Source organism: Falco biarmicus, chromosome 5 (assembly GCF_023638135.1).
Source record: "Falco biarmicus isolate bFalBia1 chromosome 5, bFalBia1.pri, whole genome shotgun sequence".
Taxonomy (NCBI): Eukaryota; Metazoa; Chordata; class Aves; order Falconiformes; family Falconidae; genus Falco; species Falco biarmicus.
In genome coordinates, this window is record NC_079292.1 from 1 (window position 1) to 133,996 (window position 133,996).

Sequence of the window (133,996 nt, forward strand, 5' to 3'; positions counted from 1 at the left end):
TGTCTTTAGGAAACTAATAGGAATCACTTAAGAATGAAACTTCTTGTTCGCACGGTTTGCCAGCTGGCCACTCTCAGTCTTTCCTCTGGAGACAGCATGCAGCCCCGCCACCCCCACCCCTCTGGGGTGTAAGAATACCCTGCCCCCCCGCCCCCAAACAAAGGAAGCAGTCAAACACTGGGACTCGGACTGCTGGCAGATGGGAACCAATTACCAGTTCACACTGCAATGTGTCTCTCCGTTTACTCTAAAAGCAATACAAGCAAAAGCATAAAATAAGGAATCTCTCTGCATAGAGGAAACAGGATGGAGAACTTGACTCTCAGAAAAACCAACCCCAAGAACAAACCCAATTCAAACGTCTGAACAGCTACCACTGTTGGACTTTGAATGCCACGTCCCAGCGGGCTGAAAAATCTAAGTCTGCTTTGGGACAGATACATTCAGATCTGCCCTGTCACAACACAATTTAACAGCAGCTTTAACAAGAAAGAGACAACCGGAATGCCTCCGTAAACCAACAGCCACAAAGAAGGTGAACACACTGAAACCCCTCCCAAAGAACACAACGCGTTATGGCTACTTACCCAAGGTCTGTCTTGCCGGTAGCTTTAACTCCTCTAACAGAGACTCTCCTAACAGTTACCGATGAGTGCCTTGGAATCAGGGCATTGTCATCTGTGTATTCTGAAAACAACATCAATACAGAGAAAGCATCAGTCAGTTCGTAAGAGTGATATTAATATGTCATGACATAGCACTTCAGGGAACCCTTTACGGATAGAAAAGCAACATTTTACACACAGCGTCATGCTTTTATCATGTCCACACACTCACGGTACCTTTCCAGAAATCTTCAGGTCTGATAGTCAAACACAAGCAGCAAAATCTTTTCCATTTGTTTTGAATCGTTTCAATGCCAACAGCAAAATGGTCTCTAAAGTCACTAAAGCAGAGTCTGCTAAAACATGAGGCTCTTTCCTGATCTAACTTTCATTGCTTTTGCTCCTGTTAGCTTACAAAACCCTAGAACATGTCTCTATAATAGCGAGCACGGAAGAGGACACTCCCACCCCGCCTCCCACCTTTTAAAACACATCCCAACCATCCATTTTGCCTTCCCACCATCTTCAAAAAGAGTCCACCATCTCTTTTTTTCCCCCCAGTGATGTGTAAAATCCTGTTTACTTTTAGCTTCTATTAGCATTGCTTCTATTACGAGATTTCCGTGATCACGCGGCTCGGAAAACTCTGAACAAGTTGGCCATCTTCACTCAAGGTTCACTGAAGGGTCTTTCCAAGATCATGCCAACATTTAGTCAGGACTCCTGCACAAAGTTATAAAACCCACTACCATATCTCCACAGGGAGGATCTCCAAGAACCCCCTTTAGGCAGAGCATCCAGGCCTAGTTCTTTCCTTCATCTTCTGAAGGTGACTTTAAGCACGTAGATGCTGTCCAATAAAAACGGAAAGTCACGGTTATGTAAAAAACCCCAAAATCTGGCATACACATAAATGACACCGGAATGTATTCCTTAGCTTTGCTCTGACAACCGCTGGGGGATTTTTTGCATTTTCACGGGGAAAACACCCTTACAAAAGTTCCAGTAAGCATCTGTGTCACAACCTGTACGTCTGCCTCTACCTGCATGTTTGTCTCTACTGCTGTATATGACACGCGATCCCGTAACACCCCCAAGACCCCTAACACCGTGCTGTTAAGTCTGCTCACAGATACTCTCCTGAACCTACTTTACCTATCTGTAGGTAAACAGCGTGTTTAGGTCCAACCACTTGAAAGGCTGGGGCCAAAGTTACAGTTACCGCAGCAGGCATGTTATTCTGTTTAAGTTTTAATACATCAAAGAGGAAGAGGAAAAAATCCTATGAGTACACATTGTAAAGACAAGACTGTTGTGGGAATGTCACAGAACCACAAGAAAAAAGAAAAAAAACCCCAACCGATAAAATTTGAATGTTTAAGGAATGGAGATGGTTTCCAAGTCTTTGTATTTCTGACAAGTCATATTCCAAAGTCTTTAATCACATGCAAGCTTTGCCAGACGGTAGATTACCAAACTGAAACAGCACACTCAGTAATACAAAACCATTACCGTCTCTGAGAATCAAGCACCATTTCTCAGATTCAAAAGAACTTAGGGTTTCTCTAATAACATTTCTAGGTATATTCACCATAACTGATCTGCCATAAAACTTCAGTACTGCCCTGACACCGTTTAACACGCAGTACCACGACAAAAATGCACCGTTTGAAAGAAATGAAGAAATGATGCTCAACAGCATCTGAATGAATGTGTAGCATGGTGCAGCAAAGAAGCTGTATTAGCAAGAAATGCCAAGTATACTTTAGACAGAACACTCGTCTACAAGATGGCTTTCCAGGGTCTGCATAGATTCTCACTCACAGATACACCCTTGATCCAAAACGTTGCTACTGAGCAGTTTCTGCAGCAGCCAAGCACCGCTTTTCCAATGCGGTGGAGTAAAAGTAGCTGAAGACAAATTTCAGTCACCAAACCCACTTTTTTTGCCCCTTTAAATTAGCCACCCACTCCTTTTCTATCATGTTCAGCCTTCTCTGCCGGCTTTCAAAGAAATCTGGCAGGTCTGTGATGACAAGGCATTGTCCCACATTCCCTTATCGTTTTACCTAGAAGGGTTCCCAGAAACCAAACCTCTTCCACGCGCGGTGTCGCACACGGACCCCGTACGCTGCTGTGCCTGGCTGCGCACACAGCCCTGACGGCAGCTGCCAGCGCACAACCACGGAAGAGCAGCTCTGAGGCCCCAGCACAAGTCACCGCTGCCGGCCGTGGCCCAACCGCCTCACTGGCCGCCTGCGCCATCGCCAGCCGGCCGGTCCCCGGTCCCCGCGCCTGCCGCCCCCACGCACCTTCCATGGTCTGGGCGTTGGTGACCTGCAGGTCGCAGTGGGTCGCCTTCAGCCTCTCGCGGCCCATGATCTGGCGCCTGAGGTCGCGCAGGGAGATGTGGGGGCCGTGAAAGGTGACCACATCGGAGTTCAGCCTGGAGGAGAACTTGTAGTGGACACACGACATGGCCGGGGCCAGGCGGTGCCCGCTCCGCGATGGCACCTCACGCAGCAGCTGGCCTCGCGGCCCCCACAGCAGGTCAGGGCCCACCGAGGGGCTGGGGCCAGCAGCGCGGGCTGAGCCCGCCGGCTCCTCCTCGCAGCCCTGGTGGGAGGACGATGGGGACAGGCCCTGGCTCGGCCTCCGCTCCCTCCTCGCACCAGCGCTGCCAGGCCAAGCTGCTCGCTATGGCAACCCAGGCGGCTCCGCATTGTGACAGAGGGGCTCAGGGGGCCACTCAGCGCCCCTGGGGGAGGGGCCTTCATCAGCCCCGCCTGGGCCGCCGGTGTCCCTGCTGTCCCCCAGCCTGTCACCGCCCCGTGCCCTGTCACCCCCCAGGCTGTCACGGCCTGCTGTCCCCTCCTGTCACCCTCGATGCTGCCACTGCCTGCCGTCCCCTCCTGTCACCACGCAGGCTGTCATGGCCTGCTGTCCCCTCCTGTCACCCCCATGCTGTCCCAATCTGCTGTCCCCTCCTGTCATCCCCAGGTTTTCACGGCCTGCTGTCCCCTCCTGTCACCTCCCAGGCTGTCATGGCCTGCTGTCCCCTCCTGTCACCACCCAGGCTGTCACTGCCTGCTGTCCCCTCCGGTAACCCCCAGGCCTGTCCCTGCCTACAGTCCCCTCTGGTCACACTCCACACTGCCACTGCCTGCTGTCCCCTCCTGTCATCCCCAGGCTGTCACTACCTGGTGACATAAGCTACATAAGATAAAAAAGAAAAAAGAAAAAAACCAAAACGAAAACCTGCTTAGGTGAACACCAAAACACCCATGACTTTCTCAGACTCTTCACTACCCCACATGTGAGTCAAGGGACAGGATCTCCCAAAGGCTCTTTTGCAGGCACTTCCTGAAGACACCCCCACCCCCCACCCCACCCTGCTTTTCTACAAGTGCACAAAGAGGTGAAGAAGAGTTTCATGTTTAAGTTAAAGGAGGCAGTTTCTGAAATTAGCTTAGGTGAAAAAACCAAGGTGGTGTACTCATGGATTTTCTCCTCTGCAAAGCCATGAAGAAAACATGAACCGCACTCCCCAAAGGCAAAGGAGCAAACTGAGGGAGAGCAGCTCATCGGCGCCTTTCAGAGCTTCAGCAGTCTGGGGAAATGGGAAAAAAACCCATACAAAGAGAAACAGCAGCCAAGAAGCACTTTTATAAAATGCATATTGGGGCCTGTTCCAGACCTCAGAATGACTTTCAATATTGCTTTGCATGACTATTAGACCAAGGCCTAAAGTGGAGTGATAGCTTCTGCTTGCCGGGGCATGAGAAGATCCCTCAAATGAGCGACACAGTAACAAGTAAACACCAAAGGCAACAGCGGAGCTTACCATTTCCCTCCACTGGCGACCAGCTGTGCAGTAAACCAGCTTAACCAGCCTCCCTAAGGATGGCTCTAAAGTCACTGAAAAGGAAAAAAAGAAGGTAAGTTCCTAGCCTGGAATGCAAAGGCACCATCTTGGCTCCCAGGCAGGTGGCACTGATGGCCCAGCAGGGTCATGTCCCCACGTTCCAGGAAAGATAAAAAAAGTGCAGGACGTGTTTGTGGGGTGGGTTTGATGCATCCTTTCCGTTTGGTGAAAGCCTGAGGAAGGATGTACCCCACGGTGGGACCGGTGGCACTTTAGACCTGAGGTTAAAAAAGTGCTGCACATCAGTGACACTGCCCAAGCTGCTTTCACCACCAAACAATAAAAGATTTGCTTTCTCCAGTATGGTGGGAATGATGCCATAAAGTCGGTCATGGAGAGAAACCCTCTAAGCCTTGCTTGCAAGTTTCAGAAGGCAGGCATTCTTTATGGCAGTGCTGGGAGCACGGGGGAATGTTTCCTCTGAGCGTGCTCACCCAGTTACTCGAGGGCACGCGCTATGGACAGCAGAGCACTTGCACACTCATAGCGCATTACACATGCATTTTCAGTCAGGCACAGGATGGGTTACAAGTTTCTTGCTTTAATACAAATGAGCACACACCCTCAGACAGCACTGCTGAGGTTTTTTACTAGCTCCCCATGCTCCCCAAGGGGGCCTTGCCCTCTCTCGGGGGGCTATCTGAGTCAGAGGTCGCGATCTCCCCCCACAACAATTACCTCTGCCCGACTTCCAACCAACAGTCTGCGGATCGCAGCACTCTATCGGCTTGTCTCCTCCTGTGGCCACAACGTCCTCACCCAGAGGCTCTTTCTGCATCACTGAAGAGAACGGAGATCTTTTCCCCATCCATTCTTTGTTCCCCATCATTCCCAAGGCTGACTCCCTGGATGAGAGGTCCCTTAATTTGTCACTTCTAACAGCTTTAGAGAGTCAGCTTGGCCTAACCTTTGTGCGCAGGTGTGTTTAACGTAGAGCTAAACACCAAATCAGTGTGGTAACTGGGGAGCTCAGACATCTTGTCCCTTTGCCGAGCCAGCAGCCTTCCCTTAACAGAATCCCTGGACATAAACGTATATACAGTGGAATCTATACGGTGGCATCAAACGTCCGCCCAGACACCACATCCGTCCCTAAAATCCTTCCCCCCAAACAACCCTGAAAGACTTCCCTTGACCCCCTCCTCCACCCTGGCTGTTCCTGAAGTCATCCCCCACCTCCACCTCCCCGCCCTGTCCCTAAAACCTTTTCCCCCAGACCCTGGTCCAGCCCTCCCCCACCCTCGGCCCGTCCCTAAAATCCTTCCCCCAACCCCCCGGTTCTTCCCTAAAGGCCTCCATCAACCCCCCATCCGTCCCTAAAACCCTTCCCCCAGGCCCCCCAATCTGTTCTCTAAATAACACACACACCCTCAACCCCCCCCACGCCCCCACCCCCGGTTTATCAATACACACACACACACCTCCCCCCACCCCCCACCCCCCCCACACCCACTCCCACAAACACACATCCTTGCCCCACCCCCACACACCCCGCTCCATCCCTAAACACCTTCATCCATTCCCACCCGTCCGTCCCTAAACCCCTTCCCCCCGCCCCCTCCCCTGCCCCCGTCCCTCTGTCCCTGGCACGGCCCAACTGCCCAGCACCACCAGACCACTCTGGCCCAAACACCGTAAGGCAATGGTTCCCACCTGCCAATAGCAAGTCGAGGAACATTTTTTCTTCTTAAATAGAGAGAGTTTTACTTCATACGATGCCGACTACGCCAAATTATGTTTTGCTGACTGACTGGATACACAGCAAAGCTGAACTCTACATCAAATATAATCAAATCTATCAAATATATCAAATGATGGAATATATCAAACGCAGTTTCTTATATTACAATAAAAGAAAATAGCATGCAATATGATAAAAGGAACCAGTAGCAGTTACTGTGAGCAATATGATAAAAGAGCAACAGAAGCGAAACATCCAATTGTTATTCCAAAGTGTTAACATGCCTAAGGAAAGGAGACATCACCAGTTCCCACCCCAATTCCCTTCGGCTGGGAGCCCCCTTGCAGCTGGTGCCAGGAGTCTCTCGGGAACTGGGAAATTCCCCTGGAGAAGGTGCCAGGAAGGAATTCTCTTGCTGCTTCCCACCGTGCATGGTAGCCATGTGAGGCACAGCGCAAGGGTTCTGCTCCCTGCTTTCTGTGGTGAGAAAATTGACACAGCACTTTAGAACTCATACAGAAGCAAAAAACATGGCTTGGGAAAGTGCAGGGCTGCTCCCCTGGAGAGGGTTCCAGGCAGGAATTCTCTTGCTGCTTCTCACCCTGCCCTGGCAGCCATGTGAGGCACAGCACAAATGTGCTGCTCCCTGCTTTCTGTGCTGAGAAAACTGACCTCTTTTCAGTGGCAATAATGCACAGCCCAAAAAACTCACCCTGACAAAGTGCAGCAGTGCTCCCTGGAGAAGGTGCCAGGCAGGAATTCTCTTGCTGCTTCTCACCGTGCCCGGGCAGCCATGTGAGGCACAAAAGAAAATTTCTGCTCCCTGCTTTCTGTGGTCAGAAAACAGAACCATCACTTTTGAAATGGTGCAGAACCAAAAAAAAGTCACCTTGTCCAAGTGCAGCACAGCTCCCCTGGAGAAGGTGTGAGGAAGGAATTCTCTTGCTGCTTCTCACCCTGCCCTGGCAGCCATGTGAGGCACAGCACAAGAGTTCTGCTCCCTGCTTCCTGTGGTGAGAAAATCGACCAAAACCTTGTGCACTCATGCAGAACCAGAGCTCACCCTGTCAAAGTGCAGCACTGCTCCCCTGGAGAAGGTGCCATGAAGGAATTCTCTTGCTGTTTCTCACCGTGCCCTGGCAGCCATGTGAGGCGAAACACAAAAGTTTTGCTCCCTGCGTTCTGTGGTGAGAAAATGGACCTCTCACATTTGCAATCATGAAGAGCCAAAAAAACCCTCACTATGGGTAAGTGCAGCACGGCTCCCCTGGAGAAGGTGCCAGGAAGGAATTCTCTTGCTGCTTCTCGCCCTGCCCTGGCAGCCATGTGAGGCACAGCACAAATGTTCTGCTCCCTAATTTCTGTGATCTGAAAATTAACCCCTCACCTTTTCAATCATATAGAGCCAAAAAACCCTCACCTTGACAAGTGCAGCGCTGCTCCCCTGGAGAAGTGACAGGAAGGAATTCTCTTGCTGTTTCTCACCGTGCCCTGGCAGCCATGTGAGGCACAGCATAAAAGTGCTGCTCCCTAATTTGTAAAGTTAGCAAAATTGACCGTTCACAGTTGTACTCATGTTGAGACAAGACTTTCTTACTCAAAAGCAAAACCCAAGAAACCACATACCCCTGGGAACCCCCTTGTCCTTCCGTGTGGCTGGTGACTTCCCATGGCTCTTCCACAAGGCAGGAGAAATAACCATGAATTTGGAAGCCCACGTAAATTCAAGTACACTTAGTCCTCTGACAGTCACTACTTACGGGCCAGCGGTCCTCTCACCCCTCCACAGATCTCCCTGTTAGTCCTCTAGCAGTCATTCTCCATGGAGGGACCACAAGTCCTCCACACCTACCTACCAGCTCACCAGAAATGAGTCAGACCACGCCAGAAGTGACACTGCCTGACCTGCAGGAGATCTATTAGACCAGTATCGATGGTTTCAAGACAGAAAAGCCCACCACCATCCACCAGCACAGCAGAAAAACAACCAGAAGAAACATCATACACAAACCAAAGGCACCCATCCGTACCCCACAAAGGCAAAATAGCTGAAAAAAGGCACTCTCCACAAAAAAAACCCACCACACAGATCACAAGATAAGATAAAAATGCCATAACCCCAGGAACACAGGGCCAACAAACACAGATTCTGTCCATAACAGTAACACACTTTGACACTAACTCGCTTGACCTCTGACATACTTGACCTTGTTGCCCCCAAACCACAGCACATCGTACCCCTAAGGCAAGACAAAACGGAGCACAAAGTCCCTGAAGATCTCCGCCAGGGCAAAAGCAAAGCACAGAGCCACACAGGAGGGTGGGGTTGGAAGGGACCCGTGGAGGTCCTCTGGGCCAAGCCCTCTGCTCCAGCACGCTCGCCTCGAGCAGGTTGCTGAGAACTGTGTGCCTTTGGCCTTTGAAGATCCCCAAGGACAGAGACTGCACAACCTCCTTGGGCAACCTCTGCCAGCATTTGATCGCCCCGAGGGGGAAAATTTGCCATTTCTCTCTCTCCTTTCACTGTACCGCATTCCAGAACAGCCATGAGATGACAAGCTCAGGCTTGAAAGCCAGTGCTGTGGCTGGCCTGAAATTCTGTCCCCCTTTTTTTCATCCACTAGTAGCTAAAGGAGGACAAAGAAGGATTTCTTTCAAAGGAGAACGTCTCTTTTCCTCTGTCCTTCTTCTCTACCAGTGATCTGGATTCTGAGTGCTGTGCCACTGTCCTAATGGCTGGGATAGGGATACTTCTTGTAGGACAGGGAGGAGGTGACAGTGGAGATGATCAGGCTGGGGAAGCTGAAGGAAAACGCAAGCAACTGGAGTTGCCTGGAGCAAGAGTGGCCAGCTTCCGAGCTAGGTCACCTCGTGTCCTCAGCTCCCATGCAGGAGCTGAACCACACACATGGACTGCAAAGCAGTGTGACCCATAGAAAAAAGTTTGCTTGGCTCGGGATCGCCCAGGGGCATTTAACTGCAATTCCGCCCTTGTCAGCAGGAAGGAAACATGCCCTGCAAGCACACACTGAGGCACGACACCTTGCCCGGGGCTAAAGGGTACCTCAGGAGACCTACATGGGACCCCCCAGCACCTGGATTGCTGGCTGGAGGATGGGTAGGTCAAAGGACCCTGATGGGAGCCCTGCAGGCTCTCGTACATTGGACCAACGGGCACCTTCCCTTGTCATACAGAGCATCCTCTCGGATGCTCTGGACAGTTTCTGGTAGATCTCTGGAGAAGAGCTTCTCCCCAGGCCTCTCCCATGGGCTTGCTCACCCCCGGAGCCCTTCCCAAGCACAGCCCCAGCAGGTGGATGCAACCGGCGTTGCAGGGAAGAACAAGCAGCAGGCACCACAGTCAGCACTGCGGGAAAGCTGGGACCCCAGACACCCACCCAGGCTCTCCAATCCCAGCCTGGCCCACAAGAGTGCCTTTATCTCCCTTTCCCAGAAGTGCTGAATTCCCCTTCCAGCATTAGCCACTGGACCCACGCTGCTTCTTGCTGCAGTGTACAACAGCCACAAGAGAATTTGCTAGATGTCTCTGATTTCCTGCATTTTTCCTGAACAGGGCGGGTGTGTAACTCTCTGAATCACTTCTATTTGAAGCAAGGCATTGCTTAGGGTCAACAGTGAAACGAGACACGGGCCATCAAAAGCTGACTACTTTTCCCCTTCTTTGCCATGGTCACGGCCTACCCCACAGACTCGCCCCTGGCCGTGTCGGCCACCGGCTGGGTGAAGGTCATGGCTAACCGGGCAGGGGCTCCTGTGTGGCGCTCATCCAGCCCTGATTGCCAAGGGTGAAGCCTTAGCACCCAGGTGGAATAAAGCCTTCCCAAGCAAGGGTGGTGCTCCAGGGGCACCACAATTCCTGCCGAAGCTCACCACACATTTCATTTCCCTGTGGCGCCTGGCAGGACACGAGCAGCTCTTGACTGCTGCTAGTCCCCCCGTCTTTTGGTAAAAATGGAAGTTTTTCCTCCTGCTGGGCCTGCTCCAGTTCCAGCGCCTTGGGGCCTGAGGCCTGGCACGGCCTGTGTGCCAGAGGCCTTCCGACCGCTAGGCCGGCCTCCACCAAGAGGAGTCTGCCTCAGGCCACAACGGTCATCTCTAGGAAAAACGGCTTCTTTTATCGAGCAGGACCCTGTCCAAACCCCAGGGCAAAGCGCTGGCCGCAGGCGCAGGGAGGTGGCCCTTGCCCCCTGCCCTGTCCTGCGCGGGGCTCCCCGGGGCGAGGCAGGCCCGGCCATACTGGAGAGGGCCCCAGCCCCGCCCCGCAGGCCCCGCCCCGCAGGCCCCGCCCACTTTCCGTTGGGCTCAGACCGTTGGTCACGGGGAGCCCACGGCCACCACAGGCAGCAGGGCAGAGCCGTGCTGGCACGCAGCGGCGCTGGCAGGAGGCAGCCTCTGGCCCAGCAGCGCTGCCACAGCACCAGCACCCCGCTTCCCAGCCTCGCCGTCGCCGGCTGGGCCCCCTCCTCGCTGCACGGCCAGGGCCCTCCTCTCCCGGGCAGGATGGGCCAGGCCAGCTGCTGCTGCGGCTCCAGGTGGGCTCCCCCCGGGCTCGGGGACACGCGGGCACAGCTGGGCCACGCAGCACTGGCGTTGCTCACGCCCGCCGCTCTCTGCTCTGCAGGGAGGCTCTCAGCGACGCCGAGCCGGTGCTGAGCGCGGACGTGCGGCTGACCCGGGGCCGCAAGAGGAGCGAGAGGCGCCTTCTGCTCCTCCACGAGGAACTGGTGGTCGCCAAGTTGCGGTAAGACCCTCAGAGCCCAGATCCTTGCCCCCAGCCCCGGCCCAGGGACACCCTGGCACCAGCCCCAGGCCCCGGCCCCTCGGTGCTGGAGGCACCAATGTCTGTCCCAAGGGCAGGTGGGTGACAGGGCTCTGCGCGTGGGGACCCAGCCCAAGGAGCCCCCCTCCAGCTCAGTGCCCGCCTCTGCTCTCTGCAGACACGGCACCAGCCTGCGCCCACAGCTCCGCCTGGCGCTGGACCAGCTGTGGGTGCTCAGCAGCGGGAAGGAGGCTGCGGGGCAGGATGGACAGGAGGAGGAGGAAGGCACCGATGAGGACAGCACCTCTGTCATCCTCGCCTGGCCCACCGGCTCCTGCATCGCCACTTTTGGGTGAGTCGTGGTCGGGCAGCAGAGGTTCCCAGCCGTGCCCACGCCATCCCATGAACACAGGCCTCTGCCTTGCGTGCAGAGCTGGGCAGGGAGCAGGCAGCCCGGTGGCAGGGAGGGAGGGATGTGGGATGTTTCCCCATCCTGCATCCCCTGGTCACCTTTTGGTCCCCAGAAGGGAAGGGCAAATGCAGCCGCTCAGGCAGGACAGAGCGGCCCAGGGCTTGGACAGCGCCTCTGTCCTGCCCCACAGCACAGGGCTGTGCAGGCACCCACCTTTGCCCAGGGCTGGGGGCAGCAGGGCCTGACGCTCTCTCTCCTCTCTATCTGTAGATCCCAGGCACTGAAGGAGCTGTGGGTGGCCACGCTGCTGGGGTAAGCCGGGGGGATGCTCCAGGAGAAGCTGGATGGACGGGGGAACACAGCCCCCAGCTGGGGAAGGTGCCCCCGTGGCTGCGAGCAGCTCTCGGGCACAGCTGCCTGACAAGAGACAAGAGACGGCTTGGGGCTCACCCAGCTCTCTCCCTCTCCCTTCCCGGTGCACAGGACACCAGAAGGACGCACGGGAGCCCGCGTCACCCATCTGACATCCATCAAGCTCCTGGAGAGGGAGCTGAGCCGCCGCCACGCCGTGAGTGTCTCTCTGCTCTGGGCCCTGTCCCCAAGCACTGCTCCTGCAGCCGAGCAGCAGAGCCATGGCTGCTCACCTTCTTCCCCTCCTTCTCTCCTGCCCAGTGGAGGACACTGCGCGCCAGGAGCCTGGAGAGGCTGATGGAGGCACAGGCAGAGGTGAGAATGGCTGCCTTGCACCTGCCTCTGGCTGCGCCGGGATGCGCAGGGACTGGGGTGAGCTTGTGCGGGAGGGACAGAGGGTCTGATGGTGCCACTCAGGGAGCAGAGAGTTTTGGGAAGCCAGCAGCACGCCAGCACGTTCTGACTGGTGACACTGGGAGGAACCCTGCCACATGGGGAAGAGAGCCCGGGAGGGCAGAGGGTCCCAGCTCTGCCGCGCTCAGGCTGCTGGTGGCCCTTTCTGCTGCGGGGCTGCTCTCCAAGCACAGCCCGATTCTTGGTTCTTGCAGGCTCATCCCAAGCAAGGGCCTGCGACGGCCCCATCTGCAAACGCAGGGGGACTTTGCCCCGCACCAGGTGAGTTTGGGAAAGCAAGGCAACCTCCTGCAATGCTGTGCTCACTTGTCCCGAGTGTCGCCATGCAGGTTGGGCAGCCCACGGAAGGATGTCACCTGGACGGACAAGGACAACTGCTGGGCAGTGCCTGCTGGATATGCTTCTGCGGGGACACGGAGCCTCTGCTGCTGCCCGCAGCTTGCAGGAGGGCAGGGCGAAGGCTGGCACAGGCTGACCCCGTGGCACGATGGCTCTCAAGAGCCTCTAAGTCAACACCTCCGAGCCACAGCCGCGGTTCCAGCTGCTGCCTCCCTGCCCATCCTGCCGCACCACACAGCACCGTGCTGCCGGCAGGGCAGCGCAGGGCAGGGCAGGCGCTGGGACCGCTGGCCTGGGGTCTCCATTGGTGGTGTCTTACTCTGTTTTCCTCTGCAGCAGGAGGGAGCAGCAGCAGGAGCAGCACCAGCAGGAGGAGGATGGGGCTGCCTTGGCCCTTCGCCCTGCGGCACACCCCGGCCGCTGCCCAGGCGCCAGGGCAGGCGGGCTCCAGCTGCAGCAGGGTGCTCTTTGGGCAGCCCCTGGCAGCCCTCTGTGGGGAGGACAACACGCTGCCCTGGCCCATCCAGGTAAGCCAGCCTGGACAGACGGGGTCCCCAGCCGTCCCTCCGGCTGCTCTGGAGAGGGCCTGCGTGTCCCCAGCAGCTGCGGGGACAGGGCACTGGGCTCTGCACCCCCAGAACCTGCTTCTGGTCCCAGACCCTTTGTGGTGCTTAGGCAACCACGTCTGGGGCAGAGCTCTGGTCCTTGCCACCGCTTGGTTCTTCAGCCAAGCAAGTGGCCTCCTGCCTCTCCTGCAGGAGCTGCTGGCTGTCCTGCACCAGCAAGGACCAGCAACGGAGGGGATATTCCGAAGAGCTGCCGGTGGGACAGAACTTCGGCAGCTGCGCGAGGCCCTGGACCGCGGCAAGGACATCGACGTAGGAAGCCAGCCTGCGCTGCTGCTGGCCGTCATCTTGAAGGTGAGCACTTCTGACGTGCAGCTGGAGGAGCTCCTGGCTGGCCTGCAGCGTTCAAAGGCTCACCTGCAGCCCTTGGCATTGCAGGACTTCCTGCGAAGCATCCCCACCAAGCTCCTCGTCGTCGACCTCTACGAGGACTGGATGGCAGCCATGGAGAGGGCCAGCAAGCAGGCCAAGGTGGAGGAGCTGAAAGCGTAAGTGTGGGCAGCAGCCTGCCTGGTGAGCAGGGACCGGGAGAGTTCTGGGACCTGCCTGGAAAGGCACGGGCTCCTCAGAAAGCTGTCTTTTCGGGCAGCTGCAAAGCTGTGCAACACGGCCGCTGGCTCCCACCCACCTGGGGCCAGCTGCAGGGACGGCTGTGGGCACCCTCTGCTTCATCAGCCTTGTCTTCCTCTTCCCTCAGGGTGGCCGACAAGTTGCCTGCGGCCAACCTCCTCCTCCTGAAGCGGCTGATGGCCCTGCTGCAGCACATCGGCCACAACGCAGCCACCAGCAGAATGAGCTGCAGCAACCTGGCCATCTGCATCGGGCCCAACCTGCTGAGCCCACCCAACGAGGACCTGCTCCCGCTGCAGGCCATGCTGGCGGTGACCGAGAAGGTACGCCCTACCCAGCAGCCAGTGCTGCCTTCCCGGCCCATCGGAGCTTGGCTGTTGCGAGGTCCCTGGCTGCCTCCTCCCTTGGGCCAGTGCTGGTGGGCTGGGTGCCTGGAAGAGCAACCCCCAGCCGCAGCCGCCTGCGCAGGCGAAGGGTCAGCAGTGGGAAAGGCTGCTTGACACGTCTGCAGGCACCTGGCTTGAGACCAAGGCTTTGATGTCTGCAGGTGAACGTGCTGGTGGAGTTCCTCATTGAAAACTGCGGGGACATCTTTGGGGAGGAGGTGGCCGGCCTCTCCCCTCCATCAGCCGAGGAGGTGCCAGCACCCATGGACCGGGGCACAGGTAGGAGGCGGGACTGAGGCTTGTCACAGACACTGGGGCTTGGGATGCCAGAAACCTCAACGCTGACGAGACAAGTGGTGTAGGGCTCGGCTGGGCTTTGCTTAGGTGTTCTTGACTTCCAAGAAGTCGCGCTGCTGCACGTGCTTTTGCTTTCCAGAGCTGCGGTGCGAAGAGCAAAGTGGCCCTGCAGGCACAGCAGAGACCCAGCGTCCGGCAAAAGCCTTTCTGGATGCAGACGCCTCTCTGCTGGGCATCGACAGCGGAGCTGGGGGAGACACAGGGGCAGGGCCCAAAGCGGCAGAGGTACGGCAGCTCCACAGACGCTGGGGCAACATGTCTCAAGTGGGACAGTAATTTCCCAGGAGGCCAAGCAGCCGCTGGGCCTCCTCCTGGCAGCCGCTCTCTTGTGCCTTTGGGGTTCCTCCTCTCCCCCCAGAGTGGTGCGTGTTAAGGAAAACTGGAAAGGCTGTTTCTGGAATGCACTTCATTAAGTGTGATCTGCTTCATCAAACAAAACATAGCTACAAAATACCCACAAAAGGACAGAAAGGAGTAGCTGCCACCTTGAGAGGGCTTTTGCTCAAATCCTACTCCGTCGCAGCTTCATCAAGTCTAGGCTGCGTTGGCTGGACTGTGCAAAATGTGCACGATGCAAACCAGCATCTCCTCTGTAGAGCTCATACAGCAATTTGGCAGTCAGGCCCTCACTACCCCAGGCTGTCACTTGCCACCCGTTACCTCCCAAGTTTCTGGTTTAGGCACCTCCAGATTTGCCTCCAGGCATCCCCGAGGGCACGGCAGAGTCCCTGGCACGCCTGCCACAACTGACCAGCCTGCCCCAGGAAACCAGGTAGGAAGAGCTCCCCTTGCCTGACCTGAGAGCTCGCTGCAGGGGCTTGGGGCTTTCCCCATCTCATCACGCTGTGGGATGGAAAGGTTTGCAGGCTCCCACCAGGAGAAGGAAAAGTCAAGGAAAAGGAAGAGAAAAGAAGCCTGGGCAGAGGAGAGGGACAGCCAAGCACAAATAAAAAGGAGAAGAGAGGAAGTGATTTTGTGGACCCAAACCTGAGAAAATGCAGGAAGCTGCAGCACGTCAGGAAGGCCAGGTGCGTACCACGCGCTGCTGCCCATCTTTCCCAGCCCTGAACACGGCCCTAAGTCAGCCCAGCTGGCTGGCAAGGGCCGGCGAGGGCTGGTGCTGAGCAGGGTTTGGGATGAGCCCCACGGCAGCTCCCCGGGGGCTCCCCGTCGAGCCCTGCTGCGCGGCACAGGGGCACTGTCAGCATCCCTGCGCACGCACAGCTCCCTAAGGACATCACCCCTGGGGAGAAGGCACCGGAGCTGGCCTCGAGTGGAGGCCAGCAAGAGCTGTCCCTTCTGGGCCATGAGGAATTCCTCGGAAACAGCGTCCCCCAAAGAGGGGGGAACCAAATCCTGCCTCTTCCTGCCTCTGGGGGCTTATCAGAGCTTTCTGACTCTGTCGTTGCAGGTGCCGACTGATTTTCACCGGCTGAACAGCTGTGACTCCTGGGCCCCTGCAGCTGCTGTTGACAATAAAAGAATCTTTTCCCTCTCCTGACTGTGTCTGCCATAGGGTCTTGTGGAGTGGGGAGCGCTTGTGCTGGGGTGGACCCTCGGGGAGGAGATTGGGATGGTCCCTTGCCCCAGCACCCTTTCCAGCGGGCATCGGGGCTGAGCTGAGGGGCTTTAGGAGGAAAAGCAAAGCACAGAGCCACACAGGAGGGGGGGGTTGGAAGGGACCCGTGGAGGTCCTCTGGGCCAAGCCCTCTGCTCCAGCACGCTCGCCTCGAGCAGGTTGCTGAGAACTGTGTGCCCTTGGCCTTTGAAGATCCCCAAGGACAGAGACTGCACAACCTCCTTGGGCAACCTCTGCCAGCATTTGACCGCCCTGGGGGGAAAAATTTGCCATTTCTATCTCTCCTTTCACTGTACCACATTCCAGAACAGCCACGACATGACAAGCTCCCTACAGCTCTGGCAAAACCAAACTGGGTGGAAATCAGAAACTGGTACTGCTGTATAAGCAGCACAGCCTTTAAACCCAAACCAAGGGTTTAATTCTAAAGGTCAGCTGTTGGAGCACCATGAGGCTCTGGTGGGACAGCTCTGGAAAGAGTTAAGCCTACGCATCTTCAAAAGTTCTGCTCACCTTGGAAGAGGCCACATATGCAGGGCTAGCGCTGCCCGTACCCTGGAAGGTTAATTTAACCCTAATTTCTAAATAGCACTGCAGATACCATTTGAAGGGCACAGCACTGTCTGCCTCTGTCTCACTAGGAGCAAACACTGACCCGCTGGCTAATTATTCAGCTGCTTTGGGGGGGCGGGGGTGGTGGTGGTGGTGGTGTTAATTTGCAGTAGATTTAAAAACCACCCTCTTGCCAATTCAAGTCTGCTCCGACTTCAGTGAGAGCAGCTGGGGAGAACTGCAGTCAATGCTGACATGCTCTTCAAAGCCTTCACTGCCCCCAGCCTGCACGGTTTGCTCAGAGAGCAACAGAATTGCCCGTCAGCCAGAACAAGGAACAGAATCACTAAAGCAGCATCCCCTCATCGGCACTGTTTTTAAGTTTATCTCCTCCGTGTTTTGCTGTCTCTCCATATGGCCGTTTTGTTAATAAAGGCAGTGTCGCCAAAGGCTTGAGGTAATAAACAATTAAATTAGTAAATGAAAAAAATTGTGTGCTAGAGGGGAGAAGCCAGTATGGGAATGGGAACTGCGTGTTCTGCCCTTGCTTACACCACACCTGACCAAGAGCCTTTATACATTGCCTGAAAAATCAGTTATCTGCAGTGAATCCCAGTGACAAGACAAATAGTTACAGCTTTTTTTCTTTTTTAAAAAACAAACAAAACTTGGTCTCTTCTGCAAGGTCAGCTCCAGTTGAATGTGACAGCAGCGCATCCCTGGGAACGCCGAAGGGGATCTGCACTGAGCCACCAGGCACCCTCCTGAAGACGAAGCAGCTGGCTGTACGACCGCTGCTGGAAACCAGGCAGCAGCGAGCTTCACCTGGAGCACAGGGCTCTGGATCAGGGAGGTCAGGGACCAGGCTGAAGGAGACAGGACCCCGCATTACGACTGTCATGAGAAGAGGAAATCCCAAGGAAGGTCTTCTGCCTCCTCCCTCGTTACAAGGCGCTGGGAAACCATTTGCGCCCTGTGGCAGCACATAACAGACCCAGCACGGGGGTTATGCAGGCAGAAAAAAGCTGCCACTGATTAAGAAACCTTACACCCTAGGCCTGTCTCTTCTTTCCTGATCACAGAGACGTGACATGCAGCTGCCTTCTGTGGTGCCAAGAGATGTCAGCCTTAGCAGCCACATAAAACATCTCCGAGAAGACAGCATGACAAAGAACAAGTAGGAAATGACCTAAGAATGATGCTTTTTCCTTTCTGCAGGGAGAGCAAACACTTCCATCAGTCCATAACAAGCCTTTGGCACTTGTCAATACGGCAAAAATCAGGCACTTAGGGAGGCAGGAAAAGAAGATGACAATGGAGCAAGGAGGAGAAACAGCCACTTTTGTCAGCAGGTTACATCAGCCCCCAGCTAAGCTGCAACAGCTCCTTCATGTTGACTCATTCCTCCAGTCTTTTTTTACCCAAGACAGACACAAATCCTCCCCTTGCTGGATCCAGAGGACTCCCTAACACGCTGGGCTGCCTGGCAGCTGGGAAAGCAATCTGACAGGGAAAAGCACACCCGACAGACACAGGATTTGACAGTGTGAGCACAGGACGACACACTGGTCCCAAGGGTCGCAGATCTGCAGACAGCCTGGCAAGCAGGGATAAGCCAACCGAGGACGCAGGTATGCAGTCCCTACACCCCTCTTCCAACCCAAAAAGCCCCGTCTCAACACACAGATTTGGCGGGTTTTTACTTATTTTCTTCTGGTGGCAGAGATACTCCCTCCCTGCTGCTCCCTGCAACTGAGAATAGAACAGACACAACTCACCCAGCAGAGAGGAGAGGGGTACAGGGAAGCTGGTGCCTGAGGGGGACTGCAAGGAATTCCTGAAGTCACTATCCCAAAGTGAAGTTCACCACAAATCATGCTGGCTTGCTCAGGTAATGATCTTGTCTCCCACAACGCCAGCAGCAAGCTTGCCTTAACAGGAAGAGCAATTATCACTCGAGGGTTAAGAGTACCACCGGGGTGGCAGCACGGCCACCTGCATTACAGCATTTTCCTTTTCTGTTTCAAACAAGACACCAGCCTTTCGTTTGCCCTGTTGCCGCCCCTTAAATTAACCTCATTCAGTTTGTCAGGCTGTCCGTCAGTCTGCATAACATTCCCGATGCAACGCTCCTGTGAAAATTTCAGTCGATAACTCGCTCTTTCAATTGGAGACCATGATCTCTGAGCCTCACAGCCACCGTTTGCAGATTGGCCAACAAATGGGAGACAGGGAAATGACGGCTCACCACCCTGCAGCAACCTCCAAGCAGGAATCAGAGCAGCGGCTTTGGCGCTTTAGAGGACACAAGGCTTGGGTTCAGGGACACGGGGGAATGAAGGATGCCCGTGTCACCCATCAGCTGGGCTAAGGCACAGCGCAGCCTGCTCCGCTCTCAGGTGGACACGTGCACGTCACCCTGACACCCGACTGCATCTCAGGCTTTATCTCCACAATTATTCAGTCCCCTCTGCTTCCCGTCAAGGAGCTGCCAGGCAGCGTAAGGCAGCCAAGGGCAAAACTTCAACTGGGGCAGCAAAAGAGCGGCAGAGCAGGCAGCTGCTGAGGGCCAGGGCGCAGCTCGGGCACATCTCGCCCACGCCCGCGCTGCTCCCATCAGGCAGCCTCAGCAGCACCGTGCCCGGAGTCTGTCTGAAGAGCCTTTGGTGAAGCGGCTGATGGAGCAGGTTCCCAGGACCTGCCTCCTGGCACGTCTCCATGAGAGCAGCAGCTGCCCTGAAAAGCAGAGATGCGCACCATGGGGGAACTCAGCCCCGTGGAGTCAGCAGGGGGGATCATCACACACACAGAGTCACAGAGCGGCTGGGGCTGGCGAGACCTCTGGAGATCATCTGGTCCAAGCCACTGCTCAAGCAGAGCCCGTCTTTATTGCAGGGAAAGAAACCGTCCCTGAGCCGCCTCGTATTACTGCTCTAGTGACTGATCAGCCCCAGGACTGACAGAGATGGCGGTGAAGCACGACAGGCTTTATTGCCCAGTCCCATGGGTTAGGGCCCTGAGGCAACGGAGGGGCAGATGTACCCTGCAAGCCCCCCGGCTACACCGCGAGCTGCCCGGGGAGGAGGGAGGCATTGCACCGGGGCAGCAGCACCCGAACAGCTCTGCGGGTCACTGCCTGCGACAGGCATGCAAACCCATCATTTCAACACCAGTACCAGCCATCCCTGGTGGCTTGCTCTCGCCACAGGTGGAAAGCGGGTTTTCATGGTGGATTCAAAGAAAGCTGCCCTGGGAATCCCTCCCCCACTTGGAGGTTACTGTTGTCCCCCAAACAGCTGGAAAAGCAGCAAGGAGGAAATTTGCCCCCCTCCCCCTTGGCCCAGGAGGCTGAGCCTGGCCTCCCGCACGCTGCCTGATGCTTTACCCGCAGACCCAACCAAGCCCACAGAGCCAGGCCTGGGTGAACCAGCTCCACAAATCCAGCCCACCTAGCGTGGAGCAGAACAAACCTCCTCCCAACCCTGTTTTTAAGCCCCTCACAGATCCCACCTCCAGTGAGCGGCACATCCCACCCAGCGTCCGCACAGGAGCCCTCCCTGGCTGCACCAGCCCTGCCCCCCCCTGCCAGGGCAGCGACCCAACCGCCTCCTGCCACCTGCCACGCAGCTTGTCAGCTGCAGCCTCCATCAGTTCAACGGCCTTTCCCTGCGGCTGGCCTCCGGAGATGCCCTGCAACGCGACGGAGCCCACACGCTCTGTAGCTACACAACCCTTACCGTTATATTTTTGTGCAACACCACAGCTGGTTGGGCCCCCAGCAGGTGTGAAACTCACCTCACCACAGGCAGGCTGAGGACAAACTTCACGCCCCAGACTCTGTCACAAACAGCAGTCTGACACAAAGCAAACGCAGACCTAATGGGGAAAGCGTCGGGAAATCCATGCCCTTCCAGGAGCAAAGGGCCACAGGGGCCTCTTGATCTCAGAGCTCCAAAGACACGACTCTCCGTTAAATACCGTCCAGAAAACAGAGGGAAAACTTGTAAAGATGATCCAGACTCATTTCTGCACAAACATCTATGCAAGCTGTCTATTTTACTGAGGGGTGCCCCAGCTAAAACTGCCCCCAGAGCCAGGCTCCTCTCGCTGCGTTGGGACGGAATATCTTGCTTTCTCTCCGAGACAGCAATATGGGAACGTTGCATGTAAAAATCAGGCCACAGGCTGCTACAGACCAGTCAATTTTCATTGGGAAATAGTCCCACAGATACTTACCATCTCTACACAGAAGGAAGCAGGGATGACAGCCTGATTGGAGAGGTGGAGAGTTTTGGACGCATCTTGTAGAACTTCAATACTGCTGGAATTTATCTCACTCAGATGCACGTAGACAACCCGTTCTTCTCCAATGCTCACTAAACAGATATTCTGCTCCAGGAAGCAGGTAGGAAAGAAAAAAGAAAAGCAGGGGAAGTTAAAAAATATGAGACAGCTCTAAGTGTCCTCCTCGACTGGGCGATAAGTACGGCTGTTGGAAGTTTTCAGTGTTGCAAGGCTGAAACAGAAGGCCTGGGGCAAGTGCAGGCTCGGGAGTGACCCCATCTGAAAGCCACAAGCTCCCGTTCTCAGGGGACAGAGAAACCCTGGGTCCCACGCTCTCCTTTCCAGACCTCCTCCACAGTTAGCTCTCCTTTCTCTGCCTTGTGCCTGCTCCCGCTCCTTCTGCCGCTCAGCCTTGCCCCAAACCTCCCTGACCGCTGCTGCTGCACAGCGACACTTGGACAGTTACTTCTCTGACATTCCCAAAAATGCACCTCTGAAAACCAGCACAAGCCAGAAGCGAAGCAGGCTCTTCAGAGCAGAGATCGTGCAAGTTATGGCCTCTGATGTGTGCTTATGTGTATTCCTGGTATGGCATGAATAACAGGCATTAATTATTCATTACATCATTCAAGTGGTGTTTTTTCTCTTGACAGTCAGAACCAAAAGCTTTCTCCTTGCAGAACTGGCACAGACTACTGGAGGAGGAACACAGATCCCTTTGCTAAACCACCTTCCCACATCATTAAAAACAACGAGAATTTGTGCACTCTTGCGGTGGATTTCACTGGTTCCAAACACCTCAACACTTCAACAGGATCTGAATGCATAGAACTCCCAACACTGACCAGACGCCGTAGGATTCACTGGAGGGCACAGAGTACGATTTAACCGAAAAAGAAACCAGCTTCCACGATGTAAAACCTTTAATGATGTCTGGCTCAAGGAAGTGGTATTGACCGCTGTCAGAATCACCAGCCCAACTCAGCCAGAAGCAGCAGCATCCAGAAATGCTCATCCCTTGGCAGGGCACTGCTGCGTGCAACTAAGAGCCAAAAACCTCACCTACCAAGGCTGGGGCCTCCAAAATAAGGAACTGAAGCCATGCACGATGATGCATGTCTGGGCGATGCTGCCCAAAGCTCCCGGGAAGGAGGAGCTGCAGGGAAGAGCTGCGCCTCGCCAGCCAGCTCAGCTTCCCGGTGACAGCGGGACAGCAGCAGCAAAGGCAGGGCAGAGCCCTTTGGGGATGAGCGGAACAACATCTGGAGGATGCCCAGGAGAGCTGCCTTCTGTCAGCCTGTGTACTAACACCACGCATCCTCACCACCAAGGAGAGGGCTTCAAAAACCCCAACCCCTTCATCTACAGGGTTCTAAAAGGGACAAGGAAAATGCCATGCAACAGCGTTACAGGCAACATGGCACAGGGAAAGGCAGCAACAAGCGATGGCAGCTCTGCCACCAGTAACGCCAGCGCTGGGATTTACCAGCTCCTTCATGCAGATGACACACGCCAGACTGGAGCTGGCACGCGTTCACCTGCAAACAAAATACCCGACAACGGAGCTGTGGAGGGACTCTGCACAGCCTGGATGAAAGATCTGTACCACGTTCTGCCTGAAACGGTGGTAAAGACCAGGCATCGACACTGGGCACCCCAGCCTAAGGCAAGAACGAGCTTTGAAGTTCTACTGGAACACACTGCAGCGATTCCCAAGGTCAGACTTGCAGCCGTACGGGTAGGATCTGCCACCAGCGCAGGACACGTAACAAGACAGCCAGCTCTTCTGCCAGCCCAGAAAGCTTTGGGTGCGTCAGCTACCAGGGAACTACTGGAACTGCACTGCAACCAGAAGACAGACCTATAGAAAATGCAACGCATCTAGTCCTTTCTTTAGGCACAGCTACGCTTCTCCAGCTGAAATGCTCGCCCTTTGGGCAAAACATTGACACGTTCACGTCCAAACAGAAAAGATTAAGGTAAGGTCAACTTTCAATTTATAAATTGTTAGCCCAAGCGTAAAAGCTTTTCAAGGTACCTGTAGTTCAAAATCCAGCTGACATTTAAACAACTGGTTATTCCAGTGGGGAGAAACCCTCCTCTTTCGGGGAAGCATGCCTTCTGTTTGCAAGCAACTGTTTTGTCAAACGTGAGACTTCCCTGCAAAGCCTGCATTGCCTGGCCTTGCTGTTGACTGGTTTACATGCACATCCCCAGCAGCCAGGGTTGAGATGACCAGTGGCATCCAAGGGATTTGGCATCATCGTTTCAATTCGGTTTATAAAAAGTTTATATCCCTGCAATTGTTTTCAAAATGTCAGCCTTCCTTTCTGTTACAGAAAGCTTCACGTTCTCAGGAATCCTCTGATATCCCCTTCCGTGCTCAGAGAGAGGACAAGACATTTTAAAACAGCTGCTTCAAAAGTTAGTATCCTTTTAAATTAAAGTTTAATTAACTAAATTTGTTCTCGATTTCAGCCAGTGGAAGCCAGGACACCAGATACAACGTTCTCTTGCCTACACTTTGTTGTTGCTGCTGTATATGCCTGAATGCAAATGTCCTGTAGGAGCCTTTAGTCCAGGAATGCTTTGCCTCACCCCTTTTCAAGCTTGGTAGGGAAAAAAAAAGAAAAGAAAAAAAAGCTTGTGCTCCAGATGCAAGCAGTGTGGAGTCTCATGCGTCTTTGGCTGGGGCTTTTGGCAAAGAGATATGATGGATATTTCTCAGGCGGGATGGACCTGACTTTCAGGAAAGCTTAAATCCAGCTTTACAGAAATCATCATTTCAGCACGGTCTCTTACACCGCTCTTGCTTTAGTGGTATTCAGCGATGTCCCCGTGCGCTCCCGAACAAGAGTTCTAATGAAGCAGCGGTTGCTGCTCATCTCGTAACGCAGGAGAGCGAGAGACCCAGGAATTGCTCTGGGTTTCAGACTGGGCTTGTTATCCCGCCTCACACGTCCGTAATTAAACACCATCTCAGACACTTAGATTTCCACCTAAGAGGACACCACCCTTCTCTAGGCATTAGCTGCTACTTATGCCATGAATCCCTTCTTTCCGTGTCCGCACCAGCCACGTATTGTCACGTTCTCCTTTTCCCTGGCAGAACCCCTGTACACTTTATGCCCACCAAGATGAGTCACACAAAGGCACGCATCTCGCCTAGCACTCACCAGCGGGGATCTTTCATTCCCAAACACTGAGACACTAGCCACAGTGTCCTGCCTTCCTATCGCCTGGGCTTCCAGCGTCAACGGGATCTCCACCGAGCTGTGAGGCTGGATAATCCCACACGGCACAGGGCTGGAGTACCACACAGCAGCATCCTCCTTGTGCTCCTATAAGGGACAGAATCAAAGACAACTTCAGAGTGACCTCTGAGGAAACTCCAAGCTTCTTAACATCCACCACAACGGCAATTCACCCACATTTTTAAAAATCCCTAGGAGAAAGCAGAAAGGCACAACACAAGGAGCAAGATTTGTATGGGCCTAATTAGCATCCTCACAGGGTCCAAAAGCTGCTGCACTCACAAACGCCCACTCCGGTGCTGGCGGCCTCCTTGCAGCAGCTTTTCACAACCCTCCAAGTTCTCCTGCATGAAAGCACCCCAAAGACTAGAACCGAAACTGCTTTCTGAAGAGTTCAAACCGCTCCTGAAGTTCATATTCAGGTAGCTTCCCGTTCTCTCCAAAACTTTAGGTTTGAATATAAAACAGCAAGGTCTTATCCAAACCCCGTTTTTTTCCTAACAAACCCCTCGATAACGACGTTTGAGGGCAGGAGGCGAACACGACGCCAAGCCTGAGGAAGGACTCCATAGCAGCCTGGAAGATCGCTGTCGTTCACAAGGGTCAGCATCCACTCGCAAGGGAACTTCAGAAAGCACCGTCCAAATGTCAGAACAGGGCTGAGCACGGGCAGTGGAGGAACGACACATCCGGGTGAAGAGATGACCAAAGGGAATTAGAGACACTGAGAGAATGTAGAAGTTGTTTACTCCCCAAACAGCATGAAACAGACACAAGGCATTTGTCTCTGCCAGATAGACATTTCCTACCTCTACGGCAATCGATCACCTCTAACTTCTTCTTACTCAACAGCCTCTTGTAAAGGAGGGGCAGCCCCAGACTCCCGTGGCAGAGGCTGCCCAGTGCCCTGCCCCAGTGCTCTCTCATCAAGCTTTGCCCCTCCCTTGCCCCAGGAGGCCGGCAAGGACCCTCCCACAGTCCCAGCAAGGCACGAGCTCTGCGGGAGCCTTCCCGCTGAGGACCAGCGCTCCCCAAAGCTCAAGGAAAACAAGACTCCCGCATCTCAGTAAAAGCAACTCCCTCCTCTCCCGTACCGCTCTCGCCCTGCCTGAAACCTCAGCCGCTTGCCCCCGCGATGGAGGGCACCAGCACCGCCTGCCTCTCGCAGTGGGTGACCAGCCTCTCCCAGCTCCTGCAGCTGCCTGGGTCCTCCACACACCAGCCCACACACTGACTCTTCCCATTCCCACTCGTTTTACAAAATTGCAGCCCAGGCACCCAGTGGGTGACTCTGCCGGGGAGAGGGAACAGCACCAGCAACTGCGTCCCTCTCGTCATTAAACTGGCACCCGCTGCGGCGCAACGGCATTGAACGACGCTGCAGCTTTTGGCTTAAGTCTGGGAACGTTCATGCTCAAGAGAACCAGAGAAACCTGAGCTCACCTGCCACACCAAGGACTAGTTTCCCCTCACCACTCCTGCCGTAAGCCCCTTTCCCATTTGCACACGCCTTCACTAACTGAGCCAGACCCCAGCTTTCAGCAGGCTGCTCGCCGCCTTCCAAACAAATGCTGCATTTTGGGCCAACCCAGCACAAGCCCACCGCTTGCAGGGAGAAGCAGGGGCAGTCCTTTGGAGATTCATTACTCCTCAAGTCCCAGACAACAGGCCAATAGTGAATATAATCACTGCTCCCTTAAAAATAAAATAAACCAAAAAAAAAAAGACAGAGGCATGGCCCTGAGCACTGAGCACAGGTGCCTCTCAACATGGGCTGCTTTCAAAGCACGGCTGTGCTCACAGCGAGCTGGGCAGAACTAGCTCGTTAAGCAACATTTCTCATTTGGAGCTGAAGCCAGGACACCCCACGCCAGGCAGCGTGCTGGGCATGGGTACGCGGGGAAAGGTGGCCAGCTGCAAGGAAAGCGCCGGTACCTGGCTGTGAGAGGCACGCCAACACCTCCTGGCCAACACCATCCACGCCCACCACCAGCGCCAGCTCGTATCGCCCCACCGTGTTGGAACACAGGGTGACCTGGTAGAGGAGAAGAGCGTCAGATACTTAATCACTGCCAGAAGCCATCAGCCACGCATGGTGTCCTCTGGCTCTCACCCACGGTCAGGAAAGGGAGCGATATTTTGCCTTAGTTCTCCTGCTGGTCCACGTGTAGACCACTGTCTTTCCGAGTAACAAAACTCTTCTGGCGATATCCGATTTATTAAGTACGCCTTGCATACCAGGGCATATGTAAGCTAAATTAAAGCACAATTCATGTTCTACTTGCCACTGGGACCAATTTTTACTCTCGACTACAACAGCATAAATCCAGAGGAAATCTGTTGACTTTCACAGAATGAGTCCAGCTTTACAGTGGGAAGCCGAGGGCAAAACGTGGCCCAGCAGCAGCTGTGCAGCTCATGGCTGCTGGAGCTTTTCCAGTCCTCGCTGCAGTGGATGCAACCATTCTGCTCCACACGAGAGGAAAGATAAGGCCGGGAAGAATAGCAAACTGCTTTATGCAATGACATCTTTCTTTTAACAGTCACCTTCTGTCCCCATCCTTCCTCGGCCCACTTTAAATCAAATTGCTCTAAGCAGCTCAGACACACACGCATGGCTTCTGTGCTTCACCGTAGGGTACATGACCCTTGGCTTACAACTTTGGAAACAAAACGGTGCTCCGCCCCAGAGTACCCCAGCTCACAAAAACCTAACACGAACACCGATCTCTTACTTGCGTTATGCCCAAAGCCAGCAGCACTACAGCCCTCCTGCGCACCAGTGAAGCTTCAGCTCCACCTGCTGAAGCACGTATGGCCGGGCTCGTGCCATACCTGGATACCCAGGGCTCCTTGGGAGCGGATGGTCCCCTTGCAGGGCATTATGGTGAATTCAGTTGGCTTGATGTGATGTTGGGCTCCCTTTCTCCAGGACGGGCAAGTGTTGTCTGATATCTGAGCAAAACTGGTGACGCTGCGCTGTCCTGAGCCTTCGCCAGGGATGCGAAGGTTGAAAGTCATGGGAACCAAGGAGGTGTTAGTGAGGCGACACGGCAGGGTGCGAGGAAAGCCTGGGAAGGTGAGACAAATATCAGTCAAGTCCCCGGTTATCCCGTGATTCCTGGTGTGACTCTCCTGTTAGGATAGACCGGTGCTTGTTGTTTATCTCTTTTCAGTGTGAATGAGAGGTAATGGAGAAGCTCAGGGAGGAGTGAGTTGTGACTGAAGTTGCTTTTTCCATGGATGGCACAGCTTGCTTCCTTGGCAATGGGCAGTGCCGTTGGTGCTGAAGAGCTGTCTCTACCTGTGAGGAGCTCTCTCACCTGCCCCCAAACCAGCCCCAACTCTTTCTCACTGATCAGTGTGCACCCAGACAGAGCATTTATTCTGAAAATTCAGTCTGTAAAATCCCCCATTAACTCCATGAACATTCCCCCAGTTTTCAATATATGAAAGTAGGGCATTGTCATGTAAGGAAAAGAAAGGATGAGACCGGGCACTACAACATGATGCATTGCACTCTAATGCAGTTTCTCTAGGCAGGACCCTTAAGGCATCTCCTGTTTCTGGGCAACCAGACTGAGCACATGACAACTCGGCCCACCTCACTGCAGGCAAACCTGATGCTTCCTTAGAAATGAGCAGGAACTGTGTCTCACCTTACCTAACAAACGGGGACATCACATCCACACTGCCTTTGATTACTGCCCACAAAGCCTGACATCACTCCAGCTCTGACACTTGCTTTCCACAACGGAAAACCAGTGGTACAACCACACTGGGTGAGGGGGTGGCTGTTCTGCAGAGGCAGGACACCAGCCCGCAGCTTGGTCTGGAGCGGACACCAGCTCTGCCAGAAGACACCTCCCATGCCCTGCTTACCAAGTGCTATTTGAATAAAGACAGGGAGGAAAACCACCTGCAGACACAGCAGATAGTTCCTCTGTGCCCAGCAGCAGTGACCATTGCCCACCGCCAGCAATTACTCCGGCAGGGAGGCGGGGGTGGGGCACAGAAAGGACATGCACCGACTGACCCACTGCACAGCCCCAAATGGGACCGAAGTCACCAGATGCAGACAACAGCCAGCAGCACAGTGACAAGAAGCAAAAATACAATAGCTGCCTTCAGCTGGAAAGGCCTTGTTAATGAAATCAGATTAAAGTAGGATGAACCTCCTATTACACAACCGCATTTCTGCCGGTGCGTTTCTTGTGGGTCTATTTATTCAAAAGGAAGCAGAGAAGTGGCCGAGTGGTGATGCAGGGAGAGGGGGAAGTGGCTCAGGGAAAGTATTGAGATTTCCTAGAAAGTCCACGAACCGCATGAAACCACAGAGGCATCCTGGGCACAGAATGATCATGGCCCTTCAATCAATCCCCAATTGATTTCACATGTAAACTTTAGATCATCTCAGTACAAAGCCTTTTCTCTGAGACTCGAGATGGAGAATCAGAATCTGCATTTCAGTGGAGATGCTCTGGGTGCTCAGCCACCGGCTCCGTCAGTGGAGCAGTGCTTCGGCTGGGGAAGGAGAAGGAGCCCACATCTCTGGAGACATCACTGCCCAAACCAATGCCGAGCTACTGCCTGGGCTTATTACCGGGCAGGTGATAACGAGGAGCCCTCACAGCACAAATTAACAGCTCACACTAAAGGTCAAGTGGGTAAGTGGTGTCCTCGCCTTGCAACAGGAACGTTCACCCTGAGCAGCCACAGGCTAGCGTGTGGCTCCAACTCCCTTCTCCTGCAGCCCCATCCCCTGGGCCCTTCTGGGACAAGGGCTTTCACCATCATTCTGCCGCCAAGGATTGGGAGGTTGGGGCTGAGCAGGCTCTGAGGGCACCAGGAAAATCCTGACTTTCTATTCCTTTGGTCCTGTTTGATCTCACGGCAGCAAAATACCACCTGAGCAAGCGGCAGCCCTGGTTCTAACACCCTGAAGGCTGCTGTGGAGGAACACAAGTGACAGACGCTCCCAAAGCGCTTCATTTCAGTAAGGCACAGACCTCCCCACCAGCGGTCCAAGCCCAGGGCACACTCACCAAAGGAGACGTCGCCGAATGGAGGGAAGGTACATGGAAAGGGAAGTCGGTCCGATGACACAGCCCCTGTAAGGACAAAGGCAGAGGAGGAACTGGCTTGGTTAAAAAGAACTGCAAAGTGTTCGGCTTTCGTTACCACCGGGACGGATAGAAGCTGGTCTCAGCAGCACGGTGGGTTTCAAATCAACCCGTCACCCCTGCGCTCGGCACAGCATCCCTGTGCACAGGGGCAGCCAAAGCAACGTGGTCAGCAGGTGGCAGCTGCTGAGGTGGCTCAGGGCACCAGGGCAGGCAGGGTACACCCCCAGGTTGCTGCTGGCCCAGTGAAGGACCCTGAACAAGTGATGGCTCTGTGCCTCAGTTTCCCCATCTGTCGTGTGACGGGCAGAGCTGTCCATGCAGAAGCAGGTTCATTGTAACTAGCCCTCTCAGCCACAGGTTCCCTGCTTTGGTATCTCTTTGCTGGAACTGGCCTTTCCACGGGCTAGATGGACATCTTCCTCAGACCCTATTCCACACTACCATTATGCGTGCAGGATTCTGAGGCACGAATCCACAGGAGCCCCAGACATCTACTGAGAAACGCAGCACAAGTTCTACACAGTGGATGGCGGAATCTTGGAGGAAAGTATCAGCTTGTCACCAGTGCACCGGCTGACACATCCAAGAGCAAGACTATTTGCACCACCAAACATGAGTGTCCTGAAGCCACCACACCAGCCCGCCCATCCCTAAATTCAGAGAGGTTCCAAACTCCCAAACTCACCAACATCCACTGAAATCAGCACTTGAAGCTGCACAACATTCATTAATTTCATGGTTGATGCCAATCAATGCCAGCTCTGCCTCTTGGTGAAAAAAACAAATACAGATCAAGGAGCACAGTGACCCGTGCCTCCTAGTTTTATTCACAGGACTGCCACCGGGTCTCTCGTACACATGAACAGACCCCAGCCTCCCGCAGGAGGGACCTGCACTCACCCGTGGTGTCCCAGTTCCAGCATCCCTTTCTAAAGAGCAAAAGAACAAGCGTTCAGGACCTCGTCAGGTCTGTTTCCAAGCAAAGAGTGATCACCTATGGTTTGGGCATCTTCTGACTGCACGATCAAAAAGCACTCAAAATCTGACTTTCAGGAGTTTCAGTCCCATGCTAATTCTCGATTCCTGGAGCTGAATCCGTTCCTGAGAACAAGTTAGGTAGCAAATCCCTTCTGGCAATGAGGTTCCCTCTCCAAGGACCTCACGTAATCAGACTTAACCTGCCAAGCCCCAGCATCCTACTCTGGATGGAGCAAAGGGAGCAGACATGCTTTCCGTAATAGCACTTGCCAAAAGACAACAGAAAACTGCCTCCAAACCAGCCACAACTGGGTCTCACACTGGGAAACTGCCAAGGGTGAGCCTTGCAGCGAGGGGGGAAATAACTGCCGTTTCTGCTGAGCACACAGGAGCTGTGCTCAAGGAAGTCAGACCTGAAGGACTGCCCAGAGGGCTCGGCCAAGCAGCCAGCCCAGAGCCCTGTGCGCTACAGCCGGTAACAGCGCAGCTTGCAAGAGAACGGGGGAAGAGGGCAGTCTTTATGGCAACAGCCACATCTTCCAATAGTGCTTCTGAAGGGAGATCGGGGTCCTCGCAGAGCAGGAAGGAGCACAAGGTAGGAGAGGAACCACCTGCACTCCCACCGCTGTTCCTTCCTCTGCAGCCCCATGTCCCACCAGCCAGCTCATCTCCACTCAAAAGAACTGGGAGTTTTTCCCTCCCTGGAGAACTAAATCCAGTGCACAACCCCCCCTGAAGAGGGAGGCTCGGCTTGCCCCGGTGGGTGGGCATCTCAAAAGCATTTGAAACAAACAGCTTGAGTTGTGGGGCTGGAGAATGAGAGATAAGGGCTGGACAGGGGTCCTTGGAACAAAGGCAAGACAGAAAGCAAGGAGGCAGATGCCATCTCGAGGAGAGGAGTCTGCAGTGGGAATTACTGTGGAGGCACCCCCCAGGCTCCTGTAACCCTCCTCACCTGACGGTCAAGGTCACGGGCTCAGGGGACCCATCCACACTGAACCGGAATCCTTCTGTGAACTGCCCCAGGGCGGTGGAACTGAAGGAGATCTGGATGACTTGGAGGACATCTGGTAAAACGATGCCCTCCTGGGGGAGAAAGGAGAAGCAGGAGCCCAGAGCGGTCGCCGGAAGGACCAACTTGGAGGGGGCATCAATGACTCCTTTGTTAAACAGGATCACCTGCAGCAGCAAGAAAGCAAAATGGAAATACATGAGGAATCTTCTTTCCTTACAGAAGGCTGATTTGTTTTCTAATTAAACTTCTACAAAAGGCAGAAGATGCTGTGTGCTGCTGCTTGGCTGAAGCCAAAGAAAACACAACAGGACAGTTTCTGCCTTTGGGTTTTTGCATGCAAAAAACCCCAGTGATAACTTCACATAAACAGAGTCACTCTGGGTTTATTCCACTGACACAGAGCAGTCCGCTTGGACTTGCAGGGCTGAGGATGTGCTCAGCATCACCAAGGCGATGCAGACCTGCCCCAAAGAGCAGCAAAGGGCGGTCGCAGCATTACAGCGAATCGTCACCTAACTGCTCCCGCTCCAGATGAGCCCAGTCCTGCCAAGGGCAAAACACATTCAGCTCCCGTTACAGCCAGCAAGTTTACTGGATGTAGAAAATACCTTGGGACAGCCCCATAACCAGCTTCAGCAGCACTCCCCGACTCTGCTAGGGTACGTCAGTGAGGCGCATTTTGTTCTTTTCTTTGATCTGAGAGTCTCTTTGTCTTTGCTCAACCAGACATGTCAAGAAAGGATGAGAGTGAGGGGCATAGCAGCTCCACCTGCTCTAAAGAATCTCTTTCATAAATATTCACAGCCATCATCTACTAATTTACCATTATTTACTGTTCCAACAAGCTACACAATCCTGCAGCATTTGCTGAGATTCAGCAAGAAATGCCCACACCTGCCTGTGAGTATCAGCACACTGGTGGTCACCAAACCTACCCAAAGCAAAGCTCTACAGTTTCCGAAGGCTGCAGGTGAAATCCGGCCATTTCTGTGGACTTATCTACCTGCTTGGCAGTTATTTTCCCTAACTTTTGTCCTCGCAAAACCTGTCAGAAAAACTGAGACAGAAGCAGAGGTACAGCCCTTATTTTTTTAATTTTGCAGCTGCTGTTGAAAACATTCCTGTATTCAAATTCTGCACTGGTAACTTGGAAACTACTCATATGTTTTACACCTTAATTACAAATTGCACTTAGGGATCCTACACTGAAGTTTACCTCCAGTCTGGCTACTTAATACAGCACTTGGAGTATCATCTACTTATTCACATTTTCTCCAGTAATGAAACCAACACATTGATATATATAGAATCAATAAAGAATCAGCATTAAAAAATGCATACATACAGAGCACAATATTTTGGCAAGAAAACACCTTAACGTGTCCTTCCCTGCAACAGTCAAGCTTTTGAAAGTGTCTGGCACGATGTACTGCCTCATTTTCTACCGCCTCCAGTTGCTGTATCATGGGGGTTTTTTTGGTTGGTTTTTTTTTGAGAAAACTTGCCACCATCGGCGGGGGGAGGCAAATACCCAGAAAGCTCCTTTGCTTCATTTCCAGAACTGCCCTGCTCTGTTCATAGAGCCAGAGGGGCACCAGGTCTGAAGGGTGGCAGGAGGCTGCTCAGCAGGGACAGTGCTCCCGGTGCCTGCGCGGGCAGCTCTGCGCGGGGAGGCTGCCCGGCTTCCCTCCGGCGCCAGGATCCAGCAAGTTGCGCTTCACTGAAAGGTGTTTGCAACGGACTCGAGTCGGAACACAACACCTTTGTTCCAGCTGCTTTTTAACCGCCAGGGTACCAGGGCGCAGTGCATCTAGGGCTGAAACAAAAGCCTCTGGATCCTGACCTTTTTGACCCGGTGTTGCTATCATGTGTCAAGGGCTGGATTTTCTGCATGAAGCCTCCCAGCTGGTCTCAAAGGGAGGTTGCCAAAACGCAGGGATCGGGGCTTTGTGGACAACATACACACCTTTCAGACCCCATCAAAACTATCCAGATTCTGCAAAAACTCCCACATTTAACTTACATCAAATAATGCGTGCACATAACTGCCTGTGTTGCCAGAAATCCAGCAGGTGCACAAAGCTCACTGCTGCCCCAGGGGCCATCAGGATCCACCCCAACCCCAGCAAGCCCCACTGCTCACCTCGTAGCTGGGGGCTGATGCAACAAAAACCTTCCCGATGTCCAGCTGGTCAAAGCTGAAGCGCAGCTGGGGCCCTATGCCGCTCCCTTTGATGCGCAGGGGCAGCCTGGTCTCACGGCCTGGGGAGAGGTTGCCATGTCAGTACAGAATTCCTTCGGTTCGCCTGGATTTTCCAGGCAGCCTCGGAGTCAGTCCCCGACTCCGGGCTGGGTGGCACCAGCACTAGATGCTCCGCGAGAAGATACGGGACCCTTCTCTTCCCTCAGCAGATCAACTTTGCGGCTGGTTTCTAACTTCTGACGGAGCCCTTGGGCTGGTTTGTAACTTAGCAATCAGTTTGCACCCTCAGAAAGTGATGCTGCATATAAAACATGATTTCTGAATTCCTTCCCATGCACTTAAACGAGCTTTGAAATCCATTCAGAGAAGGCACAAAGCTCACAAAACAGAGCCGGAGAGAAAAATCTGCTGTCTGTATCGCTGCAATCGGAGACGACCGCACGGGAGCTGAGAAGTATGAGCCCAAGCAAGGCAGAGCAGCCTGCTGACAGCGATACCCCAGCAGCCTGCTGACAGCGACACGCGCACCCGAGCGCTGCCTCAAGCAGGCAGAGCATCTCAGCCACCACCTGCGCCTAACGTAGGGCTCCGTACCGGGGTGCTCCAGGGCTCACCGCCTGCAGCAGCGCCTTGTTAAGACGGGGCTTTACGGTCTCCAGAGAGCAGCACTCACCTGTTCCCACCATCAAACCAAGAGCTCAGCTTTGTAAAGACGCCCCACCTGAAGCATACTGAGCAGTTACGGAAAACCAGCCTCCTCGCTACTGAAACCAGATAAGCTCTAAGTGTACTGCTAACACACATATCCCTTGCTGCAAAGGCAACTGAGACCACAAGGCTTACAGCTGAACTCCAGGATGCTGAGTTTCTTCCTTAAGTCTGCTAAGATGGCATAGTGCGGGATCTTTCAGTCTGAAGCCTTTCTTGAACCACTGGAGCAGCCTAAAGTGCCTGAATTCTAGCTCAGATTTTGGCTTAGGTCCCCCTGCTGTTATAGATTTGCTAATAAGTTAAGATTGATTGACTTTATTTGATTGATTATTTGATTTTATAAAATCAATCATGTAATAGAAATATAAGAGGATAAGAAAATATATTTTAATGAAACTTATAGTTATAGTAAAAAGCGGCTATAGAAAATCCTCTGTACAGCCCCGTACCAAGGCCGGAGGAATTGGTCAGAATCACCTAGTAGGAATGTTTAGAACTTAGATAACAGACTTAAGATTTGAGATGATTGTTTATATGTAACCTAGGAGGATGTACTAAAATGTCAAAATGAGAATTTATGTGAACTGGGGAGAGTCGAGCGAAGCAACCCATAGTTGCTGGCCAAGAAACAGTTACCTCAAGTGGCAGGTAATTCCGGCAGGGGGAGATCAAGACCACCGACTCACATACCACCTACCCAAATCGTACCCCAGACCCATTTCCGGACCTTTCTAACCTTTACTGCGCAGAATCGGATATGGGAGGAGAGTATGTTAATGATTTATGGGAAATCTTACGATTATGCATGGATATTTAATGAATATGTATGAATGAGTTCTATATAAGGTGTATGATTTTGAACCATGGTGTGCGTCAATCGTGAGGGGACTCGCTCACGCACCCGGCCGTCCATAAAGAAATGTCTGCTTATCTACATCACATTGGTGTCGATAAGTTCTTCATTCCGAGATTTCGGTAACAGTTTTGGCGACCCAGATGGGACCTCGCTGAAGGAGACCGGAGGAGTCGGGGACCTGATCGGTTCCAGCCGGCACCGAGGACTTCTCGGGGATACCCATCGATCCCCGATCCGTAAGGCTCTTCGCGACGTTCCCTGGATTTTGGTAAGACACTTCTTCTTGTAATTGTAGTAAGTGGGTAGGAGTCCCACTATAATAAGTGTATGGTAAGGAGTGGGTTGGAGACCCACCAGTGGGTTTGAGTCTCACTGAGTAAGTCTGCCTGTCAGACGCGGTGAGAGCTGCGCAGGGTTGGACTATAAGGATCCTTGTGGAAGAGGAAGCCTAGGCGCCTGCCCGTAAGACATAAGCGAAAGCTATTGCAGGGTTGGACGAAAGTGGAAACAAGAGAAACTACATGCTCTAGTGTTCTCTAAGGTAGTGCCTCTAACAAGAAGTTAGGAGGGGTTTTTCTTCTGATACAGAATTGTTTATTGTGTCTGTGTATCGAGAAGAAAATTAAGAAGTGTGTAATATTGTGTTTTATGTCTTTGTTTAAAGTAACAATTGTGGAAAAGTGTGAGTGTGGCTGTAAGGGTGAGACGTGCAATTAAGCACGAAAGCGAGTGTGGAGCGTGGATCCGCGGATCGGGGAGACAGAGTTGAATAACTGTGTATTGTACTGTGAGTGATTATACCATGGCATCTAAGTTAACTCGGTTGTTTAAAAGTAAAAGCATGCGTAATCTTGCTGTAAATGATAAAATCCCGAAAAACTCTCCATTGGGATGTTTATTGGCACATTGGGGAGATTTATATGAGGATTTGCCAAAAAGCCAGATGATTGAGTATTGTAATAATTGGTGGCCTCTGTATACATTGGAAAATCAGGAAAAGTGGCCCATAAATGGAACACTGAATTATAATACTATTCTGCAGTTAATGTTATACTGTAAAAGGGAAGGGAAATGGAGTGAAATGCCATATGTGGATTTGTTCTTTTACCTGAGACAGAGAAAAGACTGGCAGGATGAATGCAAGTTAACTGATGGAGATAATTTTGTGATGGCTGTAACTGCTGATAACAAGAAAGTAAAAAGGTGTTGCTCAACTTGTGAGATCGGGAAAGGTTGTTTAAAGAAAAAGATTGTCACTGAGAGTGATGATGGACCAGAATTAGATATATCCCCTCTTAGGAGAGAAAGGAATCAGGGTCGAGAATCTAGGGCACGAGAACAGGCGATTGAACCGGATAGCAGTGGAACAGGAGATGTGGAAGAGAGATTATCGGAGATTGTAATTCATACTCCTGTTTCACGGAGAACTCGGCAACAGACACAGACTATAGCTCCCCTGCGACAGGGAGTTGGTAGTGATGGACCGGTCTATGTGAAAGTACCTTTTACAGCTATGGATTTGATGACTTGGAAGCAGGCAGCAGGAAATTATAGAGAAGATCCTGAAAAAGTGGGCAAGGTGGCAGATACTATAACTAGAACACAGAATCCAGACTGGAATGATTTACAGGTGATCCTGGATAATGTGTTAGATGATACAGAGAAGCAAACGGTATTAAAAGCTGGTAAAGCTCAGGCAGAGTTGGATGTGATGAGTGGAATTACAGGTGGAACAATAGAACAGAATTTTCCATCTGGGGATCCGCAGTGGGATCCAAATAATGTAACACATAGAGAAAGACTGAGACGGTATCAGAAATGGGTTTTATATGGGATTAGACATGCCATGCCTAAATCTCTGAATTGGTCTAAATTATATGAAGTAAGACAAGATAAAAATGAATCTCCCTCAGCATTTTGGGAACGATTAAAGGAAGCTGCCAGAAAACATACTGATTTGAGAGTGGAAACAGAGGCAGCACAAATGCAACTGGCTTTGATTTTTATGGGGCAATCGGCACCAGATATAAGGAAAAAACTCCAGAAACTGGAGGGAGAGAATTCAAGGAGTTTGAATACAATGCTGGAAGTCGCATGGAGGGTATATAACAACAGAGAAAGAGAAGAAAGAAAATCAAGGAGAACAGATTTATTGGCAGTAATGACAGGAACGACAGATAGAGGAAGGGGCAGAGGAAGAGGACGAGGATTTAATGGGAGGGGAGGTTGTATGCACTGTGGCCATCGGAAATTTAATACCCCCTTAGGAGTAAATCAGTGTGCTTTGTGTAGAGAGGAAGGACATTGGAAAAAGGATTGCCCTAGAAACAAGAGTGTTTCTCACGACCTTGCCAAGATAATGATTTTAGACGACTGAAGGGGACCGGAGGGGAACCCAGCTGAACCTCTGGTTAAAATTTAGCTGGGAGATAAAGAAGTTAAATTTTTAGTAGATACAGGAGCGACATTTTCGGTATTAAATACATGTAAAGGAAAAATAGGAAAAAAACCAGCCAATATAATAGGAGCAACAGGGAAAGAAGAAAACCAGGCCATTCCTACAACACCTAGATTTGAAATTTGGAAATAAGATAATTACACATGAATTTTTGTATGTACCAGAATGTCCGATACCCTTGTTAGGAAGAGATTTGTTGTCTAAATTAAATGCACAAATTGTTTTTGATGAAGGAGAACTTTTCTTGAAAATACCCGAGTCAAAAACGGGAGAAATCTTGATGATACACGAAAGAGTAAAGGAACAAGAAATTCCACCGGAGGTGGATTTGGCAGTGATCCCTACTGTATGGGAAACAGATATTCCTGGTAAATCGAAACTAGCAGAGCCTGTTAAAATAGATTTGAAGGAAGGCGCAGGAACAGTGAGAATTAAACAATATCCAATCAAATCAGAAGTGAGACAGGAATTGAAGAAATTGAGTGATAAATTTTTGGAGTATAACATTTTGGAAGAATGTGAATCTGAGTATAATACTCCTATTTTACCAGTCAGAAAACCCTCGGGTGAATATAGGCTGGTACAAGACTTGAGAGCAGTAAATCAACTAGTTAAGGACATTTATCCTGTAGTAGCAAATCCTTATACACTGTTAACAGCATTAAGGGACACTTATCAACGGTTTACAGTGCTTGATTTAAAAGATGCTTTCTTTTGTATACCTTTGGAAAAAGAAAGCAGAAAACTGTTTGCTTTTGAATGGGAAAATCCTCAAACCGGGCGAAAGATGCAGTTGACATGGACTAGATTACCCCAAGGATTTAAAAACAGTCCAACTATCTTTGGAAATCAATTAGCAAAGGAACTTGAAATGTGGAAACAGGATAAATCAAGAGCTGGGCATTTACTTTTACAATATGTGGATGACATATTGATTGCTACAGAAGAAAGACTTACCTGTATACAGGTGACTATCGACCTCTTGAATTTCCTGGGACTAAATGGATACAAAGTGTCCAGGAAGAAAGCCCAGACAGCCTGCCAGACTGTGATATATCTGGGCTTTGAGATTTCAAAAGGACAACGACAATTAGGAAAAGATCGCAAAGAAGCTATTTGTGGTATACCTGAGCCGAGAAATATTCATGAACTCGGAGCGTTTTTGGGAATGACTGGGTGGTGTCGCCTTTGGATCATGAACTATGGGCTAATAGCTAAACCGCTGTACGAGGCCCAAAAGAATTCCCCCTTTGCATGGGGCCCACAACAACAAAAGGCTTTTGTAGAGTTGAAACGTGCCTTAATGTCTGCACCTGCCTTGGGACTGCCGGATCCAACCAAAGATTTCCAGTTGCTTGTTCATGAAAGGCAACACCTTGCACTGGGAGTGTTAACTCAGAGGACAGGAAGCTGGAAACGACCAGTCGGATATTTCTCTAAACAACTGGACACAGTGAGTAGAGGGTGGCCAAACTGCCTTCGAGCAGTGGCAGCAACAGTGATGCTCATACAAGAAGCTCGGAAATGGACTTTGGGAAGAACAATAACAGTCTATGTCCCACACATGGTGATAACTGTCCTAGAACAGAAGGGGGGACACTGGCTGTCTCCCAGCCGAATGATGAAGTACCAGGTGGTATTGACTGAACAGGATGATGTGATTCTAAAGACAACTAACCTGGTAAATCCTGCAGTGTTTTTAAGTTCCATACAGGAAGAAGGACAACTGGAGCATGATTGCTTGGCTGCCATCGAGTATGTTTATTCCAGTCGTGAAGATCTGAAGGATGTGCCATTGGAGAGACCAGACTGGGAACTGTATAGTGATGGAAGCAGCTTCATGGAACAAGGAGTCCGATACGCCAGATATGCGGTAACAACGGAGACTACAGTTATAGAAGCAGGAGCATTGGCGAGTACCACATCAGCCCAAAAGGCGGAACTCATCGCTTTAATTCGAGCCTTAGAGATAAGCAAAGACAAGAAAGTAAATATCTGGACTGATTCAAAATATGCCTTTGGGGTAGTGCATGTCCATGGAGCTTTGTGGAAAGAGAGGGGGTTATTGTCCTCTCAAGGATCAAACATTAAGCATCAAACAGAAATTTTATGATTATTGCAAGCAGTTCAAAAGCCAGATCAAGTAGCAATCATGCACTGTAAGGCACACCAGATTGGGAATACAAAAATAATAGCTGGGAATAATTTAGCTGATAGAACAGCAAAAAAGGTAGCAAAGAAACAAGCATTGCAAATGGCAATAATTCCTTCTAAAACAGTAACCCTTCCTAGGGAAAACCCGAGATATTCAGAGGAAGATGACTAATTGAGTCCGTTATTAAATGCTAAGAAAAACTTAGCGGGATGGTGGGTAACTCCTAATGGACAGGTAGTAATTCCACCTCTTGTGATGAGAGAGAGAATTCAAACGAGACATCAGGAATGTCACTGGGGAGCAGAAGCCTTAGTAACATCTTTACGAAAACAAGTAATATCAGTTAAGATGTTGGGAATAGCTAAAATGGTAACTGCAAAGTGTGAAGTATGTTTGAAAAATAATCCAATGATTAAGAAAAAGGTTCAAATGGGTAGACTGAAATCTGGTGTAGAACCTGGAGATGATTGGCAAGTAGATTTTTCAGAGCTACCCAGACAAAATGGGTACCGGTACATCCTGGTAGGGGTTGATACTTTTACAGGATGGCCAGAAGCCCTTCCCTGTCGCACTACACAAGCAAAAGAAGTGGTGAAGTGGTTATTACTCCGAGATTTGGAGTTCCTATTGGAATTTCTTCTGACAGAGGTCCACACTTTGTTGCTGAAGTAGTCCAAAGTGTTAGCAAAGTATTGGGTATTAATTGTGACCTACATTTATCTTGGAGACCCCAATCTAGTGGGAAAGTGGAAAGGATGAATCAAACTTTGAAACCACAAATAAGTAAAATTTGTCAAGAAACCAGTCTAAAGTGGCCTCAGGCGCTTCCATTGGCATTATTACGTATCAGGGTACAGCCAAAGAGTGGAACCTCACTCAGTCCTTATGAATTATTATATGGAAAACCATATGAGTCTCCAGAACCAAATCCAAACGTACATGTAAAAGGAAAGCAGGATGTATATAACTATTTGCTTTCTCTAGGAAAAACTCCGGCTGCAATTCGGAGTGCAGTAATTTGGAATAGACCTTTATCCCTGGAAAATTCAGTGCATGATTTCCAACCAGGAGATTATGTCTATGTGAAGACCTGGACCTCTGAACCTTTACAGGAACGTTGGAAAGCACCTTTCCAAGTACTGTTAACCACTTTTACGGCTATCAAGATAGCAGAATCGGATGCTTGGATCCATTATACTCGAGTGAAGAAAGCACCTATTCCATGGAAGATTATCAACCGTGACCCAAAGACTTTAAATTTGACTTTGAAAAATGTCTCATTTTTCATATCAGGTTATGATCGTTCTTTGGATTCCATTTGGGTTGGTAGTGTTGGCAGGATCATGGGCTGACTTGGTGGACAGGAATGAAAGACAAATAGAGACAGAACAAGTGATTGAAATTCCCAAACAAACGGCTGAGGAAAATTTGATGGTAGGATTGATTAAAAGATTTGCCAATTTACAAAATGTTATGCAGATCACTGCTTGTTTACCAATACCGAGGGCAGTAGGTGAATCTATTCCATGGGGAATCTTAACCATGAATCTGACCAAATTAGAATATGAAAATGAGACAATGGATTGTAAACAAGAACCTAGGGAAACTTGGGAATTGCAAAAGGTTAAAGTTGGGGAAGAATCACCAGTATATTCAACCATTTGGGAATGTAAAGGATGATTTGTAGCTAAACCGGGATTATATGGAGATTTAGGGAACAAGGGATGGTGTTACTAGCCTAAAATGGCTACAACAAACACCAGTGTATGGATAACCGAGACAAAATGTGAGAAAAAGAATCGAACCCTACAGGAAAAGGAAATAGTTTGGGATTCGGTTTGGTCTATGACCTTATATTCCCATTTTCAGTATATGGCAAAAACTCCTTGGTGTTTTACCTGGGATGGAAAAGTGTTTTCAGTATTACCCTGGGTCAATGATAGATCAACTTCATTGGGAGAAAAGGAGAATAAAATAGTGCCATGGTGGAAATGTGAAAAAGTGTATGATTGTAGCAATGCAGACTTAATAATTCAAAGAATCCCTCCTTTGGCTGCTGCTTTAAAATATGGTTGTTTTTGTCGAGGTCTTAAGAATACTCTCAATCTATCTAGCGCCTATATACCCAGAAGAGGAATTATGTTTAGTTGTAGAAAATCTACTATTCAAAGTCCAGGACATTTAATTTGGGCATTGAGTGATGGAACCTGGACAACTCATCTACCATTAGATGGTAAAGTGAAACAAATAACTTTAGGCGTGCCAACATTGTGTCCGATTTGGAAGAAATCACCATTTAGAGGATCTCTAGAAAATTTAGAACTGAAACGAACAAAGAGATCTGAGACAAATGATGATACTTGGAATGAACCATCTACAGGAGTGAAAATTGGCTGGGCAATTGAATCACTTTTAAATCCTATAGCATCATATAGAAACAGAGCATGGCTTTATAAGTTAACTGGTCAAGTGGAAAAATTAGCAAACGTTACCAAAAAGGGGTTTAAGGAATTGAACATACAATTACAGGCGACCTCTAGAATGACTTTACAAAATAGAATGGCACTAGATATGCTCCTACTTAAAGAACATGGAGTATGTGGATATCTCAAAGATAAACTGGACCACTGTTGCATCCCCATTTCAAATGTCACACAAGATGTGGAACATGATTTGGATTTATTAGATAAAATTGAAAAAGAAACAGAATCAATTCAAGAAGATATGTCAGAAGACTGGTTAGGGAAAATTTTTAACAAATTAGGAAGGAACTTGAGCTCTTGGATACAATCCCTAATCAAAACTTTGTTTCTGTTACTGATTGTCTTTTTGATGATCATGTTGGTATATGCATGTTTGAAGAAGCAGTTTACCAATAGAATTGCAATCAATCGTATGATCATGAGAGAAGTACCAACCAGTCCACCAAGGTATAGCCCACCACCAAAATATGTTGAAACAAATGATATGTAAATAATGTGAAAGTATTGAAATAATGATTTTCAACACTTTCAAAGGGGGGAAATGTTATAGATTTGCTAATAAGTTAAGATTGATTGACTTTATTTGATTGATTATTTGATTTTATAAAATCAATCATGTAATAGAAATATAAGAGGATAAGAAAATATATTTTAATGAAACTTACAGTTATAGTAAAAAGCGGCTATAGAAAATCCTCTGTACAGCCCCGTACCAAGGCCGGAGGAATTGGTCAGAATCACCTAGTAGGAATGTTTAGAACTTAGATAACAGACTTAAGATTTGAGATGATTGTTTATATGTAACCTAGGAGGATGTACTAAAATGTCAAAATGAGAATTTATGTGAACTGGGGAGAGTCGAGTGAAGCAACCCATAGTTGCCGGCCAAGAAACAGTTACCTCAAGTGGCAGGTAATTCCGGCAGGGGGAGATCGAGACCACCGACTCACATACCACCTACCCAAATCGTACCCCAGACCCATTTCCGGACCTTTCTAACCTTTACTGCGCAGAATCGGATATGGGAGGAGAGTATGTTAATGATTTATGGGAAATCTTATGATTATGCATGGATATTTAATGAATATGTATGAATGAGTTCTATACAAGGTGTATGATTTTGAACCATGGTGTGCGTCGATCGTGAGGGGACTCACTCACGCACCCGGCCGTCCATAAAGAAATGTCTGCTTATCTACATCACATTGGTGTCGGTAAGTTCTTCATTCCGAGATTTCGGTAACACTGCCATCCCATTCTACTCTTGTATGGAAAGCGAGTAGCACAAGGAGCAGAAGATAGCCCCAGAAGTTGTACACAACCGTCACTGTGGCTTTTGTGCAAAACTATTCCTCTATCCTTTGAGCTCCTTTTGTGTGACACCCACCATTAACTAAAGCTTAGGGACTGAAAGTTGATTCCTTTTTTTATAAAAGTCTGCTGCTTAGCCATTCCAGAATGTCCAAACCAACTTCTTACTGCAAAGAGCAGCCCACGTGTGACTAGATCACAACTCGGAAAAAACCCTCCTGGAACAGCCTTTTCAGTGATCCCTGACTTTGGGCTTGCAACCGTGGCACGGGGATGTTTGATCACATCCAAAGCCAGAAAGGAAGAGCTAGGGAGCTTTTGCTGAATTCAGTGGTTTTTCAGCGGATCCAGCCGCAGCCCAGCTGACAGCAGAGATGAGTTACACTTCACAGCTCAGGCACGCATCAGAGGGCTGTGTACTTCTATTGCACAGACACCCGAAAAGAGGCAGTACTGGGTGCTTGCTGTTCAGAAGATTTTTCCATCTTGCATCACATGTGGCCTAATTTTCATTAAAAACTTGATGTTCTAAACCATCAAAGCTCTTAGGAAATGACAAAGATTTCCAAGGGACAAGTTTTGCCCATAAGCATGGGTGAGGCATGCCCCACGGCCACTATCATCAAAAAAAATCAGTGGCCATTCTTTCCCTTCTGCAGCAGGCCCTCAGCCTCTCCTGGAAGGTCTGCGGAAGCTATCCTTTCTTCTGCCCCACCATTGATGCTGGAACTTTAGGAAACCCTGGGAGTTTTACGCTCTCTCCTTCCAGGTGAACCTCAGAGAGTGCTCTCCTGAAAGGAGGAGGAGCAGAGTAAAATACAGACCATTCAGGACAGCCGAGAGAAAAAGAAAGAAAAAAGAGAGTATGTCCCGCTCCTCACTAGCAGCTGGGGCTTCCAGGAGCACCCAGCCGCTGGCCAAGGCCTGGGTACCCCGGGCTGGGACCGTGTGATGCCCCCACCACAGCATGTCCCAGAGCACATGGACCAGGGCATGGAGGGGCCGCAGCCTCCTTGTCCTCAGTCCCAAAGCCACACCTGGTTCTGTGGAGTGAGAATTCGGATCTCAGTCGGGTTAACACCTTGGCACATCATGGAGGGATTACAACTCGGCATTCAAAGAAACAGGGGTGTGGGTGGCCCAACAGCACAGAACTGTTTCCCAAGTCCCTAACTTCTGCTGCTTTCTGGCACTCATCTTTTTGCCCACGGAACGTCCCCAGGTTTTGAGGTTGGTTTTGAACGTGATTCTCAACCAACCACATGAACACAGAGATCCAGCTTTACACGATGTAGGACACGGCAAGTGAAGGAGGGATCAGCACTTAGGATTTTGCTTCTCCCTGCAAAAGCGGCTTAGAAATGGGTTTTGGAAGAAATCAGATGTAACCCAGTACATTTCCATATCCAGAAAAAAACAACAAAAAAAGAATTTTAGGTGATTGAGCCCCCCCACCACGGGCTTCCTTCCAGCACTCAAGAGCCATGGCTTTATTTGCATGAATAACTAAGAAAGTTCATTTTGAGCTTAAACAAAACAAATTTCAAACCACTTCTTAACCGCTGGCTTTGCAAGTTGCACAGTGCTGATGAGTTCTGTAAATCACCTGATCCAGAAGCGTTCGGCTAAGCAATTTATGGAGGCAACTGCAAAAACACACATGGAGGCCAGCCACTTCCCCGTGGGGCTCGAGATCCAACTGCAATTTCACAGTGCTGCACTAGGGCAAAGCTACTAAATATTCCCTGCAAGGGGCACACGCTGTCTGCAAATCGTCCTCCAAAGGGATCTGTGACTGGCATGCAAATGCACGAGGAAGGCTGTCACACTGCTCAGAGTCGTCAAGAAGCAAAATTAATGACTCCCTAGTTAAAGATCACGGGTTTCTTCTTTAAACTCTTTTTGCACCCTGGGACAGTCTCCACCCTGACGATACAGCGGCTCAGCTCTGTTTTGTGAGGGATGGGGGGTAGGTGACCTCCTTGAGGTCCTCTCCCAAGGGGCCCATGGAAGAGTTCAGATCTCCTGAGGGACCACGAGGGTTTTTCCAGAGCAGGCTCCTCTTTCTAAACACCGATCGCTTGCCCAGCTCTGTTTCCTGTAACTCCCAGGCTGCATGTAAGTAATTTTCCTATTTCTCTGCCACAACAACAACAAAAGCTCTCCAGGCACAACCCCTGGAGATCCCTGCAGCAAAGTGATGGACAGCCCCACCACCACAGCAAAAATCCCAGGGCCAGGAGCACAGCGCTGAGCCAGGATTCCCTTGGGAGCAACTTTTTAAATCAACCCTTTCCTTCCACAGCTCTAACAACTGCAGCTGGCGGCCAGGAAGGCGGTTTGTTAACACGAGCCCTGGTTAATTACTGTAGGTGGCATCTGCCAAGTAAACCCTGCGCAATTACCGTATCAATAAAAAGCTGTTTCATGGCCTTTGTATCTGTCAGCTTGGAGCAGTAAGGAATGGCTCGAAGCAGCTGGGTTAGTGATCTCAGCACCCTCCAGAACGGGAGCCTGGCTGCTGGGGACCACGGGCCTCGCACCTCCTTCCTCTTAGATGGGGAAAACCAGAGCGTTCCCTGGATGGAAATCTGACAGGGACCTCCCACTCCTGAAAAACACCTCAAGCAGCACCACACGGACGGAGAGGAAGGACAAGGTAACCTGAACCACGGAGCTTGCTGCAAGCATTCCCTGCCCCGTGCCAGCACAGCAAGGCCATCACCTCTGTAAGGGCAAAGGCGGCGTAACTCGGTGGGTCAGTGATAACCGCTCCCAGAAAAAGACCTGACAGCACTTCTGTCAGCCGGGAGGAGCATAAAGCTTGTCTAGCAGGCTGCTCGCACTCTGACTTCTGGGGAGGGTGCTCACCCTGCTGAGGACAGCGAGCCCTGTAACACGCGACCCAGATGAAGCATAGGCTTGAGCCACGAGGTGACGATTCCCACGCAGGGACAGCAGCACACGTGTGGTACGTTCACAGACACCCTGCGCTCAGCAGGGCTCAGCCACTACGGTCTGGCAGCGCCTGGAGCGCGGGAGGTGACCCAGGGGCAGGGAGCACGTTTCACTCAGCTCCTACCGCCTCAGGAGCCCGATGGTGCATCCACGTAATAAAGGCTCATCCTGGAGGTCTATAGGGGCTTAGTGCTCGTCCACCAAAGCTCTTCTGCTGTGTACCTCTCTGCCTTTACAAACACCTTGCAGCACAACGAATGCATGGTATGAAAGCTCGCTGCTTTGGCTGCTCTGGGATCAGCGGTCGGAGCCAGGCGCGCTAAGCCCTGGCTCTGCACAGACCAGCTGGGAGCCACAGGGACAGCGGGAAGGTGCTGGCACTGCCCTGCTGACCACCGGCTCTTCCTAGGAATTCCGTGGGAACCAACTGGGCTGGAAGAGTATTTGTGCCTCGCCTTTGCTGTGGGTAGCAGGAGGAGGAGAAAGGAGCTGTACCTGAGATGTCGCAGCAGACTGTTGATACACTCTGGCTTCTCGGGGTTTGAAGATCACGTAAATTTCAACTGAAGAATTTGGCCAGACATCTCCCTCCTAAGACAGGAGACAACAAACCATTTACCTTCAAACGTTACATTTCTTGTTTTCAACCACAGCCCTGTAAGCCTTTATTTAGAGCATCAATGACGAGCAAGGAGCAAACAACACTTACAAAATGTGTAAGACTTTGGAAGCAGCTGTGAAAAAAATTAAGTCCCTTACCTTAACTAGCACCCGGTAAAGGCTTGCCTTTTTTTTTTTTTTTTTTTTTTTAATTAGGGCTATAATAAAGGAACTAAACTGGCTGGCTTCGGCATATCAAGGATCTCTTCAGAAGTGCCAGCTGACCTAAAGAAAAGATACGGTTTCCCTCCAAACCTTCCCTTATATCCCTGTGTCACTACAGCCATGTGAACACGTCTTCTCAGATCAGAAGAGATTTAGCAAGTCAAATGGATTTTTCCATTCTTAGTTACAAAGACAGAAAGAAAGAAAACCATGCCTGCCTTCATCATTGCAGAAGAGATCTGTAAACCAGCTCACAAACAAAGGCAAGGTCCCGTCAGGGCTGGCTACCCCGGCCAGGGCTCACTGTCCAAGCCTCCCTCTGCTTGCAGGCAACAACTGGCAGAAGAGGAATATCAGGGCTTTGCAATCTGCTCCAGCTGCCTGCAGGTCTCCACAGGGGGTATGAGACATTGCCCATGACACAAAGCCCTAGTTGTCCTGGCCTCCTCCCGTTCCTGCATCACCGCTGCTGTCGGAAGCGGAACCGGAGCTGGGTCAGTGCCCACGTGGCATTTCTCTGACACTAGAATGTGATCCTGGCTCAAAATAACCCAAACCGAACACCAAAATGGTGAACTTCCGCTGCACAAAAAAAATCCAGCTTCAGCAAGAACCTGGGAGAAGCCTGCAAGCGTAAATCTTCAAACAGCGAGGGAGTGGCGATGGGTCCCTGCAGGTGTTATTCCCAGCGGCCGAGGCCCCAGCGGGATGATTTGCCCAACACCACCGAGACCACGGTGATCGCTGCAGTGTTGCTGGCATCTCTCTGTACGCTGTATAACTCACCAGATGTCCTGCCATGCTCCAGGAAGCCAGTCAGTGGTGCAATAAGATCCTGGTAAGGGACATATCTCCCTACATCCAGGGTGCTGCTGGATCCCAAGGCACAGTCAGATGAGACTGCTCTAAGGCATCAGAGGAGACAAGCCTACGGACGAGCAACACAACCCATCCATTCATATGCACCCGCACAGCTCTCTGCAACAATCCTAACGCAGCATTATTGATGGAGCCTTGCACTCATATCCTCACTCCCAAGAAAACCTGCACCAGCAGTTAACAGACTCAAACCTCTTGAGCTTCTGACATGAAATCACCATTCTCCAGGATTCAACGTATTTGGACAGAAACTTCAGGCAGTACGGCCACAATCAGCTTCCCTGTATTGTCAGTGAAGCTGCACGCCAGACTGTTTGACTCAAAGGGAGAGGGCAAGAAGAAATCATCAGTTACACATTATTCTACTATTCTGTGGCTAAAAAAAAATTGTGAAGGACATGACTGTTTTGGGAAACCTTTGTCATTTCTCCCTTCATTACTGCTGTATGTCAGACCATAAAACTGGAAAATATTGTGACCTATTTCTCCTGGGAAATGAAAATAGGCTGTTGGAAAGGTTCCTCACATTCCTGCTACCCCACGGGGAAGAAAGAATTGCTGGTTAAAAGGATACACTTCACTACTCACCCTTGCGGGCTACTGCTACACAGGCGTACCAGCCCTAGGACACGGCAGGAGCCAGCGGTCTGCCGCGGCTAGCATATTCTCCGTAAGATGGCAGTGGAGTCAGATCATGGAAAACTACCGTGGATGCTTGCCAGGGCAGAAATGCAACTATGCAGTGCTGTGAACACGATACTGCAACACTTCTGGCTTAATGTCAGCCTCAGGCAGGCTGCAGCTGGCAGGTGGCATAAAATACAGACGGTGGATGTATGATGATCCAGCACAAAAACTCCTGCTGTTGTGCCCTGGCTTTGCTACAGCATATGCCGACGTGATACCCGAGGGGACGGCACACCATGACTCACCGCTACAGAAGTGACCTCAATAAGGAGACCAACCATAAATAGATGCAGATCCTATTTCCCCTCCCTCAGCCCCTAAATAATGCGAATCTCCTCAACCTCCACCAGCCTGAAAAGGAAAAAGCTGGTCTTGGAAAGTGGGGCACCACCAACTGTCGGCCTGCTTTGTTTGGTGGAGGGAGAAGGTGATCCATGGAAAGGAAATCACTGCTCAAAGCACACCAAAACCCCCAAAGACAGAGCTGGCAACACAAGTACTGAAGTGACTCCCCAAAGTGCATCCTGTTAGTTCAGGGCACTCAGGGAAAAGGCAGCGCCAAAGCCAGTATCTGCCCCTTCCCACAAATAACCGAACCCACAGCGAGCGGAGGGATGGACCATAGCTCCCACTGGAGATGGCGCCTTCTGCCAAAAACCAAAGTGCTCTGCAGTCCCCTCTCATTTGGATGGGGACCAGCTGGGCACCTCAGCTGAGGTGGACGTTTGCAGGAACAAATATCGCTGTTATCTCCTGGCCCAACCTCTGCACCAACAGCAGTAGCACTTGCGTAACCTGCACATCTTGAAGACCACCTCCATCGGCTCAGAGCTGACACGTGGCACTGAGGAGTCGCTACCAGGCAATGACAAGACAGTGATGACTTGTCAAGGTAAGAGCAATGATTACAAATCCTTTTCCTCCCTTTCCTCTGGTTTCCATTTCCAAGGAGTCAGCTCCCACGTGTCTGTACTGTGACTTACAGCTAAGCTGTGGTGGGGAAGGTGCAGCAAAAAGCAAGGACTTTGTCCTTTGAGAGCCACCTGGGCTTCTACCACAGATGCTCCTGCTGACATACCATGCGTCTTTGCAAAAATAAATCAACTTCGAGATGCACTCAGGAAGTCAGAGTTACAGAACAGCTTGTTTCCCACAGGCTTGGACGGCTGCTCAAAACGTTCATGGTCACAGGCTGACTACAAAACCGCTCCTCCTCTTTTCTCTTATTATTTTCATCAGCAAGTTAACCTTATACAGGCTGAAACAGCCTGCTGCAGCTTCCACTGAGAGCAACCCCTGGCAGCTAACGGCCCGCTTACACAGCAAAGCTGCTGCACAAACCCTGCAAAGCCACCCTGCCCAGAGAGCCTTTCCAAGGCTATCGTCCCTCCAGCGGCCTCCTAACCTCTGGGAACCTCCAGCCGCTTGTTCCAAGGGTTTGATTCTTTCTATAGGGTGCTCCCAGGCACCACAGGTGATAGGTGAGAAGAGCAGCCGCCGCTTTTGGCCAGAAGGTCCGAGGCAGCAAGGTCCCAGCTCTGGTGGGGCCCCTCCAGCAGATTTACACGGCGCTGCAAGAAGGGTCTCTGTCCACGCTACAAGTTACGGGACTCTCACCGGGGAGAAGGTTGTGGAAGTCAGCAGCAGTGGATTTTTAGATTTTACATTTGATAGGAAAAAAGACTAACATTTGATGTGAAGACACCCGTACGCCAGGGGGGAAGACAGACATCAGCAAAACTATGAATGTGAAACCCATTGGTCCATAAATCATGGAATTAATGGAAATCTAAAGACTGATAATGCTGAACCAGCCAGGAGGGGAACGACTCCTGTAGTATCCCACTTACACCCAGTCCTAAGCAAACTGTAACATCAACACAGCCATTCAGGAAAGGTTTCCACTCAAGACTTGAGGCCAGGCTACACTCTGGGTCCGTACAGCGCTACACGGAGCACCAGGACTCAGCGGGCAGCCAGGCTGCTGGACCTCACCCTAATGCACTTCAGGAGCCCAAGAGCAGGTTAAGCTCGTTATGGAGACCTAGCCCAGTTGTAATGAAGCAGGAGCCCTGCGACATGCTCCAAAACCAGCTGGCACAGCTCAGGCGATCGGCTCCCGCTCTCTGCAATACCCCTGCTGCTCTGACACAGGCTCTTGGTCCCATCATGCTGCTCTCAGCTGCAGTGGTGTGAAACTGCAGCTGTGCTCACATGGGGGGCTCTCAGCCTCATTCGGGCTATAGGAGTAACCAAGAAGAGAACAAGATCCCCTTCCTTAAAAAAAAAAAATAATAGTTTCACCTACTATAAAAGAAAGAAGAGGCTCGGATTATTCTAGCGTTTGCAACAGGATGAGAAGGGATTTTGCATTGCTCAGGCAGCAGGCATTCTTCATCTCAGACCATGCAAATACTCAGTCAGGGCTCTGTTTCGTTGAAGGACATGAGGTTTTGATTGCACAAACACAAAAGCAAAAAGTTTTCTCCAAGTCTGCAATGAAACTCAAAAAGTTCGTTTAAAGCTGCCAGCCTTGCGTGCAGGCTCACAGACGATGCTGGGAGGGAGAGTCACACATGGTATAAATCCAGATTATATGAAGGGATTGGTCTTTCCGTGATTAAACGGGCTGAACTTGGCCTCCTTTCCATAGAGGACCTTTTCATTCTTCAATAGGTGAACTAATGCCCATGGTTAATCCCCATACGCTACGTGTAAGGCCTGCCCTTATATATAATAATCAGTACCCCTGAACACTGTAAGGACACTTATGAAGTGCCCTTAATTTATAGCCCTTGCAGCAGAGCTCAGCTTTAGGCAGGCTCTCGCCGCCTGCCAGGAGCTCGCTGTTTAGAAACGCTTTTTGCAACAACCTCTCCCAGCCTCACTAGAAACCTCATGTCTTCGCTCTCGGCACATCAAGACGCTGACGCGGGTATCTGCCAAGTGACCTCATTCAGGGAGGAGGAGGAGGAGGAAGAGAGGTTCTCAGCTATTGCTTACCACCGGCTCAATGGCAAAAATATCACTGGAGAAAAGCATAGAGTCTTCTCGCACCTTTGCCCTCTGGTTCTGGAAGGCGCGGGAGAGAAGGGAAAGGCGTTCTTGGAGCGTGGGGTCCATTGCACGCTGCTTGAGAAAAGAATCCCTCTCATTCTCCTCCTGCTTCTGCAGCCTGAGACAGCCCCTGCAGCCATGGGGAGACACAAACCAAGCAGATCATTTAATAAACAACATATTTGCAGAGACTGTCGCGTAAGCGCAGGAGCAGCCACGCACTGGGGGAGGAACAGCAGGAGCAGCTCAGCAAGGGGCTGACCCCAAGCCACGGGGTCCCAAGCAGATCAGGTTATCACTTGTTCGCTGGCACGGCAGGTAGTTTTACGCCACACTCACGAGCTAAGAGGAGGTTTTTGAAAGCTAGCAGCCCTCAGGAGAGCCTCCTGGCTCAAAGCTACTGCCACGACTAATGGACAACCCACCAACACCCTCAGATGGCTTTTCCTCCCGTAGAGGTGCTCGGGGAGATGGATGAAGATGAAGGAGCACACACTGCAGTGCTTCGCTGGCAAGGGGAGAGCAGCTGGGATTCAGCTGCAGGTTACCAGCATCACTCTTTTTTACCTTCCCTTTTGGACTGGCAGGGATAAGCAAACTAGATCTGCTCCACTGCCTACACTGCCATCCAGCAGAGGATCCCAGAGCATTTGAAAAGCCAACTCACGGACTTTCAGGCATTGCATCACTTCAGTGAAATTAATGGGTTTATATGCATGAAGACAGAGGCCCCGAGAGGTGAAGGGACTTTGCCTAGCATCACCCAATAACGAAGGCAGGACCAGCATCTCTGAATGCAAACCCTTACATCCAGCCTTGAACCACTGCAACATTTTTCTCTTTTTGGCCTTCTCCACAGAGCTTTGACACAGGTCACCTCTCCCTCACTCGGTAGTTGTAGCAGCAATCATTCTAGTGTTTAAAGCTCGCAACCGAGAGGTGAGAAGGGAGCACTGCTGCAGAGCACTTGCTTCCCAGCTGGCACGTGGATGTGCCCCCTTCACGCTCCAGTCCCCTGGCCACCAAGGACCAGCAGGTGACTACTCGAGGGCGATGAGGGGAAGGCTCCATACACAGCACATCAGGGCAACGTGGTATAAACAGGACCGCAATCACCACCCAGCTAAATTCCAATGCATTTAGAAAGGAAACACAGCCATGGACATTACTAGCAGCACGCAGACAGAGCCTCGGGCAAATGCTGTCACCAGTGCCAAAAATACTTTCTTTGGCTTGCTCCCTGTGGAGTGTCATGAGAAATGTTTTTCCACGGCTGACCTACAGCGCTGTGCATGAGGGGGGCTTCCAGGCACCGAGATGAGCAACCCTCAACTAAGCCTTCATCAACAGACAATAATTCCATTGTTGAATCCCAGAAAGTCCTGCAGGAGGGAGACAGAGCAAACCCCTGGGTAGACCTTGTGATGATCCAGGTCTTTTGGGGTGACAGCCAAGCGCAGGGTGCTGAACTGCCTCCTCCCATTGGAAAGGTCCTCTCTGCTCTGACATCTCAAAAGCTTCTGCTACAGCAGCACAGAGGCCTCGGAGCTATGACCACCTCTAAGACTGCAAGTAAGGAAGAACAAAGCACTCTGCTCAGAGTACAGAACACGAGCTGGCATAAGATCAAGTGCCATTGGAAAAAAATGGGTTTAAGTTAACTGTGGGGAAACCTGGTTGCTTCTGAGGGGAGAGAGGATCACTCAGGGTCCCATCTGAGATAGGCAGGTGGGAAGAGATGCTAAAAGAATGGCGCAGGGACGTACTAAGAGAAGGTCATGAGACTTTTTCTGTTAACACACTGATCTTGCACAGAAGTCACACACTGCACAATTAAAAACAGAGAAGAGTGGAAAACTAGTTTTGGCCTTCAAGGCATTTCTGACCTAATTACACTGAACTTTATTTGCTCAGAAGCCCTCAAAAAGTTCTCCAGTTGAAGGCAGTTTCCTGACCAGCTCTGGGTTCAGACTAACTCCTATACACCTACAGCCATTCAACTCTGAGAAGGCACACAAGGACTCCCTAAATCACCCCAGCTTTTAAGTGTCATTTCCAGTGCATCCCCTTGGGCTAGAAGTGTTTCCCTGCTGCCCCAAACGGAATTTCAAAGTTTCAGAGACACCCTGTGGAGAGCCTGCCCCACCTCTCAGCACCACGAAGACACAGGTGCTGACGCCCAAAGGCACTTCCAAGTCCTGTGCTGCCCTGCCTTCCCCGCAGAACCCTCCACCTCCGAACTCTCCGAGCCCCGGAGAAGGGGCAGGGATACCTCGCTGTGCTGGAAGCCGGGACAGCGCAAGGCAATTCAGCATCCTACAGCCGGATGGCCTCAACGTTCGGGGCCAGCAAAGCACCCTGCCCTGCGCACTACTGCAAAAGCAGGCTGAAGAAGGTTGCCATCTTATCAAAGCTGGAGGGGAAGAAACTGCAGTGAATATCACAGCAGGTACGCTGCCTGCAGCTGTTAGGTGCTACCGCTCAACGCAGTCCCAGGTAAGGAGTGCCGACACCTTCCTCAGCCTCACAGACCCTCTGCGAGCCCAGGGACCTGGCCTCACTGACTTAGGGCTCCCACAGATGGGAATTTGCTCTCCGAGGAAATGCAACCTTTCCTCCCCAAAACATGAGCTGGAACATGGATGGAACCGGAATGGGAAGCACTGAGCTCCATTACCCTGAAGCCCAGGGGGGGACACCCTGGTGTCGTGGATGGTTTACTTGTCCTACGCCATTCAAAAAAGCACCAACATCCCTCTGAGGCCATACGTTAGTTTTACCCTTGGGCAGCCTGTCTTACTGAAATGAATCTTCCCAACGAACCTCAGCTTCTCCTGATCCTCCCCTTCTTGACTAACAAAAGCCTTCCACTGGAGTGGGCTATGACTTTACTCCGATTGTGGATGACCACGGATCTGTGGTTTGACAGCGTGATGTAGGTCTTCCCAGCTGTCAAGGAGTTCCTGTCTAGCCTGATGTTGACATCTTCAGCGGCTCCATGAAGGCTTGTGTGAATATCTTCACCTGGAACAAAGCAAAAGCGAGACTTTGCTCATCGCCCTTGCTGATGGGAGTACAAGGAACAGAGGAAGCCACAGGGAACAGAAGTGTCACAGCCTTTAGCTGTATTAGCAGTTCCACAGATCAATACCTTTATCACAGCCTGATAGCTGCATGTGTACAGCACGAGGATGTCCTGGACACCACCTTAAGCACCTTATTTCTGGGTGGGCTTGTGAAGATTTATCCCCAAGGTGACCCTGTCTACAGGGGGACTTTTTCAGATGTGCCCAGGTGGCCTTTGGGTTGCCATCCCACTCGGGTCCCAGGGAATTCTGCATCTGAGTCGTTCAGGTGACTCTCAGGAGTCCCACCTCGGTCACGGCTCGCCCAGAGTCTCCTGCAAGCACGCCACCGGGGTTGTGTCTCTCCTGATCCCTTGTTGCCAACAAGCCAAGGTGCCTGGGGCATGTAGGCAGAAGAGGGAGGCAAGCAAAGTGACAGCCCACGGCAGGATGGGACGCAGATGAGAACTTCACTGTGTTGGAGCAGCAGCACCCTCACTTGCTGTGTGTCTGTGCAGACAGGTCGGAACGAGACTGGTGGGGCACGGCCCACGCCAACCTGCCCATCACAGCCCTGCAAGCCCATTTCTTCTGCCTGGAGCCTGTCGGTGCCTGTGCCTGAGCGTGCAAGTCTGCACCGAGTATTCCCAAGCTGTCCCACAACCCGAGCGAGCACGCCTTTGCTTTCCACCTCAGACCGAAGAGGAGAGAGCCCCTGGCTGCACACAGCAGCCGATTAACGCCTGGAGTCTTGCTGGAGCACCCGCCAGCACTTCACCCTCCAGAAGAGACCCCCACCAAAGCGTCCCTCACTGCCAGAGCTTCCAAACCTTCATTCTTCCCAACCAAGCAACTCCTGGGAGTCAACCATCTCAAACTTGAGCACCGAGCCTACTCTGCCTGTTGCAGGTGAGGGTTTCCAGGTGAGAAGCAAACCACAAACACGAGACATTCTCCGTCGAAATGGCACTTCTGTGGAGCGTGTTTAAAGCCTCAGAGCCAGCCCCAGCTGAGAAGGGCAGCGACCCGGCCATCCCTGGAGAGCATCCCCCTGCCGAGGCAGAGCCTTCTCCTCGCTGCACGGGTTACAGCAAGGCAGCCAGGGGATGGACCTGCCTTTCCAAGGCGGCCACGCAACAGCATGGGGGAGAGCTGGCGGTGTCCTACACGGACTCCTTAAACCCTAAGGCAGACACAATGCGGCGAATCACAGCCGTGCCAGGAGAAAGAGAGCCCCTCTCTTGGAGGGAGGTTGGGAAGGAATCACCCTTTAAACAGATCTCTGCAGCCATTCCCTCACCTCCACACATGGAGAGTTCAGCCTTCGTGCCTGTATAACCTCAACTTCTCTGCTCTTAAGGGAGCCCAGGAGGAGTGGGAGGGACTCGTGGCCAGAGATGAGTTATGTTGCGAGAGAAACAGCGACGTCTCCAATGACTGGACAGCCTGCTTTCTGGAACGGACAACTTAGCGTAGAAAAATAACTGAGGTTCAGAAGCGTTACAGAGGCAGGTGTGCTTTATAAGCACTGCCTCCCCCCTCCGCTGAATCCTCGGCGTACGTTGGCAAGCAGAGGAAGCAGGACCCAAGAAATGGGAGACATGCACAGTGCTTTGAGCATGTACAACTCGGGTTCATTGAAACATGACATGAAAAATGCTCTACGAGACAACAAAGTACTGCAAAATGAACTCCACGAAAACTATCATGATCTCCCTGTCTAAACCCATGGCCAGGTGGGTCTTGAAATAATGGGTATAGTTCTGATCTTAAAAACCAACCTGAAGCCTTTGAAATTTAATTGTTCTTTCTGCCCTTCTCCGAAGTACAGAGCAGCTTCTATACGAAGACTGAACAGGATTCCTCAACCTAGAAACCACACAGGAGATAGGTAGGTTTGTAGAAGTATGAATGGCCTGGGAAAAAGTGAACGAGGAAAAAGTTGTCACAATTTGTTGTAAAACAGGAACCCGAGGGCCTGAAATGGTATTAGTTAAAATGAGAGAAAAGTAGTTCTAGTACTTTTCCTAGGAATATTCCTTCCTTTGGAACGTACTGCCATAGGTGCCTACAGGCGCTCATCGCTATAAATCCACAAAGCAACTGGACAAAGGCTTGGAAGGTAAAACCATCAGAAGCGATTAAACAAAGACGTGAATAAAGCCTCCAGCACAGAAAAATGCTGCCTCCAAGGCCCACGAGGGAGAAAGCATATGCACTGCCTGCTTCTACACGCTTTGCTAAGCATCCCCTACCGCTGCTCTCCTGGAGAGCACTTACACTCCCGGCTGCAGGCACCGAGGACGCTTCTGAAGGCTGGAGGGCTTTGCCGGAGCACCTTCTACCACAGAGAGAAGGATCTGGCATCGTGCTGACTGTGTAAACCCACAAACCTCCCGGTACAGACGAGAGCGTGCAGACGCCAGCGAGTCAGGAGGGAGCAGCAGGTCTTTCTGCCAGGCAGATAAACTGACACAGCAGAGCTGTCAGGGTTGGCCCAGGGCAGCTGCAGGCTTCACGGCCTGGGTGCCAAATCAGATGTGACATTTATTTAAGACTCTTGATGGTTTAATATATAAGTCTGGAGGAAAAGAAAAAAACAACAACAAAACAATCTCTGTACTGTACCAGCAACGTAGCCCTAGTTATTTCACCTGATGGGGTAATGTCCGTGGGTCTGTGCTTTGGGACGCTTTGCTGCCATGAAAGCACATTTACTGAATCCAGACGTACCTGCCCTATCGTTACTTACACAACACGATGATCTTATTACAGGCTGTCAGCTCTCTCATTCTTACATGCTTTTGACGTATTTCCCAGAGACAGCAGGACACAGCTCACTCTGCAACCTGAACAAAGCAACACCTGAACTTGAAATTAAAAGAGAGGCTTCTTACACAGCAGTAGAGCAGGTGCTTTGGGCTGTGCACTCCTGAGCGATGCTCTCTGAGACAGCGGGAACACCACCGTGTTTTATTCCAGCATCCATCTGCATGGCTATGGCCACCGGTATCTCAGCACATCATGGTAACTTTTAACTATCTGAAAGTAAGAAACCCAGCACTGGGTCATCCTCTGGGGGGCCTGTTGTGCAGGAGGAGAGGGAATTTACAGAAGAGCTAAAATATCTTTCCGAATATTAAGCAAACCCTTGAACAAGATTTCAAAACAAATTTCAGGTTTTATGAAGAATGCGTTCCCAGCATTCAACAGCCAGTACCTTCCTCCATCGATTACTGCTCTAAATATTAGGAAGCTGGTAGCCAGATGGATTAGACTGAAGAGAAACAAAACAGCACTCTGCTGCCTTTCGTCCTCACCGTAATATTCTCCCTCTATCCCTGTAACTCCCTCCTCGCTGAATTTGGATTTTAAACCTTTTTAGGAGTGCATGACAGTCAGGTTCAGAATATTTGGGTAACAGGGAAAGCAAGTTTAAGTTAATTTGCCCAGTTTGTCAGAAAACTATGCCTGGCTCTCACCTCTTCTAAAAGAGACAGGTCCTGCTGCTTTTTCACTGAAAATACAAGCAAGCAACGAAAGCCGAGCTCTTCACTCAGAAGTGTCATTGTACCTCCACATCGACCCTTTGAGCAGTTCTTTTGCTCCTGCTACTATCACGATACCCAACTGCCTCACCATCACCAGCATATTCTGGTTTTTCAAACAGCATGCAAAGGTCTGCTGGTACCACTTCACCACCGGAGAAGGGAGTCACTTCACCAGGCTAACGATCTCTGGAAAGCGAGAGGAGTCCCCTGCGGCGGGATCCAGCCCTCCCCACCATATGCTTTTGGCTGCACCTCCCACAGAGCTACCTCGGTCAGAGTCAGGAGCGCTGCTCTGAGCTGTTTTGCTGTCAGGAAGCTAATGGCATCACCTACAAAGTGTGCTGGGTCTCTGACAAAGGCCACCTGTCAGTCCCCACGCTCGTATTTCCAGCACTAGAGCAAAACACAGGGCAGCGACAGTCATTTTTAAGTGCTTCTCGGAGGCAGTGCTCATGAGCTACCTTCAGACATCATTAAAACCATCGTGCTAGTTACTCCAGCCCTAGGAGCAGCTTGTTTATAAACCTCACCATTAAATAACTGCTGCCAGCACAGGGGTTTCTACAGGACCATTGCCCAGGCTACAACAAAGCTCAGGGCACCCTAATCATCACTGCTGCCACAGCTGATGCTGTCAACAGCTAAAGCCCCCAGCAAAGCCCCCTCTGAGCCCATGCAGCCCATCGCAAGGAAAGGATCTGCTACCCCAGAGCACTGCAAGCCACCGTGAGACAACAGATGGGCAGGAAAAGGGAGATGGAGAGCAATGACCAGCCACAGCGTCTACGGGACAGGTCGCAGGCTCTTCAGACGGCTCTCCTGCACTTAGGAGTCACCTTGCTTTCCACCAGGCTCCTTGTTGTGCATCCTCCTGTAATGGAGCACCCAAAGGATTCCCCATTACCTCCTCCGCACTGTGCTTAGGAAGGGCTGTTGGCTTTCTTACGGGATGAAATACTCCAGCGCAGGAATATCTGGGAGCCAGCACAGAGCCTTTGTGCTGCCCAGCGTGAAGGAGCCTCGCAGAACGGACTGAAAGGACAATGAAACTGTTGGATAACACAAGACAGCGCTGCCGCATATCCAGGATGCCGTGGGCTATATATAATCATTATTGGTACTACAGCCATGATACGCTGGGGTTGCTGATCACTGAAACACTGCTTTTGGCCCATGGGGAAAAACAGGGCAGGAACCTTCATCCTGATTGCCTGGCAAAGACATGCTTAATACGCCACTTCATAAATCAATCACCCTTCAAGCTACTCTTCTGCTTCTCAGCAGACGCTGATTGATCCACGAGGAAAGGAGACTAATGAATGGTCAGTTCTGCCCCGAAACGCATCCAGGGTTCATGGCACCTAAGAACATACTAGTGATTTCCACTGATGATAGAAGAGACAAGCTGCACTCCAGGATGCCCTGCAAAGAGATGAAAACTACATTCTCCAGAAATCCTTCACAGGCTAAGAACGGGATAGGCGGCGTCACATGGAAGTCTGCTTCTGGGGATGAACAAAACAGCCAAAACCGAGACTTTTGGCAAGTCCTGAGCCTCCTCTGCTCTGGCTGGAGTCAGTACAAACCGCGAGGGCTCAGCAATCTGAGTGATCTCAGGAACGTGAAACGCAACACAACAAGGGCTGAACTTCAGCTAAACCCTGCTGCCTATCCACATCCATCCGTGGGTTTGCAGAGAGAAAAGACAAAGGCTTGATCTAGAGGCTAAGCCAATAGGATTTTCATTTTGTTTTCAAACAAGTTCCTGGAAGCTACTGATGGCAGTGCCAGCCTGGCAAGATGACAGGACCTTCGGTAGAAAGGGGGTTCTTAAAGGAAAGAGAAGAGAGGCATGCAGAGGTGGTTGTCTTCTCCAAAGTCTGCACAAAACCACAGACTAATATCACAGCAAGGTAATGTTTTACTCTTGCGAGTAGCTGAGATGCCCAGAGGTGATGGCACATCCGTGCTGCCGTTACTCGTTCAGCCTCAAACATCAATAAACACGTAGGGCTGGGATTTAATGAGCTTCCTGCGTGTGTACAGTGGCCACTAACACACCGCCAAGCCCTTGCAGAGGTGGCCTCATTTACCAACGTAAGCTGATCCAGCTAAGCCCAGCATCAATTTCAGCTGAAGAAAGGGATTCAGCACCCCAACACACCGACATTCCCGGCTGGGAACCCCATGCTGATCTGTGCAGGAGCTGAGCAGTCAGCAACGCCCCTGACAATTCCCCTCGGCCCATTTGCAACGCGATGCAGCCCCTACCACAGTTTCCCACCGCGGCCGAGATGCACAGGCTGTGCTTGCCCTGCTGCCAGCCGAGCACACCCGGTTCTGTAGTTACCGTCATCTTCACCAAACCCAAATGGCTCTAACACACCACACCAAACTCTCTGTCGTGCCACAGGTGACTGAAGAGCTCCACATCAGCTCCCTAATTAATCGTGTTTCATATGCCTTGGTTTTTCCTGTGATCTCATGCCTCATTTTCCCCCATTTGTGATGAAACCTCGGTGCTTTCTCAAGCTGGCAGTTATCACTCACAGCTCCAGAGGCTGCTGCAGCACAGAGAAGCTGCCTGTGGTTAGACCGAGAAGGGCAGAGGCACCTCAGGGCAGTGGCTCAGGCCGTCCTGCGTAGGGCAGAAGACCCAGATCCTCTTCTGACATCCCCTGCCACCCTGAGCATTGCTGCCGCACTAAATACAGTGATCCCCAGCCAGTTCTTCCAGATCTACCCAAGAAATTATGTTGTTATTATTTTTTATGCTTACGTTGCCCTAAGGAGATCTTGTCTATCGTGCAAGTGTTGGTGCTGGCTTAGAGGAAGGGGAAGATCTGAGGCCAGCTCATCACGCTTACTGACCAACCCAAACCACACATCCCAGTAGCTCTCCGGTGCTCAGTACCAAACCCCCCTGCAGCAGCCCCCCGCGTGCGGGCAGCCTAAGCAGCAGCTGCTGGCCAGCCTTCGGGACTGGGGGGCTGGCGGGAGCCTGCCAGGGAGGAGACGGCTCCGGCAGGGCTTGCTTCTCCATGCTGCAGGCTGGAATCACCACCCCTGACGCGTTTGACAAACACACAGATGTGGTGCTTCGGGACACAGTTTAGTGGTGGGCTTGGCAATCCAGGGTTAAGTTGGACTTGGTCATCTTCAAGGTCTTTTCCAACCTCCATCATTCTATGATTCTACGAGGCTGCTGGCATTTGCCCCACGCCTAGCAAGCAGCAATGGGGAGGAAACGGTGCTGGGGACCCCCTGCTTCCAGGGCCAGGCAGCAAAGCTCAGCGGCGGGGGAACAAGGCAGCCAGACCCCTCCCTGACCCAGGGCAAGGCAAGCTCCGCTCCACATCCAGCTCCCAGCGTGCTGCACTGAAGAAGCCTATTTAGCTGCTCCCTCCTGCCATATAGGAATAACCTGAATCTGGCACAGAGCAAGTTTTGCTGCCCAGGGCTCAGGAGGGGAGACATGACTTCACCCACTTCCTACGGGGACAGGAACTCAGCCAGCGCAGGAAAACTCACTCTGATTAACAACCACGGAGCCAGAATCAGACCCTGCTCGCACTTTCTACCTGCCCTTGAAGTAAGCAACTGAGGAGCCGAGGCTGAACTCCCCCATCTGTGCCCTGGGCGTGCAGAACCACAAAGGATGCTCTGAGCCTGGGTCTGCCATCCACAGCAAACAAGCCAAGATTTGCTTTAGCACAGCTCCTGCTCAGCAGCTGTCAGCCCTCCTGCAAGCTGTGTGGGAAGTTGAGGGAAAACAGGGTATTCATCTGCCAAACACCTAGACGGTTCCTCAGCAGGCTTTTAGCACAAGGCTGGAGGCTTCCAGCAGGACTAAAACCACCGAGAACTACTCCTGAGCCACACATGTTACCTCTCTTCTGGGGAAACCGCTTTTTGGGGCTCTGAACCAAGGGGAGACAGAAGAGTAATGGAATAGGCAGTTCTGCTTGAGGGCTGCCTCCTCTTGGGTGTGCTGTCTCCTAAAATACTCCTATGGGTATGGGTTCTGATCTCCCCCCTCAAAGAGGGTGAGATCCTGCCCCAGGCTTTTGCTTCTGCATTAGACTCACAGAGCTACTGAAAGAGAGCCATCCGCATCACTACTTTTATTACTGACAGCAATAAAAGCATCTCAATACATAGCGTCCGTCGGCCACGCACAAGCTCAGTGGTGCTTTGCTAATTACTGAAGTTTTCTGTGCTGACAAAGAGATGCCAAGGGATGCAGCAACCGATGGGGAAAAACTGCACAGAGGAATTTCAATACCGCACCACAGATCCCCTGGGCTAGAAGCGTGTTGTAGCGCCTTGCCACAAGGGCCAGTGGGCACTGGAGGCACCCACATACAGGCACAGGATCTGGTCCTACACCTTGAAGACCACCCATCATACTATACTAGTACTCGTTGGAGACAGGAGCCTAATGTGAGTCAGCATTTACGGAGCTCTGAGTAGAGAAGCAATTCTCCTTCCACAACTCCAAGCATCTCGCCGGCACCTCCTGTCTCTGGCAGCCTTCTTCACCTGCATGGAGCACCTGCCGTAGACGTTATTGTTTTGGATGGCATTGGACTGGTGGATTTGCTTTGCACCTCTGGCACACCTCTGGGAACCCGTCATGCATCTCCTCAGCCACGTGTCCCTGAGCAAAGCTCACCTTCCCACACCAAGCTGGTGCTACGCTGCCAGGTTGCAATAAATGTTGTTACTGCAGCAAACTGGGTTTGGTGTACAATCAGCAGCACTCAGGGCAAGCAGCTTGGGCATCATCTCACTTGAGCAGGACTTGACAGCTGAAAGAATATCGAAACTTTATGAATACTGGATTGGTTGAGACTAGGACTTACCTCCATAAACTTATTTTCCCACATCCACACGGTCCACACAGGGTGGGCTGAACGTCATCTGGGAAAGGCCAAGTGACCGACAGGACTTTCAGTGGTATTGAAACCTTTTCCAAAGCTGTACGAGTGCTTCGCACGCAGGTTTCAGAAACCCTTTCAAGTACCATAATCTGATGTTAAGGTGCTGGACAGGGATATGCTGGAGCCCAGAACATCCCAAGTCACCCTCATTTCAGTACGAGCTGGGATTTTTCACACCCAGACACATGTACACAGGCGAAAAGGAGGAGTTTAGGCATGTAAAGCACTGAAGGACAAGTTTTCATTGTAAATCATTACGCTCATAGCAGCAAACATTTTCTCCACACTCATCCATAAATTTGTAGCAACAGAACCGCCACCACACACACAGTCTATCCAGGGGACAGTACCTGTGCTCCTAACCAGCCCAAAAGACACACAATTTAAATCAACCAAATCATACGCTAAGGGAAAAATTGTGACTTGTTCACATGGAAGAGCTCCATGCTTGCTTAAGCAATGCTAGGGACAGATCTGACCCAGCTTCAGCAGAAATTTAAGCAATGTTCACCTGATCCTGCGTAAGTCACCCTAAGAAGGGTGTGATCCATTGAGAACGACAGCTGCCTGCGAGCAAGTCAGTACTGATACACAGCCAAGCGAGGGAAACGCCTCCCAACACCTTAAACTGCTGTTTTGCTCTTAGCACTTCTGTTTCTTAATAAACACTCTGTTGGTGGCTCTGAAAGAGCAACCCGGCTGCTTTCTGTACGCGCGTCACAGGGAGCCTGCCGTGGTGCCGGACACATTAGCCAGGGCTCGCCACGCGAGGTCAGGGAACGCTGTCTGGTGCTCTGCACTACTCCTGCAATAAACTCTGCACCACACCTCGAAAGACTGATTGATTACACGTTTCTGCTTCACTTTAGCAATTCATCTCAGCAGCCTTTCACTTACCTGTACGCTTCAAAGCTAGAGAGATAATCCCTTCATTATCCCCTTGCTCTCCTTCGCAATTCGTAGTTTATTTCAAAATAACTGCAACATTGTACTGGCAGGCAGGAATGAAATCCTGGGTTCATCTCCCAGGGAGCTGCACGTGTTCCTGGGAAAACACCCATCTCAGAGCCAGCAGAGAGTTTATCCCCGTGGCCTACCCACACAAATCACTTTTGCAAAGATTGACTATGGGGGAACCAGCTGTTTCAGTAAGAACAAGACTCTCAGGTTTTTCAAAGCAAGCCACGAAGATCCTGGCCCTAATTATTCGCTCACTCTGTTCCGTCACAAAGTATAAACCCTACGGCCCTAATCTCCACTGTCACTGCTCATCTGCCCCAGAGAAATTCTAGCCCTCTGAATTTTATCCTATAGATTCTGTATAGGCATACAAATAAGGCACGTTTTTGTGCTTCCCTAGCTGATATTTCAGTCACCCGTCCTAGAAACTGTTACCCAAAACAATAAGCTCCTCTGAGTGAGCATCAACCATTCTCCGTGAATATGTCAATAACTGGAAAACATTAGACAAAGCTGAAATAAGTCGTGAGGCTACATAAGTGTTTGGAAGATACAGGAGCATTTGTAACTTCCACAAACCCAAGACAACTAAAATGCTCTTTGCCGGGCTAAAGCAGCACACAGTATCCCCTCGGTTAGGACACCACACTTCCAAGGACCAACGCTGAGGAACAGGGACAAACCAAACCTCCCTCTCAGGCGAGAGGAAACACACGCCAAGTGCCTTCACGCAACTGAGGAAGCGCCTCGTTCGGCACCACAACATACCCCTGCTGAGCCAAGGCCGACAGAAGCATTCTAACATGGCGCCTTTTCCTAAAGATATTCCCCGCTTACTCTTCAGTGAAGCGTAAAGCTGATGGTGTTTCTGTGGCCTGACCTCAGCTTCTCCTAGCCTAATATAAATGTTACACCTATCTCGGGAGGCAGCGAGCTCTTCCTGCCAAATCCCAAGAGCCCTCAAGTCCTGGCTGCATTAGTCCTGATGTCGTGAGCTGTGGGAGAAGGCAAACAGAAAGAACAAGGCTCTGCGGCAAAACAACGTAGAAGCAGTGCAGGGGACAGATGTGTAAGAGACAGCGGCATTGGAGCGAGTCTGACAGAGGCACGCATTCCCACGTCGCGCTTCAAACATAGCACCGCCAAGGAATGAAGCTTCACACGTGCATATGCACACCGTAACGGAGAATCAAGGTTCCTCCCGCCTCCGACTCAGCAACTCCCAGCAAAACCGGATTCCAAAAAACCTCATTCCTGCTTGAGGGGATGCACTTTAAAAGCCCCCTAAACACCAACTATTTGTCACTTTTCTTTGAGGCAAAGCCGGGACAGGGGAGATACACCTGGAGAGGCAATTAAGGTGACCGGGACAACAGGGAATGATGGCAGATGGCAGTCATGGGGGGTGCTGGGTGGAGAGCACCCAGCCGACACCAGCATCCCCCAGGGAGAGACCGGCACACAGCCACACAGAACGAGGGCACACGCAGCCTTTGCCCCTTACCTGCTCACTTAAGCACCGAAACATACAGAGGTTTTGAAAGAAAAGGTTTTAGAAGTAGTCTGCAAAGCAAGCTTAACATTTTTCTGCTTTGAAAGGTCTCTGTTTTGAAGGACGCAGAGACTGGGCACCATGCAGTGCCCAGACCTTACCTGTGTCATAGTGAACTGTCAGGGGCCTGGAATAATCACCAGTCTTCTCTGGGTGGAAGTCCACCGTTACTTGCACGGCATCGCCAATCCCAAGAGTCCCAACGGAGGGATCAACAGAGAAAGGGCTGCAACACGGAGAGGCACATCAGGATTATTGTGGGACCTTTGGGGACTACGTTCCTTCTGCCGTCCAGCTCACTCCAGCTCACCTGTATTAGCAAGGGGCCAAGAAACCACAGTCAGCAGCAGAAAAAGAGAACATACAGGGCCAGGAACTGAGCCACCGACCCAACTCCTGAAGAGCTCCAGCCCTCAGAAGATCCTAAGCGATAAAATGACCTCGTCTCCCCCATACCCTGCATCCAGTTTTCTGCAGCAAGGCTCAAGAGTCTGACTGCTAGCGATACGATCGGAGGAGGGTTTTTGAAGGGCACGGAGATGGCAAGAGTTATTTGCATGCACAACTTGACACTGAGTTCCTCAGGAATCCGTCTTTTCCTGCCACCTATAAACCTCAAGAGATGCAAATGTCAAGGCAATACCTGTCCCAGTGAGATTACAGCCTGGAAATCAGACAGGGAGAACAGAAGTTTATTCTTGAATGACCGGAGAATAATTAGACTTTAATGGCAGAATTAATCTATCTTTCTTTTTTTTTTTTTTTACCTTGAAAGCATCCTGGGTTTGCCTCAGAAAGGGCACATTTTATCAGCGTTTCAATGAAAGCTGTTCTAAGCAAAGAAAAATCTGTACAAGTGCAAAGGCAGATTAGAGTGATACAGAAACAAGAAAACAAGACACAAAAGGAGTATCCCATTTACAGCCTGAACAATTAAATCTCTAGCTAAATGAAGCACCGCTAGCAGGAGCATATCAAGGCACCTTTAACAGGAGGTTTTCTGCGTATTCACAAGCAATGCAGTCTGGGGCTCTGGGTTGTAATCCAGGCTTGGTAACTGTTTGCTTGGCCTACTAGAGAAATTCTGTGCAATGTGTGGGAAATAGTATGAAAATGTGTCGGTGTACTTTAGATTTAACAAGAGCAATTATGATTTGTCGCCAGGTAAACAGCTCTCAGCTGACAGACACATAATTCAGTCCTTTAATGCTCAGGGAAAAGTCAGATGCAACATGTTTCTGCACAACAGCAGCTGGGCTTTGCGGCTCTTGTACAGCCTCACTTAGAAAGCAAAAGTTATTGGATTTAGTGCTTTGCTGGTGGTCAATTTGTCACCTTAAAAATATTTTCTGCAGAGTTTTACAGTGATTGGGGAGTGCAGCCCACAGAAATAATGACAAAAAATGGAGCCATGCGCAAGCTTCGCTTCGCTCATGGAAGCAGTGACAGCTGATGAAACTGCTGGAGTTCCTGCTCATTAAGGAGACACTGATGCAATTGGAGGCCTGACCTGCTCCCATCACGACTAGCAAGAACATCGCCAGTGACTAACGGGGAAGCATTGGGCCCGCAATGTTCACGTGCTGGACCTGAGGCTTTTGAGAGGGAGGAGGAAAGCCAAGGCGCCGCCAGCCTCAGAACCAGGCTGCTCTACATGGCCCTGCACCTGCGCTGGGGGTTGTGCCTGGTTATACTGGGCAGGGCTCTGCTGGTGCTTGGCGGGGATCACTGCCTGCTGTGGGAAAGGCACAGAAAAATTCCCCCCCACCTCTTTTAGTTTGTTGTTTTTACCAGAAACATTGCCAGAACAGAAAAGCTGCCGGTTAAGGGCCACACTTCAGCACTACCTCCCATCCCATGCCCTTCCTACTCCATCCCCATGTCTGCATACCCCTGCCCTCAGATAGCTGGGATGGGAATGACACTCCTGAGGATGACTTCAGGGGATGCCCGAGAAAGTAGATACCTTCACATCTTCAAATTACCAGAGAAGAGGATCCCACCGAGGTCAGGACTCATTCTCAGGACTGAGAAACAGAGCACAAGTCAGACACCGCACCTCCTGCCTCCCACCCCACGCTGTACCCACAGGACAACTTGGTTCCTGATGTAGCAGGAGCTTGGTATCCCTCACGTAGACCTGCTTCTCCAAGACCCAGAGGGATGTAAGGTCCGTGCTTCACCTGAACTCTGAACTTCAGTCCACATCACTAAGCTGTTCCCTGCAGCCTACAGATAAGAGATGCTAAGGAAACGTCCCTGACACACTAATAGCCACATGAAAACCACTGCCAACAGATGAAGCTGGCAGGCTCAACTTTGGCCTTTTAGCCATTAATTGTGAGCTGTTCTTTACGGTAATTCTTGTCCTGTTAGATCTACCCTTGTAATGAATAACTACTGCTCCTGACAAAACAGGAAAGATAAGGTTTGGAGGTTTATTAATAGCTCTTCTTCTGACATGCTTTTCAACTACGTCCATTTGTACGTTTGCTTTGTTGTACAACATCTAAACTTTCACAGGTCCAGATCTCCCAACGGTGCCTTGCAATCCCCAGCTTGTATAAACTCATCTAGCCGCACCAATCTGAGGGAGACCTTCCCAGCAGAACCTGCTGAGATCTTGCCCATAATTGCCCTTCAGAAAGGGAACAACACCAGATTAGTAAGCAATTTCATTGTGATCTGCCTTGGCGTTTACATCTTGCTTGCTTTCACCAGGCATCAGCTCCCCAAGCTGGGCAAAAGTTAAATCCCATGAGGATACCACGGGCAAAATACTCCTGACAATTTAGCAACCAACTGACAAGTGAACAACGCTGACAGTTCTGTGGCTCAGCTTTCCCGACTACCGCGCTGCCTTTCCTCCTGGAACCATACGTTTAGTCAGTGCAGCGTGCAACGAGGCTGCAACATACTTCGTCCCATGATATGTTTCTCTTCTACAACCAAAACCCCTTTACTCCTCTGGTGCCTTAATTTGCATTATAAAATCATCTGAGTTTGTGAGAATTGATTTCATTAAAAGCTGCCTCCAACCGCAAGACCGACAGTAAAATTACTGGTGATTGAATTGCCCCCTCTGTCAACTAAGACCTATCGCAGGAAAAAAACCCCAAAGATCACTTAATCTTGGCATACGTAATTTTTTGGTAATGGTATAAAAGCCAAAGTCGAGCACTGTAACCACTCCAGTAAACACAGTCTGTTAGGTCAAAGCATCCAAGACTCCATCTCCATACTGAAAAAATCCTGCACAGAGCCAGCATCTCACAAGCTCTCTCTTTCCCTCTTTCCCTGCACGTAGGCTCTGTTGTCACATCCCTGTACATCCCATGGTAACTCTCCAGCCCCACACCTCCATGTAGTATAATGGGTACTGCAGGGAGGGATGCAAGGCGGCTCCTGGCACTGTGCCATGTAGGATCATTTCCTGAGCTTCCAGAGCTTGGTGGGACATTCCTAAATGGACCTTCTCAGACAGATCCTCTCTAACCCATAGCACAGCACAGCACAGTGTAACGTCAGGAAAAGGCAGTGCTGCACTGAGATCTGCTTCCAGGCACCATTTTCAACTGAAATGTACTGGAATGACATTTATCTCCATGAATGCCGTGGAGAAGAAACTCACTAACCAGCCTTAACAATGAGAACGGCAGGAAAAGACTTTTTATATTTATACTATTGTTATTTTTTTTTATTACTACACTATGCAGTGAACAGCTGGGTATGGGCATGCAGGGGGAGGACAGGCACAGAGCCAAGCTGCATAATGGGGAGTGCTTTGGTGTCAGGGTTCCCACACACACACACACACATACCCTTTACGAAAGAGGAGTCAAAACGTGTCCATGTTTTCTGGTAGATACCACGGCAAGGGAGAGTTCTGAACAAGCAACAGCAGAAGGATGCTGAATTGGCCCCGTGGATTCATTTGAGAGCTCTGCCGTGGAGTAAAATACACCATACAAGTCCTTAGATAAAGTTGTAAGAGGCAAGGAATGTCCTTATGAAGTGACCCGCTGCAAGAGCAGAGCTCGCAGTACTGACCGAGAGGAAAGGTTAGCATTGGAGATGGGCTGAAAAATGCACTGAAGGTGAAAGCTGGTAGGTTACACTTGATGCCAAGGGAATTTTGAGAAAGGAGGCAGAGAGAAGTGATACGAGCGGCGCATTGGACTAGGAAACTGTGGCGCCTGCAGCTGCCTTGCAAAGGGGCAAGAGCCTGAATTCGCCCAGGCCAGAAGACAGAAGTTGCAGCAACTAAGAAGTCTCAGTTGTGCAGAGAGAGAATGAAGGACACAGAGGCCAGCTGATGGTCCGCAAACTTTGATCTCTCATTCCCTTCTACCCCACTAAGCCTCCTCCCCCTCTCACGTGCACGCATGCTTACACATAGCGGCACACAAAACTATTACGTGATATTGATGTTGGCTTTAACACAACACTACATCCGTACTCAGCAAAAGTTAAGCACACACTAAAGCTGCTTCAGTTCTCCACTAAATAGGAAGAGACTAAAACAGTCCTGAATGTAAGTCTGTAAGGCTGGCACTCCTACCACCTATGCCATAACTCTTAAATACTGCGTCTCGTATCTACACATTAAGCTCTCCAGGACAGGAAACATCACGCATTAATGTCCAAAGCACAGGTTTAAGTGTTTGTGATGCTGAACAATCATTACGGGAGTCATTCAAAAGAATGCAATGACATTAAACTAAAAACTTCCCCTGTCGTTAATAATGATGCAGCCTTGGTCACAGCCTCTAACGCAGGGAAATTAATCCCCTGACATGAGGAGGAAAACGGTCTCTCCCGCGAAAGCCTCTGTAAGTAGAGTTGTTCAAAGACAATTAACAGCTAATGACCTACTCGCCTGTGGAGCAGTGTATTGGTGAGACTCTCCAGCCAACTTGTCATGCCAGCTGGGAGGCCAGTTCTTTTCTGCTGGGGCTGCTGGAGCCACTGAGCTCACCTGGGACCTCGGGGCAGGCACCTGAGCAACTTCTCACAGCACAAGCAGCAGGGAACCCACTGTCACCCAGCGCAGTCCCCAGCACTGGCTGGAGAAACCACTCCTGGCACACCATGGCCTCATCGCACAGGGAGAACGTGGTTGTTCTGCTCCCAGGCTGCAAGGGGACGTGGTGACCTGGTCAAGAGTGGGGAGCACTCGGATTTTGAGTGGAGGATACAAGCTTGGGGGAGTACAGTCGAGATACTGGAGGGCTGGGCTGCTATTCAGGGGACACAGCAGAACCGCATGCAGCCGAGGGATGGAAAATGCAAAAACCTGTATTTGGGATGGAAGAATCCCTGGCAGTGCAGGCTGGTGGGCACGAAAGCCTTTCTACAGAAGAGGAGCTTAGGGGCTGGAGCACAGCACATACAGGGAGATGCTGGGATAAATGGCTTTGCACAGCCTTGAGAAGGAAAGACGAAGGCTGGTATCACTTGGTCTTACTTTTCGTGTTGAGTGCACACCTGATCAAACTTTGACACTGGTCTTGCTTTGAGCACTGTGTTTGCTCACATGATCTCCAGAGGTCTCTTCCAAAGTTATTCTAGGATTTTATCTTCTCCAGCAGCCCAATTCCATTTCACATGTTCCCCAAATTTCTCATATTATTTCTTATACATCTGTGCATATATATAGGCAGATGGTAGACACACAGGCATTAGAGGAACTCAACCTTTAAGAAAGTTCCCAATGAGGAATTCATTATGACATTTCGCTGAACACTTAAAGCAAAAAAAAATAAAAGAGCAGAAAGACAGGAACCTCAGAGTATTTAAAAAAGAAATCTGAATGAAAGTGGGGGCGACCTAATTAGAATAAAACGCTGCTTATATTCAAAGATCATCAGTTTGAAATTTCAGACTGGCTTTCAAAAGTTCATAACGAAATGGAAGAGATGACTGATGCCTTTGGCTGACACGGGAAATCTTACCAGCTTTTGATCTCTGCGCACACGCAATCCAGTTATTCAGAATTGTACTTTCTTGTGTAGTTTGAAATAAAGCTTTCGTAACGCTTCCCATCCCTTTGTTGCAAGTCAGGACTGAAACATTCAATTGATGAAGTTCAGCATAAAATCCATATCAAGCAGGATTCAACGTACGCCGTATCATGCGATAGAACAGTTGGCAAGGACATTGCCAAGAGATGCTACACACGACTGGGTACTTGTTTTGGTGGTGACAAGTAGATCTGGAAATCCCAGAGGGAAGCTGTACAGGGATTTACAAGTTCCTGCCTATGTATTTCCACAGTGAAAAGAAGCAGCCTGCTTGAACAGCATCCTGGAAGCCTGCTTCAACAGCCTTGCCAGGCTTTGGTAGAAGCCTCTTGGACCTTCACATTTCCCAGGAGAAAGAGCAAAGAGCCTTCTCTTGACCCCTGTTTTCCTGGGGAAGAAACCGAAGCAACTCAGGTGCACTAAGGCAGATGGCACGTCTTTGCTGCATTCTGGACCTCAGCTCCTACACCAAAACCTCTGGGACCAAGCAACTCGGAGCTAACTACCAGCCAGCTGAAGTGGTTTCCTTGCAGGTGCAGTTTCCAAAACGCATTACCCTCTCCAGTTCAGCAAACTGGAAAACCAGTGACTGTCTTCTCAGACCAAGAGGAACAGTACAGGCTGTCCACGACACAGCACACATCAGGCGCTTGACCAGGAGACTGCCGAAATGCCACGTGCTTGTGGCCTCCCAGGGAATGGGTATATTTGGTCAATAGGGCCACATAACCATTTCAGAAGGTACTGAAGATCAAGGGGGTTGCTGGTAGCTACTACAGCATGCTAGAGCACTTTCCAGGAGATCTGAGAGAGACAAAGCTCTAGAAAAGGCTCCCAACCCACGCACCAGGTATTTGCTGCACCTTTTGCCTGTGCGCCCATCGGCATTCTGCTTTGGGGCTAAAGTGCAGGTTTGAAGCCGCTGCCAGCTCATCTCCACTTAAGAGCTCATTCTAATGAAGAATAGTGGATCCCAGGGACCAGATCAAACCTACTGGAAAACCAGGTTCTGGACCCCACAGGGTTTTTGTCAGGGTCTCAATACCAGTTGCTTTGATCTATCATCTCTGATTGCACTTGCTACTATAGACAAACTGCTGGTAAAGCTGATGATAAATTCTTAAATGTCTCTTCCACCAGCTCAGAGCTTGCCCATTTCTTAACACTGCCTTTGGTCTTCAGGAACTGAGCTCCTAGAGCTGTCGTCTGCCACGCAGGATCTTACACAGCCCGAGGGCAGTCCAGCTGCCTTCCTACATTTGCTCGTTCAATCTAACAGAATCAGTCTTGCACGACTGTGCACTGAAGACACCGTTGCACTATAAAACTCCACTCTGCAGCTTGCAGAGTTTTAGCAGAGGCTGCGCCATGCTTCAAACACTATAATCAACAGCAAACCCCACGTGCCCTGCCCATTTCCAGCCACGGCAGCAGTACAGCAGCTCACACGCTCTGGCTCCTTTTTGTCGCTGTTTACCAACTGTATTATCACACAACAGTGTTTTGCACAAAAAGAGATGAGCTCCCTACCTCTGAGTGCTGATGCAGTAGCGGGCCGCCCCGTTACTGATGTTGCGAACCAGCAGTGTTTTCTGGGTGCTGTACTTGACTGGACAGGCTGAGAAGTTCACCTGGTCGGGGAAGTCCAGGATAGCTCGGGCACCTATAGCTCGGGGAGGCACAACAAACTTCTCCCCTTTCTGTGATGCAGATGAGCTCGTGGAAATAATCCTGCGGGGAAAGAAACAATCTCAGCACAATGCTTTTAGTACTTTCCCCACGGCAGAAGGAAAACTGCTGTTTTCTATGGCTGTAGCAGTATCATTCAGTAACGCAACAGTACTTTTTACCTTCATGAGCTTTCATTCCAGTAGCATGACTTGCACAGGGTCGTTAACTTGCAAAGGAGAAACAACCCCATTGATTCACCTGCTTTTGCAGCAAGCTGGCAGCACCACAATTATCTGATGCTTTGATTCCGAGACACCAGAACAGCCTCTTCATGCAAGGGATCACAGCACTAACGCAACCTGCTTCGATCGCCACTGCAGACTATTGGAAGCACCACTGAGAACCCAGCTGTGCCACAGCACTAACTCCAGTGCCAGCAACGCGGCGACCTCGTTGAAGCTTGGCAGGGGATGCTCAGGTACACTTTCAAAAGGACTTCACCACATGCATAGTCAATGGTCAGTCTTCGGTGAAATACTTCACAAGCTGGACACGGTAATTGCGGCAGCGTCAGGGCAGTGCAGGGTACGGCTGTATTTCCTGCCCCTTCTCACAGCGTTATAGGGCCAAGGCTGGGGACACGCACCCTTCAAAAGCCACCTGATCCATCTCCCCACACCAGAGCTGGCTCAGCTCCAGACCCAAACTGTTTTTGCGAGAGGTTTCACAAGTACCTAGAAGCGCTAACAGTTCCACCCCTGCCCTCAGCAGCCTATGCCACCTCTGCGCTAGAATTAAAGGGTGTTAGTTCTTCCTGTGTCTGAACTCCGTTTCCCTTTACATCTCACCCAGCCTCAGGGGGCACAGGAGACAGCTCTGGCTGATGCCGTAATCACACCCCTCTGTAAGGTCTGTTCTAGAGGAGTAAGTGACGGCGTGCCTGGTTAGCACACCCACCCCAGGCAGGCGGCATCGGGAGCTGCACACGGGGGACACTCAGACACCCCACCAGAGCAAAGCCGGCTGTGCAGTCCCAGCCACTGCCTTCTGCAGAACAGAGCCAGGCAATCCCCCCCGCGCCCCGGCTGTCTGGCGTTTAGCAGCAGGAAGGCAAATCAAATTACCAAAATCATGTTACTGTAGAGATGAGCAGAGCAGTCTCCAGATGTATGGCGTGGCATCGCTGCGCTGGAACTATCACCTTGCCCCCACTGAAATCAGTGGTAAATCTGCTGCCATAGGGCCAGGAGCCATTACCCCCAGCAGCGCTCTTATGGATGAGCTGATAAAAACTCTGCTTCTCGTCACTCACTGGCTGCCCTGATTTTTTCCTCAGTGCTTTTAATTAATTTGATATTTTTATCACTGTTGAAGCAGCAAGCGCTTTAGGATTTTAATGATTTAGGAATTGCATACAGCAGCAAACTCCCTTCAGCAGAACCGATCCAGACTCCCCCACAGCTGGGATTTCCTGCTCCTGTCCCCATCCCCTCCTGGAAGGGCCCTAAGGCAGCCAGCCCAGGCACAGACACGCACCTATTGCTCTAACGCAAGCGCTGACAGCCAGCGCCTCACCCACCACCCAGCACCTCGCCTACCACCTGCTCAGCTGGGGTTTAAGCTTGTCAGTACAGATGCTGCCCCATCCAAGACAAAAAGAATAATCTCCTTTTCTAGACATCTCAAATATTCACCCTAGAAACTGCAGAAGGGCTTTTGCTTTTCCTATTTGGAAGGTAAAATACTAGGAAGGGAACTGCAGCAAGCAACCTGCATGATTTAATACCGCATTTCAGGAAAGCGTTTCATCTTCAGCAAGTCGTTCTGAGAATCTTGCAGCCTAAGCCCTCTAAAATAAAAGCTATGGGCAGCCCATATGAATTTAAAGCACCTATTACCTGGCTACTTCACGTCCTGCACTGTTTCGATCCTCAGAAACTCATTAGCAAATGAAGAATGTTATTTGCTTTTGTTGTTGTTGTTCTTTTGGCCACACTACTGTAACAAAGGCATTGCAAAGCCAATTGAAAGCTACCTGCCTTATTAAGTCTTGGCATGCCATATTTACTTAGCTCCCTCTTCCAGGTGCCAGGTAGGCAGAGGAGGATGCAAGTTCAGATCAGCAGGAGGATAAAGAAAAAAGGAACTTCAACAACTGGAGCTACTTGGAGCAAGTAAAAGGAAGTAATTGTCAAGGTGTTGTCATTGCTAAGGAGCAAATGGATCAACAGCAATGCAATTAAGAGCCCAAGAAATAATTCCCCCCCAAAAGCAAGCACAGGCAGCCTTCCCAGCTCCGTTGCTGGTGAGGGGCGCTGGGACCACCTGCACAGCAATGCACAAGGGATTTCTCCAGGGACCTGAGGGCAAGGTTAAAGCAACAAGGATTTGGTTTCACAGAGACAACCACGACCTTGAGAGAGAAAGATGCCTCTCGCCATTCATGCAGATGCACATTATGCTCCAAGCCCCCTCTCCAGGGACACCGTGGGACATGGCATCCCGTGCAAGGCTTGACTCAGCACTTCAGAGCGGGCTGACCCTTCAGCCACGCTCTACCACCCCACCAACGTGGGACCTTGCACCAGGCTGAATGCAGCGCCAGCCCAAACAGGGGGAAACCCAAGGCAAGAGGGGTGCTAGGCAGAAGCTGGCTGTTTGTGCCACTGTGAACCCATGGTCCCTTAAGCTTTTGAAAGCTGAATTGCCCTCCCTTGGGGGCAACAGGTTGCAAAGTCTCTACTGCAGCACTGCCTCGTGTTACCAGGGCACTAACCCTGCTACGCACTTGCTTGCAGCCTAGGGGCACAGTTGAGACCAGTTCAAAATGTTGTTCTGCTTCGCAACTGCAAACCCTTAGCAGACTGTTTAAGACCAGGTTTCTAAATAAACGTGCCTGGATGACAGAGGGGTTGCATCCCATCTATGCTTTAAAGTTTGCTGTGTTTAGACACAGCTTCAGGCTATAGGTTTTCATGAAAACACGACTTCATCCTGCATACAACTCCCCTCTCAGTTTCACGGAAGATACAGACAGTTGTACGATGGCTCCCCTTCTCGTGCTCCCCTGTGACAAGCAGTAAATTACAAGCTCTGGCCTTCCAGGTATCACCACTGGCGTCTGAACTGGCACCCACTGAGACTGAAGCAGCTGCTCGTCTTGGGTGTTGTTTCAGGCTCTTTGTAAACTCAGGCTAACAGTAATTACTGTCGCAGCAATATCAAGCCTAACTGCCCAGAACCCCAAACTCAGATGTCAGTTTCCCTGCATAACCTATCCCAAATGCTTCACTGAATTCCTTGCAGCAGCCAACTTGCAAAGAAAAGATCCTTGTAGCATGAGGTAACACAGCAAGCCAAGCAGGGAAAGCTCCTGCTGAAACCCTGATATAAAAAAAGGCTGGAAAATAAGGGCCGTGACAACAGAGGAGAGACCAGAGGATGAAGATCCGTTCGCAGCAGAGGGGGTGCCCCTGCGCCTGCCCCCCTCAGCCGCCGGTTCGCAGGAGTCTTTGAAATGAGTCACTTGGCTTCAGGTTCCTGTGGCGCCGCGCCATTTGCCTTGGTCTTCTGCCCCTTTCCTCCTCACAAGAGTCATCTTAAAAGTATTCTTGGAATAGCTTCTGTGCACAACAAAACATCTAGCAGGGCTGGGCTGAATTTTAAAGGACTTCATTTCAGTCATGCAATAACTCACCGTCCTGTCATATTTCAGAGTAATCAATGTGCATTAATTCAGTCTCCACTGAGCATCAGCAATGAATTTCACAAACCTCACAGACTGAACTTGCACTGCCTGAAAACAGTGCACTGCTACAGTGAAAAGAGCAAGAGGACAACACAGAATAAGCTCTGCTATGTTTTTATGTGCTTCTTGCTTCCTTCTTCCTTTACAATAAACTACTAATAAGCCTGAAGGACGCACAAATGGAAGTATTTCTGTCTGTTGTTTATCTGCCGGTCAGTGCCACAATGGTTTCCAGTTCAGCAGAGGCCGTCAGACCATAACGCAAGAACACACGGGAACAGGGGCTGGCACGAGAACACCCACGCTGTACAATGGAGCCATAAAACAGAAACGTGCAAATTAGACGCAGCAAGAGTAACAAACTGGAAATGTTGCCCAGCAGAAAAATTAGCAGTTCATTTATAACACAAGTGCCAATAAACCAAGAGGCGCGTCAGCTATTCCTTTTCTGACAGTCTGACCACGTGGCACATTCCCAAATGACTGCGAGACAGTAGGAAACTGCTCATTTTCCAAGAAAGGGCTACGTGGCATTTCAGCCACTAACAACTCACATGGCCCTATTACTTAGGGCTGAGGCACAATTTTACTCCTTTCAATCAGGAGTGACTTCACTGAAGTCAGACTTACGCCAGGGAAGAACAGATTCAAAGCAAGAGAATGACACAAACCGGCTCCTCATCAGGAAGACCCAGACCCCACTTCACTGGGTTACCCACAGTCCCTGTGGATCATGCAGTATCAGAGATGTAGGAGTTATTCAAAGGCAGCACTCCTGAGCCTTCCACAACTAACACACAGATACTCTGCAGGCAAGCAACTGCAAGCCCAACACAGGTGGCTTTACAGAACCATCTCCCAAAGCCTGCCTCTTGGATAAGGGCTTTTCAAGGTGCTCTGCACATCCTGACCATGCTACTGATGCATTTCTAGCTGAGCGACAGCACTCCGGCACTTTCCTGACTCACACTCCATCAAGCACGAGACAAAAAGTTCGATTTATACAACATTCTGGTTCTGCTGTAGAGTCCCCATGTGCTCCTCACCAAGCAGCCCACATCCCTCTCCCAATGCCCTGCAAGGAGCACAAAACCCAGGTCGGCAGAAACCACCAGGGTGTCGCTCAAGCTGTGCAGAGGACCTCGCTGGCACAGCTCCCTAATGCCACACACTCACCAGTTCAAGGGCAAGACAAGGGACAAAGTACTGGACATGAGTGTTCCTGGGAGTTACCTCACCCTACTTCTATTTGGGGTGATGTTCATGTGTTGCTCTGCTGCTTCTCTGTAGTTGAAGAGCAGCTCTTTGCCCTTCATGGGAACCGATTTACTTCCATCCCAAAAATGAATGCTCATGAATACTAGTCAATCACATTTTAAAGGAAGCAGTGTCCCCTGCAAAGCCTACCTCGGTGAGATTAAGCTCTTATGTCACTTGGGCAGTATGGAGAACTGCCCTAAGCCAACATCGTTTTAACCTTCCATACGAATGACGTAAAACAATTTCTCAGTCCCTCCGCAAAGCAACAGATCATTTCACAAGCATGGGGAGCCAGGCACCACAGGGCATTTCCTCTCTAGTTTGCTACAGCCATGCTGTTTGAGGATAGGACAGGGTGTTCAACTAAGTCTAAGCAGCAAACGGAAGATGAGAGAACAGCTGTGCCCAAAGAGAGCCTGCACCTCTGGCCTGGCACAGAAACACCAGCTGGCTCAGAGCGACCCCCTCACCTTGCATCACCCACAAAGTCACGCAAAGAACTGTGCCAAGAGGCAGCAGAGTGCTGGTGTAAAGAGTCAGCCTGTCTGTCTGTGTTCCCCTGCAGGGCTTCCTCCCTTCCATGCCAGGTACTAAACCCTTTTGCGTTAACAAGCCTCCAGGTAACACCGCCGCCCCTTCACATCACGGCACAGTGCCAGACTTGCCAGGGCCACAGCACCGATGTTCCAACCTCCGAGCAAAAGCATGGCACACGGGGCAGGGGATAGGTGCCAGCTGACACAGCAACCACAGCCCCATGCACGCAGGCACAGCCACACCAGCGTGACTGCCCAAAGGCTCCAGGCTAACACTCTGCCTGCAGATGCTACCTGCCCCTTCACTCCTGTGTGCGCTCCAGATGCCTCAGTCCTCTGCAGCACACCAGCCTCCTGCTGGTTAAAGACATCTGGAGCTCAGCGTGTCTGGGCCAGGCTGGCTCCCTGCCACGAGCACAGCGCATCTTCTCCCCTAGAATCACAGCTGGAGCACAGGTGGGCAAGTATCCTCAGGGGCAGCACAGCGGCAAGGCTGGAACACAGAGGGTATGAAAAAGCATCACCTTCGCTCCAGCCCAGGGTGAGGCAGGGAACTGGTTGCCAGACGGGAAAGGGGAAAGCTCTCTGGATCTAGCCATTCCCCTAGCGTTTTCCATCATAATTAAGCCCCTAACATCGAGTAGAGAGGTGCGATGGCTAAACACCTTATCAGCACCCCTCCCTGCCATTTCCCTACTGTCCCACGTGCGCCTTCCCCTGAAAACGCCCAGGAAAGCACAGGGAGGGAACGCACAGCTCGTCAGTCCCTGCTGTGGTGGCATCGCATGGTGCTGCCAGCCAGGATGTGACCAGCTGCAGGCTGCCTGACCACAGCCTAGAGCAAACCTCGCAGCACGGCATGGGCTATGACCGGTGTGCAAGAAAAGTGCCGGCTTCAGACAGAACGTTCCGCCGTCTCACTACTGCGGCCAACACGATATGCATTCAAGAAGCAACTCCAGTTTTCAAAGGTGGTGGTCCTCACTCTGATCAGGCTCAGCTTTGGGTCCTCCAAACAACAGGTTTGTATTTATGCAAACAGGCTTTTGTATTTATAATTATCAGAGCAAACCCGTAATTATGCAGCAATAGTCAGATACTAGAAACCAACACCATGAGAGGCCACCCCACCACACAGTGCACTCTTATCCCTGAAGCCAACAGACATGGCATTAAACGTTCCAGCACCAAAGGATAATCACAGTCTGAAGCATAGAAGAGCCTCCAGCCTATGACAGCATCATCTTCACCACAGGAAAAGTTTCCCCCAGCTGCAGATCCAGTGCAATGCCACCGAAACCAGGACAGTGCCTCAAAACCCACAGCAGATGCCCTGTTCTGAACCCAGCCCCGCAGGTTCACCTCCCACTGAAGGCACACACCTCTCGGGACCTCCAGTCTCACCTTGTTCTCATCAGGGGAGAAAACGATGCGGAAAGTCGCAAGCATGCCAGGCAGTACCTTGCGGCACACAGCATGGTGGCTGATCAGCTTGAAATAAGGTGAGCTCTCCAAGATGACCTTCACCAGCCCAGGAACCTGCAGAAAAGAGAGGAAAGTATGATCTTGCAGCTTGTGGAAACAGGAGGAGAAGAGGCCTGGTGATACCACCTTCACAAAGCACTTTTAGCTCTGGAGGTACATACACGTAACACATAAGAGTGAACATTAATCCCTTCTGCCTGGGCAAAACAGCTCGAGGCCAGAGGCAGCAGGGCAATGAAGGAAGGGCCAAGCAGGGAAGACACCAGCAGCACGGCGGTATAATACCTGAATCAAGTCACCCGTGTATTCAATAAGCCCAGAGAATCTGCTGGCTTCTGCCCGTACACATCCAGGCAGACATGCCCCTAGAAGGGGCATGTATTATCTGAACGCCAAACAGTACGTGTTAATCCTGGCGGAAGGAAGAAATTCACTTTAACGTGCTGGGTTTGAGCGGGGCAGTCAAGCTGCGGTGCTACAGTCATGTAGGCAGACCAGCAAGAGGGGACCACAGATACTGTGGCCTTACTGGGAATAAAAGCAGCAAATGAAGAGCAAAAGAAGGAAACACAGGAAGACAAAGAGACAACCCCAGAAACAGAGAGATGGCTGGGAAAATCCAAAGGGAGCTGGAAAGAAGCAAGGGAGAAGCACAATATGCCACAAGGAAAGGCTGATGCAGAGGATGAGAGCCAGCAACCTGGCCAAGTGATGGAAAGCCAGGCGACCCCCCAGGCTGTGCCTATCAACTAGGGGCTTCAAAGGCATTTTCTGCCCCGAGATACATGACTGGCACTGCCTGGTGGTGGTTTCATTATTAAAAGCCAACCTCTGCTCTCCGGAGGCTCCTGCTGCCTGTGACTGTAGCCAGGCAGCTGCCAGCGCGGGCAAGCCAGATCCCTGGGGACCCCTGCCCACCCCCAGCAGGCCCTGCAGGCACCCTGCTGCACGGTTCTGCCCTCTGGGGCACCACCAGCACACAGACAGCACACAGGCATTTTCCTAGCACACAGAGAGCAACCCCTGAGCGCCAAATCTCAAAGTCTGAAGCAGGTGGTTTGGACTGGTGGGCAGCTTCACGGATCAACAACAACCCCACATGAGGCTTGGAAAAAATGGAGGCTCACTCTGCGCCACCCACCCGAGCCTGGTAACCCGTGGCCAAGGCAGTCCTGAACTCTCCAAACGCCCTTGGAACCCAGCAATGTCCTGGGGCGGCGAGTTCCAGGAGCCAACTTCACAGTGCAGACAAGCATTTTGGTCACCATGTCCCTTAGAAGGGGAGCACGTGTGGCTCAGACCTTCAGCAAAAGCCACCCAGAACATCTGAGGGTGCTGAGGAACAGCCTGAAAATAGAAAAGCAATTTTACAACACAGGTAAGAGCAGGAAGTATATAGTACAGCACTTCTGTAGTTGCACGATTACAGAGCCTCTATGCGGAATACATTTTGCTGTCAGCTGGATTTTTATGGGGCAGACAACTTCAGGCTACCATGCAGTGTAACTCAGTATGATTCAGAGGAATGTGGGAAACTGGCACGAAAAACTTGAGACGGAGCACAACGTTGCTTTTCTCCAGGACATCGCCAAAAGCCAACCAATTTAGAATATAACACCCTCGCAGGATTATCCTCTCTGTCTTTCTGTATTTAAAACATACCAAAGATTTTCCTGGAGCTTATCTTACTTTTACACCCATGCTCTCCAGTGGTTGAGCTCTAACTAGCTTCAAAACGACATTGTTTTGGGAAAAAAACCACAGTTCACACATTGCCTCCCCCTTCACAGGGCACGTAAATCCCAAGGTGCAGCTTTACACAGTACAAGTTTATTATCGTTTACTGGGAATGGCAGAAATGTTAATGCAGATGATCTTTTCCACTTGAGGAAGCATGAATAGAGCAAATTAACTGTTTGCCTGTTGGCTGGTACTTGGCAAAGATAAACATTTTGAAGTGCTGCATGGATAATGGAGCAGGTGAAGCCAAAGACTCAGTGGGAATGAAGCAGAGAGTAGGAAGAGAGAAAGTGAGGACTGAGGCACATTTTAATCAGGGACGAGGATACCTACAGCAAAGACTGCCCAAAATTCAGCGCAGATCACACCAGTGGCATCCCCCGGGTGCAGGCACACATGCTGCATCTTATCAATGTTCCCAAGTTAAATGCCAGACCAGGAATGGTGCAGTACTCTCCCGGAATAACTGAGGGAGCACACCCGCATCCTTCCTTGCCAAAGGGTCTTCCATTTTCACCCATATCCCTGTCACAACCTGTTATCTCAGGAGATACTTGGACTTGCTGTTCTTCCACCTGCAATATGCCTCGACAGCTTTTTTTTGTTGTCCACCTGTTTGCCCTCCCCAACAGGGAAATTTGGAAAGGAGGCGACTTCACCGTCTCTTGTGCACACTTCCATCTTCCCATCCCACCCTGCCCTCACGCATACCCCTTCCTCTTCATTACAGAAGAGTATCCTTAATTACACCCCTCTTTCTGACCTGTCTCTACTGCCCGTGCACTTACTGCTATGTATCAAGAGAAACCCCTGCGTGTATGAAAGTGCGCAGGGAGAGAACACCAAGCTCAGCTCCTTTCCTCCCTCCTGCCTTTTCCCACCAGCTTGCCCTTGGCACATGCCTCATTCCAGCAAACGTTTCCCCAGCTGAAGTTCAAAAGGTCCCAATTTCCCTCCTGACAGTGGAACAAAACTGCTGACATTTTTCAACTTTTCCATTCTCAGCTTTCTTGGGAAGTCTCAAAATGATCGTTTTTTTCAAGTAAAGGTGGAGACCTTTGAGGGCACTTTACTCCAAACAGGCCGTGGCTCTCCAAAGGGGAAGCAGAGCATCACGTTGTCTCAGGAAAACCTGAGCAGAACCCAATTAAGCTTAGCAGGAGCCTGAAGGGGCACCTAAAGGCCTCCCGCTGCTGCTGCTAAATCAGCCTGCTTCCACTGCTGTTTCAAAACACCTTTCCTGAAGCGCTGTTACCACTAATTATAACTTACCCCAGCATAAAGTGGAGAAGACCCCACCCCGAGCTCTGACAGCCCGTTCAGCTCTCTGTGCAGCTCACCCAGAGGCAGAGGTGCCCTGTGGAAACTGAGATTAACCATGGAGCCACCAGGACGCGGTGCACACTTGAGGGAAAGCACGAGGGCAGGGAAGAACTGTACAGCCCCCAACATTCCCACCCGTGCAGGGCTTCCACGGGGAAAGGTGCTGACCAGAAAAGCTCCTTTCAGCTAGGTACCACCAACACACAGCCAAAACCAGGGGGAGAAACCTCAGCACGGCAAGATTTCCACCGTCTTGCAAAATAAAGGCGGTGAGACGTTTTATTCTGGATGCGCTGTGCTGCAGCAGGCGACTGGCTGTGCTGTGCACCGCACGGATGACACTGCTCTCCAGTTCCAGCACAGGGTTAAACTTCCACATCCCAGCACTTACCTTGTCCACGTTCCTCAGAATCAGTGGCACTTCATAGACCTCATCGGGGACGTAGCTCTGAAATACCACCTCTGATGGGAAAGGCCGGAACAAGCTCTGTTCCAGGGCAACTGCCGAGAACTGGAGATGCAAAAGAGAGCAGAGAGTTTCAGCCGCGGGGAGAAAGACTCATCGGTGAGAGAATACAACACTGGCCTCCAGCGAAGGACAGTCCCTTGGTGAGTACGCCTGCCCAGCTCACGCTAGGGGAACAGAAGCTCACCCACCTGTGTTCTGAGCAGATCAAAAGTTTCTGGGCCACACTAGAGCAGGCTCAAGCGAGCAGCTCTTTTGGCAGGTGTTTCTCCAGGTCGCCTTCTCCAACAGGCAAGGCAGCACTTACCTCCGGCAGAGCCCTGGGCTAACACGGTCACACAGCTCCAGAGCACTCACTGCAAGAGCTGTAAGCACTCGTGGAGCAAGGGAAAGCCAAGAATTTACAGGAGACCCCATGGGAAACAATTTGGGGATCATCTTTACATTGAGACACAGAGACCGAGCCCAACGCATCCTCAAATCTCTTTTTTGACACACAGCCCAGAAACCAGGAAGAAGAGAAGACAGGCCAGAAAGGAACACCGCCGTTAAGAAAGCGACAGATGAGGTGGTAAGTTCCAGGTACTTTCCCAGCATCACTGGGCAATCTGAGTAAAGCTGGACTTGGCATCTCCTTTTCCCACGAGCTTTAAATGGATGCTTCATTATATTCTATTATTGCCATTTTCTTTAATACCACTACAGAAGCAGGTCTGAAAACATACAGAAACAGCAAATGCTTACAGCGCCGAGGCGTTACTTTGAGAAAACTCCTCCCTGCTCTGCCTCCCCCCTTCCAGCTGAACTCTTCACACTCACAAGACACAGGCACGTCTCCTGCTTCTCCACAGGAGTCAGGGTCGTGCTGAAGCCAGCGGCCACAGCACACGGCCCGTTCTGTGTGCGCTCGTCCGAGGCGTTCCCAACCTCACGCGCTGTCTAGGGCAATCCTTAACCAATTTGCTACAGGTCTCTCGCTGGCAGTTTTCCACTCAACAGCCTACCTCAGTCATCTACCCCTTTGGAACGTGTGTTATACTAAGCAGATCTGTAAGAAAAGCAGCTTTAAACACACGTGTAAATAAACATTGATCCAGATAAAGCACACCCACTCCCCTCTGCCCAGGGCCATTCCCCTGTGTACCTGGCAGCCTGAAAAATCTAACACCCTGTACGGGTCCCACTCGTTGTTCCAACCCAAAGCATTCATGCAATTGCTTTAGCTACACCTTGAGTAGTTACCGTAGGCCCTCAGCCCTCAAAGGCCAACGCTGCCACCACTGAGGGCATCCTATGACCCCAAGTGTTCGACAGAGACTACACCAAACCAAGGGCTGGCTATTTCAGCAGGAAGGTGGGAAATTGCAAGCTTGCATCCTTGTGGCCCGCCCCAGCCTTCCCCCAGTATCATGCTTTAGCCGCAGTAGCTCATCTCCAGCAAAAGCCACCAACTTCAACAGAGGTTGTTTATATGGGCTTAGCGCAGGTCAGGACTTCAACATCTCACTGGGGAAAAATGTTTTACCTTTCCCCCAGCAGAAGGAACTCCACACCAGCAGCAGTCTGAAACAACAACAGGACTTAGTCACCAAGGCATTTAGATAAGCTGGAGGCAAGCCTGTCACAAGCACGCGCTCTCTTCAAACGTCACATCAAACAGCAAGGAAAAGGGCAAGAAAAGGCTACCTTACGATGGGAGGCTTCGCTCATGTCTAGAATCTGGATAATCTGGGGTCGCCGCATCTCCCGAGTGCTGGCCAGCCTCTGCTTGGTGGTAAGAGACATCTCCTTCAGGAGGGCAGAGGGAGTCAGCTGAAATGCAAAACACCAGCAAGAGCTACAGAACTGCCTTTATTCAGAAAGGCTTTTCTTCTTCAAGAGCCACCGATGAATAATTTGTGATCATAGCCGCTAGGATAGTCCTGGAAGTCCCATAACTACCTGTTGAAATATTTACCATTAGTAAATTAATGATAGAGAGCGCAATACACATGCTCCAAACAAGTAGCTTTGTCCCGTTAGCTTCTCCTTCGTGATTTGATGTGACATGTTGGGGGTTTTGCTCTTCGGGCATTTGTTTCCTTTCCAGTTTGGCCGGAGTGAGCCAGTGACCTTTGAAAAAGGTTGGGAGGAGTTACCAGAAATCCCTTAACTCCACCCTTGCACAACGCTCACAACCACCACACATGTGGAGATGTCACTGCTGGGTGAGTCAGGAAAGCAGAAAATCAGTGTTGTGCCAAGACTGAGGTGGAGAGGAATGGCTCCAAGTTTTAGTTATCTCTTTTGAATTAGCACTTGTTTTCTCTGTTTGGGCCTCCGAGACCCCTCCACAGAAGTATGCAAAGGTATCTCCTCGACAGAGCTTCAGCACCAGGTCATCTTCAGCCAAGTGAGCTCTGGTCAGCAAAGGGCTGTCTGAGGATGGGGAGGAGGAATTGCCCTGACTCCGCTGCTGTCTGCAGCGCTGGATCTGTGCTCCACACGGGATACGGGACAGAACAACTGTTTTGGAACCTGTTCCATCTGGGACCAGCCATACCTCTCGAAACCTTCAAGCAGAGTTTGAGCAGCCCACCACGTGCCCAGCTGCCTGGAGGGCAGGTATGGTCAGAGCAGCGCTGGCAAGCATCCCGAGGTGACAAAACGTTACTGCCCACACAAAGGGGGCGGAGAGAAGCACACGCTCACGCTTCAGCTATTCCGGTGCAATGCCCGGTACGTTCATTTAAATGGCTCCAGTGGCACATCCAGACACAACTCTGGACTTCCCCTGAAGCAGCACACAGTCCATCCCCTACCGCACCATGGTCACCACCTCCGACAGAAGCATGGCAGCAGAGAGACGGGGAGGTGGTGTCCAGCTTCACAGTGCTGCCAGACAACAGGAGGGGCAGGTAGAGGAAGGACGCGGGGGCAGTTTCCAGCCTTACACAGCTCCTACCTGGCCGCAGCAGGTACTTACAGTTGCAGGCTTCTCTGTCCCTCTGGCTAGCTTCGGCTTACGAGGCACTACCACTTGGCTCGGGAATCTACCAGCCATCCTGGAGGACCCCGTGAACCAGCGGGGCTTTCCAGTGGCCATGCTTCAGTTGACCTGCAAGGAACAGCAACGGGACTTGGAAAACCCAGCATCCCCTTCCATGGCAGACCCAAAGGAGACAGCTGTGTCTCCGGGCTGTGGCTCCTTCATAACTGGAGAGCAGCCGGCATCCCCACCCTGTTTCATAACTAGACCATATTTCAGTGGCAGAGTTAAGACTGATAGAAGTAAAAGCCCAGAACAAACACTCCAAAACAGCCTTTTGCTGTGGGCGCAGTCCCACAAGCCACAAACACACATCAAAGACTGCGGCCACTTCTCATCTTCTCCCCCTCTTCCATGTATTTTGGAACTATTTGCTGGAATTATTATCCAAATCTCTATTAATACCCAAACTGTCCTTTATTACTCTTTAAAAGTTTTTTGGTGGGAACAATGTCACTTCACTGCTTCATTTTGCAAAAACAGCTGACCCGATGTGACTTTGTGCCTGACCCTACTAAGTGCTCAGACTATTATGAACAACCTTAAACCCAGGGATCGCTGCTGCCCCAAGCATCAAAATCAGACTGCTCTCCTACTTTGCAAACCAAACGCCCATCCTTTGTGCAAGGAGGTTGGTGATGTTTTTAACTAAGGGACCATAGAGTTCAATACTCTGATTAACAACTATGGTTTCTCAAAGCTAATTTGGTTAGGTTACAAAACTTATCCAGCAAATATGACTCCTTCCAGGCATGAAATTACCATGCCCAAGAGCCTTTCTCCATGGAGAACGAGGGCCTTATTTTTCACTTACTAACACCCAAACTCTAGGCTCCCTACAGGCATGAAAAGCTGTAGCAGCAGAAATAAAAGCATGAAACCATTAAAGTCGCATGAGCAATTAGCTCAAATAGAAATACAACAGATGTGACAGCTTGGCCACTTCAGGCTATCCTAATGGCAGTTCCTCTCAAGCATCCTTATCCTGCAGGCAGCATGGCTTGACAGGTCCATGGGCCATCCTTCTTCTATCACCAGCCTGCTGACAACCTCCCCATCTGTCTCTCAAAAAGTGGGTGTGCAAGAAAGGGAAAGAAAACACCCCCAGAAAGTGGGTCTCAAGCACCGACAAAAGTCAAAGGTGAGTATGTACAGCATTTACTAAGCACTACTTTGGACGAGAAACCGTTTCCCCTCCCTTTCTGGCTAACTGGACCAAGGAACAGATGGATGTCCCCACCTCTTTTTTTTTTCTGGGACTTGAAAGACCAGTGGCCTCAAACCCAGCTCTACCCTAAAATTATTTTACATCCTGACAATAAGTAAAAAATCACAGATCCTACCCCCTCCTGCTTCCTCCTGTTCCACATCATTTTTCTTCATGTGGACTTGCTGTACACAGCTAGACACCATTCTATGCAAAGACCACCATTCCCTTCCCCTCAAGTTTGACCCACATCCTGCAAACGAGGCAATACTTTCAGCTCATTACTCCCGAAACAGCTACAGCATTGCGCATGTTCACGGTACCAGGCCCTTCATAGTTTCAGGGAACAACAGGGTTGCCATTTCCTTTTGTCCTTGCCGGGAACATGAAAGAACAGCACGGTCCTACGGACACAAGGGCATGCTGCAGCTGGAGCTCGGATTGAAAGCCAGAAATAACTATTCGTTAAGAGAGAAATCTAATGGGGATGATACAACACTAATCTGGGTATCAGTGCTTTATTACTGGGTCTTGAGAGTAACTGGATTATTTGTTTCAATTTTCTAACTAATTTCACTTCACTTGAAACTAATCCTGCTCATCATGCCCACACCAGTTATTTCCAGAGGGCTTCCAGTCTGCATGCCCCCATACCAGTCCAGCAGCTTCCCCTACCCTCTAGCCCCAGAGTTAGGCACTTCCAGAGCCCCACTTCCCTGGAGCCTGCAGGGACCAGCCTCCTGCATTAGGAGGAAAGCAGCAGAACTAAGAAAGCAGCCACATTCTCCTGCGGGGGCAGGACAAAACAGCAACCGCAACACAGCCCACCTCCAGCCACCACCCCTGGCTGCTGCACGGGGAGCTCCATCTTCCCCACCTCAGAGAGCCCTTCACCCCCCCCAGAAATTAAGGACAGACTGCAACTGCCCCTCTGCTCCAGGCTCAGGGCACAGACGGCTCGGGCACCTCGACTGTGGGTTCAGAGCATGAACGCCCCAACCCTGGGCAGGGGAACCAGCTGCGCCAGGACACAACAGCTACCATCACCTCAGAAAAGCAATGAGGAAATATACCCAGGGCTGGGGTACAATTCCTGACGTGTCTCAGGAAACCCACATGTGCCAGAGCAGGGTGCCAAGCTCCAGCCCCCTCCCCCACGCTCCCTTTACTCCAGTACCTACTACTATGTACTGCTCTGCTTTTGTGCTGTGCCTCACATGGCTGCCAGGGCAGGGTGAGAAGCAGCAAGAGAATTCCTGCCTGGCACCTTCTCCAGGGGAGCAGCGCTGCACTTTGCCAAGGTGAGGTTTTTTGGCTCTGCATGGTTTCAAATGTGAGGGGTCTGTTTTCTCACCACAGAAAGCAGGGAGCAGAACTTTTGTGCTGTACCTCACATGGCTGCCAGGGCACGGTGAGAAACAGCAAAACAATTCCTTCCTAGCATCTTCTCCAGGGGAGCAGCGCTGCGCTTTCCCAAGGTGATTTTTTTGTTCTGTGAATGATTCCAAGTATGAGAGGTCAAATTTCTCAGAACAGAATGCATGGAGCAGAACTTTTGTGCTGTTCCTCTCATGGCTGCCAGGGCACGGTGGGAAACAGCAAGAGAATTCCTACCTGGGATCTTCTCACCATGTCCTTGCAGCCACGTCAGGCACAGCAGAAAAGTTCGGCACCCTTCTCTCTGTGGTGAGAAACTGGACGCCTTTACATTGGCAATCATGCAGAGCCCCAAAGAGTCACCTTGGCAAAGTGCTGCACTGTCCCCCTGGAGAAGGTGCCAGGCAGGAATTCTCTTGCTGCTTCTCACCCTGCCCTGGCAGCCATGTGAGGCACAGCACTAAAGTTCTGCTCCCTGCTTTGCGTGGTGATAAAATTGACCCAAAAATTTTGCACTCATGCAGAACCAAAGCTGACCTTGACATAAGTGCAGCACTGTTCCCCCCTGGAGAAGGTGCCAGGCAGGAATTCTCTTGCTGCTTCTCACCCTGCCCTGGCAGCCATGTGAGGCACAGCACAAAAGTTCTGCTCCCTGCTTCCTGTGGTGAGCAAAACTGACCCTTCAAAGCTGCAACCGTTAAGAGCCCAAAAAAGGCACCTTGGGAAAGTGCAGCACTCCTCCCATAAAGAAGGTACCAGGACAAAATTTTCTTGCTGTTCTCACCCTGCCCTGGCAGCCATGCGAGGCACAGCACAAAAGTTCTGCTCCCTGCTTTCTGTGGTGAGAAAATGGAACCAAAGTTTTTGCACTCCTGTAGAGCCAAAAGAAAAAAATATATCTTGGGAAAGTGCAGCACTGTCCCCCTGGAGAAGGTGCCAGGCAGGAATTCTCTTGCTGCTTCTCGCCCTGCCCTGGCAGCCATGTGAGGCACAGCACAAAAGTTCTGCTCCCTGCTTCCTGTGGTAAGAAAACTGACCTCTTTTCATTGGCAATCATGCACAGAAAAAAAATAATCACCTTAAAGCGCAGCGCTGCTTACCTGGAGAAGATGCCAGGCAGGAATTCTCTTGCTGCTTCTCACCCTGCCCTGGCAGCCATGTGAGGCACAGCACAAAAGTTCTGATCTCTGCTTTCTGTGGTGATAAAATTGATCCTTCAGAGTTGCAATGGTTAAAAGCCCAAAAAATCACCTTGGGAAAGTACAGCACTCCTCCCATAAAGAAGGTACCAGGAAAAAATTCTCTTGCTGTTCTCTACCCTGCACTTGCAGCCATGTGAGGAAGAGCACAAAAGTTCTTCTCCCTGCTTTCTGTGATGAGAAAATGGACCCAAAGTTTTTGCACTCATGCAGAGCCAAAAGAAAAAATATATCTTGGGAAAGTGCAGCACAGCTCCCCTGGAGAAGGTGCCAGGCAGGAATTCTCTTGCTGCTTCTCACCCTGCCCTGGCAGCCATGTGAGGCACAGCACAAAAGTTCTGCTCCCCGCTTTCAGTGGTAAGAAATTTGACCCAAGCATTTTGCACTCATGCAGAACCAGAGCTCACCTCAGCAAAGTGCAGCGCTGCTCCCCTGGAGAAGGTGCCAGGCAGGAATTCTCTTGCTGCTTCTCACCCTGCCCTGGCAGCCATGTGAGGCACAGCACAAAAGTGCTACTCCCTGCTTTCTAAAGTCAGCAAAATTGACTGTCCACAGTTGCACTGATGTAGAGATAAGACTTTCTTACTCAAAAGCAAAACCCAAGAAACCACGTACCCCTGGGAACCCCCTTGTCCTTCCGTGTGGCTGGTGACTTCCCATGGCTCTTCCACAAGGCAGGACAGATAACCACGAATTTGGAAGCCCGCGTTAGTTCAAGTACACTTAGTCCTCTGACAGTCACTACTTATGGGCCAGCGGTCCTCTCACCCCTCCACAGATCTGCCTGTTAGTCCTCTAGCAGTCATTCCCCATGGAGGGACCACAAGTCCTCCACACCTACCCACCAGCTCACCAGAAATGAGTCAGACCACGCCAGAAGTGACACTGCCTGACCTGCAGGAGATCTATTAGACCACTAACGATGGTTTCAAGACAGAAAAAACACCACCATCCACCAGCACAGCAGAAAAACCACCAGAAGAAACTTCGTACACAAACCAAAGGCACCCATCCGTACTGTACAAAGGAAAAAAAAGCTGAAAAAGGCACTCTCCACAAAAAAAACCACCACACAGATCACAAGATAAGATAAAAATGCCATAACCCCAGGAACACAGGGCCAACAAACACAGATTCTGTCCATAACAATAACACACTTTGACACTAACTCGCTTGACCTCTGGCATACCATAACCTTGTTGCCACCAAACCCCAGCACACTGTAGCCCTAAGGCAACACAAAATGGAACACAAAGTCCCTGGAGATCTCCGCCAGGGCTTTCAGGTGCTCCCTGACCTCAAGTATCACAACCTTCAAGAGAGAACAAGATGGAGGCACCAGGACAACACTGCCATGCGTCTTCACACCCTGGAAAAGGGCCTGAGATAAACGCTCCTGGGCAGAGAGGCTGAGGCACTCGGAGGCTTTGAGCCAGCCTTCCACCACCACAGGGCTTCAGCTCATCATTTCTGTGTCAGAGCCACCAGGCAGGTGGCCCCATCCTCCCTGAGAGACCGCTCAGGGCACCTGTACCCAGCTCCAGGGGGCTGGACACACAGCCTCGGATCCATGGGGGGAGGGGTGCTTTAATCCTGGGAGCAGGATTTCTGACAGTGCCCCTGAGGAGGAAAGCCTCCTCAGGCCTGGAAGCCTGAGAGACATCCCTGCGCTGCTCCACACGTCACCAAAATCAGGGGCTGAGGAAGGCTGCTTTGGGGCCCGTCGAGGGAACCAGCTCCCCTGGGCTGCTCTGCGGCCACCGGCTGCCGTTGCTGTCGCGCGGGTCTCAGTGCTGCTCTGCAGTCGGCCGTCACCTCCCCGCGGGACACTCCCCAGCGCAGCACACGTCTGCACTGGCTCTCCCTGGGGACAAAGATCACAAGCGAGGGATGGGCTTGGCTTTGCCCCCAGTCCCAGGCTGCCACCAGAGAGACCTGCCACCCCCGCCCCAGCTGTGCGATGTGGGCACCACGTACAGCTGCAGCTGTGGGTCAGGGCAGCTGTGGGCAGGGGGCAAGCCCCGTGGCGGTGCCCCCGGCGCTGGCAGCAGGCAGAGCTGGGGGAGCGAGGGGCAGCCCAGGGCAGCCGGCAGCCGGCGGCGGGGCCCGGCAGGGTGCAGCACCCTCAGCAATGCCCGGCTCCTTGCGCCTCGGCCCCAGGGCTGCAGCGCAGGGCTGGCCCCAGCCGGGGCTGGGCTGGGAACAGCCAGGCAGGGCCCCTGGCACCCCGGCACGCACCTGCTCCCTGCGTGGGGCGGCCCGGTCCTTTGCAATCGACCCCGTGGCACCCAGAGAAGAGCCCTGCCCTGGGCCTGAGCCATCGCTGCAGGGATGAGGCCTTCCTCGGCGTCCGTCCCTCAAATCCCTCCCTCCGGCCCCCACGGTCCGTCCCTAAAACACTTCCCCTCGCCCCCGGTCCCTGCTGGCCCTGAAGGCTGGCCACAGCACTTGGTTTCAAGCCTGAGCTGGTCATGTCGTGGCTGTTCTGGAATGTGGTACAGTGAAAGGAGAGACTGAAATGGCAAATTTTCCCCCTCGGGGCGATCAAATGCTGGCAGAGGTTGCCCAAGGAGGTTGTGCAGTCTCTGTCCTTGGGGATCTTCAAAGGCCAAGGGCACACAGTTCTCTGCGACCTGCTCGAGGCGAGCGTGCTGGAGCAGAGGGCTTGGCCCAGAGGACCTCCACGGGTCCCTTCCAACCCCCCCTCCTGTGTGGCTCTGTGCTTTGCTTTTCCTCCTAAAGCCCCTCAGCTCAGCCCCGATGCCCGCTGGAAAGGGTGCTGGGGCAAGGGACCATCCCAATCTCCTCCCCGAGGGTCCACCCCAGCACAAGCGCTCCCCACTCCACAAGACCCTATGGCAGACACAGTCAGGAGAGGGAAAAGATTCTTTTATTGTCAACAGCAGCTGCAGGGGCCCAGGAGTCACAGCTGTTCAGCCGGTGAAAATCAGTCGGCACCTGCAACGACAGAGTCAGAAAGCTCTGATAAGCCCCCAGAGGCAGGAAGAGGCAGGATTTGGTTCCCCCCTCTTTGGGGGACGCTGTTTCCGAGGAATTCCTCATGGCCCAGAAGGGACAGCTCTTGCTGGCCTCCACTCGAGGCCGGCTCCGGTGCCTTCTCCCCAGGGGTGATGTCCCTAGGGAGCTGTGCGTGCGCAGGGATGCTGACAGTGCCCCTGTGCCGCGCAGCAGGGCTCGACGGGGAGCCCCCGGGGAGCTGCCGTGGGGCTCATCCCAAACCCTGCTCAGCACCAGCCCTCGCCGGCCCTTGCCAGCCAGCTGGGCTGACTTAGGGCCGTGTTCAGGGCTGGGAAAGATGGGCAGCAGCGCGTGGTACGCACCTGGCCTTCCTGACGTGCTGCAGCTTCCTGCATTTTCTCAGGTTTGGGTCCACAAAATCGCTTCCTCTCTTCTCCTTTTTATTTGTGCTTGGCTGTCCCTCTCCTCTGCCCAGGCTTCTTTTCTCTTCCTTTTCCTTGACTTTTCCTTCTCCTGGTGGGAGCCTGCAAACCTTTCCATCCCACAGCGTGATGAGATGGGGAAAGCCCCAAGCCCCTGCAGCGAGCTCTCAGGTCAGGCAAGGGGAGCTCTTCCTACCTGGTTTCCTGGGGCAGGCTGGTCAGTTGTGGCAGGCGTGCCAGGGACTCTGCCGTGCCCTCGGGGGTGCCTGGAGGCAAATCTGGAGGTGCCTAAACCAGAAACTTGGGAGGTAACGGGTGGCAAGTGACAGCCTGGGGTAGTGAGGGCCTGACTGCCAAATTGCTGTATGAGCTCTACAGAGGAGATGCTGGTTTGCATCGTGCACATTTTGCACAGTCCAGCCAACGCAGCCTAGACTTGATGAAGCTGCGACGGAGTAGGATTTGAGCAAAAGCCCTCTCAAGGTGGCAGCTACTCCTTTCTGTCCTTTTGTGGGTATTTTGTAGCTATGTTTTGTTTGATGAAGCAGATCACACTTAATGAAGTGCATTCCAGAAACAGCCTTTCCAGTTTTCCTTAGCACGCACCACTCTGGGGGGAGAGGAGGAACCCCAAAGGCACAAGAGAGCGGCTGCCAGGAGGAGGCCCAGCGGCTGCTTGGCCTCCTGGGAAATTACTGTCCCACCTGAGACATGTTGCCCCAGCGTCTGTGGAGCTGCCGTACCTCTGCCGCTTTGGGCCCTGCCCCTGTGTCTCCCCCAGCTCCGCTGTCGCTGCCCAGCAGAGAGGCGGCTGCATCCAGAAAGGCTTTTGCTGGACGCTGGGTCTCTGCTGTGCCTGCAGGGCCACTTTGCTCTTCGCACCGCAGCTCTGGAAAGCAAAAGCACGTGCAGCAGCGCGACTTCTTGGAAGTCAAGAACACCTAAGCAAAGCCCAGCCGAGCCCTACACCACTTGTCTCGTCAGCGTTGAGGTTTCTGGCATCCCAAGCCCCAGTGTCTGTGACAAGCCTCAGTCCCGCCTCCTACCTGTGCCCCGGTCCATGGGTGCTGGCACCTCCTCGGCTGATGGAGGGGAGAGGCCGGCCACCTCCTCCCCAAAGATGTCCCCGCAGTTTTCAATGAGGAACTCCACCAGCACGTTCACCTGCAGACATCAAAGCCTTGGTCTCAAGCCAGGTGCCTGCAGACGTGTCAAGCAGCCTTTCCCACTGCTGACCCTTCGTCTGCGCAGGCGGCTGCGGCTGGGGGTTGCTCTTCCAGGCACCCAGCCCACCAGCACTGGCCCAAGGGAGGAGGCAGCCAGGGACCTCGCAACAGCCAAGCTCCGATGGGCCTGGAAGGCAGCACTGGCTGCTGGGTAGGGCGTACCTTCTCGGTCACCGCCAGCATGGCCTGCAGCGGGAGCAGGTCCTCGTTGGGTGGGCTCAGCAGGTTGGGCCCGACGCAGATGGCCAGGTTGCTGCAGCTCATTCTGCTGGTGGCTGCGTTGTGGCCGATGTGCTGCAGCAGGGCCATCAGCCGCTTCAGGAGGAGGAGGTTGGCCGCAGGCAACTTGTTGGCCACCCTGAGGGAAGAGGAAGACAAGGCTGATGAAGCAGAGGGTGCCCACAGCCGTCCCTGCAGCTGGCCCCAGGTGGGTGGGAGCCAGCGGCCGTGTTGCACAGCTTTGCAGCTGCCCGAAAAGACAGCTTTCTGAGGAGCCCGTGCCTTTCCAGGCAGGTCCCAGAACTCTCCCGGTCCCTGCTCACCAGGCAGGCTGCTGCCCACACTTACGCTTTCAGCTCCTCCACCTTGGCCTGCTTGCTGGCCCTCTCCATGGCTGCCATCCAGTCCTCGTAGAGGTCGACGACGAGGAGCTTGGTGGGGATGCTTCGCAGGAAGTCCTGCAATGCCAAGGGCTGCAGGTGAGCCTTTGAACGCTGCAGGCCAGCCAGGAGCTCCTCCAGCTGCACGTCAGAAGTGCTCACCTTCAAGATGACGGCCAGCAGCAGCGCAGGCTGGCTTCCTACGTCGATGTCCTTGCCGCGGTCCAGGGCCTCGCGCAGCTGCCGAAGTTCTGTCCCACCGGCAGCTCTGCGGAATATCCCCTCCGTTGCTGGTCCTTGCTGGCGCAGGACAGCCAGCAGCTCCTGCAGGAGAGGCAGGAGGCCACTTGCTTGGCTGAAGAACCAAGCGGTGGCAAGGACCAGAGCTCTGCCCCAGACGTGGTTGCCTAAGCGCCACAAAGGGTCTGGGACCAGAAGCAGGTTCTGGGGGTGCAGAGTCCAGTGCCCTGTCCCCGCAGCTGCTGGGGACACGCAGGCCCTCTCCAGAGCAGCCGGAGGGACGGCTGGGGACCCCGTCTGTCCAGGCTGGCTTACCTGGATGGGCCGGGGCAGCGTGTTGTCCTCCCCACAGAGGGCTGCCAGGGGCTGCCCAAAGAGCACCCTGCTGCAGCTGGAGCCCGCCTGCCCTGGCGCCTGGGCAGCGGCCGGGGTGCGCCGCAGGGCGAAGGGCCAAGGCAGCCCCATCCTCCTCCTGCTGGTGCTGCTCCTGCTGCTGCTCCCTCCTGCTGCAGAGGAAAACAGAGTAAGACACCACCAATGGAGACCCCAGGCCAGCGGTCCCAGCGCCTGCCCTGCCCTGCGCTGCCCTGCCGGCAGCACGGTGCTGTGTGGTGCGGCAGGATGGGCAGGGAGGCAGCAGCTGGAACCGCGGCTGTGGCTCGGAGGTGTTGACTTAGAGGCTCTTGAGAGCCATCGTGCCACGGGGTCAGCCTGTGCCAGCCTTCGCCCTGCCCTCCTGCAAGCTGCGGGCAGCAGCAGAGGCTCCGTGTCCCCGCAGAAGCATATCCAGCAGGCACTGCCCAGCAGTTGTCCTTGTCCGTCCAGGTGACATCCTTCCGTGGGCTGCCCAACCTGCATGGCGACACTCGGGACAAGTGAGCACAGCATTGCAGGAGGTTGCCTTGCTTTCCCAAACTCACCTGGTGCGGGGCAAAGTCCCCCTGCGTTTGCAGATGGGGCCGTCGCAGGCCCTTGCTTGGGATGAGCCTGCAAGAACCAAGAATCGGGCTGTGCTTGGAGAGCAGCCCCGCAGCAGAAAGGGCCACCAGCAGCCTGAGCGCGGCAGAGCTGGGACCCTCTGCCCTCCCGGGCTCTCTTCCCCATGTGGCAGGGTTCCTCCCAGTGTCACCAGTCAGAACGTGCTGGCGTGCTGCTGGCTTCCCAAAACTCTCTGCTCCCTGAGTGGCACCATCAGACCCTCTGTCCCTCCCGCACAAGCTCACCCCAGTCCCTGCGCATCCCGGCGCAGCCAGAGGCAGGTGCAAGGCAGCCATTCTCACCTCTGCCTGTGCCTCCATCAGCCTCTCCAGGCTCCTGGCGCGCAGTGTCCTCCACTGGGCAGGAGAGAAGGAGGGGAAGAAGGTGAGCAGCCATGGCTCTGCTGCTCGGCTGCAGGAGCAGTGCTTGGGGACAGGGCCCAGAGCAGAGAGACACTCACGGCGTGGCGGCGGCTCAGCTCCCTCTCCAGGAGCTTGATGGATGTCAGATGGGTGACGCGGGCTCCCGTGCGTCCTTCTGGTGTCCTGTGCACCGGGAAGGGAGAGGGAGAGAGCTGGGTGAGCCCCAAGCCGTCTCTTGTCTCTTGTCAGGCAGCTGTGCCCGAGAGCTGCTCGCAGCCACGGGGGCACCTTCCCCAGCTGGGGGCTGTGTTCCCCCGTCCATCCAGCTTCTCCTGGAGCATCCCCCCGGCTTACCCCAGCAGCGTGGCCACCCACAGCTCCTTCAGTGCCTGGGATCTACAGATAGAGAGGAGAGAGAGCGTCAGGCCCTGCTGCCCCCAGCCCTGGGCAAAGGTGGGTGCCTGCACAGCCCTGTGCTGTGGGGCAGGACAGAGGCGCTGTCCAAGCCCTGGGCCGCTCTGTCCTGCCTGAGCGGCTGCATTTGCCCTTCCCTTCTGGGGACCAAAAGGTGACCAGGGGATGCAGGATGGGGAAACATCCCACATCCCTCCCTCCCTGCCACCGGGCTGCCTGCTCCCTGCCCAGCTCTGCACGCAAGGCAGAGGCCTGTGTTCATGGGATGGCGTGGGCACGGCTGGGAACCTCTGCTGCCCGACCACGACTCACCCAAAAGTGGCGATGCAGGAGCCGGTGGGCCAGGCGAGGATGACAGAGGTGCTGTCCTCATCGGTGCCTTCCTCCTCCTCCTGTCCATCCTGCCCCGCAGCCTCCTTCCCGCTGCTGAGCACCCACAGCTGGTCCAGCGCCAGGCGGAGCTGTGGGCGCAGGCTGGTGCCGTGTCTGCAGAGAGCAGAGGCGGGCACTGAGCTGGAGGGGGGCTCCTTGGGCTGGGTCCCCACGCGCAGAGCCCTGTCACCCACCTGCCCTTGGGACAGACATTGGTGCCTCCAGCACCGAGGGGCCGGGGCCTGGGGCTGGTGCCAGGGTGTCCCTGGGCCGGGGCTGGGGGCAAGGATCTGGGCTCTGAGGGTCTTACCGCAACTTGGCGACCACCAGTTCCTCGTGGAGGAGCAGAAGGCGCCTCTCGCTCCTCTTGCGGCCCCGGGTCAGCCGCACGTCCGCGCTCAGCACCGGCTCGGCGTCGCTGAGAGCCTCCCTGCAGAGCAGAGAGCGGCGGGCGTGAGCAACGCCAGTGCTGCGTGGCCCAGCTGTGCCCGCGTGTCCCCGAGCCCGGGGGGAGCCCACCTGGAGCCGCAGCAGCAGCTGGCCTGGCCCATCCTGCCCGGGAGAGGAGGGCCCTGGCCGTGCAGCGAGGAGGGGGCCCAGCCGGCGACGGCGAGGCTGGGAAGCGGGGTGCTGGTGCTGTGGCAGCGCTGCTGGGCCAGAGGCTGCCTCCTGCCAGCGCCGCTGCGTGCCAGCACGGCTCTGCCCTGCTGCCTGTGGTGGCCGTGGGCTCCCCGTGACCAACGGTCTGAGCCCAACGGAAAGTGGGCGGGGCCTGCGGGGCGGGGCCTGCGGGGCGGGGCTGGGGCCCTCTCCAGTATGGCCGGGCCTGCCTCGCCCCGGGGAGCCCCGCGCAGGACAGGGCAGGGGGCAAGGGCCACCTCCCTGCGCCTGCGGCCAGCGCTTTGCCCTGGGGTTTGGACAGGGTCCTGCTCGATAAAAGAAGCCGTTTTTCCTAGAGATGACCGTTGTGGCCTGAGGCAGACTCCTCTTGGTGGAGGCCGGCCTAGCGGTCGGAAGGCCTCTGGCACACAGGCCGTGCCAGGCCTCAGGCCCCAAGGCGCTGGAACTGGAGCAGGCCCAGCAGGAGGAAAAACTTCCATTTTTACCAAAAGACGGGGGGACTAGCAGCAGTCAAGAGCCGCTCGTGTCCTGCCAGGCGCCACAGGGAAATGAAATGTGTGGTGAGCTTCGGCAGGAATTGTGGTGCCCCTGGAGCACCACCCTTGCTTGGGAAGGCTTTATTCCACCTGGGTGCTAAGGCTTCACCCTTGGCAATCAGGGCTGGATGAGCGCCACACAGGAGCCCCTGCCCGGTTAGCCATGACCTTCACCCAGCCGGTGGCCGACACGGCCAGGGGCGAGTCTGTGGGGTAGGCCGTGACCATGGCAAAGAAGGGGAAAAGTAGTCAGCTTTTGATGGCCCGTGTCTCGTTTCACTGTTGACCCTAAGCAATGCCTTGCTTCAAATAGAAGTGATTCAGAGAGTTACACACCCGCCCTGTTCAGGAAAAATGCAGGAAATCAGAGACATCTAGCAAATTCTCTTGTGGCTGTTGTACACTGCAGAAGAAGCAGCGTGGGTCCAGTGGCTAATGCTGGAAGGGGAATTCAGCACTTCTGGGAAAGGGAGATAAAGGCACTCTTGTGGGCCAGGCTGGGATTGGAGAGCCTGGGTGGGTGTCTGGGGTCCCAGCTTTCCCGCAGTGCTGACTGTGGTGCCTGCTGCTTGTTCTTCCCTGCAACGCCGGTTGCATCCACCTGCTGGGGCTGTGCTTGGGAAGGGCTCCGGGGGTGAGCAAGCCCATGGGAGAGGCCTGGGGAGAAGCTCTTCTCCAGAGATCTACCAGAAACTGTCCAGAGCATCCGAGAGGATGCTCTGTATGACAAGGGAAGGTGCCCGTTGGTCCAATGTACGAGAGCCTGCAGGGCTCCCATCAGGGTCCTTTGACCTACCCATCCTCCAGCCAGCAATCCAGGTGCTGGGGGGTCCCACGTAGGTCTCCTGAGGTACCCTTTAGCCCCGGGCAAGGTGTCGTGCCTCAGTGTGTGCTTGCAGGGCATGTTTCCTTCCTGCTGACAAGGGCGGAATTGCAGTTAAATGCCCCTGGGCGATCCCGAGCCAAGCAAACTTTTTTCTATGGGTCACACTGCTTTGCAGTCCATGTGTGTGGTTCAGCTCCTGCATGGGAGCTGAGGACACGAGGTGACCTAGCTCGGAAGCTGGCCACTCTTGCTCCAGGCAACTCCAGTTGCTTGCGTTTTCCTTCAGCTTCCCCAGCCTGATCATCTCCACTGTCACCTCCTCCCTGTCCTACAAGAAGTATCCCCATCCCAGCCATTAGGACAGTGGCACAGCACTCAGAATCCAGATCACTGGTAGAGAAGAAGGACAGAGGAAAAGAGAAGTTCTCCTTTGAAAGAAATCCTTCTTTGTCCTCCTTTAGCTACTAGTGGATGAAAAAAAGGGGGACAGAATTTCAGGCCAGCCACAGCACTGGCTTTCAAGCCTGAGCTTGTCATCTCATGGCTGTTCTGGAATGCGGTACAGTGAAAGGAGAGAGAGAAATGGCAAATTTTCCCCCTCGGGGCGATCAAATGCTGGCAGAGGTTGCCCAAGGAGGTTGTGCAGTCTCTGTCCTTGGGGATCTTCAAAGGCCAAGGGCACACAGTTCTCAGCAACCTGCTCGAGGCGAGCGTGCTGGAGCAGAGGGCTTGGCCCAGAGGACCTCCACGGGTCCCTTCCAACCCCACCCTCCTGTGTGGCTCTGTGCTTTGCTTTTGCCCTGGCGGAGATCTTCAGGGACTTTGTGCTCCGTTTTGTCTTGCCTTAGGGGTACGATGTGCTGTGGTTTGGGGGCAACAAGGTCAAGTATGTCAGAGGTCAAGCGAGTTAGTGTCAAAGTGTGTTACTGTTATGGACAGAATCTGTGTTTGTTGGCCCTGTGTTCCTGGGGTTATGGCATTTTTATCTTATCTTGTGATCTGTGTGGTGGGTTTTTTTTGTGGAGAGTGCCTTTTTTCAGCTATTTTGCCTTTGTGGGGTTTGGATGGGTGCCTTTGGTTTGTGTATGATGTTTCTTCTCGTTGTTTTTCTGCTGTGCTGGTGGATGGTGGTGGGCTTTTCTGTCTTGAAACCATCGTTACTGGTCTAATAGATCTCCTGCAGGTCAGGCAGTGTCACTTCTGGCGTGGTCTGACTCATTTCTGGTGAGCTGGTAGGTAGGTGTGGAGGACTTGTGGTCCCTCCATGGAGAATGACTCCTAGAGGACTAACAGGCAGATCTGTGGAGGGGTGAGAGGACCGCTGGCCCATAAGTAGTGACTGTCAGAGGACTAAGTGTACTTGAATTTACGTGGGCTTCCAAATTCATGGTTATTTCTCCTGCCTTGCAGAAAAGCCATGGGAAGTCACCAGCCACACGGAAGGACAAGGGGGTTCCCAAGGCTACGTGGCTTCTTGGGTTTTGCTTTTGAGTAAGAAAGTCTTGTCTCTACATCAGTGCAACTGTGGACAGTCAATTTTGCTGACTTTAGAAAGCAGGGAGTAGCACTTTTATGCTGTGCCTCACATGGCTGCCAGGGCAGGGTGAGAAACAGCAAGAGAATTCCTGCCTGGCACCTTCTCCAGGGGAGCCGTGCTGCACTTGTCAAGGTGAGGGTTTTTTGGCTCTATATGATTGAAAAGGTGAGGGGTTAATTTTCTCACCACAGAAATTAGGGAGCAGAACATTTGTGCTGTGCCTCACATGGCTGCCAGGGCAGGGCGAGAAGCAGCAAGAGAATTCCTTCCTGGCACCTTCTCCAGGGGAGCAGTGCTGCACTTACCCATAGTGAGGGTTTTTTTGGCTCTTCATGATTGCAAATGTGAAAGGTCCATTTTCTCACCACAGAACGCAGGGAGCAAAACTTTTGTGTTTCGCCTCACATGGCTGCCCGGGCACGGTGAGAAACAGCAAGAGAATTCCTTCATGGCACCTTCTCCAGGGGAGCAGTGCTGCACTTTGACAGGGTGAGCTCTGGTTCTGCATGAGTGCACAAGGTTTTGGTCGATTTTCTCACCACAGGAAGCAGGGAGCAGAACTCTTGTGCTGTGCCTCACATGGCTGCCAGGGCAGGGTGAGAAGCAGCAAGAGAATTCCTTCCTCACACCTTCTCCAGGGGAGCTGTGCTGCACTTGGACAAGGTGACTTTTTTTTGGTTCTGCACCATTTCAAAAGTGATGGTTCTGTTTTCTGACCACAGAAAGCAGGGAGCAGAAATTTTCTTTTGTGCCTCACATGGCTGCCCGGGCACGGTGAGAAGCAGCAAGAGAATTCCTGCCTGGCACCTTCTCCAGGGAGCACTGCTGCACTTTGTCAAGGTGAGTTTTTTGGGCTGTGCATTATTGCCACTGAAAAGAGGTCAGTTTTCTCAGCACAGAAAGCAGGGAGCAGAACTCTTGTGCTGTGCCTCACATGGCTGCCAGGGCAGGGTGAGAAGCAGCAAGAGAATTCCTGCCTGGAACCCTCTCCAGGGGAGCAGCCCTGCACTTTCCCAAGCCATGTTTTTTGCTTCTGTATGAGTTCTAAAGTGCTGTGTCAATTTTCTCACCACAGAAAGCAGGGAGCAGAACCCTTGCGCTGTGCCTCACATGGCTACCATGCACGGTGGGAAGCAGCAAGAGAATTCCTTCCTGGCACCTTCTCCAGGGGAATTTCCCAGTTCCCGAGAGACTCCTGGCACCAGCTGCAAGGGGGCTCCCAGCCGAAGGGAATTGGGGTGGGAATTGGTGATGTCTCCTTTCCTTAGGCATGTTAACACTTTGGAATAACAATTGGATGTTTCGCTTCTATTGCTCTTTTATCATATTGCTCACAGTAACTGCTACTGGTTCCTTTTATCATATTGCATGCTATTTTCTTTTATTGAAATGTAAGAAACTGCGTTTGATATATTCCATCATTTGATATATTTGATAGATTTGATTATATTTGATGTAGAGTTCAGCTTTGCTGTGTATCCAGTCAGTCAGCAAAACATAATTTGGCGTAGTCGGCATCGTATGAAGTAAAACTCTCTCTATTTAAGAAGAAAAAATGTTCCTCGACTTGCTATTGGCAGGTGGGAACCATTGCCTTACGGTGTTTGGGCCAGAGTGGTCTGGTGGTGCTGGGCAGTTGGGCCGTGCCAGGGACAGAGGGACGGGGGCAGGGGAGGGGGCGGGGGGAAGGGGTTTAGGGACGGACGGGTGGGAATGGATGAAGGTGTTTAGGGATGGAGCGGGGTGTGTGGGGGTGGGGCAAGGATGTGTGTTTGTGGGAGTGGGGGTGGGGGGGGTGGGGGGTGGGGGGAGGTGTGTGTGTGTGTATTGATAAACCGGGGGTGGGGGCGTGGGGGGGGTTGAGGGTGTGTGCGTTATTTAGAGAACAGATTGGGGGGCCTGGGGGAAGGGTTTTAGGGACGGACGGGGGGTTAATGGAGGCCTTTAGGGAAGAACCGGGGGGTTGGGGGAAGGATTTTAGGGGCGGGCCGAGGGTGGGGGAGGGCTGGACCAGGGTCTGGGGGAAAAGGTTTTAGGGACAGGGCGGGGAGGTGGAGGTGGGGGATGACTTCAGGAACAGCCAGGGTGGAGGAGGGGGTCAAGGGAAGTCTTTCAGGGTTGTTTGGGGGGAAGGATTTTAGGGACGGATGTGGTGTCTGGGCGGACGTTTGATGCCACCGTATAGATTCCACTGTATATACGTTTATGTCCAGGGGTTCTGTTAAGGGAAGGCTGCTGGCTCGGCAAAGGGACAAGATGTCTGAGCTCCCCAGTTACCACACTGATTTGGTGTTTAGCTCTACGTTAAACACACCTGCGCACAAAGGTTAGGCCAAGCTGACTCTCTAAAGCTGTTAGAAGTGACAAATTAAGGGACCTCTCATCCAGGGAGTCAGCCTTGGGAAGGATGGGGAACAAAGAATGGATGGGGAAAAGAACTCCATTCTCTTCAGGGATGCAGAAAGAGCCTCTGGGTGAGGACGTTGTGGCCACAGGAGGAGACAAGCCGATAGAGTGCTGCGATCCGCAGAATGTTGGTTGGAAGTCGGGCAGAGGTAATTGTTGTGGGGGGAGATCGCGACCTCTGACTCAGATAGCCCCCCGAGAGAGGGCAAGGCCCCCTTGGGGAGCATGGGGAGCTAGTAAAAAACCTCAGCAGTGCTGTCTGAGGGTGTGTGCTCATTTGTATTAAAGCAAGAAACTTGTAACCCATCCTGTGCCTGACTGAAAATGCATGTGTAATGCGCTATGAGTGTGCAAGTGCTCTGCTGTCCATAGCGCGTGCCCTCGAGTAACTGGGTGAGCACGCTCAGAGGAAACATTCCCCCGTGCTCCCAGCACTGCCATAAAGAATGCCTGCCTTCTGAAACTTGCAAGCAAGGCTTAGAGGGTTTCTCTCCATGACCGACTTTATGGCATCATTCCCACCATACTGGAGAAAGCAAATCTTTTATTGTTTGGTGGTGAAAGCAGCTTGGGCAGTGTCACTGATGTGCAGCACTTTTTTAACCTCAGGTCTAAAGTGCCACCGGTCCTACCGTGGGGTACATCCTTCCTCAGGCTTTCACCAAACGGAAAGGATGCATCAAACCCACCCCACAAACACGTCCTGCACTGTTGCTAGGTAGGGCCTGGTGACCGGAAGATCTCGCGCTGTACGGAAACACAGGGCCCCCCTCCATGTAGCCAACAGCTTTAGTTTATGATGTAAGCAAACGGAAGTGACAGTGTAAACCTAGGCTATATAGTGTCACGCCGTTCAGCAATAAACGCCATTTGCCATCCACCACATTGGTGTCTGTGAGCTAATGGACCGCGCGGCCAGGGGTCGGCCGCCGTGCCGTTCCTGACCCAGGTCACCGTGTGCCTGTGAAGGCAACACTGCACTTTTTTTATCTTTCCTGGAACGTGGGGACATGACCCTGCTGGGCCATCAGTGCCACCTGCCTGGGAGCCAAGATGGTGCCTTTGCATTCCAGGCTAGGAACTTACCTTCTTTTTTTCCTTTTCAGTGACTTTAGAGCCATCCTTACGGAGGCTGGTTAAGCTGGTTTACTGCACAGCTGGTCGCCAGTGGAGGGAAATGGTAAGCTCCGCTGTTGCCTTTGGTGTTTACTTGTTACTGTGTCGCTCATTTGAGTGATCTTCTCATGCCCCGGCAAGCAGAAGCTATCACTCCACTTTAGGCCTTGGTCTAATAGTCATGCAAAGCAACATTGAAAGTCATTCTGAGGTCTGGAACAGGCCCCAATATGCATTTTATAAAAGTGCTTCTTGGCTGCTGTTTCTCTTTGTATGGGGTTTTTTTCCCATTTCTCCAGACTGTTGAAGCTCTGAAAGGCACCGATGAGCTGCTCTCCCTCAGTTTGCTCCTTTGCCTTTGGGGAGTGCGGTTCATGTTTTCTTCATGGCTTTGCAGAGGAGAAAATCCATGAATACACCACCTTGCTTGACATGATCTTGCTGGAAAGTGGTCGAAAGCTTATTGCTGCCCCATCTTGCAAATGGCATACATTCTGGTTCTCATTTGATGGGCAGCGTGTCGGCTTGTCAGTTGACTGTAGAACAATTCAATTGCTCAAAGCAGCAATGCTGATAGGGAGAGTTTACGTACTTCCTTGCACAAAGCGGTTCTGGGCTTTTTTCCCTCTGTGTGTGTTTCTGTGCAGACATGTGCATGAAACACAGGTGTCTCTCTGTGCCACAGGTGGGACTGATGACAGCTCTTTATTTCATTTCAACTAGAATTTAAACAAAGATTGTGCCTGCAAAAGAATTAGAGCAGCTGTCCTTGTTTCCCAGAGCAAGCATCCAGGCGCTGGGGAGCAGTTGGCAGGATCAGAACCTGAGCCTGCTCTGGGTGGTAAATCCTCAGGAGAGGAAAGAGAAACCCCACTTTTTTCAATACAGGTCTAGTTCCCTTAATATTTCGAGCAGCAGAGGGGGGTGAGATGGGGCGGTGTGGTGGCAGGAGAGGGACAGGAGAGGGACAGAGGAATGAAGAGAACAGGGGTGGAGCTGGGCAGGGAGTGGAGGAAGGAAACCCCTGCTGAAGAGCCAGCAAACCATGAAGTATTCCTATGTGCTAAATTTCATCACACCAGCCTGTTTCCACAGCAAAGGCTCCAAAGTTGCCCAAAGAAGCAAGGAACAGAGCAACTGGTAGCAGTGATGGCAAACACGATGGAGTTCTTGGCCGCATGAGGAAGTAGATAACCACTGTAGGAAGTTCTGCGCCCTACCCTGATGGAAACAAATCTCTGAACCATTTACGGCAGCTATTGCGTAATTTTTCTGTCCGTCTGACTATCTATCTATCGATCAATCTTGCAGAAGACTAAGTTGCAAGAACTTGAGAAATACACCTCTGTTCCCGGTAATAATAGTAACCCTAAGACTTAACCCTAAGACTCAACCTTAAGACTTAACCCTAAGTCTTAACCCTAAGACTTAAATTTAGGACTTAACCCTAAGACTCAACACCGAGACTTCACCCTAAGACTTAACCTTAAAACATAACCCTAAGACTTACCACTAAGTATTAACCTAAGACTTAACCCTGAGACTTAACCTTAAGACTTAAATTTAAAACTTAATGTTAAGACTTTACCCTAAGACTTAACACTAAGACTTAACCCTAGGACGTAACCTTAAGACTTTAATTTAAGACTTAACCTTAAGACTGAGACCTAAGACTATATGCCTAAGACTTAACCCTAAGACTCAACCTTTAAGACTTAAACCTAAGATTTAACCCTAAGACCTAACCTTAAGGCTCAAACTTAAAGATATAACGTTTAGACTTAACCCTGGGAATTAACCCTAAGACTTATCTTTAAGATTTAACCTTAAGACTCAACCTTAAGGCTCTATCCTAAGATTTAACCCTAAGATCTAACCTTAAAACTTAACCCTAAGACTTAACCCTGAGATATAACCTTTAAGACTACTTAACCCTAAGACTTAACCATAAAACTTAACCAAGACTTAACATTAAGTTTTAACCCTAGGACTCAACCTTAAGACTTAACTTTAAGACTTAACCCTAAGACTTATCCCCAAGACTTAACTCTAAGAGTTAACCCTAACACTTAAACTTAAGAATTAAACTTTTGACTTAACCCTAAGACTCATCCATAAGACTTAAACTTAAGACTTAACCTAAAGACTTAACCCTGAGTCTCAATCCATAAGATATACACTAAAGACTTAACCCTATAGACTTAACCTTAAGACTTAACCCTATGATTTATACTTATGGCTCAACCTTAAGACTTAACTTTAAGACTTAAGCCTGAGAATTAACCCTAAGACTTAACCCTAAAACTTAACCTTAAGATTTAACCTTAAGAATTAAGGTGAAGGGTTAACCTTAAAGGATGAAACTTAAGACTCAACCCTACGTCTGAACCCTATGACTTAACCCAAGACTTAACCTTAAGACATAAACTTAAGACTTAAGCCTAGGACTTAATCTTAAGACTTAACCCTGAGACTTAACCCTAAGACATAACCCTGGAACTTATCCTTGAGACTTAACTCTGAGACTTAACCCTAAGACTTATCCCTAAGACTTAATCCTAAAACTTAACCTTAAGAGTTAACCATGAGACTTAACCGTGAGACTTTACCATAAGATGTAATCCTATGACTTAACCGCAAAACTTAACCCTGAGATTTAACCTTTAAGATTTTGCCTTCAGACTTAACCCTAAGACTGAACCATAAGAGTGAACCCTAAGACTTAACCTTCAGACTTAATCTTAATACTGAACCCTAAGACTTAACCCTAAGGCTCACCGTTCAGACTTAGCCCTAAGACTTATTCATAAGGCTCAAACTTAAGACTTAATGTTAAGTCTTAACTCTGAGAGTTAACCCTAAGATTTAACCCTAAAACTTGTCCTTAAGATTTTACCTTAAGATTTAACCGTAAGTATTAACCTGAATAGTTAACCTTAAAGATTTAACCTTAAGACTTAACCCTGAGACTTAACCCTAAGACTTAACCTTAAGATTTAACCTTAAGACTTAACCTTAAGAGTTAAATTTAAAACTTAACCTTAAGACTTAACCCTTAGACTTAACACTAACACTTACATTTAAGACTTCACCTTAATATTTAACCCTAAAACTTAAACCTAAGACTTAACACTGAGACTTAAACCTGACTTAACCTTGAGACTTAACCCTTAGACTTATCCCCAGACTTAACTACAAGAATTAACCCTAAGACTTAACCTTATAAGTTAACCTTGAGAATTAACCGTGAGATTTAAAGTATAAGACTTAACCCTATGACTTAACCGTAAAACTTAAACCAAAGACTTAACCTTAAGATTTAACCTTATGACTTAACCTTAAGACTAGACCCTGAGACTTTACACTAAGACTTAAATTAAGATTTAACCTTAAGACTTAACCCTGAGACTTAAAGGTAAGATTTAACCCTAAGACTTAACACTAAGATATAACCATGGGACTTAACCCTGTGTCTTAACCCTAATAGTTAACCCTAAGACTTAACCCTAACAGTTATCCCTAAGACTTAACCCTAAACTTAACCCTAAGATTTAACCTTAAGTTTTAACCTTAATACTTAACCCTAAGACTTAACCATAAGATTTAACCTTAAGAATTAACCTTGAGACTTAACCGTGAGATTTAACCTTTAAGACTTAACCCTAAATCTTAACCCTGAGACTTAACCCTAAGAATTAACCTTAAGGCTTAACAATAAGATTTAACCCTAAGGCTTAACACTAAAACTTAACCCTACAAATTAACCCTAAGTCTTATCCATAAGACTTAACACTGAGACTTAACTCTAAGACATAACCCTGAGACTTATCCCCAAGACTCGACCCTAAGGCTTAACCCTTAGACCTAAACTTAAGACTTAAACTTAAGACTTAACCCTAGGACTCAATCCGTAAGGCTTAAACTTAAGAATTAACCCTGAGACTTAAACTTAGGACTTAACCCTAAGACTCTAACATTAAGACTTAGCTCCAAGACTTATGCCTAGGTCTCAACAATGAGACTTCAACCTAAGACTTAACCTTATGGTGGCCAGGTTTTCCAAAACGAAAGCAAATGTACTATGGTGGAGGTGGATCCCAGGGGTCTTTCATGTAACTAGAAGTTTTTTGAAAAAGAAAAAAAAAAAAAGGAAAAGGTATGCATGCATCTCTCTTCTTAAAACAAACATCTCTACAATGTTCCCATAACCTTCAAGGAACATACCTGACACTTCCTTGACTGGGTTGTATTCACAGCAAGACTGTACCATCATAGCCTGTACCTTATCCTCTTTGGTAGCATTGTCTTCAGCCAGGTTGTCAGTCTGTTTAACAGGTACTGATTATTTGACACTCATGTTAGGCTACAAATAGGCTCCCTTTGTACCTTACATAAAGACTTGTTGAACCAATCCAGTTTTCTTCCAAGCGGACTGAAGCTATGTGTAGAAAAAAGCACACCAGCCAGCATTTTTAAGCTGGCCTTTAAGCTCCAGACTGGTTGAAGAAGCTAGCCACGGTACATTTAACTGGGATGCATGCAAGTAGCATTAGTTATGTTTTGCGGCATTAAAAGGACACACAACTTAAGAGTTGTGGCAGATGCTTTTGCTTGCTGAAATTCAGCTTCAGACCCAGAAGCACTAAAAGGAATCAAGCTTTTGATAATCCCTTAGCAAGGGATTTAAGAATTTTCTGTTGGTACTGGATTTTCTGTTGGTTTTTGTCTGCCCACAAGCTCTGCTCCTGGCCAGGAAAAGGAGTCCTTAACAGCAGCTATTGCCAAGTGCAGTGGAACTGCAGGTCCAACACGTACTCAGAAGCTGCCCTTTGCTGATCTTAAATGATTCCAAAACCATCCTCAGCACTCCTTTTCAAAACAATCACCCTTTGACACCCAAAAGGAAACCTTTGGGATCAGCGTGTCCCCAGGGAGGGCTCGACACAAAACCTCTGCGCAGACCTACTGTCCTGTGATGCCTGCCAGCAGAGCTGGTGACGCGAGTGCTCCTTCCCCGTCTCCGTTGAGGATACTAAGGTTAGCAAAGCCCTCCTGTTTGTCTTGTTGACAGGCGTGCTCAGCCTGAAAGGCGGTGAGGGAGCGCTAACCGGCAGCCCTGCCAGCCAGCCTGAAGGGCAGGGGGGATGTGAAAAGCAGCTTGGGGCCGCCTGAGAACTAGCACAGGCATTTACGGAGGGAACGCGCGGGAGCAGGGTGTTCTCTCGCTTTCACTCGCTGGGAATGTGCAATCCATTCCTTCCCCCGGAATCTCTCACCTCTAAGTGAGAGACAGTCAACGTTTTAACTAATGTTTTACAAAATGCCTCTTTGTAAATACCTACACATACATACACATACACGTTCTGTTAAAGTAGCAAAGAGTATGTTTCCCAGAAAAGAAGCACCTGAATTTTGAGAAATTTTGAAGACTCTTTGATGGCCATCTGAATTGTGGACCGCATCATCTGATTTGTGGACCCCATTTTAAACTCTATTTAAGGAAAAGGAGGTATGGGAATGATACCATATGGAAATAGACAGTTAGGCATTTCACAGGAGTCAGAAAATGGTGCATCAGCCACAGCTGGTGACTACCAGCTCCAATATTTTGAAGATTAGGAAACTATTTCAAAAACTTGTTGACAAGTCTTTCCTAGAATTGTAATGCTCTTTCTAAGAAATCGTTCACGCAGTGCATTGCAAGCGTTGAAAAGCCCCTCATTCTTCTTCCTTGCAAAAAAAGAGAAAAAAACTGTTTACAGTTCTCTTCCTCTTCATTGTACTCCTCATTGTCATCTTCACCACTGTAGATGACAGTGGTGAAGACGTATATCAGTGCAGAGCGTGTTGGTCTTAAAATATTCTCTGGAATTCTGCGTGATTATTTATGATGGGCTGGATGCAGAATCCCTTCCTGAAGACCCCGTTGCAATGGGGCATCTACAGCAAAGAACATTCTATTTATTTGGTTAGGAGGGAACTAGAACATGAAATCCAGGTTCAGACCAGCAGGCACAGTTTTTAAATCATTATCAGGCTGAAGGAACACTTAAATGGACAGATTATGCCTTTTAGGAAAACTTGTCTGTGGTGGCTGGCAAAAACACTTCTTCCAGCTACAGAAAATCTGAAAAAAGATGGACATGACCTCCTCTGCATGGACAGGGGAGGCACTGCTGATTAAAGCCTTTAGATAGCATACAAAGCATGACTAACCCCTGATTTCTCATTTTTATAAAAAAAGGAGTAGTCTAAGGAGTTCTATAAAAAAGAAAGAAATGTTGTGGTTTATCTGTTTTTAAGCTTTTTGTGAGCTTTCCCAATCTTAATGGCTGTCCATTGCACGTCTAGTTAGAGCTCACAGAACAGAAGCCACTCTGTGTAGCTGTACCCTCAGCCCTCTGCACTACTGGCTTCTGCAGAAGCAGCAAAGGTACAAAGAAAAAAACCAAAACTCCGTTGGTGAGGGGTGTATGTATTTACCTGACACAATGTTATTATTGTCCAAGGAATTGCATTTTAAAGACTGATCTTCAGTTTTTGAAAATCACAGGCCGTCTTTACACTGCAGCACAGTGAAAATGTCACAGAGGTACCTTGGTGCCAAGAACCCAGCTCATCAGAGTGGTGGGCTTCTCCTCTGCCTCATTTAACCTGCTACCTCACAGACCTTGTGCTGGCCAAGTTCCGTGGTTCCCAGTGATGATCCCAGATTGACCGGAGCCAGATCAGGAGCTTCTACCCATTAGGTCTTAGGGTTGAGTCTTAGGGTTAAGTCTTAAGGTTAGGTCTTTAGGTTAAGACTTATGGTTATGTCTCAAGGTTAAGTCTTAGAGATAAGTCTTAGAGACACGCTGTAACTCGCCGGTGTACTTTATTTATTGAGAACTAACATTAGAAAGACACGGCAAAACCACAAGTCAATAATATCTACTAATGGTGGAGGAGAGGTCTGTCTTGAAGAAGGCTGGAAAACATGACCATTCAAACCATGCTGACGCAGCTGATACAGAACTGGACTGGACGAATACATCGATGACAGCAACAATGCTGTAGTCAGGCTTACATTTGAATATCTGCAATTGTAATCAGATTCTCTGTCCTCCATAAATCTGAGGAATACAGCAGTAATACCTGGAGCACAGAGAGCAGCTTAGGGTGAAATCAAACTTAGAAAGGTAACTACCAACATTTGGGAATGTGCCCAACTGCTTTCTGAGCTTCAGGTTTGGAAAAGATCAACTGCTCCTTCACCGTCCTGGCACAAAAGGCAATACGCTTTAGGACGTTGCTCTTTTTCTCTTGCCCGACACAGGCATTGTCTTTAGGAAACTAATAGGAATCACTTAAGAATGAAACTTCTTGTTCGCACGGTTTGCCAGCTGGCCACTCTCAGTCTTTCCTCTGGAGACAGCATGCAGCCCCGCCACCCCCACCCCTCTGGGGTGTAAGAATACCCTGCCCCCCCGCCCCCAAACAAAGGAAGCAGTCAAACACTGGGACTCGGACTGCTGGCAGATGGGAACCAATTACCAGTTCACACTGCAATGTGTCTCTCCATTTACTCTAAAAGCAATACAAGCAAAAGCATAAAATAAGGAATCTCTCTGCATAGAGGAAACAGGATGGAGAACTTGACTCTCAGAAAAACCAACCCCAAGAACAAACCCAATTCAAACATCTGAACAGCTACCACTGTTGGACTTTGAATGCCACGTCCCAGCGGGCTGAAAAATCTAAGTCTGCTTTGGGACAGATACATTCAGATCTGCCCTGTCACAACACAATTTAACAGCAGCTTTAACAAGAAAGAGACAACCGGAATGCCTCCGTAAACCAACAGCCACAAAGAAGGTGAACGCACTGAAACCCCTCCCAAAGAACACAACGCGTTATGGCTACTTACCCAAGGTCTGTCTTGCCGGTAGCTTTAACTCCTCTAACAGGGACTCTCCTAACAGTTACCGATGAGTGCCTTGGAATCAGGGCATTGTCATCTGTGTATTCTGAAAACAACATCAATACAGAGAAAGCATCAGTCAGTTCGTAAGAGTGATATTAATATGTCATGACATAGCACTTCAGGGAACCCTTTACGGATAGAAAAGCAACATTTTACACACAGCGTCATGCTTTTATCATGTCCACACACTCACGGTACCTTTCCAGAAATCTTCAGGTCTGATAGTCAAACACAAGCAGCAAAATCTTTTCCATTTGTTTTGAATCGTTTCAATGCAACAGCAAAATGGTCTCTAAAGTCACTAAAGCAGAGTCTGCTAAAACATGAGGCTCTTTCCTGATCTAACTTTCATTGCTTTTGCTCCTGTTAGCTTACAAAACCCTAGAACATGTCTCTATAATAGCGAGCACGGAAGAGGACACCCCCACCCCGCCTCCCACCTTTTAAAACACATCCCAACCATCCATTTTGCCTTCCCACCATCTTCAAAAAGAGTCCACCATCTCTTTTTTTTTCCCCCCAGTGATGTGTAAAATCCTGTTTACTTTTAGCTTCTATTAGCATTGCTTCTATTACGAGATTTCCGTGATCACGCGGCTCGGAAAACTCTGAACAAGTTGGCCATCTTCACTCAAGGTTCACTGAAGGGTCTTTCCAAGATCATGCCAACATTTAGTCAGGACTCCTGCACAAAGTTATAAAACCCACTACCATATCTCCACAGGGAGGATCTCCAAGAACCCCCTTTAGGCAGGACATCCAGGCCTAGTTCTTTCCTTCATCTTCTGAAGGTGACTTTAAGCACGTAGATGCTGTCCAATAAAAACGGAAAGTCACGGTTATGTATAAAACCCCAAAATCTGGCATACACATAAATGACACCGAAATGTATTCCTTAGCTTTGCTCTGACAACCGCTGGGGAATTTTTGCATTTTCACGGGGAAAACACCCTTACAAAAGTTCCAGTAAGCATCTGTGTCACAACCTGTACGTCTGCCTCTACCTGCATGTCTGTCTCTACTGCTGTATATGACACGCGATCCCGTAACACCCCCAAGACCCCTAACACCGTGCTGTTAAGTCTGCTCACAGATACTCTCCTGAACATACTTTACCTATCTGTAGGTAAACAGCGTGTTTAGGTCCAACCACTTGAAAGGCTGGGGCCAAAGTTACAGTTACCGCAGCAGGCATGTTATTCTGTTTAAGTTTTAATACATCAAACAGGGAGAGGAAAAAATCCTATGAGTACACATTGTAACGACAAGACTGTTGTGGGAATGTCACAGAACCACAGGAAAAAAGAGAAAAAACCCCAACCGATAAAATTTGAATGTTTAAGGAATGGAGACGGTTTCCAAGTCTTTGTATTTCTGACAAGTCATATTCCAAAGTCTTTAATCACATGCAAGCTTTGCCAGACGGTAGATTACCAAACTGAAACAGCACACTCAGTAATACAAAACCATTACCGTCTCTGAGAATCAAGCACCATTTCTCAGATTCAAAAGAACTTAGGGTTTCTCTAAGAACATTTCTAGGTATATTCACCATAACTGATCTGCCATAAAACTTCAGTACTGCCCTGACACCGTTTAACACGCAGCACCACGACAAAAATGCACCGTTTGAAAGAAATGAAGAAATGATGCTCAATAGCATCTGAATGAATGTGTAGCATGGTGCAGCAAAGAAGCTGTATTAGCAAGAAATGCCAAGTATACTTTAGACAGAACACTCGTCTACAAGATGGCTTTCCAGGGTCTGCATAGATTCTCACTCACAGATACACCCTTGATCCAAAACGTTGCTACTGAGCAGTTTCTGCAGCAGCCAAGCACCGCTTTTCCAATGCGGTGGAGTAAAAGTAGCTGAAGACAAATTTCAGTCACCAAACCCACATTTTTCCCCTTTAAATTAGCCACCCACTCCTTTTCTATCACGTTCAGCCTTCTCTGCCGGCTTTCAAAGAAATCTGGCAGGTCTGTGATGACAAGGCATTGTCCCACATTCCCTTATCGTTTTACCTAGAAGGGTTCCCAGAAACCAAACCCCTTCCACGCGCGGTGTCGCACACGGACCCCGTACGCTGCTGTGCCTGGCTGCGCACACAGCCCTGACGGCAGCTGCCAGCGCACAACCACGGAAGAGCAGCTCTGAGGCCCCAGCACAAGTCACCGCTGCCGGCCGTGGCCCAACCGCCTCACTGGCCGCCTGCGCCATCGCCAGCCGGCCGGTCCCCGGTCCCCGCGCCCGCCACCCCCACGCACCTTCCATGGTCTGGGCGTTGGTGACCTGCAGGTCGCAGTGGGTCGCCTTCAGCCTCTCGCGGCCCATGATCTGGCGCCTGAGGTCGCGCAGGGAGATGTGGGGGCCGTGAAAGGTGACCACATCGGAGTTCAGCCTGGAGGAGAACTTGTAGTGGACACACGACATGGCCGGGGCCAGGCGGTGCCCGCTCCGCGATGGCACCTCACGCAGCAGCTGGCCTCGCGGCCCCCACAGCAGGTCAGGGCCCACCGAGGGGCTGGGGCCAGCAGCGCGGGCTGAGCCCGCCGGCTCCTCCTCGCAGCCCCGGTGGGAGGACGATGGGGACAGGCCCTGGCTCGGCCTCCGCTCCCTCCTCGCACCAGCGCTGCCAGGCCAAGCTGCTCGCTATGGCAACCCAGGCGGCTCCGCATTGTGACAGAGGGGCTCAGGGGGCCACTCAGCGCCCCTGGGGGAGGGGCCTTCATCAGCCCTGCCTGGGCCGCCGGTGTCCCTGCTGTCCCCCAGCCTGTCACCGCCCCGTGCCCTGTCACCCCCCAGGCTGTCACGGCCTGCTGTCCCCTCCTGTCACCCTCGATGCTGCCACTGTCTGCTGTCCCCTCCTGTCACCACGCAGGCTGTCATGGCCTGCTGTCCCCTCCTGTCACCCCCATGCTGTCCCAATCTGCTGTCCCCTCCTGTCATCCCCAGGTTTTCACGGCCTGCTGTCCCCTCCTGTCACCTCCCAGGCTGTCATGGCCTGCTGTCCCCTCCTGTCACCACCCAGGCTGTCACTGCCTGCTGTCCCCTCCGGTAACCCCCAGGCCTGTCCCTGCCTACAGTCCCCTCTGGTCACACTCCACACTGCCACTGCCTGCTGTCCCCTCCTGTCATCCCCAGGCTGTCACTACCTGGTGACATAAGCTACATAAGATAAAAAAGAAAAAAGAAAAAAACCAAAACGAAAACCTGCTTAGGTGAACACCAAAACACCCATGACTTTCTCAGACTCTTCACTACCCCACATGTGAGTCAAGGGACAGGATCTCCCAAAGGCTCTTTTGCAGGCACTTCCTGAAGACACCCCCACCCCCCACCCCACCCTGCTTTTCTACAAGTGCACAAAGAGGTGAAGAAGAGTTTCATGTTTAAGTTAAAGGAGGCAGTTTCTGAAATTAGCTTAGGTGAAAAAACCAAGGTGGTGTACTCATGGATTTTCTCCTCTGCAAAGCCATGAAGAAAACATGAACCGCACTCCCCAAAGGCAAAGGAGCAAACTGAGGGAGAGCAGCTCATCGGCGCCTTTCAGAGCTTCAGCAGTCTGGGGAAATGGGAAAAAAACCCATACAAAGAGAAACAGCAGCCAAGAAGCACTTTTATAAAATGCATATTGGGGCCTGTTCCAGACCTCAGAATGACTTTCAATATTGCTTTGCATGACTATTAGACCAAGGCCTAAAGTGGAGTGATAGCTTCTGCTTGCCGGGGCATGAGAAGATCCCTCAAATGAGCGACACAGTAACAAGTAAACACCAAAGGCAACAGCGGAGCTTACCATTTCCCTCCACTGGCGACCAGCTGTGCAGTAAACCAGCTTAACCAGCCTCCCTAAGGATGGCTCTAAAGTCACTGAAAAGGAAAAAAAGAAGGTAAGTTCCTAGCCTGGAATGCAAAGGCACCATCTTGGCTCCCAGGCAGGTGGCACTGATGGCCCAGCAGGGTCATGTCCCCACGTTCCAGGAAAGATAAAAAAAGTGCAGGACGTGTTTGTGGGGTGGGTTTGATGCATCCTTTCCGTTTGGTGAAAGCCTGAGGAAGGATGTACCCCACGGTGGGACCGGTGGCACTTTAGACCTGAGGTTAAAAAAGTGCTGCACATCAGTGACACTGCCCAAGCTGCTTTCACCACCAAACAATAAAAGATTTGCTTTCTCCAGTATGGTGGGAATGATGCCATAAAGTCGGTCATGGAGAGAAACCCTCTAAGCCTTGCTTGCAAGTTTCAGAAGGCAGGCATTCTTTATGGCAGTGCTGGGAGCACGGGGGAATGTTTCCTCTGAGCGTGCTCACCCAGTTACTCGAGGGCACGCGCTATGGACAGCAGAGCACTTGCACACTCATAGCGCATTACACATGCATTTTCAGTCAGGCACAGGATGGGTTACAAGTTTCTTGCTTTAATACAAATGAGCACACACCCTCAGACAGCACTGCTGAGGTTTTTTACTAGCTCCCCATGCTCCCCAAGCGGGGCCTTGCCCTCTCTCGGGGGGCTATCTGAGTCAGAGGTCGCGATCTCCCCCCACAACAATTACCTCTGCCCGACTTCCAACCAACATTCTGCGGATCGCAGCACTCTATCGGCTTGTCTCCTCCTGTGGCCACAACGTCCTCACCCAGAGGCTCTTTCTGCATCCCTGAAGAGAACGGAGATCTTTTCCCCATCCATTCTTTGTTCCCCATCATTCCCAAGGCTGACTCCCTGGATGAGAGGTCCCTTAATTTGTCACTTCTAACAGCTTTAGAGAGTCAGCTTGGCCTAACCTTTGTGCGCAGGTGTGTTTAACGTAGAGCTAAACACCAAATCAGTGTGGTAACTGGGGAGCTCAGACATCTTGTCCCTTTGCCGAGCCAGCAGCCTTCCCTTAACAGAATCCCTGGACATAAACGTATATACAGTGGAATCTATACGGTGCCATCAAACGTCCGCCCAGACACCACATCCGTCCCTAAAATCCTTCCCCCCAAACAACCCTGAAAGACTTCCCTTGACCCCCTCCTCCACCCTGGCTGTTCCTGAAGTCATCCCCCACCTCCACCTCCCCGCCCTGTCCCTAAAACCTTTTCCCCCAGACCCTGGTCCAGCCCTCCCCCACCCTCGGCCCGCCCCTAAAATCCTTCCCCCAACCCCCCGGTTCTTCCCTAAAGGCCTCCATTAACCCCCCGTCCGTCCCTAAAACCCTTCCCCCAGGCCCCCCAATCTGTTCTCTAAATAACGCACACACCCTCAACCCCCCCCACGCCCCCACCCCCGGTTTATCAATACACACACACACACCTCCCCCCACCCCCCACCCCCCCCCACCCCCACTCCCACAAACACACATCCTTGCCCCACCCCCACACACCCCGCTCCATCCCTAAACACCTTCATCCATTCCCACCCGTCCGTCCCTAAACCCCTTCCCCCCGCCCCCTCCCCTGCCCCCGTCCCTCTGTCCCTGGCACGGCCCAACTGCCCAGCACCACCAGACCACTCTGGCCCAAACACCGTAAGGCAATGGTTCCCACCTGCCAATAGCAAGTCGAGGAACATTTTTTCTTCTTAAATAGAGAGAGTTTTACTTCATACGATGCCGACTACGCCAAATTATGTTTTGCTGACTGACTGGATACACAGCAAAGCTGAACTCTACATCAAATATAATCAAATCTATCAAATATATAAAATGATGGAATATATCAAACGCAGTTTCTTATATTACAATAAAAGAAAATAGCATGCAATATGATAAAAGGAACCAGTAGCAGTTACTGTGAGCAATATGATAAAAGAGCAACAGAAGCGAAGCATCCAATTGTTATTCCAAAGTGTTAACATGCCTAAGGAAAGGAGACATCACCAATTCCCACCCCAATTCCCTTCGGCTGGGAGCCCCCTTGCAGCTGGTGCCAGGAGTCTCTCGGGAACTGGGAAATTCCCCTGGAGAAGGTGCCAGGAAGGAATTCTCTTGCTGCTTCCCACCGTGCATGGTAGCCATGTGAGGCACAGCGCAAGGGTTCTGCTCCCTGCTTTCTGTGGTGAGAAAATTGACACAGCACTTTAGAACTCATACAGAAGCAAAAAACATGGCTTGGGAAAGTGCAGGGCTGCTCCCCTGGAGAGGGTTCCAGGCAGGAATTCTCTTGCTGCTTCTCACCCTGCCCTGGCAGCCATGTGAGGCACAGCACAAGAGTTCTGCTCCCTGCTTTCTGTGCTGAGAAAACTGACCTCTTTTCAGTGGCAATAATGCACAGCCCAAAAAACTCACCTTGACAAAGTGCAGCAGTGCTCCCTGGAGAAGGTGCCAGGCAGGAATTCTCTTGCTGCTTCTCACCCTGCCCGGGCAGCCATGTGAGGCACAGCACAAGAGTTCTGCTCCCTGCTTTCTGTGGTGAGAAATTTGACCCAAGCATTTTGCACTCATGCAGAACCAGAGCTCACCTTGGCAAAGTGCAGCACTGCTCCCCTGGAGAAGCTGCCAGGCAGGAATTCTCTTGCTGTTTCTCACCCTGCCCTGGCACCCATGTGAGGCGCGGCACAAAAGTTCTGCTCCCTGCTTCCTGTGGTGAGAAAACTGACCTCTCACATTTGCAATCATGTAGAGCCAAAAAAACCCTCACTATGGGTAAAGTGCAGCACTGCTCCCCTGGAGAAGGTGTGAGGAAGGAATTCTCTTGCTGCTTCTCGCCCTGCCCTGGCAGCCATGTGAGGCACAGCACAAATGTTCTGCTCCCTAATTTCTGTGATCTGAAAATTAACCCCTCACATTTTTAATCATATAGAGCCACAAAACCCTCACCTTGACAAGTGCAGCACGGCTCCCCTGGAGAAGGTGCCAGGCAGGAATTCTCTTGCTGCTTCTCACCCTGCTGTGGCAGCCATGTGAGGCACAGCACAAAAGTGCTACTCCCTGCTTTCTAAAGTTAGCAAAATTGACCGTTCACAGTTGTACTCATGTTGAGACAAGACTTTCTTACTCAAAAGCAAAACCCAAGAAACCACATACCCCTGGGAACCCCCTTGTCCTTCCGTGTGGCTGGTGACTTCCCATGGCTTTTCTGCAAGGCAGGAGAAATAACCATGAATTTGGAAGCCCACGTAAATTCAAGTACACTTAGTCCTCTGACAGTCACTACTTATGGGCCAGCGGTCCTCTCACCCCTCCACAGATCTGCCTGTTAGTCCTCTAGGAGTCATTCTCCATGGAGGGACCACAAGTCCTCCACACCTACCTACCAGCTCACCAGAAATGACTCAGACCACGCCAGAAGTGACACTGCCTGACCTGCAGGAGATCTATTAGACCAGTATCGATGGTTTCAAGACAGAAAAGCCCACCACCATCCACCAGCACAGCAGAAAAACAACGAGAAGAAACATCATACACAAACCAAAGGCACCCATCCAAACCCCACAAAGGCAAAATAGCTGAAAAAAGGCACTCTCCACAAAAAAAACCCACCACACAGATCACAAGATAAGATAAAAATGCCATAACCCCAGGAACACAGGGCCAACAAACACAGATTCTGTCCATAACAGTAACACACTTTGACACTAACTCGCTTGACCTCTGACATACTTGACCTTGTTGCCCCCAAACCACAGCACATCGTACCCCTAAGGCAAGACAAAACGGAGCACAAAGTCCCTGAAGATCTCCGCCAGGGCAAAAGCAAAGCACAGAGCCACACAGGAGGGTGGGGTTGGAAGGGACCCGTGGAGGTCCTCTGGGCCAAGCCCTCTGCTCCAGCACGCTCGCCTCGAGCAGGTTGCTGAGAACTGTGTGCCCTTGGCCTTTGAAGATCCCCAAGGACAGAGACTGCACAACCTCCTTGGGCAACCTCTGCCAGCATTTGATCGCCCCGAGGGGGAAAATTTGCCATTTCTCTCTCTCCTTTCACTGTACCGCATTCCAGAACAGCCATGAGATGACAAGCTCAGGCTTGAAAGCCAGTGCTGTGGCTGGCCTGAAATTCTGTCCCCCTTTTTTTCATCCACTAGTAGCTAAAGGAGGACAAAGAAGGATTTCTTTCAAAGGAGAACGTCTCTTTTCCTCTGTCCTTCTTCTCTACCAGTGATCTGGATTCTGAGTGCTGTGCCACTGTCCTAATGGCTGGGATAGGGATACTTCTTGTAGGACAGGGAGGAGGTGACAGTGGAGATGATCAGGCTGGGGAAGCTGAAGGAAAACGCAAGCAACTGGAGTTGCCTGGAGCAAGAGTGGCCAGCTTCCGAGCTAGGTCACCTCGTGTCCTCAGCTCCCATGCAGGAGCTGAACCACACACATGGACTGCAAAGCAGTGTGACCCATAGAAAAAAGTTTGCTTGGCTCGGGATCGCCCAGGGGCATTTAACTGCAATTCCGCCCTTGTCAGCAGGAAGGAAACATGCCCTGCAAGCACACACTGAGGCACGACACCTTGCCCGGGGCTAAAGGGTACCTCAGGAGACCTACGTGGGACCCCCCAGCACCTGGATTGCTGGCTGGAGGATGGGTAGGTCAAAGGACCCTGATGGGAGCCCTGCAGGCTCTCGTACATTGGACCAACGGGCACCTTCCCTTGTCATACAGAGCATCCTCTCGGATGCTCTGGACAGTTTCTGGTAGATCTCTGGAGAAGAGCTTCTCCCCAGGCCTCTCCCATGGGCTTGCTCACCCCCGGAGCCCTTCCCAAGCACAGCCCCAGCAGGTGGATGCAACCGGCGTTGCAGGGAAGAACAAGCAGCAGGCACCACAGTCAGCACTGCGGGAAAGCTGGGACCCCAGACACCCACCCAGGCTCTCCAATCCCAGCCTGGCCCACAAGAGTGCCTTTATCTCCCTTTCCCAGAAGTGCTGAATTCCCCTTCCAGCATTAGCCACTGGACCCACGCTGCTTCTTGCTGCAGTGTACAACAGCCACAAGAGAATTTGCTAGATGTCTCTGATTTCCTGCATTTTTCCTGAACAGGGCGGGTGTGTAACTCTCTGAATCACTTCTATTTGAAGCAAGGCATTGCTTAGGGTCAACAGTGAAACGAGACACGGGCCATCAAAAGCTGACTACTTTTCCCCTTCTTTGCCATGGTCACGGCCTACCCCACAGACTCGCCCCTGGCCGTGTCGGCCACCGGCTGGGTGAAGGTCATGGCTAACCGGGCAGGGGCTCCTGTGTGGCGCTCATCCAGCCCTGATTGCCAAGGGTGAAGCCTTAGCACCCAGGTGGAATAAAGCCTTCCCAAGCAAGGGTGGTGCTCCAGGGGCACCACAATTCCTGCCGAAGCTCACCACACATTTCATTTCCCTGTGGCGCCTGGCAGGACACGAGCGGCTCTTGACTGCTGCTAGTCCCCCCGTCTTTTGGTAAAAATGGAAGTTTTTCCTCCTGCTGGGCCTGCTCCAGTTCCAGCGCCTTGGGGCCTGAGGCCTGGCACGGCCTGTGTGCCAGAGGCCTTCCGACCGCTAGGCCGGCCTCCACCAAGAGGAGTCTGCCTCAGGCCACAACGGTCACCTCTAGGAAAAACGGCTTCTTTTATCGAGCAGGACCCTGTCCAAACCCCAGGGCAAAGCGCTGGCCGCAGGCGCAGGGAGGTGGCCCTTGCCCCCTGCCCTGTCCTGCGCGGGGCTCCCCGGGGCGAGGCAGGCCCGGCCATACTGGAGAGGGCCCCAGCCCCGCCCCGCAGGCCCCGCCCACTTTCCGTTGGGCTCAGACCGTTGGTCACGGGGAGCCCACGGCCACCACAGGCAGCAGGGCAGAGCCGTGCTGGCACGCAGCGGCGCTGGCAGGAGGCAGCCTCTGGCCCAGCAGCGCTGCCACAGCACCAGCACCCCGCTTCCCAGCCTCGCCGTCGCCGGCTGGGCCCCCTCCTCGCTGCACGGCCAGGGCCCTCCTCTCCCGGGCAGGATGGGCCAGGCCAGCTGCTGCTGCGGCTCCAGGTGGGCTCCCCCCGGGCTCGGGGACACGCGGGCACAGCTGGGCCACGCAGCACTGGTGTTGCTCACGCCCGCCGCTCTCTGCTCTGCAGGGAGGCTCTCAGCGACGCCGAGCCGGTGCTGAGCGCGGACGTGCGGCTGACCCGGGGCCGCAAGAGGAGCGAGAGGCGCCTTCTGCTCCTCCACGAGGAACTGGTGGTCGCCAAGTTGCGGTAAGACCCTCAGAGCCCAGATCCTTGCCCCCAGCCCCGGCCCAGGGACACCCTGGCACCAGCCCCAGGCCCCGGCCCCTCGGTGCTGGAGGCACCAACGTCCGTCCCAAGGGCAGGTGGGGGACAGGGCTCTGCGCGTGGGGACCCAGCCCAAGGAGCCCCCCTCCAGCTCAGTGCCCGCCTCTGCTCTCTGCAGACACGGCACCAGCCTGCGCCCACAGCTCCGCCTGGCGCTGGACCAGCTGTGGGTGCTCAGCAGCGGGAAGGAGGCTGCGGGGCAGGATGGACAGGAGGAGGAGGAAGGCACCGATGAGGACAGCACCTCTGTCATCCTCGCCTGGCCCACCGGCTCCTGCATCGCCACTTTTGGGTGAGTCGTGGTCGGGCAGCAGAGGTTCCCAGCCGTGCCCACGCCATCCCATGAACACAGGCCTCTGCCTTGCGTGCAGAGCTGGGCAGGGAGCAGGCAGCCCGGTGGCAGGGAGGGAGGGATGTGGGATGTTTCCCCATCCTGCATCCCCTGGTCACCTTTTGGTCCCCAGAAGGGAAGGGCAAATGCAGCCGCTCAGGCAGGACAGAGCGACCCAGGGCTTGGACAGCGCCTCTGTCCTGCCCCACAGCACAGGGCTGTGCAGGCACCCACCTTTGCCCAGGGCTGGGGGCAGCAGGGCCTGACGCTCTCTCTCCTCTCTATCTGTAGATCCCAGGCACTGAAGGAGCTGTGGGTGGCCACGCTGCTGGGGTAAGCCGGGGGGATGCTCCAGGAGAAGCTGGATGGACGGGGGAACACAGCCCCCAGCTGGGGAAGGTGCCCCCGTGGCTGCGAGCAGCTCTCGGGCACAGCTGCCTGACAAGAGACAAGAGACGGCTTGGGGCTCACCCAGCTCTCTCCCTCTCCCTTCCCGGTGCACAGGACACCAGAAGGACGCACGGGAGCCCGCGTCACCCATCTGACATCCATCAAGCTCCTGGAGAGGGAGCTGAGCCGCCGCCACGCCGTGAGTGTCTCTCTGCTCTGGGCCCTGTCCCCAAGCACTGCTCCTGCAGCCGAGCAGCAGAGCCATGGCTGCTCACCTTCTTCCCCTCCTTCTCTCCTGCCCAGTGGAGGACACTGCGCGCCAGGAGCCTGGAGAGGCTGATGGAGGCACAGGCAGAGGTGAGAATGGCTGCCTTGCACCTGCCTCTGGCTGCGCCGGGATGCGCAGGGACTGGGGTGAGCTTGTGCGGGAGGGACAGAGGGTCTGATGGTGCCACTCAGGGAGCAGAGAGTTTTGGGAAGCCAGCAGCACGCCAGCACGTTCTGACTGGTGACACTGGGAGGAACCCTGCCACATGGGGAAGAGAGCCCGGGAGGGCAGAGGGTCCCAGCTCTGCCGCGCTCAGGCTGCTGATGGCCCTTTCTGCTGCGGGGCTGCTCTCCAAGCACAGCCCGATTCTTGGTTCTTGCAGGCTCATCCCAAGCAAGGGCCTGCGACGGCCCCATCTGCAAACGCAGGGGGACTTTGCCCCGCACCAGGTGAGTTTGGGAAAGCAAGGCAACCTCCTGCAATGCTGTGCTCACTTGTCCCGAGTGTCACCATGCAGGTTGGGCAGCCCACGGAAGGATGTCACCTGGACGGACAAGGACAACCGCTGGGCAGTGCCTGCTGGATATGCTTCTGCGGGGACACGGAGCCTCTGCTGCTGCCCGCAGCTTGCAGGAGGGCAGGGCGAAGGCTGGCACAGGCTGACCCCGTGGCACGATGGCTCTCAAGAGCCTCTAAGTCAACACCTCCGAGCCACAGCCGCGGTTCCAGCTGCTGCCTCCCTGCCCATCCTGCCGCACCACACAGCACCGTGCTGCCGGCAGGGCAGCGCAGGGCAGGGCAGGCGCTGGGACCGCTGGCCTGGGGTCTCCATTGGTGGTGTCTTACTCTGTTTTCCTCTGCAGCAGGAGGGAGCAGCAGCAGGAGCAGCACCAGCAGGAGGAGGATGGGGCTGCCTTGGCCCTTCGCCCTGCGGCGCACCCCGGCCGCTGCCCAGGCGCCAGGGCAGGCGGGCTCCAGCTGCAGCAGGGTGCTCTTTGGGCAGCCCCTGGCAGCCCTCTGTGGGGAGGACAACACGCTGCCCCGGCCCATCCAGGTAAGCCAGCCTGGACAGACGGGGTCCCCAGCCGTCCCTCCGGCTGCTCTGGAGAGGGCCTGCGTGTCCCCAGCAGCTGCGGGGACAGGGCACTGGACTCTGCACCCCCAGAACCTGCTTCTGGTCCCAGACCCTTTGTGGCGCTTAGGCAACCACGTCTGGGGCAGAGCTCTGGTCCTTGCCACCGCTTGGTTCTTCAGCCAAGCAAGTGGCCTCCTGCCTCTCCTGCAGGAGCTGCTGGCTGTCCTGCGCCAGCAAGGACCAGCAACGGAGGGGATATTCCGCAGAGCTGCCGGTGGGACAGAACTTCGGCAGCTGCGCGAGGCCCTGGACCGCGGCAAGGACATCGACGTAGGAAGCCAGCCTGCGCTGCTGCTGGCCGTCATCTTGAAGGTGAGCGCTTCTGACCTGCAGCTGGAGGAGCTCCTGGCTGGCCTGCAGCGTTCAAAGGCTCACCTGCAGCCCTTGGCATTGCAGGACTTCCTGCGAAGCATCCCCACCAAGCTCCTCGTCGTCGACCTCTACGAGGACTGGATGGCAGCCATGGAGAGGGCCAGCAAGCAGGCCAAGGTGGAGGAGCTGAAAGCGTAAGTGTGGGCAGCAGCCTGCCTGGTGAGCAGGGACCGGGAGAGTTCTGGGACCTGCCTGGAAAGGCACGGGCTCCTCAGAAAGCTGTCTTTTCGGGCAGCTGCAAAGCTGTGCAACACGGCCGCTGGCTCCCACCCACCTGGGGCCAGCTGCAGGGACGGCTGTGGGCACCCTCTGCTTCATCAGCCTTGTCTTCCTCTTCCCTCAGGGTGGCCAACAAGTTGCCTGCGGCCAACCTCCTCCTCCTGAAGCGGCTGATGGCCCTGCTGCAGCACATCGGCCACAACGCAGCCACCAGCAGAATGAGCTGCAGCAACCTGGCCATCTGCGTCGGGCCCAACCTGCTGAGCCCACCCAACGAGGACCTGCTCCCGCTGCAGGCCATGCTGGCGGTGACCGAGAAGGTACGCCCTACCCAGCAGCCAGTGCTGCCTTCCAGGCCCATCGGAGCTTGGCTGTTGCGAGGTCCCTGGCTGCCTCCTCCCTTGGGCCAGTGCTGGTGGGCTGGGTGCCTGGAAGAGCAACCCCCAGCCGCAGCCGCCTGCGCAGACAAAGGGTCAGCAGTGGGAAAGGCTGCTTGACACGTCTGCAGGCACCTGGCTTGAGACCAAGGCTTTGATGTCTGCAGGTGAACGTGCTGGTGGAGTTCCTCATTGAAAACTGCGGGGACATCTTTGGGGAGGAGGTGGCCGGCCTCTCCCCTCCATCAGCCGAGGAGGTGCCAGCACCCATGGACCGGGGCACAGGTAGGAGGCGGGACTGAGGCTTGTCACAGACACTGGGGCTTGGGATGCCAGAAACCTCAACGCTGACGAGACAAGTGGTGTAGGGCTCGGCTGGGCTTTGCTTAGGTGTTCTTGACTTCCAAGAAGTCGCGCTGCTGCACGTGCTTTTGCTTTCCAGAGCTGCGGTGCGAAGAGCAAAGTGGCCCTGCAGGCACAGCAGAGACCCAGCGTCCAGCAAAAGCCTTTCTGGATGCAGCCGCCTCTCTGCTGGGCAGCGACAGCGGAGCTGGGGGAGACACAGGGGCAGGGCCCAAAGCGGCAGAGGTACGGCAGCTCCACAGACGCTGGGGCAACATGTCTCAGGTGGGACAGTAATTTCCCAGGAGGCCAAGCAGCCGCTGGGCCTCCTCCTGGCAGCCGCTCTCTTGTGCCTTTGGGGTTCCTCCTCTCCCCCCAGAGTGGTGCGTGCTAAGGAAAACTGGAAAGGCTGTTTCTGGAATGCACTTCATTAAGTATGATCTGCTTCATCAAACAAAACATAGCTACAAAATACCCACAAAAGGACAGAAAGGAGTAGCTGCCACCTTGAGAGGGCTTTTGCTCAAATCCTACTCCGTCGCAGCTTCATCAAGTCTAGGCTGCGTTGGCTGGACTGTGCAAAATGTGCACGATGCAAACCAGCATCTCCTCTGTAGAGCTCATACAGCAATTTGGCAGTCAGGCCCTCACTACCCCAGGCTGTCACTTGCCACCCGTTACCTCCCAAGTTTCTGGTTTAGGCACCTCCAGATTTGCCTCCAGGCACCCCCGAGGGCACGGCAGAGTCCCTGGCACGCCTGCCACAACTGACCAGCCTGCCCCAGGAAACCAGGTAGGAAGAGCTCCCCTTGCCTGACCTGAGAGCTCGCTGCAGGGGCTTGGGGCTTTCCCCATCTCATCACGCTGTGGGATGGAAAGGTTTGCAGGCTCCCACCAGGAGAAGGAAAAGTCAAGGAAAAGGAAGAGAAAAGAAGCCTGGGCAGAGGAGAGGGACAGCCAAGCACAAATAAAAAGGAGAAGAGAGGAAGCGATTTTGTGGACCCAAACCTGAGAAAATGCAGGAAGCTGCAGCACGTCAGGAAGGCCAGGTGCGTACCACGCGCTGCTGCCCATCTTTCCCAGCCCTGAACACGGCCCTAAGTCAGCCCAGCTGGCTGGCAAGGGCCGGCGAGGGCTGGTGCTGAGCAGGGTTTGGGATGAGCCCCACGGCAGCTCCCCGGGGGCTCCCCGTCGAGCCCTGCTGCGCGGCACAGGGGCACTGTCAGCATCCCTGCGCACGCACAGCTCCCTAGGGACATCACCCCTGGGGAGAAGGCACCGGAGCCGGCCTTGAGTGGAGGCCAGCAAGAGCTGTCCCTTCTGGGCCATGAGGAATTCCTCGGAAACAGCGTCCCCCAAAGAGGGGGGAACCAAATCCTGCCTCTTCCTGCCTCTGGGGGCTTATCAGAGCTTTCTGACTCTGTCGTTGCAGGTGCCGACTGATTTTCACCGGCTGAACAGCTGTGACTCCTGGGCCCCTGCAGCTGCTGTTGACAATAAAAGAATCTTTTCCCTCTCCTGACTGTGTCTGCCATAGGGTCTTGTGGAGTGGGGAGCGCTTGTGCTGGGGTGGACCCTCGGGGAGGAGATTGGGATGGTCCCTTGCCCCAGCACCCTTTCCAGCGGGCATCGGGGCTGAGCTGAGGGGCTTTAGGAGGAAAAGCAAAGCACAGAGCCACACAGGAGGGGGGGTTGGAAGGGACCCGTGGAGGTCCTCTGGGCCAAGCCCTCTGCTCCAGCACGCTCGCCTCGAGCAGGTCGCAGAGAACTGTGTGCCCTTGGCCTTTGAAGATCCCCAAGGACAGAGACTGCACAACCTCCTTGGGCAACCTCTGCCAGCATTTGATCGCCCCGAGGGGGAAAATTTGCCATTTCAGTCTCTCCTTTCACTGTACCACATTCCAGAACAGCCACGACATGACCAGCTCAGGCTTGAAACCACGTGCTGTGGCCAGCCTTCAGGGCCAGCAGGGACCGGGGGCGAGGGGAAGTGTTTTAGGGACGGACCGTGGGGGCCAGAGGGAGGGATTTGAGGGACGGACGCCGAGGAAGGCCTCATCCCTGCAGCGATGGCTCAGGCCCAGGGCAGGGCTCTTCTCTGGGTGCCACGGGGTCGATTGCAAAGGACCGGGCCGCCCCACGCAGGGAGCAGGTGCGTGCCGGGGTGCCAGGGCCCTGCCTGGCTGTTCCCAGCCCAGCCCCGGCTGGGGCCAGCCCTGCGCTGCAGCCCTGGGGCCGAGGCGCAAGGAGCCGGGCATTGCTGAGGGTGCTGCACCCTGCCGGGCCCCGCCGCCGGCTGCCGGCTGCCCTGGGCTGCCCCTCGCTCCCCCAGCTCTGCCTGCTGCCAGCGCCGGGGGCACCGCCACGGGGCTTGCCCCCTGCCCACAGCTGCCCTGACCCACAGCTGCAGCTGTACGTGGTGCCCACATCGCACAGCTGGGGCGGGGGGTGGCAGGTCTCTCTGGTGGCAGCCTGGGACTGGGGGCAAAGCCAAGCCCATCCCTCGCTTGTGATCTTTGTCCCCAGGGAGAGCCAGTGCAGACGTGTGCTGCGCTGGGGAGTGTCCCGCGGGGAGGTGACGGCCGACTGCAGAGCAGCACTGAGACCCGCGCGACAGCAACGGCAGCCGGTGGCCGCAGAGCAGCCCAGGGGAGCTGGTTCCCTCGACGGGCCCCAAAGCAGCCTTCCTCAGCCCCTGATTTTGGTGACGTGTGGAGCAGCGCAGGGATGTCTCTCAGGCTTCCAGGCCTGAGGAGGCTTTCCTCCTCAGGGGCACTGTCAGAAATCCTGCTCCCAGGATTAAAGCACCCCTCCCCCCATGGATCCGAGGCTGTGTGTCCAGCCCCCTGGAGCTGGGTACAGGTGCCCTGAGCGGTCTCTCAGGGAGGATGGGGCCACCTGCCTGGTGGCTCTGACACAGAAATGATGAGCTGAAGCCCTGTGGTGGTGGAAGGCTGGCTCAAAGCCTCCGAGTGCCTCAGCCTCTCTGCCCAGGAGCGTTTATCTCAGGCCCTTTTCCAGGGTGTGAAGACGCATGGCAGTGTTGTCCTGGTGCCTCCATCTTGTTCTCTCTTGAAGGTTGTGATACTTGAGGTCAGGGAGCACCTGAAAGCCCTGGCGGAGATCTCCAGGGACTTTGTGTTCCATTTTGTGTTGCCTTAGGGCTACAGTGTGCTGGGGTTTGGTGGCAACAAGGTTATGGTATGCCAGAGGTCAAGCGAGTTAGTGTCAAAGTGTGTTATTGTTATGGACAGAATCTGTGTTTGTTGGCCCTGTGTTCCTGGGGTTATGGCATTTTTATCTTATCTTGTGATCTGTGTGGTGGTTTTTTTTGTGGAGAGTGCCTTTTTCAGCTTTTTTTTCCTTTGTACAGTACGGATGGGTGCCTTTGGTTTGTGTACGAAGTTTCTTCTGGTGGTTTTTCTGCTGTGCTGGTGGATGGTGGTGTTTTTTCTGTCTTGAAACCATCGTTAGTGGTCTAATAGATCTCCTGCAGGTCAGGCAGTGTCACTTCTGGCGTGGTCTGACTCATTTCTGGTGAGCTGGTGGGTAGGTGTGGAGGACTTGTGGTCCCTCCATGGGGAATGACTGCTAGAGGACTAACAGGCAGATCTGTGGAGGGGTGAGAGGACCGCTGGCCCATAAGTAGTGACTGTCAGAGGACTAAGTGTACTTGAACTAACGCGGGCTTCCAAATTCGTGGTTATCTGTCCTGCCTTGTGGAAGAGCCATGGGAAGTCACCAGCCACACGGAAGGACAAGGGGGTTCCCAGGGGTACGTGGTTTCTTGGGTTTTGCTTTTGAGTAAGAAAGTCTTATCTCTACATCAGTGCAACTGTGGACAGTCAATTTTGCTGACTTTAGAAAGCAGGGAGTAGCACTTTTGTGCTGTGCCTCACATGGCTGCCAGGGCAGGGTGAGAAGCAGCAAGAGAATTCCTGCCTGGCACCTTCTCCAGGGGAGCAGCCCTGCACTTTGCTGAGGTGAGCCCTGGTTCTGCACGAGTGCAGAAGGTTTTGGTCAATGTTCTCACCACAGAAAGCAGGGAGCAGAACTTTAGTGCTGACTCACATGGCTGCCCGGGCAGGGTGAGAAGCAGCAAGAGAATTCCTTTCTGGCATGTTCTCCAGGGGGGCAGGGCTGCACTTTCCCAAGATGATTTTTATTGGCTCTTAACGACTGCAACTCTGAAGGGTCAATGTTCTCACCACAGAAAGCAGGGAGCAGCACTTTTGTGCTGTGCCTCACATGGCTGCCAGGGCAGGGTGAGAAGCAGCAAGAGAATTCCTGCCTGGCACCTTCTCCAGGGGAGCAGCGCTGCACTTTGCTGAGGTGAGCTCTGGTTCTGCATGAGTGCAAAATGCTTGGGTCAAATTTCTTACCACTGAAAGCGGGGAGCAGAACTTTTGTGCTGTGCCTCACATGGCTGCCAGGGCAGGGTGAGAAGCAGCAAGAGAATTCCTGCCTGGCACCTTCTCCAGGGGAGCTGTGCTGCACTTTCCCAAGATATATTTTTTCTTTTGGCTCTGCATGAGTGCAAAAACTTTGGGTCCATTTTCTCATCACAGAAAGCAGGGAGAAGAACTTTTGTGCTCTTCCTCACATGGCTGCAAGTGCAGGGTAGAGAACAGCAAGAGAATTTTTTCCTGGTACCTTCTTTATGGGAGGAGTGCTGTACTTTCCCAAGGTGATTTTTTGGGCTTTTAACCATTGCAACTCTGAAGGATCAATTTTATCACCACAGAAAGCAGAGATCAGAACTTTTGTGCTGTGCCTCACATGGCTGCCAGGGCAGGGTGAGAAGCAGCAAGAGAATTCCTGCCTGGCATCTTCTCCAGGTAAGCAGCGCTGCGCTTTAAGGTGATTATTTTTTTTCTGTGCATGATTGCCAATGAAAAGAGGTCAGTTTTCTTACCACAGGAAGCAGGGAGCAGAACTTTTGTGCTGTGCCTCACATGGCTGCCAGGGCAGGGTGAGAAGCAGCAAGAGAATTCCTGCCTGGCACCTTCTCCAGGGGAGCTGTGCTGCACTTTCCCAAGATATATTTTTTCTTTTGGCTCTGCATGAGTGCAAAAACTTTGGGTCCATTTTCTCATCACAGAAAGCAGGGAGAAGAACTTTTGTGCTCTTCCTCACATGGCTGCAAGTGCAGGGTAGAGAACAGCAAGAGAATTTTTTCCTGGTACCTTCTTTATGGGAGGAGTGCTGTACTTTCCCAAGGTGATTTTTTGGGCTTTTAACCATTGCAACTCTGAAGGATCAATTTTATCACCACAGAAAGCAGAGATCAGAACTTTTGTGCTGTGCCTCACATGGCTGCCAGGGCAGGGTGAGAAGCAGCAAGAGAATTCCTGCCTGGCATCTTCTCCAGGTAAGCAGCGCTGCGCTTTAAGGTGATTATTTTTTTTCTGTGCATGATTGCCAATGAAAAGAGGTCAGTTTTCTTACCACAGGAAGCAGGGAGCAGAACTTTTGTGCTGTGCCTCACATGGCTGCCAGGGCAGGGCGAGAAGCAGCAAGAGAATTCCTGCCTGGCACCTTCTCCAGGGGGACAGTGCTGCACTTTCCCAAGATATATTTTTTTCTTTTGGCTCTACAGGAGTGCAAAAACTTTGGTTCCATTTTCTCACCACAGAAAGCAGGGAGCAGAACTTTTGTGCTGTGCCTCGCATGGCTGCCAGGGCAGGGTGAGAACAGCAAGAAAATTTTGTCCTGGTACCTTCTTTATGGGAGGAGTGCTGCACTTTCCCAAGGTGCCTTTTTTGGGCTCTTAACGGTTGCAGCTTTGAAGGGTCAGTTTTGCTCACCACAGGAAGCAGGGAGCAGAACTTTTGTGCTGTGCCTCACATGGCTGCCAGGGCAGGGTGAGAAGCAGCAAAAGAATTCCTTCCCGGCACCTTCTCCAGGGGGGAACAGTGCTGCACTTATGTCAAGGTCAGCTTTGGTTCTGCATGAGTGCAAAATTTTTGGGTCAATTTTATCACCACGCAAAGCAGGGAGCAGAACTTTAGTGCTGTGCCTCACATGGCTGCCAGGGCAGGGTGAGAAGCAGCAAGAGAATTCCTGCCTGGCACCTTCTCCAGGGGGACAGTGCAGCACTTTGCCAAGGTGACTCTTTGGGGCTCTGCATGATTGCCAATGTAAAGGCGTCCAGTTTCTCACCACAGAGAGAAGGGTGCCGAACTTTTCTGCTGTGCCTGACGTGGCTGCAAGGACATGGTGAGAAGATCCCAGGTAGGAATTCTCTTGCTGTTTCCCACCGTGCCCTGGCAGCCATGAGAGGAACAGCACAAAAGTTCTGCTCCATGCATTCTGTTCTGAGAAATTTGACCTCTCATACTTGGAATCATTCACAGAACAAAAAAATCACCTTGGGAAAGCGCAGCGCTGCTCCCCTGGAGAAGATGCTAGGAAGGAATTGTTTTGCTGTTTCTCACCGTGCCCTGGCAGCCATGTGAGGTACAGCACAAAAGTTCTGCTCCCTGCTTTCTGTGGTGAGAAAACAGACCCCTCACATTTGAAACCATGCAGAGCCAAAAAACCTCACCTTGGCAAAGTGCAGCGCTGCTCCCCTGGAGAAGGTGCCAGGCAGGAATTCTCTTGCTGCTTCTCACCCTGCCCTGGCAGCCATGTGAGGCACAGCACAAAAGCAGAGCAGTACATAGTAGTAGGTACTGGAGTAAAGGGAGCGTGGGGGAGGGGGCTGGAGCTTGGCACCCTGCTCTGGCACATGTGGG

At 52.0% G+C, this 133,996-nt stretch overlaps 1 protein-coding gene and 1 pseudogene across 1 annotated transcript; both read right to left on the reverse strand.

Moving 5' to 3' along the window:
* Positions 1-587: 587 nt before the first annotated feature.
* Positions 588-3,097, reverse strand: LOC130150546 (E3 ubiquitin-protein ligase RBBP6-like; the record flags this gene model as incomplete). The annotated part of the gene is made up of 2 exons (XM_056341616.1): positions 2,918-3,097; positions 588-687 (listed from the first exon to the last, which is right to left on the reverse strand). Coding segments are annotated over exons 1-2 (266 nt in total), but the record flags the coding sequence as incomplete, so codon positions are not given.
* A 16,020-nt stretch (positions 3,098-19,117) lies between these two features.
* On the reverse strand, positions 19,118-87,259 carry LOC130149593 (hydrocephalus-inducing protein homolog; annotated as a pseudogene).
* Between the last annotated feature and the right edge of the window lie 46,737 nt (positions 87,260-133,996).